The sequence below is a fragment of the Podarcis tiliguerta genome (assembly GCF_965153285.1).
Source record: "Podarcis tiliguerta genome assembly, chromosome: 6".
NCBI classification, from domain to species: Eukaryota; Metazoa; Chordata; class Lepidosauria; order Squamata; family Lacertidae; genus Podarcis; species Podarcis tiliguerta.
This window is the reverse complement of record NC_139539.1, coordinates 31264134-31384243: the sequence shown is the minus strand read 5'-3', so window position 1 is coordinate 31384243 and position 120110 is coordinate 31264134. Positions and strand designations below refer to the sequence as shown.

The following is a 120110-nucleotide window of genomic DNA, read 5'->3' as shown; positions in this document are numbered from 1 at the left end:
GATCCGTGGGGGTGACCTTGGAGCAGGCATGGGCAAACTCGGCCCTCCAGATGTTTTGAGACTACAATTCCCATCACCCCTGAGCACTGGTCCTGTTAGCTAGGGATGATGGGAGTTGTAGTCCCAAAACATCTGGAGGGCCAAGTTTGCCTATGCCTGCCTTGGAGTAACTCTGTTTAACTTTCTGTAGAGGAGAGTAATAAAAAGATGTACATTTCATTATCTTGCCTATCATGCTGCAGAACACTTTAAAAAGTCGCTACTTAGAGGAATCAACGAAGTTTGCAACATTTCTTTCATCAGTGAGTGGTATGAAGTTATTGGATGGAGAAAGCGCCCAGAAGGCAATTCACAATATATTGGCGTTTCATCCTGAAAAAGATCTCTCAACAACTTTGTTAAATGGGGTCGCCTAAGAGTGATTTAAAGCTTAAGCTGAACAGAAATCTGACCGCAGTTCTTCCCGGAAAGTACAATCTATATACGGTGCCGCCCTGTCTCTTTGAAAGGGGTGCATTTGGGACGTAGGGCCGTGGGAAAGCCTTAAAAAGAGGAAGGACCCGTGGTGTTGTTTTCAAGAAGAGATATCTCATGAAAGCGCATCGGCGGCGACGGCGCCCAACCACTTTCCCCTCGGTGAGAAACTAGGCAACCGCAGCGAGGAGAAGCGAGCCGCGACTTTCGCAGGCTGATGACGTGACGGCTCGGCGTCGCGGCCCGATTGCGTCCGTCTCGCGCGCCGGGGCGCTTCTGGATGTCGCGAGAGTTGCCGGTAACGTCGGTTTACGGGGCCGGCCGCAGCGGGGATGGCTGAGGAGCTGCCTGGAGCCGACGAGCGAGGCTCCACGGCCTGGTTTTCGCCGAGGAAATGATGCCCCGAAACCGGCCAGTAACTGCGTCCACTTTGCCATGCGTAAACGCGGGGCCCGGAAACGTCTCAAGGCTCGGGCCGGCGACGTCTGCTTGGAGCGCGGTGAGTCGCTGAGGCCCAGTGCTAGTGACCGGGGCGGGGGGGGGGTGGAGTCGGCCATTATTGTTCCGGATCCTTAAACACTCGTTTTCTGCCTATAGTGACCGTAGCCGATTATGCGAATTCGGACCCCTCCGTGGTGAAATCCGGCCGCGTGAAAAAGGCTGTGGCCAACGCGCTGCAGCAGGAAGGTGAGTTCGGGCTTGAATGGCCCACGGAGGGTTTTCCCCCCGACCTGGAGAGTCGTTACAGAGGCTACTTAGAGCATGTTGGCATTAAAAAATTAGCAATATGTATTTTAGTGTCCAACGCTTTCGGGTGCCCTCTTGCCTTCCTCCACCCCCACCCCCCAAATCTCGTAAACACTGCAGGATTTAATTAGGTCCCAAGGTATGGTCTAATCATAGCACCTGGGACCACCACATTGCCCACCAGGACAAGACCTTAAGCAACTATATTAATTGTTTTCATCACTGTAGACTTGTCAGAGTAGGAGGCTCCATGTATCCTTGATGCATGTATATGTGGGCCTTTAGAACAGAAGAGTAAGCACATCCCTGTAATCTTTTCATTCTGAAGAAATGGTACACTCGCTATCAGAAACTTAGAAAACGCTGTTATAGGCTAAAAAACTATTAGAGCCCTGTAGTCAAATAACCAGATGGTTAGTATAAATCAATAAATAAAAGTCAGCTACTTGCTTTTATCATACCTGCTTTTTGGCCCCGTTACTTCTCTAAATGCACAAACATCTGAAGATGCAAATGACAGAATTTCTATATGCAGTCTAGATTGAGTAGTCCTATCCCCTCTCATGTCCCAAGTCCACAGTCCTCCAAATCTCCCTTCCACATTTTACGATTTATCTGGAAAATGCTTTATTTGGTTGTGTACTTTCTGCTGTTCAATTATTGTTTATGACTACCTTAAATATGTTTGTAATTATGGATTTTCTTGTTGTAATCTGCCTTGAGCATGGTTTTAACTATGGGAAGGCGGAGTACAAATAAAAACATGTATGTGTGTACACAACTTCTCCTCTAGGTGTAGGACAAACATATAGCATTCTACCAGGCCCATTTTCTTTTTGGCTTTTCTTATTTCTTCCTCCCCAACTCCATTTTTCAATCATCCATTGACTCAAGTTTCCTGCTTTTCAGACCACTACTCTCTTGCTTGCTTTCTGTAACCAGAATGTGTTATGAGCTAGCCTTCCTAAAACTCCTCTGTATACTAAGCAAACTTTTCTTTGATTCTTCTTGTATCAGTTTCCCTGTCACCTCTGAACTTTTCCCAAGCCCCATTCTCTCTTACCATATGTTCAGATTTCTCTTACTTAGTCTGTTGCTTGCTGTTCACCCTTCCTTCAGACCCGCTGCCTCTGGACTCCCTGTCTTGGCTTGCCTAATTCCCATTATAGCTTCCCTGCTCTTGACCTTCTCCTGTGTAAAGTTTTAATCAGAGCCAAACCGGTAACTTCCATTCCTTAGGGAATCTGGCCCGTAAACTAACTAGTTTACTTTGAAGCTGAACATTTTGTGCTACCACACTACTTCCAGCAATTGGAAATTTCACCACCAGTGCAGATAGCAAATCATGCTTGGTAAAATAGGCTCCATGTTGTTTTTGAAACTACCCGTTGGCTATTTATTTCTCCTCTAACAGTTGGATTACTAGGATAACATTCAGCATAGGCATTTGCCAGCTCTTGTATCTTAATATGTTTTTTCTTTGTGGTTTTAGCAAAATCACTTTGTGGTTTGGAAGCCTCTTATGTGCCTACTGATGAAGTGTTATCAGTGGCAGAATCTTGTGATAGTTGTGATGAAATGGATTCTAAGGATATCACCAATGATTCAATATTGTCTGGAAAAAAGAAAAGCAAGAGACATAAAGGTAAGAGCTGAGTTGATTTAATCAGTCATTCCCATTTGTCAAATTAATTACTTTGTGTGAGAGAGAGCTATATAGTTTCTCAAGTTTCTATCCTTATTTGGCATGCAAGCTTCCTTATTACTACCTCTGTAGCTGGTAAAAACCCTAGCCAAAAGCCATTGTAGACATGCTCCAGCCATGAAGCTTACTGGTTGAACTTGAGTCAGTTAATTGGCTACCAGAAATACGATCTTACAAGATGAAGTTGTTTGAATGGGCAACTCTTTATATTGCAGCTGACTATGCTGATAACTTCCTAGCACTTGCTGGGGAGCAAAGACTAACTGCCAGGTTCTTGATTGTAACATACTTGATACTGTACATTGCCTTGAGATGTGCGTGGAAGACGATTTTAAAAATTGAGTGTTTTAAAGAAATTCCCCAAACATGTAATCAATCAATCAAAACATTTATACCCTGTCCTGGTGCAAAAGCACCACTTGGGATGGCTTACAAAGTTTAAAACATCAGTAGTATAAAAATGATATTAAACAGTCAACCAAGGAAGTTGGGTACAACAATTAAAATCAAGCATAAAAACATTTATTAACCACATATGACAAAATCCTGCCAGAATAAAGTAGGCATTAATAATCAACCAAGAAAAGGGGCAATGGAGAGGGCCAACTTTACATCATGATGCAAGGTGTTGTAAATCTCACTTTGGAGCCTAGTTCTAGCAAAGCAATGTCCATTTCTTGCTAGCCTTGAAGACTTGATAGGATGAGTGTCAGTAACGGTTTTCCCCCCCTTTCCTTCAGATGATTCTGATGAGGTGATAGGCAAAGACTATCCCATTGATATTTGGTTGGTGCTGGCTTCCTACATACGTCCAGAAGATACTGTGAATTTTTCTCTTATCTGTAGAAAAGCCTGGATTGTCACTTGTACTGCTGCCTTTTGGACCAGACTTTATAGAAGGTATGACAATTTATAACTGTTTTTTTTGTCAGTAGTAATTCATCATACAGGAAGAATGGAGAATTGAACTGTAGGCTAGTTTTGATGCAGGATGTGGTCTGCAGTCCTCCCATGTGCATAACATATAACTGGCACACTGCATGGAGGTCAAATTAATGGAATTCTTTTCTTGCGCAGCAGTAGGGAGATATTATATGGCTCACTGGATTTTGACACAAAGCTTTGCATTGGCTTTATGAACGATGGACAAGAGAGCACACCAGTGTCTGCATCACAGGAAAGAGGCATAATTGGCTATATCTCTATGTTGACCAGCTGTGTTTTGTGTAGTACTCGCTTTTTTCAGCTTCTGCTAAAGTAACTGTAACTGTAAATATACTAATTGCTGTTAATATGACTGCACTTGTATTACTGTGTGAGGGAGGATATTATAATATAGGTGAGCAACACTTAGACAGTCTTTATCTCTTCCGCTGGCTTAGCTATTGTACTGTACTTTTGCTTTTACTTCTGCCTGTTCTTCTCTCAGAGCTGGAGAGAGAGGACGCCTGAATCCCTTTGTCTGTACGTAGTGTATAAATAAATACGTAGATTAGCTCTACAGTGTCTCACGCTTATTGCTGTGTTAAGCTAGAAGATTAGTGTGCATATATCACTTGATATATGTCACTGAAGTGTACTGGAGAAGAAGAGAAATGCCTATTCCAGAGCTGCGCATACCAGAAGACGCTTGAGTTTGGGGCTGCAGGGGCACCCCCAGGCTGTTTTCCAACAATCTGGTTATCAGATGTATATGATAAGTGGATGAATGAGAATGGGAAAAGGCATAATGACCTGGTACATTCAGCTAGTATTCCTTTTCAGTTTTTTTCTACATTAATCTTACTAACAAGATTTTTCATGTAGGTATGATCAGCATTTTTAGAATGCTGAACTATCTGGTTCTCCACTGTAAACCTGGACTTTGATTATGCATAGGTTGACGAATAGTACAGGAAAAAAATCCATGGTGGCGAACATTTAAAATAAATGTGATGGGGGGTGTTATAGGGTGGTATATGACTTTCATACTTGGAGCAGACCAAATAAAATGGTGAACTTTACTAACTTTAGTCCATTGATTTCAGTTTGACTTGTCAGATACCTGCCATTTTTAGTATTTTTCTGGGTTTACCTAAAAGGGCAGGGATGCTGAGGCAGATGGAACCTCCCTTCCCTCACCAACTGAGATACATGAGTGGGCTGCATGCGCTCTTCACATTAGTTTTAGTGAGGGTCATTGCTCTTCCACTTTTTTTATTAGGAGATGTTAAGATGCCTTGTGGAGTTCTCATTCTAATTCCAGTGTTGGCTTAGTGCTCCAATCCATAGATCTCTGACACACAACCAGGCTACATGAACATAACTTCAAATGAATCTATTCTTGACATTATGTGGAACAGATAGTTGATACTGGATTTGGAGAGGGTGTGGCCAAAAACAGAATACATCTCAAAAGGGGGAGCAAACTCTGTCTGAGAAACACTGGTTTAAGTAGTCTTTGCATGAAATTTAGTACTTGTCTTACGTGAATTTTTGTTTGCATTTTAGGCACTACAACAGAAATGCATCCCTTCCGGTCCGTTTACAGCCAGAGTCAGTGGAAAAGTTGTACTGCCTTCGTGCGTGTGTAATTCGGTCTTTGTACCATATGTACAGACCTTTTGTTTCTCAGGTAGCCAGGAATCCAGCTATCCCAGAAACTACACCAAGCACTCTCAAAAATTCAAAAGTAAGTTTGAAGAAATGTGCTCTTATCCAAGTGGTGTGGTGTTGTATTTCTGTTGAAGCAATGAAATGCATGTGTTTGAGCCCACTTCTCAACTCACAGTTTTGGACAGGATTTGTTTTTGCCAGCAGCACATTTGTGCATATTTACTTACTGTTTATTAAAGCCTTGGCTCTGGATTTCTGCGGGCATCTTATTCTATGAGTGCCTGATCTTTGACCTGCCAAAGCAGAAATTAAGATGTTTACTCTAAAAATACAAGATTAACATTTTCCTTGTCCATTGGCAATGTGTATGCACAACTAATATCTGTTTCAAAGCAGCTTGTACTCCCTTGTCAAATTTTTCTTTCCTAGGAGGTTGTGAGCTAGCCAGTTCCAATCTAATGGAAAAGAAGCATTGACATATTTGATTCTTCATGTTCACATCACAACGGCTTTGGTGTCCACAGCTAATAGTGCAGTCATACTAACAATCTACATCCTGTGTATTTGTAAATTAACTTTATAAAAGGAAATTAAATGTCAAAAATCTGTGTTGCAGTAACAGTTATGGTTTTGCTTAAATTCTGCAAGCGTAGGCATTTGCCATCAATCTTACTTCATTGCACCTTTGCATTATTGAAATGCAAGTTACGCATTTGTGTATATAGCAGTGTGTTTGCGCACTGTGCAGCCACAGAGCCTCTACACTTTGATTTGGGTATTCCTCATTTAGAGTCTCCTCTCTCTTACGGGAGATGACCGCATTGAGCATGCAAGGCAGAGGAACTTGGACCCTTTGGTTACTGAATCCAGATCTTGTATTTAATTTCCCTTTCTCTTTCCCAGTGTAGCTTCTGTGGGACACTGGAGCCGTTGTGGTGTCAGCAGAAGTTTGCCCTTAAGGACATCCCCACTGTTTGGAGCAGCAGGCCACATGGTACACATCTGAAGGGTAGGGCAGCTGACATGTGGATGACGTCCTCAGCCCCTTAGGAGGTATTCATGTGTTAAACTACTTTCCTCCTTGTAACTCATACCCAAGGCTGCTCAGAGGAGTGGGATAGTTAACAGGGGAGCATGCTTCTGACAAGCTATGAAGAGAGGCAAGTTTGCATGAAAGCTCCTTGCTGCATGCTTCTGAACTTAACTAAAATTTGGCTTGTGCATGTCTCCTTTATGAAGAATGAAGGTTTGATGCTTACAATAGATAGTTACTAGTGTAGGCTCTTATCTATAAAATACCTAGGACTAAAGGGAAGAATCACCCTTGAATAGAAGAGTGTCTCCCTCTTATTGTCTGTAAGAAGAATGAATCAGCAATTGTTGCCTTTGGACTTGGGTCTTTTTCTCTCATTTTTGGAGGGGATTGTTTAGTAATAATAAAAACTCAGCAGTTTACAAAAGATAAAACAGTAAAGTCAAGAAAAATACAACTCAACTTGAAAACATACACAAGTTAAAATACATAACATATTAAAATTACCTCAACTTTCTAAGCATCTGGATAGGCTTGTACAGTGGTACCCCGGTTTTCGAGGTTCTCAGAAGCCAAACATTTCGGTTTTTGAACACCGAAAACCCGGAAGTAATTGCTTCCATTTTCAAACATGCCTCGTAAGTCGAACGGCTTCTGCTGCATTGTTTTTTTCAAATTTCCCCATTGACTTTGCAGCTGCTATTCGCGCCTTGGTTGTCAAACAGTCTTCCGGAATGGATTACTTTTGACAACCAAGGTACCATGGTATAAACAGGAATGTTTTTAGCAGGCACCAGAAGAGTACAGTGAAGGTACATGCTTGATCTCAATGGGCAGGGAATTCCAAAGTGCAGGCTCTGCCGCATTGAACAATCAAGTTCTTACAAATGCAGAACAGGTAATATGTGGCACCTGCAGAAGGGTCAATCCTGCCAATCAAAGCAGTCATGGATGCATGTAGGGTTAGGTGATCTTGTAGGTAAACTGGTCCAAAGTTGTTAAGGGCTTTATATACCAATAATAACACCTTGAACCTGGCCCGCTAGCAAATCTGCAATCTGTAGATCTCTGAGCGTTAACATGCTGACAAGTCTTTAGCCCTGTCAGCAATCATTCTGCATCAACTGCACCTTGATAACTGCAAGTGTAGGTGTAAATTGTCCCATGTGGTTATAAACTTATCTACAGAATATATGCCCCTAACCTGAATGCACAACTATGTGCCCTGAAGCTTCAACTAATAATATACCAGTAGTTCATCTTATTGTCACTTTTCTGCTCTTGGTTTCTTTATTTTCAGGTGTTTCAATGTGAGTGCTATGTGCAAATAGCTATATTGCATGACTGGTTTGTGTCATGTTTGACACAGATTTCACATGTAATGTTTGGGGCAGAAGCATGTTTTAAGCTTTTAGCAAGTGCTATGCTGCCTCATAGCACTGTAAAAAAAATAACAATTTGATTCATGGGCAATGCAAAGTGTATTAATTTGACTATGTACAAACTGCTTTAAAGCTATAGTGTTGTTGTTGTTTTAAAAAGAAACCTTTCTCTTTTCTGCATCAGTGTCTGCTTTTCTGGTCTAAAAAAGTTGGTCGACAGCCTTCACTGTGGGAATTCAGCTTCAAATTCCAAAGGCAGGTATGAAAGCTAAACACCTTAGCAATTTCATGGATGTTATTTATATACCACAATATAGTAAAATAATAAACATAATATTAAACCACAATTAAAAACAGACATAAAAAGCAGCAATCGAAAATATTTCAGGAATAGTCTGCAGTTATGAAAGTTTATAGATATGGAATCAATTTCTAGCAAACTAATGGGCATATTTCTTTCAAGAATAAGTCTTTCAAGAATAAGTGTTTGAAACATCTTCAACCACCCATCCGGTACAAAGATGTCCACATGAACCCTGACCAAGACTGCTGTCTGCTGCAGATCACTACTCTTGATTTCATATATATTCCTATAGTCATGGGCATGACAGTTACATTGGTAAGTGTTAGAACTTCTGTACTTTTCAACCATAGCTTCAAAAATATGTCCTGTGCAATCTTTCTACCAGTATTGCTAGAAAAAAAATTTATATTGTGAGGATTTCCTCAAATGATAAAGCTTATTCTTAAAATTTGCACATTCAAATTCTATAGTAAATAGCGTTCATATTTGACAGGTCCAGATCTTAATGTTTCTGATTTATCTTATTTGCAGTTCACGATAAATGTGAGCACCGACATGAGGCACCACAGAGTGAAAATGGTGTTCCACGATTCTCCAGTTTGGAGTGGCAAGAAACACAGATTTGACCATGGAGTGCAAGTTGTAATGGACCCTGTGCACAGTGTGCGCCTTTTTGATTGGTGGCACCCACAGTTCCCTTCTTCATACACCTGAAAACTCTCAAGTAGTTTGTCATATGAACTGGAAAAAAATTGAAGAATCCTGGTTATATTTGTAGACTATATACTATATACCATCTCCATAAATGACTAAACTTGATAAGTCAAGTCTCTGTATTTGGTCAGCAATGGGAGGAATATTTTATGCTAAGGTTGCATAAGCACTTATGGAAGGCATTTTATGATCGGGAGGGGGGGGGAAGCTTCAGCTAAAACTTGTCTGGTGCCAATGAAAATTATCACCACCTTTATGAGAAAAGCCTATTGTTTCTATATAGAATGACAGTTCAGGTACTAGTGGTATATCCAAGTTAAAGTGATAGTTTCTGGTGATCTCTTTACAGCATACTTGGACTGGTGTGCTCAGTAAGGAAACTACAAGGACTGCAGGGTTATATATCCTCACCAGTCTTGATTACTCCTAGCAGCACTTACTCACTCTATGCCTTGGACATAGATAGTTCACAGACTACCTTTGTAGAACAAACGTGAAGTAGACCTGAGAGCTGACTTGCTTAAATGTGTGTCTTCAGAAGATACTGGCTGTAGTAGAAAGTTCTCTTTAGCTCGGTCTGCTTGCACATGCTATATAACTACTTCCCTGTGTACTGTACTTCAGGGAACTGTATAATTATCTTAGTCTCAGTTTTGCAGTAATTGGAGGAATGCTTACTACCTTGCTAGCTTATTAGGATTTCTTGGAGTAATTGGTCTATAACAAAGTCACTTCTGACTTGGATAATATACTAGCCAAAATACTGGAAAATTCTATAAGCAACTTGCTCATAAGGCTCCATTTTTCTTAGCTATAGAAAGAAGATACAATGTCACCAAAGTGTAGTGTTAGGGTAGACAGTTGGGCAAAACAAGTTTTAACATAATGTCATTGGGTTGTATTCACAGAACATTTTCCCCTTCTCCTCCCCCCGTACACCAATTAAATATGTTCTGTGGCTTTCCCTAATACTTTGAAGTATATTTTGGTTAGGGGGAGGGAAAGTCCTGTTGCCCAGGTGGAACTTGGGCTTGCACAGTTACTTAATTTAATACCACCCATTAATTGTAGAAATTATTAAACCTCTGCAAGTCTTGCCTCTTCCTCTTGAGCTATTCAACAGCGCAGGCCGATGAAGAGCCCATTGACAAGATGTGAGGAAGTAAGATAACACAATAAATATGTAGGAAATCTGCAACCTTTCATCTGGCAAATAGTGTCTCCCCCCTGTCTATTTAGCACCTTTGCTAAATGCTACTTGAGGGAGACCCTGCCTTTTCATATTCATGGTCATTACACTACACCTGAACCTCACTTCCTACCTATTTAGGTATCAAACAGGTGATGCATAGGAAGGAAAGGGGTCTGTGACTTGCATTAACAAGCCACAAAGTTAAAGGATAAAGAATTGAAGCTGGGAATTCAAATGAGATGGCTATTGTCTGGAAGTACTATCTCAGGCTTGGACAGTGCAGTAGTTACTTTGCTAACAAATTGAAGATGGGTTCTATTTGAATAGGAAACAGCTAAGAGCAGCAGATGTATGCAAGTGAAGGAACCAATGGGAAAATCACAGGCTAAGGAAAAGAAAGTGGTGTGGGAGCTAGCTTTAAAGGGAACCTGAATTTGCACTATCCCTCCCACTCGGGTGCAGCTCTTTTCTCCTTATATACACACACACACAGAGCACACTTGGTGGGCATTTTATGTATTCATTCAAAGCATTTATAGCCCACTCTTCAGCCAGAAAAACTGCCAGAGTGGCTTACAAGTAAACAGAAATAACATCTATATATAATCCTACTTTGAATACTGTTAAAACTCTATTATTATAAAGATCAAATTCAAACTACACATAACATGGTTTGAGGTGAAACTGGTGACTGGCTCAAGAGATTCTTGCACTTGCTGCTTCTCTTCACTGTGGTTTTGACTTCTACAACTCTTGCATTTATGAGTTTTTGAGTATGAGTTTTTGCAACGGCACGGTTTCCTCACATTTCCTTTTCTTGTATTTGATACCCCTATTTCAGTTCTCCTGGGACCTTTTATCTGATTATCACCTTAATAGTGGGAGGCTTTCTGCTTGGTGCGTAGTTCTTCTATATTGCAAAGATCAGTGTGTTTGGCTTTCCAAACAGAAGAACATTTCAGGTGTTGGTGTCAAGTGGCATTTGGCATTTTCTGAGTTAAAATTTTCCTTCCTCGTGAGCCATAAAACTGAAATACAAAAAGCAAATTCTTGTCATATGAAAGGCAATCAAAGTTGCAATAGCAAGAAACATGTTAAAGAGCAAAATCAGAGACAAGTGGGACAAATTTAAAACAAAATAAGGCTAAAATTCAATCATGAACCTAGAGCAGCATCCATCCTTTTTTTTGCCTGCACTAGAGAATTTACGGATATATCCATTACCTTATTCTACCACTTTAGTTGATCATGTTTAATTTTGTGCTCATAATCTTGTCTCTGTGCATATCCTCTCCTTTCATAACTAACCTGATAATAATTAACCTGAGATTTGTAGGTGCTAAATTAAATTAAGTTACTGATTATTTAAACAGATAGCAATTAGGAAGATAAACACAGGACAGTCCTGCCATAAGGAAATGCTGGACTGTCTTTTAACACTAGCAGACAAGACATTTGCCAGAGAACTGGATTTCAGAATGCCGTCAGAACACTGGATGGTAACACTAAATAAAGTGTTCTATCCACTTCTAGCAATAATCGGGATCCCATGTAAGTATGCTGGACGTAAGCAGCAATTAGAAATGTCTTCCAAAATTGGGCTGTCTTCCTGAGCAAGGGATGCAACCACAGAAGCAACAAAGATTTAATGTCTGGTAGAGCAACAGTCAGCGATGCGGGCGGGGGGAGGGGCTTCTCACTGAAAGGGGAGAAGAAAAATACAGTTTTGAATGAGGAGAGAAAAACAGTCCTTAAAGCTGGGTCATGCTTTAGAAGCTGCTCTCCCTCTTGTGCTCTTGGGATTTCTGACAGCCTGTATAATGTCTGTAAGTGATGCTCATGCAGTTCTTCCATCTTCTGACAGCCATTAGAGATGTTTACAAATCAGTATTCCAGCTGAGCCTGCTTTAAGCTTATTTCTCGGTGATCTTCAGCTGGCATATCAATACTTGCAACTGTCTTGAAATTTACTTCAAATGTGTTTACACTGATAGCATTGGAACCATTTAAAAATAATATGAGAGAAACAGTCATAGATGTTTTAGGATGCTGAATGATAATCTAAATAACTCTTCTTCCCAATTTGCAGGGGATAGAACAGGGTAGAATTTAGCTCCTGAAGGACCACCAGCGGCCTGAGAAAATTCTGTTGACTTACTCCACAGTTCTAGTGTCAGAACATAAAAAGTGCCTTTCTGCCAATGTATTCACACAAGGTGGTTTGGTATCTTTATTTTAGATACCTTGTGTGAGTACATTGGCAGAAAGGCACTTTTATATTCTGACTCTACAACTGCAGAACTTGTTGAAAAGCTTACTCGGTTGGATGCCAAATGCTGGATACAACCCCTTAGCATAGTGCCATGAAAGAGGAAGCACTATTGGCTTTATTTTCTCTTGGAACCTGGTCCTTGGCTGCCAGCTGAGCAATAGTTTACCCAACATGTACGATGGAGTTATCTGCAGTAGTAATTGCAATGGGGAAGCCAACTGAGTGAGCTGATGGGACAGTGTTTCCAAATATTTGAATTGCTCAGGGAGAAGGAAACAGCAACAGAATGTTTGTAGCTCAACATCTATGAGAGTGGAGAATGTCGTATGTTTGGGATCCATACTTCATACAGATTTTGGGGAGGTATGTGGAGAGTAAACGGGCTGCTAAACTGAGACGAGGTCCCTCAGTTGAGGTGAAGGGTAGCTGAAGGAATAAACAGAACAAGCAGATATAAGGGTTAGCAGAGGAAACAGGTCTAGGGAGCGGCAGAGTGGAGGGGACACAAGAAGACAAAAGTGTTGTGAAAATACAGGGCCAAGGCACAAAGCGGGTGGGGTCAGGGCTACACTGACGTGTATTAGGCATACGGTTTATTGATTAGAGGCTTCCAGGTACGGAATTTGGTCCTGGTTCTTGGGTTACATGGTCTTGTTTTTCATTGCAGCAAATATTATGACATTGTTCATCTTGTGGCGAAAGAACTGTCGTATTGCCCCTTCCAGTCGGTACCACCTCATGGCCATGTCCTTCTCAGACACAGTGGTCCTTGTTCTTTTCGTCCTCCTTGAGATGGTCACAGAACATTTCAGTGAAAGACCATTCTGGTACAGTGACCCCTGGTGTACCCTGCGGGATGTTTTCTGTTATGGTGCAGTCAACACTTCTGTCTGGCTGGTGGTCTCCTTCACCATTGAGCGCTTTATCACTATCAACACCTTCAGGCTAAAGATGAGAATCTGTTCTGCCAGGAACACACTGTATGCTATTGGTGTGATCCATGTGTGCAGCTACATTGTGGCCATCCCCCATTACTGGTCAAACTATTCGGCGGTGGAGAATGCTACAGGACTTTCTATCTGCAAGTATAACCCTAAGCTCTCCAGAACATACGTTGAAGCGCTTGTGTGGTTTCAGACTTCTCTGCTCTATATTATCCCATATACCATCATCTTCACCTTGAACAGCCTCATTCTAAGACAGATAATGCGCCATAACAAGGTGCACTGTCTCTCTCGAGAGGTGCTGCATAGATCCCCACCTAAAACTCACTTAGGGAAACCAAAAAAGAAGTCCGTTATCCTCCTGGTGACAGTTTCAATGACGTTTGCCTATCTCTGTACCACAAGGTTTGTTACCCAAATCATCATCAAGACCTGCTACTATGACATAGAAAGGAAAGATTACTCCAAGACCATAAACATTGTGGCAGATATAGGGACCATGCTGGAAATGACCAACACTGCTGCCAATATGTATCTCTATGCCTGCACCCAATCTGCCTTCCGAAGGGAGCTTATCCGGTATCTGAAGATCATCGTGCATCCCTGGCAAGCAAAAAGAAAAGCCCTACCTGTTGTTTTCCAGGCATAGAACAACATACCATCCAACAGAGATGTTCGGATACATCTATTTTGCAGCTGAGTCAGGCCACCTGAGCTCTGCCTTCAGTGCTCTTGCAAGTGGGAAGATGCAACTGGTTCCATGTCCCAATGGCTCACAGCTTCAGCCTACCTCGGTGCCTGCTTTTCAGTGACAGCAGCAAAGGCACCCAAATGGATGAGTTTCTCCCATGATTTTGAAAGAATTTGCTGGGCCATTACCAATCCACTGATACATATATTTTCACACTGCCTCCCATTATTTAAACAGCCTCTGCACATACACACACAGACACCACACGTACCAGCACCGTCTGCTTCATTTGATCACCAACCTCCTGCTCTTTCAGGCAGAGAGAAGGGTCTTTATTTGTGAACCGCCCTGAGATCTTTTGATGAATGGCAGTATATACGGTAAATGGAATAAATAATAAGTGCACTTTTAACATTTGCAGGGGGCGGGGAGTGCTGGCACTGCATACCCTTGCGTACCCCCAGAAAAGAAGCACTGAATAATAATAACTATAATTGTGCATTCTGTGTAGCTGAAGCCCAGCCTAAAATAGCAACAGCCCACTGCCTGAAGTAGCAGAAGCCGATAGCGCTGACTTTGCTTCTTGTAGAGAAATCTGTTTCTTCCTCCCACACACTACTAATAACCCTTACATTTGCTCAGTAATGTGCACCTTTCTGAATATAGCAGAATTCTACTGCTTAGTTCTGCTTTGCCTTGGTGTCAAATTGTGTACGGTAAAACGCTTGTCCAATCTTGTGGTGGGTTGGACATCTGTATCATTTCAGAGCCGCAATACAGATCTAAACAGCACAGCCCAGACACTGGAAGCAGAAATCATGGATTAAATGGCCGCCTCTCTGCCCTTGTACTTGATTCCTGTGAGATTTAACACCCACATGCTTTATTAATGCTGAACAAACATACAGGGAAGCGGGGAGGGAAATATATTTGTACTATCAGTTCCCCATACATTTAATTTCCTGTAAGACTGCCGTTCTTTCCTCTGTTGCCAGGAATATGCTTGCTGGGAAACACGAAGGAAAAGATGGTTATTGGCATTGTGAAAGGAAGGAAGAAGGGGTGTTGTTAGATACTTCAAAGAACCTGGCACAATTTGTAAACAGGGATGCAAACTTAGGCTTTCAGGGAGGGCAGGGGATGACAGATGCTGGTTCTCATCCTGAACTATGGGACATGAACAGGATTTTCTGCTCCCAGTACATATGTGGATTGAGACCTCTGCAAATTAAAGCGGTGAGTGGCTCAGTTCTCACTGGCACTGAGCTTTGCAGCATGCCCAGCAGCTCTGTAAGTATTTTAAAATATCTATCAATAAACAACATGTTTTTAAAAGGCAGCAAAAGTTCTGGGGCCTGGTGCAAGAGATCTAGAGGCGGGGGTTTTTTGGCAACAACATCCCTGAAGACATGTTCATTCTATGTATATCTTATGCTTGAAACAGCTGCTTTGCTCTTGCACAAAACAGCTGTATCAAAAATACAGCAGGAGTGCGGTGAGAGGGACCACCCACTGGAACATCACCAGACACATGACAAACCATCAACCCGCCCCCAAATGTGCTAAAGGTTTCCCCACCAGCAGCTACTGCAGATGTATCACAGATTAGTTTTGCTTAACAGTTTTTCTGTAGTAAATGGAAATCTGAATTAAGAGCACTGTTGCCAGTCAGTTTAAACAACACTTACCTAGATGGACCAGTAACTAGATGGACGAGTGACTAGGCATAAAGCTTACTCTGATGGGTCATTGGTATACAAAAACCCTAAAGGTCTCTCTCTCTTCATTTGGTACAACCTAGGGTTGGCATACATCCGGAATTTCCTTGACATAGCTGGAATACTGCAGTCGGAAGCAGTGTCCAGGCAGAAATCTCAAAAAATGTCCGGGAAAATCTGGATGCATGGCAACTCACGTTGACTCAGATTTGGAAACAAGTGAGTCTCTCTCAGTAAGAAATGCTTCGATGCGTAGGCAGATCTCAGCTGCAAGATGGATTGTCTAGGGAGGAAGAGCCGCTTGGATATCAGGCTGGAATTGTAAATCAGAAAGGGCTGTTATCCTCCTGGAAGACTAATTATGAGGCAGCGGGTCTGGAAAGTAAACGAGTGGACATTTAGACTGTATTTCACCGGAATGACAGGACGGAGTGTCTGCTCGAAAACATGATGGTTGGATTTGTGGACATATGAGAGAGCATTATAAAACCCACACAGAGACAAAATAAGACTGTTCCTTTTAATCCACTTGTGGAGAAAACTCGGAGGTGACAGAAAAGGAAAATGAATAAATGACAAATATGAGAAGATGGGACTGGAAAGAACATTGCAGTAAGGAAAGCAGCACGAATTTGGATCTTTGGATTCCTGACGATCAAGGAGCATGGGTACCCCCCACAAAAAAAATTTTAATTTGGAAAACATTTGGACTTTATGATGTGTATTGATATAATTTGGACTAATTGGTATGATATGTTTAATTTGGCAAATGGAAACTTAATAAAAATTATTGGGGGGGGGGAGTAGCTCAAAAACTTCTCTCTCTTTTTTTGCAATTTTACACTTTTGTGCCCGGATTTGCACCGGATATGGCAACCCTAGCACTACCTGTTTTGTTTTGTTTTGTTTATTTCTTAAATTTATACACCACGTTTTCCTGCAAGGAGCCCAAGGTGGCGTATATGGTTCTCCCCTCCCCACAACAACCCTGTGAGGTAGGTTAGGCTGAGAGACAGTGACTGGCCCAAGGTCACCTAGGGATATAGCAATATAGTTGGGAAGGAACTTAATTTAAAAGAGAGAGAGAGTTTTTCAAAACAACCCATTGCGGGGGGTGGGGGGGGGGACAATAACCAACAACCACTTGCTTAGCTATCTAGAAAATGCACCAAATTATCTTGCATTCCCTAACATAACTTACTCCTGAAGGTCAGGCCTGTAAATGGAGGAGCCTAGAATGTGCCCCCTGATCATGACTTTCTCTGGATTAGTGGACAATGTGATGCCTAGTCTTCTTCCTCTTTACCTCGTGCTCATTCATTTTATTCTCCTGACTGCACTCCCAGACAGGCTGGGGAGCTTGAATAATGGATAGGGGTAAGGTCAGCTGTAACCTGATTCAAGGGTGCTGCATTCCTCCAGAGTCTCTTTCCAGCTTTCATCTTATCTGCTCTTATCCCTACTTTTGTGGGATCAGGTTAGTCTATTGTCTTTGTGAGTTCTAGTGAAGGAGCAGACTGAGTGCTTAGGGCTGCAACATGATGCTGCCTCTAAACCGTCACTCACTCAAACTGCTCCTGTGATGCATGCCAAAACAGCCCTGGAGGCTGGAGAATTCCTGGAGGCTGCCGAACTGCATTTCTGAACATTCCTGGCAGCAACACCCAAAGGCCCAGTGGGAAAAATTGAAGTTCAGGAGCTCATCGTGGCAGCCTTCATAGCTGCGCTTCAAAGGTAAGTCCCAAAATGCAAGCATGATCCACTCATGCATGCATGCATATAAATCACAAATAAACAATTTATTATTATTAATAATAATTTATAATTTATATCCCACCCATCTGGCTGGGTTTCCCCAGCCGCTCTAGGCGGCTCCCAACAGAATATTAAAACATGATAAAGCATCAAACATTAAAAACTTCCCTAAACAGGGCTGCCTTCAGATGCCTTCTAAAAGTCTGATACAGTAGTTTATTTCCTTGAAATCTGATGGGAGGGTGTTCCACAGGGCAGGCACCACCACCAAGAAGGCCCTCTTCCTGGTTCCCTCACAGCGAGGGAACCACCAGAAGGCCCTCAGTGCTGGACCTCAGTGTCCGCTCTGAACGATGGGGGGTGGAGACACTCCTTCAGGTATACTGGGCCGAGGCTGTGTAGGGCTTTAAAGGTCAGCACCAACACTTTGAACTGTGCTCGGAAATGTACTGGGAGCCAATGTAGGTCTTTAGAGACTTGAGACAGCCATGCTGAAATCCTTCACTCCATGGTGTTAGAATCAAGTTGGTTAGAGTGTGGTGGTAATGCCAAGGTTGCAGACTCGATCCCCATAAGGGACAGTTGTGTGGCATTGCATGGGGTTGGACGAGGGTTCCTTCCAACTCTATGATTCTAAGAAATGGGTCTGCACCTTCACCAAGGCTGAATAATTTTTTTACTAGCAGCGTCCAGCAGGGAGGGGTGCAGTGCAAGCACATGGACTAGAGCACTAAATGAGCTCCACCAGTGTATCTGGTCACCATTCCCTCCACCTTGCCCCTCCTGGTAAGCAGCAGAAACTGCTGCAGGGAGACCAGGTGCATGGCAGGGCTCCACTGGACCATGCACTGCTTGTTTCTGCAGTTTTTGATAGACCCTACATGAAGCATGGGACGCGGGTGGCGCTGTGGGTAAAAGCCTCAGCGCCTAGGGCTTGCCGATCGAAAGGTTGGCGGTTCGAATCCCCGCAGCGGGGTGCGCTCCCGCTGTTCGGTCCCAGCGCCTGCCAACCTAGCAGTTCGAAAGCACTCCCGGGTGCAAGTAGATAAATAGGGACCGCTTACTAGCGGGAAGGTAAACGGCATTTCCGTGTGCAGCTCTGGCTTGCCAGAGCAGCAATGTTACGCTGGCCACGTGACCCGGAAGTGTCTCTGGACAGCGCTGGCCCTTGGCCTCTTTGAGTGAGATGGGTGCACAACCCTAGAGTCTGTCAAGACTGGCCCGTACGGGCAGGGGTACCTTTACCTTTACATGAAGCATGCCTGCACATCCTCCGTGAGTTCAGTTCGGCAGTTTGGAGGAGAACTGGAGAATGTTATCCGTGCAAACCAGAAGATTATAATAACTGCTGCATTGCACTGGTGACGAAGCATTTGAGCAGGGCCAGCCCCGTCCATGAGGGGTGAAGCCGTTGCCTCAGGACTGCAGGCTCCAGATAACTGGGAGAGCTGACTGATCCATCTGCTGCACATGTCAGCCCCTCCTCCTCTGCACACGCACACCCACCACTGCTTCCTCCCTTGAGTATCTGTTGCAGTTGGCAGGTGGTGCACAGCAGAGGAGGAGGAGGAGGTGGCTGCTGTGAGGGGGCACATTTTCCTCCAGCAGCAACAGCTTGTCCTGTATTCCAATCTTACAGGCATCACTGGCAAAATACTGCTCCAGAAGATGGCGCCATTGCTCCTACTATGAAAAATAGAATTCGTCTCACTGAGGGAATTTCCTTCCTCATTTACAACTCTGCATGGAGACGCTCCCTCACATGGCTTTCTATGTCTTTTACTTACCGTATATTGTTGGGCAGGCATCGAGGAGGAGGAGGAGGAGGAGGAGACTGGGTCCTGTGGGACTCAAGGACCCCAAAATTGTTAGCCCGCTCCATCCCCTGTGCCAATCTAATTAAGAGCCAAAGGAAGAAGAGTCTCCAAAGGGCACTGCTGTCCCAAAACCTATTTATTTACATTTATACTTTCTCACCTTTCCTCCAAGGAGCTAATGTGGCACGCAAGGTGTTTTCCCACCCCTTTCCCCTCCCAACAACCCTGTGAGGTAGGTTAGACCGAGATACAGTGACTGTCCCAAGGTTGCCCAGTGAGCTTTATGGCTGAGTGGAGATTTGAATCTGTGTCTCCTGCACCCACAGCTCCACAAGGGACTGGGTCTTCCCTGGGATTCACCCACGGTCGTGCCAGGGTGATTTTGAGAAACAGCTGTCCCCACAAATGCAAGTTGTGGGATACTGTTGGTTACTCCTGGGATCTCTTAAAGATATGGCTCCACTTTTCAGAGAATGCAAGTAGCCATAAAGCAACGAGGTCTGTGTGGAGTTGGGTCTCTGCATTACTGCTTCTCTCCCACTCGAGTACAGTCGTTTAAAATATATTCCTTATCTGAGATGGTGCTTGCATGGAAGAATGGGGCAATAATCAATCACTTGGGATTGACTTCGTTCTCCGACTGCTTCAGCTAAGTACGTAGCAGCCACTCTGTTAGCTGTGCAATATAGAACCACAACCAATTACTCAATCTTGCTTTGTGGCTGGGGCTGGAAGGAATACTCCTAAGTATTCAGGGTCATTTGAACATCTTTTAAAAACGAGGCAGGTAATATATAGAGTGCATATGTTAAGTGACTGTGCAGCTTAAGTGACTTTTCATACATTCACCAATCTATCCATTTGTCTGTCTGGCTCCAGGCAAGTTTAGTCTATAATCTGAGGTGACATTTGCAAGCTTCTCTTTGCAACCAGCAGGAAGAAAACCCTGTTAAAAAGTCCTTTAGAGTCATACAGGCTTTCAGAAGCACTTGAGACTGGGACAGTTCAAGGCTGCCACCCTAGCCTGCTTAATTGTCTCTGAATATCTTTGGCCTTTCATTCTTGTCTGGCGATCATAGGGCGTGAGCATTGTGGTGTTTTTCCAGGAGCTAGTGCTGTAAACTGATCCTTGCAATTTGGTTCTACAGTGACTCTGTTCACATAAAAGTAAGTGCTTCCTCTCAATTGTCCAGGCAACTGGGTCATGTGAAGCAGACAAGGCAGTTTCATTAGGCAACAGCAGATGGCCAGCTGGAAATGTTTACGGGTAAGCCAGCCTCCTTGATATGTATGAATTGCCTTTCTAATAATGGCTTTGTGTGTGCGTACATTTTAATAGATTTATATTTTGGTTTTTAAAACCACACAAGTGGGGGACAGTGTCACATTTGATTTCCGAAATGTTTGTGAAGATTAAATACGCACTGTTTCAGAAATTAAAGCAAAGATCCCCCTTCTTTCTATTGTTTTGTTGAGTACAGTTAGGGAGACTGGAAATACAAACAACTGTCATCTCAGTGACATTTGACTTTAAACACCCACCTAGTTTAAGGGAAGTTTATTTCATCAAAAGCCGCATGGCCGGAAAGATCTGCGGCACTAACACACTAACACCACAGTCATTGAACAGCGCCACTTGCTCCTTTACCGTAAAAGAAAGGAAGTTCTCAGGCCTGTAATATCACAAAAGGAAGGGGCGGAGGTGAGTCTAAAATAACTCATGTCAGGAAGTTTAATACAGTACACAGCAAGAGATCAGCCCTGCAGGCATTCCAAAACAAGATGCTGACAAGCCCTTTCCAGGTAAGTTACAATTTCATTCAAGAGAAGCAACAAGGACTCATGTGGCACATTAAAAACCAACAAATCTACTATGGCATAAATTTTGTCAACTGCAGCCCAATTCCTCAGAGTCATGAAGTGTTCTGCTAGGTTCCAGGAGACTAACACAGCTTCCCCCTGGAAACGATTCGACAAAAGGGGATGCAACACAGAAATAAGACTCAACATGCAACTACATCACTTTTGGGTTTTTTTTGAAACCAGTTAAGGTATTTGCCAGGTTACAAAGCAGCACTAGCTGTCACAAGAAGTCTGATTTTTTGCAATGTAGATCAAATGCCACACACACAAAAAGAGAACAAAAAACCTTTAAACCCTGTCTCCGGATCTCTGGCTAGGAAATACATTTTTTATGTCGGTAGGGGTTTTTTTCCCTGCTAAGTGTATTCTCAGCCATTTAAACTTTTTCAAGGCATATTTCCTGTATTTTTATTGCTGCTGTGTGTGTGTGTGTATAAAATATATAATTGTGTTGTGCTTTTAAGTAGTTGTTAACTGCCTCAAGTGGTGTACGGACACCAGAAGGGTGGCACAGAGCTCTTAAACAATATAAAACAATAATTAAAAAGGTGTGGTAGGCATTGCTGGTTTGCAAAAAGCTCATTTATTCTGTGGCTCTGAATTATGAAAGATGCCTGATTCTGTCAGAAATATGATGAAGTAGATTATTTATGCATCCTGATACCTCCAAACTCCAGTGTGAAAGAGAAGAGTTTAAGCCCAACTGGGTCAATGTTGCTGGTGATGAGCACATGGGATTTAAGCAGGATTTTGCATGATGAGGTGTTGATTGGTCACTGTGCTGCACTTCCTTGATTGTCAAGCCGTTTTAAAAAAACAAGCACATTTGATATCATTTGCTCTTATGCTGTCCCTCGTTCTGACTGTTGTTCTTGCCAATCTCTACATTATGTTCATGGTTTCGTGATGAAAATCGCCTCACTTCTTACCTCCGCTGTGCTTGACTTGACAGCTGCCTCCTTTGAAACAAACTTCCCCACCCATGCTTTGTACCTAATTCAGTTTACTGAAGGTGCACTCAGTGATATAACCGATAAGAGGGTGCAAATGCATATTTGCAGAAAAGATTTTCCAGGTCTCTGACGCAAATTCACAGCAACCCGTGTGCAGTTTTTGCCATGGCTTGTCAAACAATCCTGAGCCTTCTTTCAGTTTTAACAAATGTTACATTACTCTATGCTATAGACTTGATCTGGTTGGATATATTACGCTGAATAACTGAGCACGGGACATAATAATGGCTTCTTCAACTGCATCAGATGGCTGGATGAACACAATGTGGGGGGGGGGGGGTTGCCACCCCTCTCAGCTCCCCTAGGCAGAGTTTGGTGAAGGGTTGGGGGTGGAGCTAGTGAGCAGAGTTGTTTCTGAAGGCACATAAAAAGTAAATGCAGCAGTCTTGGTCCATGTGGGGGGAGCGGAACCATGCATGTAGCCAAGGGGGGGGCAGGAGGGCAGCTGCCCCCCCCCGATCAAGTAAAACAATAGAAATATTTAAGTAACTGACCAATCACTTCAGTTCTGCCCCCCCAACAAAAGTCCTGCCCCCCAAAAAAATTTTGGCTACGCTCATGAGAGGAACCCTCCAAAACCCACAGTTGACCAGTACCTTTATTAAAACCAAGTAAACTGTCATGAAATAGTGGTATGTGGAGATGAGGACAAAGGAAAGAAGGAAGGAATGCTTTTCAAAAAAACAACAACAACCCACCTCAAATTTCCTGCTTTGTGCATGATGTTGCTTGTTCTGGAGAACTTGAAGACATGCCACCATTTGGGGCATTTTGGTTGGTCCTTATAAAGGTCCTTGCCTATTTGTAGATTTTACAGCGGGTCTGAGGGCACAGCCCAATGAGTTTTGGTGAGCCTAGGAGGAGCACCCACGTCTCCAGCATATTTGGGCAGCACTTTGAAGAATTCAGCACAAAAGGTGCATATTTACCATAAATGTACATCTGTTTTTAAACACTGCTATAAAGCGGGGTGGGAGGGGGGCAGCCTTGTCCCTTTCTTTCCTGGCAAATGGCCTCAAGCTGGTTGACAGCAGCCGGGAGGGGGGACAGAGGGGGGGGGAAGAGCACAAAATACTTACTGTGCCAGTTTTTTGTGGTTGCTTGGCAACTAATTCAGACGTTTGTTTTTCTGTTATATTGCTCACCTTTTGGATTATGTACGTAGGTAATTGGATCTCTTCACCACCACATGCTCCTCATTTATAACTTGACCTTGCTGGTTTTGCTGACATGACTCACAGGAATGTCAATTTATGAATAGGCAGTTGAGGAAGCTTTGAACTACAAGGTTACCCCGTGTAGAAACAATAGCCGCCAAGCTGGAACAGGTACCTGGGAGATTACTCAGACCTACCCTAATCCTGTAGCAATGTCAGAGAGACAGTGCCAGAAGCTCTGCAGGAAGAGAGAAATAGAATTTTTAAAACCACCTTCTTGGATTTCCTCACCACCACCTAAGCTTCATACTGTTGCATACCTCCTCCGTCTCTGAGTAGTGCAAGATTTCAGGGTTTCCAAACTCAAGGTTTGTGTTGCCCTTTGGGAGGCACAGCAGAAACTGGGGTGTCTTTATGAAATATGGTTTATTTACACATATATATAACCTGAACCTACGAAGGAGGGGTTCACAGCATCAGTAGCCCCAAAAGGTCTTGTTTCTCCCATAGCCACAGCCTTGGACTCCAGCAGAAATCAGCAGACTCCAGCAGAAATCTACTGGAAGGGCTGCCTAGTGGCTCCAATGCGAAACAAAGATAAGAGCAGGAGTCTTGAAGCTGTTCATCAATGGTTAACACCTAATGAGCAGACTGAGAAGCCATGGGCAAGTCACTTGCAAGTCACTTGCTCACAGACTTGCAAACCTGCCACTTTTCATTTGTGATATATAGTGTGCATACTCTATTCTTCTGTGGTCTTTCTAGTCTGGACTGGACCTGGTACCATCTGCAAGCCTAGCTGTGCCGTGCCACTGAGCTGCAGCCTTTCCCCAAAGCTTTGTAAAAGAAAAAAGACTAATGAGCTATAAAACTAGTCCACGAGAACGGGTTTGATCTAGAAAGCTTTGTTACCTCTGTCCCAAAACAAAACAAATTCTGGTGGAAAGTTGTGCAGCCCTTGGAATTACAAAGAATGCTTGTCAGCTGGAATAGAAATCTCAACCCAGAACAAGAATATGCTTTAGAGCAGATTCCCAGCGTAAGCAGATTGAAAGAATAAATAGAGTTTACTCATTATGCTACAGGGCCCTACTACCGCTCATGACATTTCTGATTCCCTCGCTTTCACTTATTCATCTCCAGAATGGAAGTTGTGACTCACATTCTCAACCAGCCCACATTTGCTTTCCATGCTGCCGCTTCTTCTTTCCGGTGAGATAACAAGAACTGTATTTGTTCCCAAACATTTTGTAAAGGAATCTCTGGAGGCGGGTAGGGAGGGATACTTCCCTGGAAATGCAATGAAATTGCACAGAGTATATGAGAAAAGAGCTGCCTTTGGCGCTCAGGAGAGGTGTCAGATCAGAATGCAAGAGGCAGTAGGAGTGCTATGCCTTTGTGGCAGAGGCCCAGGGGCCTCACTCTGCAGAATGAGTAGGAGGGTCCTCAAAACAAGGTACACAGCAGACTGGCTCATCACACTTTGAAGAAAGCGATATAACGCACATTACCATGGGGGGTGGGTGAAGACCATTTAAGAAAAACAAAACACATTAGCATCTAAAGAGTCTCCTCCTATTATGTCCAGAGTCTACACACACCGTTGATTTAAAGCATCCACAAAGAATCCTGGGAATTGTAGTTAAGGATGCTGGGAACTGTAGCTCTGTGAGTGGTGTACTATAGTTCCCAGGATTCTCTGGGATGGGGCTTTAAATACACATCATATATCTAAAGTTCATTTACAGCAGACTCTGTCCCTGACCCCCATTGGCCTAGCCTGAAACCCCCCCACCCCCGCTTGCGTAAATCAGAGTGGCAGCTGCCCACATGGAACAGAATTAGGCAACCCATTGAAGTAATTTAGGAGGGGATCTAGGAGTGATTTGGAGTTTTAAAATGATTTATTTGTTGCACAATGTTAGTATTTCTATGCTAAATTTCAGATACACATATATGCTGTTTTTTTAAACAATACAAGCAGTGTTAATTTTGGAAATGCAAGTGTGGGGAGAAGCACTTTCTTTTTGCTTTAGACCAGCTTATCGTTTGTCTCTCGGTGGAGGATCTCCTTCCCCATATTTTTTCTGGTCTTGAGGGCACGCCAGGAAAGTAGCAACTGCGGTCTCTTTAAATAGTTGCTTTCGGATGTGCTCCCCCACCTTTTCAACCCTGCTGTGAGCAAAAGGGCTTCCTCCCAGCACGCGCAGAGCATGGCTGCCTCCACAGAGGAGGATGGTAGCAGGAGTCCTGGGGACAGCACAGGCAGTCAGTCAGTGGGCGGCTCAGGCTGGGCTAATCGCTCAGGAAGGAGTGGAGTCCGGAGGAAGCAGAAACAGATGCTTGATTGAACAAAAAAGGCGAGGGAGGGAGATGGATAAATAAGAGAAAGTGTAAACAAGTGCTGGACAGGTGAATTGAGTCCTATTCGCCCACGCATCTGCCGCTATATAAATATTACAAAAAGTGGCCAGCTCCCTTTGTGGTGGTTCCGGTCCTGCTTAGATTGCCGTTTCCAGAGGGGGATTCTCTCCAGCCCTGTGGAGCTTTCAGTGTGGGGTTCCTCAGGGTTTGATTTTATCCCTCATGCTGTTTAACATCAATATGAAACCACAGAGTGAGCTTATCCAGAGTTTTGGAGTATCTGGTCAACAATATGCAGATGACACACAGCTCTGCTTCTCCTTTACATCTGCAAGTGTGGCTAGTGGATGTGCTGGACTGTTGTCTTACCTCAGTAATGGACTGGATGAGAGCCAACAAACTGAAGCTCAGATGGTGATGATCATGATTTATATACCGCCCTTTACCCAGAGGTCTCAGGGAGGTTCACCTAAAAGGATCACAGTACATAAAATTAAAATAAAAGCAATAACCCAATACAGTGGTACCTCAGGTTACATACGTTTCAGGTTACATACGCTTCAGGTTACAGACTCCGCTAACCCAGAAATAGTGTTTCAGGTTAAGAACTTTGCTTCAGGATGAGAACAGAACTCGTGCTCTGGCGGCGCGGCAGCAGGAGGAGGCCCCATTGGCTAAAGTGGCACTTCAGGTTAAGAACAGTTTCAGGTTAAGAACGGACCTCCGGAACGAATTAAGTACTTAACCCGAGGTACCACTGTAATACTCCCCCCCAAAAAGAGCCACATCTAAAAGGGTATGGGATGTTGATCAGGTCAACCAAAGGCCTGGTTAAAAAGGAACGTTATTGCCTGGGGCCAAAAGGTGTATAGTGAAGGCACCAGGTGAACTTCTCTGGGGAGAGCATTCCACAGACAGGGAGTCACTGCAGAGAAGGCCCGTTCTTGTGTTGCCACCTTCTGGACCTCTTGAGGAGACGGCACATGAAGGAGTGCCTCAGAAGATGATATCAGGATCCAGGTAGGTTCATATGGAAAGAGGTGGTCCTTGAGGTATTGTGGTCCTGAGCCATTTAAGGCTTTATAGGTCAAAACCAGCAATTTGAATTGGGCCTGGAAACTAAGCCAGTGCAGTTGGACCAGGATCAGTGAAATATGCTCAAACCGTCTTATTCCAGTGAGCAACTTGGCTGCTGAATTCTGCACCAGCTGAAGTTTTTGAACCATCTTTAGAGGCAGCCCTACATATAACGCATCACAGTTATCTAACTTTGAGGTTTCCAGATAAGACAGAGGCTCTGTTAGTGGGTGGTTCCCTAGACCGCATGGCTGGGAGGTTGCCTGCTCTTGATGGGGTTACACTCCCTCTGAAGGAGTAGCATGGAGGTGCCACTAGATCCATTGCTGTCACTTGAGGTTCAAGTAGCTTTGCTGGCATGGGGTGCCTTCCATCAGCTTCAGCTAGTGGTCCAGCTGTGCCCCCATCTGGACAGGGATAGCCTGTTGTCTACACTCTTGTAACCTCTGTGTTAGATTATTGCAATGTGTTTTACTTGGGGCTACCTCTGAAGTTGGTTCAGAACTGGGCGTAGCCAGGATTTATGGGGGGGGGGGAGAACCAAGCTATCTGCAACTCTATTGGTCAGTTAGTAAAGTATTTATTGATTGATTTGATTTTAGAAGGAAGCTTCCTCCTTGTTACCAGAAAAATCCGAGGGCTCCCTTGGACAAAAAGTAAAGACACCAACCAGAGTAAATTGGAGCAAATCAGCAGCCTGTAGGCTTGGCCTTTATTGTACTGTTGCAGCAGGGTGTTCCCCTCACTCGCAGGAGAGAGGAAAGACCCAGAACAATGGTGTGCAAAAAACTTTTATAAAAACTTTTGAAATTCCCCTCCTCTAGGTCAAGCCCACCCCCAGAAATATCATGCATACATTACAGAAAGGAGGGGTTGAGGGAGGAGTTGTGGTGGTAACCTGAGTGTCCTGTCACCTGGCTGGTTCCTCCTTTCTCCCCTCCCCATGAGTACTTTCCAGGTGACAAAGGGGAGATTGCAGTTTCCTGCCCCCTGAGGGGAAATCCAATCACTGTTCTTTTGTTATAGTCCGTGTTGAATCCACTCCTGTATGCAGTCTGTAGTGTAGTTGATGGCCTTCTGTCTAGGACCATCAGGGTTGGCATAGCAACTGGGCAGGGCTCCTGTGGATGTGCTGCTATGCTCAAGGGATTATGGTGGCCTGTATATCAAACCTTCCCCATTTTGTAGTCCTTCCTTCATGGAGTAAAATAAAAGTGGAACAGTGCAAATCTGATGTATGGTTGATTTTCTATGAATTTATAACAGAAGTGTAGCGTATGTAGTGTGTGAGTGTGAGTGTGTGTGAAGTCTGTACAAACTGAATGATGGGGGGGGGGCGTTCCTGCTACACTCCTCCCCCCCCCCAACTACGCCCATGGTTCAAAAACTTCACCTGGTGCAGAATTCAGTGGCCAGCTTGCTCACTAGGGCAAGACAATCCTGGTCTGACTGCACTGGCTGCTAATCAGTCTCCCAGCCCAATTCAAAGTGCTGATTTTGGCCTAGTAAAGGTAAAGGTACCCCTGACAGTTAAGTCCAGTCGCGAATGACTCTGGGGTTGCGGCACTCATCTCGCTTTACAGGCTGAGGGAGCCGGCATTTGTGGCATGTGGCCATCATGACTGACCTATGAAGCTTTAAATGGCTCAGGACTGCAATATCTCAAGGATTGCCTCTCCCCGTATGAATTTTTCTTTATCCACTTTCTTCATGTCACACATAATTTTATAATATTATATCCTGTCATCTCTTTCTCGCCCTTTATATAAAGGTCCCAAATGCTGCAACCTTTGCTCCACTTTGGGATTTTTTTTCTACTGGAAATTGGGGGCACAGGTGATCAGTGTCTTTTCATCTTTTCCCTGGAAGAATCTGTCAGTGGTTCAAAAATATGGCTTGAGAGCTATCTGTGTACATTTAAAGCACATCCTCCCTCCCTGGGAGTCCTAGGAAATGTAGCTTACCCCTCACAAAGTTACAAGTCCCAGCATCCTTAACAAGCTACATGTCCCAGAATTATTGGGTGTGTGCACACTTTAAATGTATGGTGTTTACACAGACCTAGTTTGTAACCCATGTTCCTCAATACCTGCTGAATAGGTATGGACAATGCACCTAACAAAATTCCCAGAGATCTGATCGCTCAGCTCAGATCTCACTACCTCATTGCCTTTGGAGTTTTGATAGCTCTTTAAGTGACCTGCAAGCTGCATGTTGCAGAAGGGACCATCTCTCCATTCCTGTTGCAATAACTCGCCCACAAGGCAAACCATTCCTATCCTACAGTTATGTCTTCCAAATGTCGATTTTGTCCATATTTATGGAGGATGGAATTTTATGCCCACTCACCTGGGAATAAGGACACTTTCAGACAGTTGCTATTTTCTGTTGGGATTCAACTGCAAATCCACGCTGCACAATTGATGTTGAGCCTGCTTTCCCCACCCACCCAGAATCAGACTTTTTGCAAACAGGGAAGCAATGCACAAGGAAGTGTAGGACAGCACTTGCTTGCCACAACGTGCTTGTTTAATATCCCTGCAAATGAATCAGAATGAGTGCTCAATAAACTGGATTGGCCAGAATCTCACACAATTCGGTGGGGCTTACTTCTTCTGAGTAGGTATGCGTAAGATCGTGTTCTTCTAAGTACACAAGTGCAGGCTGCAGATGTTTATCCTGCTCTGGGTTTCAGTGTCTTGAGAGTTGCTTCCTCCAATTCTTTCTCTATTTGCTTTCCTTTCTTCAAGGTACAACAAAGGCCTTACTGACTGGCTCTGCCTTGGGCCAATGGGGAAGCCACACATCTGTTCACTGATTTGTCATGGATAGTCTCTGCTGAAACTGCCGGGAAGTGGTTAAGCAATAAATGCTAAGTGGAAAGAGCATTAGCTGTGCTGACTCCGTAGTATAAATAATATATGGAGAGAGCTCTATAGGTGTATAATGTTTCTGAGACAAACATTTCCTTTCTCCGCAGGCATTTCCCCTCGTATTATCTGCCTAAGACTAGGGCAAAGAGCCACCTGATGAGGAGAAGACAGCAAATGTTGAGAGAATCTTGAAAACACCTGGGTCCTTGCCAGCTGCCAGTGGAAAGGATGGTTGTGGAAGTCTGGTTGCATCACTCGGCTCTTGGAAGACCATTCTGAATCCTGTGCTTTGCTGGAAAGCACTTGTCCCTCCCTTGGCTAGTATGATGCCTTTCTCTATGGCCAGCCTATCTGGGAGACTTTGAAGACTGGGGTCCTTCGCAAGTCATCACTTCTCAATGGAGCATGACTTTCAGGTTCCTTCTTTTCCTGCTGTCACTTCCAGGCACCTGCTCAGCCACACCCATGAAAGGAACCCACTGGATGAAGAAATAGAGAGGTGCACTCTGCCCTGCTGGGACGGGACAAAGGTCTGTGATTGGGAAAAGGTAGGCTTAGTAGTGCTTGGGTGGTGCTAGTTTGCATCTCATTTTGGTGCTAAATGGAAACACTGAAGTCTGATTGCCAAATGCACTGAGCAGGAAGTGGCTGGGTAAGAGCAGCACTGATTTTGCTTTTGGGCTGGGAGATCATATTAAAGAAAGGAGAGCTTGCCTTGTGTGGCTGTTGGCTGCACAGGGAATAGTACTGTGGGCAGATGTGCAGCCCAGTCCTGTGCTTTTTTTACTTTGAAGCAGAGTCGTTGAATTCAGTGGGACTTCCTCCCAACTTGAAAGGGGGTGTAGAGTTACAATCTTAAACCTCTCTAGCATCACTTTAAAAGGTGAGGTGCAGATATTAGGCCAATCAGAATTAACTGATATTTTTTGATGTTTTATGATGTTTTGATGTTTTATGGCTGTTTTATTAGTATTTTGTTGATATTATGCTGATATTTTGTATTCTGCCTTGTTACATATTTGTTATGTAACAAATATTTATAAATGTGCAGATTATTAATTTATAGAAAAAATAAAATAAATGAACATATTCTACCACATACTTTGTTTGTGGTCTAACCTATTTTGCTTTCATTCCCTTCTGTTTATTTTCTTTACAGGGGGTTTCCCAGTGTCAGCCACATACTAGTTCAAGGTAGATATTTATAAAGAGAGTTGGGTAAAAGAACCTTAAACTTATGTTGTTTCAGGGTTACTATATATGGCAATGTGAAATTCTGCATTTTATCTAATCCATCCACTGCAGTTATTAAGCTTGCAGATGATATCACCATAATGGGTCTAATTACAGGTAGAGATGAATCAGCGTATAGGGAAGAGGTTCAAAAAGTCTCCACATGGTGCCTAGAGAACAACTTGCACCTAAATATCAGCAAGACAAAGGAGATGGTGTTGGACTTTTGGAGGAAGAGAGAGGAACTAGCCTGTTGTATATCAGGGTTGTGTGTGTGGAGAGAGTCTCTTCCTTTAAATTCCTGGGAGTTTACCTTAGTGAAGACCTCACTTGGAAAATCAATACATCCCAGGTGGTTAGGAAGGCCCAACAGAGACTCCATTTCCTCAGGGTCTTGCAAAAGAACAATGTCAAACAAAAATTGATGATCTCCTTCTACCGGGCCACAATAGAAAGTGTCCTTTCATACTGTATAACAATGTGGTATGCTGGTTTGACAGCCACGGACAGAAAGGGTGGTGAATACAGCACATGCATCATGGGTTGTCCTCAGGGTTCACTAGATGAACTCATCGTGGGAGACCGCTGCCTCAGGAGAGCAAGGAAAATTCTTAGAGACAACTCACACCCTGCCCAGCACTTCTTAAATCTCCTACCTTTGGGCAGGAGATACAGAAGTATAGTCAGCCGCACCAACAGGTTAAAGAGCTGTTGGGCTGCTGAATGGAAATAATAATAATAATAATAATAATAATAATAATAATAATAATAAATTTTATACCCCGCCCTCCCCAGTCAAGACCGGGCTCAGGGCAGCTAACAACCAATAATAAAAACAAGTTGATTAAAATACAATTTTAAAAAGATTTTAAAAATAAATAAAATAAAATAAAAATAGTGGTGTAATTGACTTCTGACAAGCACACAGAGCGTAAACAACACTGAGTGTATTGGAGGGGGGTTGTTTAATTTCACTGCACACAGATGGTGTAGTGACAATAAAGGTTTATTATTATTATTATTATTATTATTATTATTATTATTAATTAGAATAAAATAAAAGAACACAGATCTCAGCCTTTCTACTCAGATCTTCATTACCGCCCCCCAGGTAACAGCGTGAGGACCCAGGGCCTGTGGAGTTGCCAGCCTTTGGGAAGGAGCCCTCATATCCAGGGTTCCAGTTGCCATGCGGTTCTTCTTAAGGCGTTCACTTGCAGCAGCTATTTCCCTGCTTGTGTTCCTGCTCCTCGTAAGTCTGTCTCCTTGGACCCAAGAGGATTCTGAGACGGTGAGTATAGCATAAACCACATGTTCTGGGCAGAATAAAAGGAAACTGATACCCAACAGGCCTTGCTACTCCCATCCTGTTGTTCTTCTGTTTGGCTAGAAGCCAGGGATTCTGTCGAGACATTTCTGCAAAATATTTTCAGGGAATATAGGGACCTGACTCCCCACCCCCACCCCTGTCTCTTTATGCAGGGGGGTGGGGATCCAGATTCTTACATTTAACTGGTGACACCTCCTTCATTGGGGAGAGGGGGTCAAAGGTAGCTGTGGACACAGCTACTGAGGCAGAAAAGCCAAAAGGTGCTTCATTGGGGATAAACAATTGTAATAACTGATGGGATTGAAAATGTTAAGCCTTTGTAATGGTACCCTGAAATCAGATGTAAGGTCTTCTTCCTCTTTTCCTCAGAAGCGGGTCTTGCACCCACTCTCTCTCTCGATAGCAGGAACATGGATTGAAAGTGACAGGCATCAAATCCCCATATATATCTTGGGTTCTGATTCCTCATTATAATCCTTCCAAGTGATTCCTACAAAAATACATTGTGGTGAATCCCCACCCCCTAAGAAACTCTTGTTCGGGCCTGCTTAGACTTCTTGGGACAGCGGAAGGGTTTGAAAGGTAGAAGGGACTCCTACATCCACCTGGGTTATGTAGCTCTAGAGGGCTCAGGTTGCAGCGGATGGGCAGTGGGGGAAAGGCAGGCTGCCAACCCTAAACTTCACATTGTATTGCTAAATAGCAGTGGGTGGAGTGTGACTGGCTCTAAAGACTAGGAAAGGCAAAAGGTGTCATTTCCTTCTTTTCTCCCTCCTGAAACATGCCAACATATTGCAGGGAAGGCTTGTACCCAACAACCTCTCCTCCAGCATTCTTTCTCAACTGCAAGCAGCTCGAACAAACCATTCCCTCTTGTTGGGTTGAAATAAACGACAGACGAGTGACAAGTGTCATACAGGAGGCATCTCTCGAGCATGTCTCAGAGAGTCCCTTTTATTGAATATTACAGCATTGCCACGTATGTGCTTGTTGCTGATTGGTTAACACAAAGACAAAGCAAGGGTTGCATATAGGCATTAATCATCAATAGATTAAAGGGCTGGGAAAGGAACACGGAGTTAGACAGGTATGAAAACTTCCTTATTAAACTATCACTAAATGATTGATATACTCCTTATTAAACTAAGTGATTGATATAGTAAAACTTAAAAGGCATAACCATCACATTCCTAGATGTGGCCAACCATGCATTAAGAACAGGAACAGGTCAGGATACAATGTTTCATGAACTTAATATGAACTGAACATTCCAAGGTGGGTGAGCACGGAATGCTTCAGCTCAGAACGGTTTGTCAAACTCATGTGCAGAAGCAAAACTTCCCATCACCCTCTGCTACCCATTTTCTTCCCTACTCCTCTGAAAATTAACACCCAACATTATTATGTGTGTTGACTTCCCTTGGTGATTTATGTCATTGATAGGCACACATAATCAGCTGTTCATTACAGATAATGGAGAAACCCGGGGTTTTCATGTAGCTGTGGCTAGGAAGCAAGTATGCTTACACACAACAACAACAGCAACAACAACAGGAGTTTATGCTGGCTGCATACACACCATACATTTAAGGCAGGTCCCTCTCTGCAATTCTATGATTCTGCAATCTTATCATTCTGCATTCCTTGTGAGTGCCTTGAGTATGAAGCCCATTTTCCACCTTGGACCTGGGGGCGGGCCCCATACTCACTACCACAGCTTATAAGGCTCCAAGGAGGCCTCAGGGTGGGGGGTGGGATGGATGTTTAGTCGGGTGTGGGAATTTGTTTAATTTTGGTGTGTTTGTATCTTTTACTGTTTTTGGTTTTTATTGTTTTGTTGTTGTTGTTGTTGTATAGGTTTTAATTTGATTTTAAGGGGAGGGGTCAGGGCTGCCTGGGAGTGGGTCCCAGCCAACAAAATGGCTGGGGCAGGTTCCACAGGGGGGGAAGCACTGGGACAACCGATCTCAGTGATCACGGGTAGGAGGAGGAGTTACGCTAAGACCAGACCACGTCATTACCGAGGAGGCAGGTTTAGTCGTTGTTTGAGGACTATCCCTGCCTCCAGGTCTGGTCTTGACCGGACGGTTACTGGAATCAGCAAGGGATACCCACACAACCTGAAGGTGCTGCTGTGCAATGCCAGGTCAATGATCCATAAAACCATTGTGATCCATGACTTGATCGTGGATGGAGGACTTGACCTGGCATGTGTAACAGAGACTTGGTTGGATGAAGCAGATGGGCCTGTCCTTGCCGCTGCTTGTCCACCAGGTTTCTCTTACGCACAGCAACCCAGGCCTTGTGGGCGGGGAGGGGGGGTTGCAGTGATTTTTAGGAAGTCATTAGTTTGCACCAGGTGTCCTATTGGGAAGATCCAGTTCTCTGAGTGCATGTTCTGAAGGTTGGGCAATAGGGGCAGTACAGGATTCCTTTTGGTATACCGACCTCCCTGCTGCACCAAAGATTCCCTGCCCGAGCTGCTTCAGGTTATGGCGGATGTTCTCCTGAAGATACCTAGTTTGGTTGTCCTAGGAGATTTTAACATCCATGCTGACATGACCTTACAAGAGGCTGCTAGGGACTTCGTGGAAAGCATGGCCTCCATGGGGCTGTCCTGAATAAGTCTGGCCCAACTCATAGCTGCGGACATGCCTTAGACCTGGTGTTCACCTCTATGGATGTTGGTGATCTGACATGAAGTAAAAGCGAAACTAAAGAAGTGCCATGGTTAGATCACTTCCTGGTGCAACTGAACTTCTCCACTACCCTTCCTCTCTGCAGGGAGGTGGGACCAATTCGGATGGTCCGCCCCCGCCACTTAATGGATCCAAATGGTTTCCAGAGAGTGGTAGGGGATGTTTTATCCCTTGCTGATGGCCTTGCAGCTGATTCCCTGGTGGCCCGCTGGAATGTGGAGTTAACCAGGGCTATTGACTGTTTGGCTCCGAAGCGCCCTCTCCAATTGCATGGAGCCTGGACAGCCTCATGGTTTGCCATGAATCTGAGGGCAATGAAACAATCGCTGAGACGGCTAGAGCACCAGTGGCTGATAACTCATTCTGAATCTGACCAGAAGGTCCTGTGTGAGTGTCTGGAGGTGGTTGGAGGATGGATGGCAGCTAGCAGATTGAGGTTGAATCCTGACAAGATAGAAATACTGTTTTGGGGGGACAGGAGGCAGGCAGGTGTGGAGGACTCCCTGGTCCTAAATGGGGTAACTGTGCCCCTGAAGGACCAGGTGCGCAGCCTGGGAGTCATTCTGGACTCACACCTGTCCATGGAGGCGCAGGTCAATTCTGTGTCCAGGGCAGCTGTTTACCAGCTCCATCTGGTACACAGGCTGAGACCCTATCTGCCCATGGACTGTCTCACCAGAGTGGTGCATGCTTGGACTACTGCAATGTGCTCTATGTGGGGCTACCTTTGAAGGTGACCCGGAAATTACAACTAATCCAGAATGTGACAGCTAGGCTGGTGACTGGGTGCAGCTGCTGAGACCACATAACTCCAGTCTTGAAAAACCTACATTGGCTCCCAGTACATTTCCAAGCACAAATCAAAGTGTTGGTGCTGACCTTTAAAGCCCTAAATGGCCTCAGTTCAGTATACCTGAAGGAGCGTCTCCACCCCCATCGTTCTACCTGGACACTGAGGTCCAGTGCCGAGGGCCTTCTGGCAGTTCCCTCACTGCGAGAAGCCAAGTTACAGGGAACCAGGTAGAGGGCCTTCTCGGTAGTGGCACCTGCCCTGTGAAACGCCCTCCCACCAGACGTCAAAGAGAACAACGATCAGATTTTTAGAAGACATCCGAAGGCAGCCCTGTTTAGGGAAGCTTAATATTTTGTTGGATACTGCCCAGAGTGGCTGGAGAAGCCCAGCCAGAAGGGCAGGGTATAAATAAATTATTATTATTATTATTATTATTATTATTATTATTATTAGCCATCCCCTTTCTGCTTCCAAACTGATAGGCACTCAGCTACCCCCTATTTTGAGCAGTGATGGCGGTAACGTTGGGAGTTGCCAAGAACCTACTTTGCTTGTTGTCCCCATATCTAGAGATGCAGAGCCCATTGTGTTGGCCCACAGATGTGCTCTGGAACATATACTTTCTTCTAAGTGTTGTTGTCCTGTTTTTCCACAGAGGGAAGTACGACAGTGGGCCCAGGATGTGGGGCTACAGCAATTGGACACTGACTGGAACCAACGTAGCCTCCAAAAGCTAGGGAATGCCACCAACTTCCCAAACATCTCTTATCGCTATCTTGCTGGCATCCCCCCACCCCAGAAAAGTGAGTACGGCACACCTCCCAAAAGGCAGATCAAAATTAGAAGGTGCACAGGAGGCAATGGGTCCATTTTAGAAGTCCATGTTTGCATAGAAGAAATTTGCATTTCAGGCTGTCGCAAGAGAATGTGGACTGTGCACGTACAGATCTGTCACATCAGCACCATGCATTTTATGTATTCTTGTACCACTTTGACAGTCATGGCTCTCACCCAAAGAATCCTGGGAATTGCAGGCCTTTGTGGTCAGTGCCCTTAACAGACTACAGCTCCCAGGAGTCTTTGGAGGAAGTCATGACAACTAAAATGCTATAAGAGTGCTTTAAATTTATGGTGCGGGTGTGATCAGAGAGAACTGGGAATGTGAGATGCCTTTGTGGGCTTACTACTAGGATCTCATCTTTTGCTAAGCGCAGACTTCTGCAGTAGAACCATGTTTCTGCCTTTAATTCTAGGGCAAGGGTCAGCAAACTTTTTCAGCAGGGGGCTGGCCCACTGTCCCTCAGACCTTGTGGGGGGCCAGACTATATTTTGGAAAAAAAATATGAACGAATTCCTATGCCCAACAAATAACCCAGAGATGCATTTTAAATAAAAGTACACATTCTACTCACGTAAAAACACACTGATTCCCGGACAGTCTGCAGGTCGGATTTAGAAGGTGATTAGGCCTTAGTTTGCCTTTGTTGCTGTTTAGTCGTTTAGTCGTGTCCGACTCTTCGTGACCCCATGGACCAGAGCACGCCAGGCACTCCTGTCTTCCACTGCCTCCTGCAGTTTGGTCAGACTCATGTTCTTAGCTTCGATAACACTGTCCAACCATCTCGTCCTCTGCCGCCCCCTTCTCCTTGTGCCCTCCATCTTTCCCAACATCAGGGTCTTTTCCAGGGAGTCTTCTCTTCTCATGAGGTGGCCAAAGTATTGGAGCCTCAGCTTCAGGATCTGTCCTTCCAGTGAGCACTCAGGGCTGATCTCCTTCAGAATGGATAGGTTTGATCTTCTTGCAGTCCATGGGATTCTCTAGAGTCTCCTCCAGCACCATAATTCAAAAGCATCAATTCTCCGGCGATCAGCCTTCTTTATGGTCCAGCTCTCACTTCCATACATCACTACTGGGAAAACCATAGCTTTAACTATACGGACCTTTGTCAGCAAGGTGATGTCTCTGCTTTTTAAGATGCTGTCCAGGTTTGTCATTGCTTTTCTCTCAAGAAGCAGGTGTCTTTTAATTTCGTGACTGCTGTCACCATCTGCAGTGATCATGGAACCCAAGAAAGTAAAATCTCTCACTGCCTCCATTTCTTCTCCTTCTATTTGCCAGGAGGTGATGGGAACAGTAGCCATGCTCTTCGTTTTTTTGATGTTGAGCTTCAGACCATATTTTGCACTCTCCTCTTTCACCCTCATTAAAAGGTTCTTTAATTCCTCCTCACTTTCTGCCATCAAGGCTGTAAATCTGAGACAGAAGAGAGCCCCTTGTGGCTGCTTCCTTCTTTACCTGGACGGGTAAAAGTTGGGTTTTCTGTCCATTTCTGGCCTTACACTGCCACCCAGTGGGGAAATAGAGCTGGAGGCTTACAGTGTACAGGAACGCATAGCTTTCCTCCACTATTGTGCTTGCTATCAGGGAAAGAAGGAAAGGGGCAACTGCCCCTTCTGTCCATTTGCTCATTATCTGTACCTCCAAGGCAACAGGTGAGGATGTGGTTGATGCATCTCATAAGAACAGAAGGCAAGCCTGCTGGATCAGGCCTGTTCCCATCTAGAACATCATCCTGTTCTCACAGTGGCTGACCTGTGGGAAACCTGTAAATTGAACATGGGTGTATCAGCACTCTGCCCACCTGCAATTCACAGCAACTGGTATTCAGAGGCATAGTGGCTCAGACAATGGAAAATCTTCCTTTCCATCCCAAAAACATGTTTTGCTCACTTGCCTTCCTTGTCCACTGTACCCAGGAGGCCACTGGGTTCCTATAGTACCACAGATGTGGGGAAAGAAATGGAGGGAGAGGCAGTGGAAAGGGGTATGAGGCACTGCAGCTATATCCTCTCCCACTGCCTCGGTGTGGGAGGATCTCGGACTTGCAATGCACCAAAAGTAGTCAGGTGTGCATGGGCACAAAAAACACCACCTTCATGTCCGCTTTGTGTGCACACACATTCAAGGCAACCTATGCTCTGCATAGATGCAGATGGTCCCTCACCTACCTTCTCAGAAAATGGAAATGATAGCAGAACAAGCCTAGGCTATCCTCTCAGCCTTATGCTCACCTGCGCTTTGCTGTCATTTGGGGGTGATTTTTCCTATGTTTTCTGATTTGATGCTGAAACAGGTACAGAAACATTCATGCTGCTGTACCACAGGTAAAATTCACAGGGTTGTTTTTTTTAAGAGAGCGAAGGAGCATATATATCACATTCTTTTCACTTTTGCTCAGATTGCCCAGATCTTCCAGGCAACCTGGTTTCAAAACTTGTAATTGTCATGTTTCCTAAAACATTCTGATTTTTAAAATCCCATTGGCACTCAACAATGTCGTTGTGAACCCAAGCCACAGACCCCGAGCTAGAGGAAAGCCTATTGGGGTTTGTGAGAAGCAGGAGTTCCAAGAAGAGTCTTAACCACCAGACTGCAGAGTTCTGACACTTTATTGAAGATAAGTATAGGCTTACAGCAAAGCAGCCTGCTGGTTCCCCTTGCCCTGGCTCAAAGCCTTCTGTGGGATGGACTCTACAGCAAGGAGAAAGCTTGTCCGCACCCAAGCAAAGCTATATACAGTATTTATACAGCAGGGCAGTCTGTGTCAGCCACCTGACCAAGTTGCAGAAAGCCAATACTCAAAACATGATAGGTAGTTCTTCTTCTGGGCTCTGTGCCCAACATCCCAGTTCCCACTGATAAGGGTACCATCAAAGCAAATCAATTAGGATATCAAAGCAAGCATGTGTAAACATATATGAGCTCATAGCCATAGCAACTACCAATTAATTGTAGGCCTATCTTGAGTGCCAAGATGATGCAAGCACAGCTTCCAAAGCAGTTCACCTTTATTACAACACAACCATTTTATGGGTCAAAAGTGCACACTATCACTTTATTGCTGCTAGTGAATAGGACTTGTGCAACAAACTTGTCTATGTTAGCCAGGTCCTATCTAAATTTGAAATTCTGAAATTAACAGAGGAATCTATCTCCAGGTGAGTTACATAAAAGCCAGTTGAAGATGTAGAGCACAAAGGTTTTGAACTGGGCTGATCCTTTCATACACAAAGATGGTCATTTGTTGGCCTAACCCAGGCGCATGTTGAGTGGGCAGAGTTTGAAATCCAAACTCATAAAGCTAACAGGATGGGGAAAATTATCCCCACAGACATGCAACCCTTTAATGGTCGAGTTTATTTTTAATATACTAAGCTGACATTGAATTCTTCATATATTCCAAGTCCGTTTTGTCAACTTCAGCAAAAAATTATGGTCAGAAATGTCCTGAGATGACATTTTAGCAGAAATTGAATAACTCTGCGTCAAACAGTAACAACACTGTGCTTAGCCTTTTCTATTCTGCAACTCTAAACAGTTTTGCTAAATGTTGCTCTGACATTAGCTAGAGATTTTCCAGAATAAAATCCTGGATTCACAAATGCATGCTTTGAAAGAAGCCTACTTCAGTGAAAAAGCACTTTCATTTGTCTGTCTTGAATTTACTGCCAGCCACTTTGATTTAGCGATGTTCTTGCGGATTTGTGTAGATGCAAGGAACTGTATGCCTGTTCTAATCTGCTGCCAGCCTGTCTTGCATTCATGAGGTGTCTCCCCTTTGGCTCCTGATTTCAGAGTTTCTGACTGTGGGGCTGTGTTCTGTCAAGCGGAAGCGAGATAACTACCTTCTGGAAACCCTGCAGTCTATCTTTCAACAATCAACGCATGAAGAGCTGAGAGAGATGGTGGTGGTGGTCCACTTAGCTGATTCAGACCAGGAGTGGAATTCTCAAGCACTGGAGAAAATTGCCAAGAGGTTTGCTCCGCAAGTCTTGCTGGGCCGCCTGCTGGTCATCCATGCTCCTTCTGAATACTACCCTCCCTTGGAAGGCCTGAAACGGAATTTCAATGATGCCGAAGACCGTGTGCGATTCAGATCGAAGCAGAATGTGGATTACGCCTACCTCATGAACTTTGCAGCCAACCTCTCCACCTACTTTCTCATGATTGAGGATGACGTCCGTTGTTCCAAGTCCTTCTCCACGGCCATCAGGAAGTCTGTGGCATCTCGGGAAGGCTCCCCCTGGGTCACCCTGGAGTTCTCCAAGCTTGGCTACATTGGCAAGCTTTACCACTCCAGCGACCTGCCGCGTCTTGCTCAGTTCCTCCTGCTCTTTTACCAAGAGATGCCCTGTGACTGGCTTTTTGTGCATTTCCGCCTCCTTCTTACCCAGAAGGACGCGATCCGTTTCAAGCCATCCCTATTCCAGCACATTGGCCACTACTCTTCCTTCCAGGGCACAGTAAACAAGCTGAAGGATGAAGACTTTGAAGAGGACCTCTCCACACACCCTGACAACCCCCCTGCAGATATGATTACAGATATTAAGACATTTGAGAATTACCTTCCCAGTAAGGCTTACAGCAACATGGAAGACTACTTCTGGGGCAAGGACCCCTCTGCTGGGAATTCATTCACAATTGTTTTTAAGAAAGCTACCCAAATCTTCCGCATCCAGATCCTCACAGGCTCCAAACAGCGCCCAGGAGACTATCTCCGGGCGGGGATTGTGGAGTTGGGCACCCAGAAGGGCCGGGGTGGCTTGCGCTGTACTAGCTACACCCCAATTGGACACTTTGAGCATGGAAGCTTTGACAAGCAAGGCCTGGAGGGCAGGACTGCCTCTGCCCCCGAGTGTGTGCGCATAACAGTGACCACGACTCAGAGTGAATGGCTGATCATAAGCAGCATAAGCATCTGGACGAAGGCTGGTCCCTGAACTGGAGGACAATGTTAGTTCAAGCGCTCTCATGACAATCTTGTGATACTAAGGGTGGTAGACTGGTGGGGTTTTAATTTAGGCGAAGCCAGTAATTAAACATCCTACACCAAATCTGTAATTCAACAGAGGGAAGGTTAGCCTCCAAGCACAAAGAAGCACTTGGAACACAGGATGGAACAGAGATTTTTTTGCCTTATGAACTTAGATGTTCAGGTGGCTATCAACATGATGGACAGTACTAGAGCTAGAGAACTGGTGGACGGTGTCCTTCCTCCACTCTTTTGCCTCCCTAATGCATAGATGTGATTGCAAAATCACAGCTCACTTCCTTCCCAGGGAGAGTAGCTATGGGTGGCAGTAAGCCAAGGAAAGTCCTGTGAAGTGGTTTCTCTATTTCATCCTCCAGTTATGTTAACATTTCTATGTGCGGCTACACACTTTTTAAAAAATGGAATGTCAATGGGATCATGAATATGAAGATGGACACAAGCTAGGCCAATCTGGTGACACAGAGAACTTAAGGAGAGAATAGCACTCTTTGGGTGCAGTTGAAAATGCTGCATTATTGGTGAATGCAAAGATTTGTAACTACCATAGCAGCTTATTATGACCAAGAATGCAAACTCTGATGATGATGATGAGAATAATCATCATCATCATCATCATCATCATAATTTATTACTTATACCCAACCCATCTGACTGGGTTGCTGCAGCCATGCTGGGTGGCTTCCTATAGAATATAAAAAACATAATGAAACATCAAGCATCAAAAACTTCCTGAAACAGATGTTACCTTCAGATGTCTTCTGAAAGTCATGTAGTTGTTTATCTCTTTGACATCTGATGGGAGGGCGCTCCGCAGGGTGGATGTCACTACCGAGAAAGCCCTCTGCCTGGTTCCCTGTAACCTCACTTCTCTCAGTGAGTGGGAAAACGCTTATGGAGATGGCAGTATTGAGTCAGTAGCTCATGTGCTTCTAGCTTGCACTCTTCATGAAGATTTTAGGAGTGAGGTTCCTACTATCCATACCAGGTCACTCAACCATTGCTATTGTGTCCGTCCTTCTAGCAGATCAAGACAATCAGGTGACAGCAAAAACTGCCAGGTTTTTACCTGGGGCAATCAGAATAAGATCTATTATTTGGTTATTAACATAAACTTCCAGAACGTATTTTGTATAGTTAAGTTTTTACCTCTATCTTCAGGACATTGCCTTTTACTTTATTTCTACGGCTACTGGCTGATGCAAATAAAGATTATTCTGATTCTGATTCTGGCATCTGATACAATGTACTAGGGTAAAAAATGTAGCACAGCGACCCCATAAATGACAGTGCAACAAGACAGTAGCAGTGAGTGGTATCGTACTTCTCATCAAAATGACTTGAAGCACATTTTTGCAAAAATTCTGTCTCTAAAGATGTTTCCCCTAAACAGCCATGTTTGTTCACCTGTGTTATCCTTGCTGCATTTGAGATTTCCCATTATTTAGCCAGATAGGCTCTATTGTTCAGTGGGGTAACTAGATTTAACTTTTTTACTTTTATCATATTGTCTGCCTTTTAATTCATCTGCTCAACTAGTGCTCAAAATGCAGTCCTGAACTAAGCCACTACCAGTTTTGATCAACATGGAATAGTATGCCAATGTACCTTAAATCTATGTCATTGTACTGTAAATCTGAGAAACCCCTTCCCACAAAGGACATATGGCACTTCAGTCTCGTATATCTAAAAAAACTCTTGGTGACCAGGAGACTTTCCTTTGGAAGAACATATGTTAATGGCACAGAAAGACTGCTAGATTTTTAGAATGCATGGGACGTGAAACAAAATGGAGTGTTCCTGCTCAATGCCAACCAGCCAATCCTGCCCTATTCTAGGGCGCTCCATTCCATCCCCCCTTCCAGATTTCCATTCCCATTCCCCTCAAACATCACTCAGCATTGTGTGGCCTTTGGGCACCATTTTGGAACTCCCTGTACACAAAGTTGTACTTCTGCACACCCAAAACCTCCTGCTACCTCTCTTGGGCACGAATGGAACCACACCCAGTGATCTTTGCTATTTGTATCTATGATGGTTGAGCAGAGATCAACTCTGGAATGCAAAAGCCCATCCCTGGGCTAATGGAAGGTCTTTCTGTGTGAAGTAACAACTCAAACAGTTTCACAGAATCATAAAATTGTAGAGTTGGAAGGGACCAGGAGGGTCATGTGATTCAACCCCTGCAATGCAGGAATCTTTTGCCCAATGTGGGGCATGAACCCACAACTCTGACCTTAAGAGAATCATGCTCAACCAACTGAGCAAAACAAGGAGGCAGAGAATTCGCAAAGAACCTAAGAGTATTTTGGGGTGCAGTGTGCCTCTCTCTGAGGATCCGATGTGGGACAGTGGACTATGAATGCAGTGGTGCTTGTATCCATCTATGTTCTACCACGTCTATGTTTTTGTGAATAAACCAAATATTCAAAAATGCTGTAAGTATCCAGTGTTCCTTCAGGAGCTTACTCTCACTTAGGGAAGTTGTAATTGGGAGGTATAGTCCAATAATGTATTGAGGACATCATGTTGGCCATTAGTGCTCTAGGCCAAACTCGTGCTACCTGCTTCCATATCAGCCATCTTCTGTGGATTAGCCACGCTTTGTTCACTCACTTCTATGAGGCATTAGCATGACATTGTGCTCAAAAACATCCCTCTCCCTTGTTTTCCCTGTTCAGTTTTCTCCAGAGCTCATAAAAGCCAACATTTTCAACACTACGGAACAACTGCACGATTTTCTCAGGTGCAGGCAATCCATTGCGTAGCTATACTGTAGGTTTGGGGCTAGTTATGGGCCTATATGGATTGCTCTTGCCTGATCTGTGTCATCTCTCTAAAAATCCGCTCTTATCATTTTTACCATTCCCTTTCCAAAGACTAGTTTATCTGAAAGGCATGTAGACTTATCTGGGACTAGAGTATGACAATATTGCTTTGCCCCTCTTGCCATGCCAAAGGGCAGGCTGGTGAGTGAGATCCACACAAGGTTTCCTCCCAATGCTGGAGCCACAAAGTGTGTGTGTGGGGGGGGTGATGCCAATTCCCTCCCCAGCCCCCAAATTTGTATCTCTGCACTTGCTGAGAGCCAAAACAAACCTCTAATTGACTTGGCTTCTGAAGCCTTTCACCTTGTACGTTCAAGTTCTTCATTCACATAATTAGGTCAAAGACAAATGACATTTATAAATAACCACATTTAATGGAAAAGCACGGTCAGTAACAAGGAACACTGAACAATGCTGAATGTCTGGAATAGCAGGAGTATTTCAGCTTGTTCAATTTTCCACATTTATAGACACCTGCAAAAGTAATCATCATTGATCCAGTTAAGAAGACTGTGGATGTAATATATTATCAATTCATATCTGGATGTGGAAAGTCCATTTAAAGTGTTAAAGAGATATTCAGGCTGTGCAAGTGTTGAATACGTTTTGGGGGTAATAGATTTACTCTGAATACTTCTCTTGTTTGAGAAGTAGACCCTACAACGTGCAAATTACACCATAAAATGATCAACATTCCACTCTTACATTAATATGTGAATTACATACAAGATCTAATTGTAAAGGATGCAAAATGGCCATTCAAACTTGAGTGTCCTATAGCCGAGGACAACTCTGGAGAAAGCAAACTGAAGTCCTTAGGTACTCTGCAAAGAAATGGTAGAGTTTTTATGAACTATCTTCAGTAGTTCTGCTATGAATATATCCCTTTGAGTGCTTATGTTGGACCACTGTATTAAGAAAAATAATTACCACCTCTCACACCTGTCTGTGCATTAAAGATAGTAAGGAGGAGGAAGAAAATAAATACTCCCTATTCACTTCTGTCCCCAATTCCAATTGTATAGTATAAAATTGAAAGCAGACAGCCTCATTTGCCCTGATACTAGTCCACTCTTGTGGAAGACATCAGATCTTGGGCTAGGCAGCTCTGTTGCATTATGACTGTTCTTTTCCTTAAAATTGGCACCAGTGTGATAAATGCTACACTGTAAAGGCCACAGATTCCTTTCTTTCTATAATACATTGCTTGATCCTCTTACCACAAGGCTTAATTAGAGAGTTTTTCAAGCACCTCATAATCCACTTTGCAATAATAGAATCCTACTATTCATAATTATCTTTTAAATATTGTGAAAAGTACAGAAAACCAAGGTGCACACATCCAACGAAAAGTCTTCAAATAACGTTGCAATTTGCTCATTCATAAAGGATGACAATTTGTTGAACCGCACAAAACAGGAGGATACACAAAATCATTGATACTGCCTATAGTCCCCGAATGGAGAGGGCTGCAACTGAGATGGGTCTTCTGTAAACTGAGGGCCTGCATTTGAAACACAAAACAAACATTAAGTATTCAATGCTCTGCAGCATGTTAACAGTGGGTCTGTCTTCAGATCAAGCATTGATAATTCACTCTACAATTGTTTTAAGTACCTACTAGTAGACCAAACATAAACTGCAAACACAGACTGAGATTAATCTGTTTCATACCCAGTGCTGTGCAATAGGAGATTTTGAGTATGAAAAGGGGCATGGATTAGCTCCTCAGCACTGTAAAGTAACACTGGAGCTGATGGAAAGGAAGCCAGGCCATAGAGCCCACAAGGTATCTAGAGGATCTACGGCACAGGCTCTATGGCTGGAAACAGGAAGAAGGAAGATCAGACAGGGGCAGCAGGATCAAATATGAGTTTAGTGCAGCAATGAAGCAGAGGAAAACGACCCCTAAAACTTCTGAGTGGGAGGGTAAGCAAGCAGAAGATATTTTATGTTGAGCTTGGCTGCTGCACCAGCAGCAGCACGTATGGCAGTAATGGTAGCAATGGGGAACTGGCAGGCCACACAGCAGGAGGGGTACATACAACTTACTGGTTGCTCACATATGCCCTATCAGCTAATAGTAAGGATCCTGAAGGTGGGAATTACGGTCAGGAGGATATAGTGCAGGAGGTTAGTGGAGAAATAGTGCACTTTCAGCTACAAGCTGTATATTTCAGTGGGAAGTTAAATGCACATGGACATTTGCAAGTTGCCAAGGAAACATTCACAGTCCTGATTGTAGGAGTGCAAATATCCAGAGTGTGGGGTCAGGTGGGATTACTATGAGGAATTATAAAACATGCATCAAGCCATTGTGTCCACGATGAATGCGTTGTGTTGACTGGGTTTAATTCATTGACAAGAATTTCTGATCAAATCCCACAACCCTCTGCATCTCTGGCCATTTCCTCTACTGCCCATTTCTCTTTCTTGACAAGTCACGTACACAGCATACACAGCCCAGTTGCTTTGGCAGGCATGCATCCTGGGCTGTGAAAGATAGTGGGCAGCTTCTTTTGATGTAGCTTTTCTGATATGTTAATCTTATGATGTTAATCTTAGGGCCAGGAAACAGATCTCACCTGAAGGTGATAATGATCGCTGTCTTCCTGGCCATCCTTCTTATCATGTGTATTGCTTGTTTCTGACCTCAGGGGTTGCCAGATGGCACTCCTTTGTAGTTCTGTTCTTTATTTACCCCAGAAGTGCATGCTTAATTAGTGTTTGTAGTTTAACTTTGTCCCCACGTGGGATTTGTTGAAATGCTCAGAGGAAATCTGACTGGTTCTTACGAACACTCTGTAAAAAGCTCTTTTGTGAATAAAATGACCTGGGCCGGAGATTATTATACACACCCTTCCCAGAGTCTTGCTGGTTCAAGCCTCTCTATGTATTCTTATTAATCAGAGTTCAATCCTTCCTTTACTTTGAGAACGCCTCACTGATGAAGCAGGTAAGACTCAATGAAATCAACTGGACTACTCCTGGGTAAATCTGCATACTTGGACAATTTAGGCTATTCATACATATCTTTCCAAAGCATCTTTGCTGCTTTGGCTAAACAGATCCCATTACTGATTTTCATAGGCACTACACATGGCATTGTGGGCATCTTCCCATCAACTGTAAGCACAACCACTTATCCCACTGTATCCTCATGAAAGCCTAGGATAAAACCTGAAAAATTTTTCTTTCTGACCATTTCTGTTGATAACCCAAGCTTTAGTGTAAATCATTAAAAGTTTAACGGTGTGCATAAAGGCAACCACCTCACTGAGAATTAATCCATATATGGTTCAAGAACCATGGTTCTTAATAGTTGGTTTATATCAGTTTGCATTTCCCAATTCTGTGAAGATCTCAAGATATTAATCTTATGGATTAATCCGTAATTCATAAGAAAGCTCATCTTGTCACACTCCTGGTCTCCCAGATTCCTCAATATTATACCATCTTAATATCCATAACAAACCATTTGGTTTAAATTCAAGTGGCTAAACAGCGGAAAGTCTCAAGGAATCATGACTAACATCTTGTGTTGCATCCCAAGCTGTGGTAGGCATCTTACCATTTGGAAACTGCGTAGACGCAAACCTCGTTAATAGAATACCAGCTCCTTCAATTAAAGCCAGAAGAATTCCTCCCATAGCTGCAGACCCAACCATGGCAACTGGCCCATCTGAAAAGAGGTAGAATATGAAAAAGGTTGCTTTTAAAAATATTTTATAATGGTACAGCAGATTATTTCACAAAGACTATTGGAAATGTCAGCTATGTGTTATGTGCGCATCTTTGCTAGGAGAATAATTGAGCTAATACAGGAAAGAAATAGCAGTACGGATTGTTTACCAAATAAAAGGCATTCAATGATTCTATTCTTGAGTGAATTTACAACTCAATTTTTTCCCCTCTCAATGCTAAAATTGTCGAAGTTCCTATCTTAGCAATATTGATGCAATCATGTGTTCATTATAAATTCTTACTTTTATAAACAATACAACCCTTACCGCGGAAAGAATGGTCAAGCGCATATGTGCACATAAGACTGTCTAACATTTTTTTAAAGTGACATTAAAATATTTTCGATGAAATATTTCCAATAAACATTCACTCCAAACTGGTGTTCTTACTTCTTGCAGCTAATATAGCTCCGGTTAAGGCACCACTAGTGATGGAATTCCAAGGATCTTCTTTTCCTCTTGCTTTCACCATACTGCAGTCAATCATGGAGAAGAGACCACCCCACACAGCAAAGCTACCTATTTGAAGGGGAAAGATACCTGGGTTCAGAACTGGCGAAAACAGTACTTAACAGCAGTTTCCTTATTTGGGTTTCTGGATATTAGTTTCATGTTCCCAGCAAAGGAAATGGTTACTGTAGATATTCCACTTCAAGCCCACAACAGAAGCAAAGGCAAATTCATGACAAAATCTGCCAATAATTATTCAGGAAGCTGACAATACACAAATGTCTTCATAAGTATAATTCCTAAAAAGGTAAAGGACCCCTGACTGGGGTTGCGGCGCTCATCTCGCTTTACTGGCCGAGGGAGCCAACATTTGTCCATAGACATATAGCCAGCATGACTAAGCTGCTTCTGGCGAAACCAGAACAGAATACAGAAACACCGTTTACCTTCCCGTTGGAGTGGTAGCTATTTATCTACTTGCACTTTGATGTGCTTTCGAACTGCTAGGTTGGCAGGAGCAGGGACCGAACAACAGGAGCTCACCCCGTCGCGGGGATTCGAACTGCCAACCTTCTGACCGGCAAGCCCAAGGCTCAGTGGTTTACACCACAGCGCCTCCCGCGTCCCATAATTCCTATCACGTTAACTAAAACTCCCGAAATAACAATAAAGTCTCTCACTATCCAGATTCTCCTTTCCTAACAGACTCTATTCACTGCACTCTACAACTGAATCTACTGGCCGCCACCAGTCGTTTCTCATCAACAATTCAAAGCTCTGGAGCACTATATTCTGTGCAAGTCCTCAATCCACTCAGCAATATTAATAAAACACAATTAGTATGTTAAAAACCAGGCACTTCAAAACAAAATCAGTTGAAATAAGACAATTGTTTTATTTGGCTGCCTGCCCAGTGGCAGGAGAACAGGAGCAAATGCCTGATGTTGCCTGTGCTTGCACATTGCACTAAACCACAGTTTAGCATGACATGCATAAGTTACACTGAGAAGTTGATTTTTTAAAACAAACATGAGAAAAGGCACCCTGCTCACTTTCAGAAAAGCACCAAGTAGATATTTTGGTCAGGGCCACAATCCCGCACACATCCCTAAAATGTGTGCAGGTGCCACTGATTTCCATAGATTCTACGTACACTTACCTGTGCACATTAGATTCTTTCATTTTAAAATATGGAAGCATAACCCTGAATAAGTCTCATCTGCACTTTTCCAGACCGTGCAACAGTACATATTACTCAGTACCTCATAAAGTTGGAGAGAAAGCTATGTAAAGCCCAAGATAGGCTTACAGACCTAAAACTGGTATTGGATATGGGTTGTGTTAAAAAAAGGGGGGGGGAATGTTAAGAGGTAGCAGTGAGGGGAAACATAGAAAGCAGAAAACAACATTGTCCATAAGAAACCAGTTGTATAATTCAACACACGTGTTCTTGGAATAGAAATGTTTCATCATCCCATTCATTTAAGAACAATTATGTACTGAAGGGAAGGGAAGTGAGAACTGTTACCAATATCCCTTTAAAAACAGAACAGAAAAAGAGATTGTGTAAATAGTGCAATTACCTCCCAACTGTGGTGCTCTGGTTTTAATAGCTGTCAAACTACCCCGCAACCGATAATTTACACCCTGAAACAGATAAAAGAAAGAAATTGGAACAATTTCAATAGTTGAAGCTCTTCACATACTGAATTTAGGATGCATTTAGCCTGAAAACAACACACTTCATATTTTGTTTGCTGCAAGTTGCATGTTTTGTCAGTTATCTTGTTTCTGTATAGCACCTCACAGAAAAAAGGGATTTAAAAAAAACAAAAAAAGAACTGTTTTTATTTGCACATTGGTTTCATCTTCTGAGCTAAGCTCAAGAGGTTCTAAGCATCTAATTTTGTCTCTCATTGAAGGCCCTTCTATCCCTGATTCTGCCACGTCCTGAAATAGACCTTGATAGAGTTGTCTCCATTTTAAAAAAAATATGTGCATTAATTTTCACTGTCACTAAAAAAAATATCATCATAAACCTTACCCACAAGAAATCATTTCAACTCACCACTGGGGAATTTCTGAATCCTTTGACAGCTTGAAAGATGCCACCGCCGATGGCTCCCATTGTGAAAGCGCCACCGCAGTCGTCCACTATTCTCCAAGGGCTAAATGAAAGAACACATACATTAATGTGCTCAGTCTCGCAAACATCACATCATAGTAAAACAAACAAATGGATCACTTTATTATTTTATAACCTTATTCACTAAACCTAAAAAGATTATCTACCTAAAAGATTGTCTCACCTCTTACATATTCAAGAGATCACTGCACTCTGCAGGAGAGGCCCTACTGCAGATTACATCTCATCAAGGCATCTGTTCTGTATAATGTCATAATTGGCCATTTCGTGTGGCAGCACCCACCATTTACAATACTTTCCCATTACATATCAGGCAGGCGCTGTCTCTATTGTCTTTTTGGCACCTACTAAAGACTCTTCTTTTTCCACAATGCTTTTAAGTGGAGATCTCCGCCCCCCCCCCCGGGGGGTCTGGTATCTGTTTTAAACGTTGATGTTATTATTGCTAATTGCTTTGTTATGTTTCATAGGAAGTTATTCATAAATGGAAATAAATGAAGGACATATGGCATTGTAAAAGTATAACAACCATTTCCCATTAAGTATATACTCAAAATCTCTCCTCCGTTTTTTGCCATTGCAGAAAATTATTGGGTCTGGAACACTTAAGCTTTAAACTATACTTCAGAGGTCAACAACCAGTTTGGACTCATCTGTAAACTAGAGAAGCTGCTGTGAGCACCACACACAACGAAGCAGACACATGTATTATATTGGCTACAATTTCAGGACTATTTTTTTCCGAGAGGGGGAAACCTGTGGGTGCCAGGGAAGGTCTTTGAAGGTGATGTCTGTCTGCGCACCCTGTGTCTCTCCAATTCTCCATCCACTATGGTCCCCCCCCCCCCCATTCATTAACACAGGTCAGAACTGATGACTTGCAGAGGTTTCCCTTCTTACATTGCTCCAAGCACTTCAATTGTCCCCCTTCCACTCTCCCCTCCAATACTAGGCCAAAGGCTGCATGCTCCTCTTGAATGATTTACAAATGCAAGCCATCTCCCCACCCCAACCCATGTACAGTGGATCCAGCAACCTCATCCATAAAGTGCTGGCAAGGTGTGCACTGATCCCACTGTTCTGCAGCATTATATTTTTTGTTTGCATAGTCCTAAAGGTAAAGGTAAAGGTACCCCTGCCCATACGGGCCAGTCTTGACAGACTCTAGGGTTGTGCACTCATCTCACTCTATAGGCCGGGAGCCAGCGCTGTCCGCAGACACTTCCAGGTCACGTGGCCAGCGTGACAAGCTGCATCTGGCGAGCCAGCGCAGCACACGGAACACCGTTTACCTTCCCGCTGGTAAGCGGTCCCTATTTATCTACTTGCACCTGGGGGTGCTTTCGAACTGCTAGGTTGGCAGGCGCTGGGACCGAGCAATGGGAGCGCACCCCGCCGCGGGGATTCGAACCGCCGACCATGCGATCGACAAGTCGCTGAGGTTTAACCCACAGCGCCACCCGCGTCCCTTTGCATAGTCCTACAATGCTTTTAATCTTAGAAAGCAAAAGTATACACTCAGCATCTCTTAAACCAACCCGCTTTTAAGTGTAACCTGAGCCTGTGCCATGTTGCTGAAGAATACACATCATGCACTGGTGGTATCAGTCCAGCAATTTCCTACAAAGCCTCAGCAAATTGGAAGCAATATGGGTGAAGGACGCACGAGAAACTGGCCAGTATTGTCCCCATGGAGCTGCAAAGCACCTTCTCTTATAGCCAGTTATAGCCATGTAAATCCAAGTTGCCACATGGGAGATTAAAAGGGCACTCCGAGGAGCTTCCAGTTTAGCAAAAAGACGCCCTCCTTTCTGCAATTGCGTTCCGCCAAAGGACAAAATGGACCTGCCCATTTTGCCTGGGCACAGGGAGCTTCAGCCCATCCCGCGTCTCTGGGATCCTTTGGGATCGGGTACTTCATCCACCCGCAAAGGAGCTGGCCAACGCAGAAGCAAGGCGCTCCCCGCCGCCCCGGCCAAGAGAGGCTTCCCCAGCCCCTGCAACCGGTCAGGCGGCGGCGGCTGACCCACTCGCGGCTCCCCAAGGTCACTTGCCCGCCGCCGGTCCCGAAGAAAAGGAGGCTAAGCGGGTCTGCCAGTCCTGCCTGCTAAGGACCAACCCCGCCGCCCCTCCGTCCCGCTCTTCATCTCTCCCGGGAGAAGCGGGAGGCGGAAATGCGGCTCCTCACCAAGGCTCGCGCGCGTACTCCTCCATCTTGGCTCCCGGCTTCCGTACCTATCGTGCTCGCTCAGCCGGCTGCCGGCATGCGAGTCACGTGGGGGCCCGCGCCTCCGCTTCCCCGCGAGACTCCTCTGAGCACGACCATTGGTCGTCTGGCTTCCAGGAGCTGCGCCAATAGGAATGAGGAGAAGGGGGGAAAGAGAGCGACACACTGTAGAATGATACGTACTGTTAACATCTGGTGAAGGACGCGGGCGGGGGACGGGGACGGTCATGATTCTGTGGTGTCGTTCACGTTTGTGGTACACCCAGAGAGGAACTTTCTGTACTTTGCAAAGTGGGACACTAGTTCCATTTGAGAGCAAGAGTGCCATTTATGTCTGCGAAAGAGCGTGACTCTACATTTATATCTCTATGTTTACAAACGAGGAGCGCCTCCTGAAGAGACGGCAAAGTGGGGGCGACAGGCTAACACGGAGGCTATTTTGAAATTTCGCCATAGAACTAGAAATATGATAGATGTGTTCTTCCTTGGTTTCCAACTCGCTTTTCCAAAGCAAAAGACAGACGGTAGAGATGCTGCGGCGGAACAACTCTGAGTCAATGTTGGCAGTTTTTTATGGGGAGTTAAAGGAAATCAGCCCTGAGTGCTCACTGGAAGGACGGATCCTGAAGCTGAGGCTCCAATACTTCGGCCACCTCATGAGAAGAGAAGACTCACTGGAAAAGACCCTGATGTTGGGAAAGATGGAGGGCACAAGGAGAAGGGGACGACAGAGGACGAGATGGTTGGACAGTGTTATCGAAGCTGTTATGTACTGAGTTGAATAGGATCGAAACTGCAGCAGTCTGATTGGTCCTAGAACAATAGGATTCAGAATGCATCAGTCTGATTGGTCCTAGAACAATGCAGCAGTCTGATTGGTTGGCAGGAACCACCCAATCATGCTCCAGATATAAGTGAATCCACAACCTGATTGGCTTACAGTAGAATTCCAGAATTAGCCAATCAGGTGCAGCCCATTGTGTAAATAATGTATATAAGCAGATACTTTGAGGGGACTTTCATTCATTCCTCCTCACCACTATGAGCTGAATAAAGAGCATGAAATCACTTTGCGACTCTGAGTATATTTCACTGGCGACGAGGATGGGATCCCGCTGAGCTGACTGCCACACACCGCACCGCAGCACCGCCACCTGCCGCACCGCTGCCTCGCACCGTGTATCTAGGCTTCAGCTCCGGGACACAAGGAACTCAGAATGGCAACCAACAGCAGCTTCTCGCCGTTCAACCCAGCATCTGGAGACTGGGAAGCGTACGCCTCTCGTTTCACCTTCCTCCTAGAAGCGAAAGGGGTCACCGATGAAGAAGACGCCAAGAAGAGGGCAATATTCTTCAGCGTCTGCGGAGAGGAGACGTTTGAAATCGCCCGGGCTCTCCTTGCGCCTGAAGACGTCGCTACAGTTCCATACAAAACAATAATGGAACAGCTGAAGGGGCACTTTTCGCCACAGCCCTCAGTGGTGGCTCGTCGAAATGCCTTCTACGCAAAGCGGCAAGCCCCTGGGGAAACCATAACTGGGTTTGTGACCTCTCTCCGCCAAGCCGCCCGGTTCTGCAACTTCTCAGAGCTGGAGAACATGCTTCGTGACCGCCTCGTCGGTGGCCTGAGGGATGAGAAGCTGCAACGACGCCTCTACGCTAAGAAGAACCTAACGTTCCAGGTCGCTCTGGAGGAGGCCCTGGCAACGGAAGCTGCTGAGAAGTCGACGCAAGAGGCACGGCCGAGCCAGCCGTCCCAACCGAGGGTCCACCACAAAGACCTCACCGACGACTCAGGATCCAACAGGGAGGAGGTGCACCGAGTACAGCAGCGCACTCAAGCAGCCCACATACCACAGCTGCCTCGACGAGAAGGAGGGAACTGCGCAAGCTGTGGAGAAAGTCACGAGAGGAGGACCTGCCGTTTCCGCAACGCAGAGTGCAGGCAGTGCAGAAAATCGGGACACATCGCCCGGGTGTGTCGGGCTCGGCTCACCCGACGCCAGGCATCAGATGACCAATCCCAGAGCCCCAGGTCCCGGGGCCCAACGCACCAAGGCAACTCAACGGAGCTCACGGACTTCCAGGTATACCAGTTGCCCCACCCCAACGTAGAGAAAATTTATGTAGAGGTACAGATAGAGGGGGCCCCATGCCGCATGGAGCTTGACACGGGTTCAAATCTATCCATAATCTCGGCAAGGACCTTAAGGAAACTGTGTCCTACTGGGGGTCCCAAACTCAGGCCGGCCCCATTCACCCTCCGGGACTTCCAGAAACGTAAGGTCCCCACAATGGGGGTGGGGACCTTCAGGGTGCAATACCGAGGGCGGACGCGGCAACTGGACTTGCTTGTGGTCAAGGGCCCCTACATTAGCTTACTGGGATTGGCATGGTTTGGACCACTGGGGCTAGCCGTCACCGGGGTGAACAACACGAGCTTACAAGTGGACGTGGACACCATATGCAAGGAATTTCCGGGGCTTTTTGATGGGAAATTGGGACAGTATACGGGCCCCCCCATTGCTCTACAGCTTGACCCCGCAGTACGACCAGTCAGGCTCAAGGCCCGCCGGGTCCCGTTCGCCCTGAAACCCCGTATAGACGAGGAATTGGACCGGCTCGTGGAGCAAGGAGTGCTGGAGCCGGTGCCTAATGCCCCCTGGGAAACCCCAATCGTCACACCCGTCAAGCCTAATGGTTCGGTCCGCATCTGCGCAGACTACAAATGTACCATAAACAAGGCCCTCACGGCCCATGCATACCCAGTGCCAGTGGTCAGCCATGTCCTTGCCACCCTGGCTGGGTCGAAAATTTTTGGCAAGCTGGACTTGGCCCAAGCATATCAACAGCTGCCAGTAGATGAGGCCACAGCAGAGGCACAGACGATTGTGACGCACAGAGGAGCATTCAGGGTAAAGCGGCTGCAATTCGGTGTCAGTGTGGCACCAGGCATATTCCAGAACCTAATGGACTCTCTCCTTAAAGGAATTCCTGGCGTCACCCCCTTCTTCGATGATGTGTTGATTGCCGGGCCCACACCAGAGGAGTTTGAGGACCGCCTCCGCACCGTTCTGCACCGTTTCCAGACGGCGGGTCTCAAGGTGAAGCGGGAAAAATGTCTACTAGGAGTGCCTCAGGTGGACTTTCTGGGATTTATGGTGGACGCAGAAGGGGTCCACCCGACTGGGGACAAGGTACGGGCCATTTGTGATGCCCCAGCGCCCAAGAACAAGACTGAACTTCAGGCCTTCTTGGGACTATTGAACTTTTACCATTCCTTCCTTCCCCACAAAGCGGCGGTAGCAGAGCCCCTACACAGACTTCTGGACAAGCGGGCCCCTTGGGTGTGGGGCCAGCGCCAGGAGGCTGCATTCCAGGCAGTCAAGGACTTGCTTGTCTCAAACTCGGTCTTGGCACACTTCGACGAGAGGCTGCCGATGGTGCTAGCATGCGACGCCTCACCCTATGGCATTGGCGCTGTCCTGGGACACCAACTCCCGGATGGAAGAGAGGTACCAGTAGCATACTTTTCCCAGACACTCAGCGCAACCGAACGGAACTACTCACAAATAGACAAGGAGGGGCTGGCAATTGTGAAGGGAGTAAAAAAATTCCATGATTTCTTGTACGGGCGGCCCTTCACCGTGGTGACTGACCACAAGCCGTTGCTTGGCTTGTTTGCCCCCGAAAAGCAGACCCCCCAAGTGCTGTCTCCTCGCGTCCTCAGGTGGTCAATTTTCCTTGCCAGCTACCAGTATGCACTGATTCACCGACCTGGGAAGGCGATGGGCCATGCGGACGCCCTCAGCAGGCTACCACTACCGGAAACAGGCCCCGACCCAGCACCTGCACAAGAGGTTATGAGCCTGGAGCTGCTTCCCGACCGCCCCATTCAGGCACAAGAAGTTGCACACCATTCCAAGAAAGACAGGGTCATCTCCCGGGTCCTGGACTGGGTGTGGAGGGGATGGCCCAGCAACAGCCCTGGGCCAGAATTCGCTGGCTACACAACCCGCAAACATGAACTGTCGGCCCACAAGGGGTGCCTGTTATGGGGAAGCAGGGTCGTTGTACCCCAGCCCCTCCGCAAAAGGGTCCTCACAGCCCTACACGAGACACACCCAGGGATAGTAAGAATGAAGGCCCTGGCCAGGAGTTATGTGTGGTGGCCGGGGATCGACAGAGAGATAGAGGCCTGGGTCAAACACTGCCAGGCCTGCCAAGAATCCCGCCCAGATCCCCCAAGGGCCCCAGTCCAGTCCTGGGAGTCCGCCCGAGCACCATGGTCACGCCTGCATGTGGACTTCGCTGGCCCCTTTCAGGGGAAAACATTCTTCATAGTGGTGGACTCCTACACCAAATGGCTGGAAGTCGCACTGGTACCGTCCGCTTCTACATCCGCAGCCATCCGGATACTACGCAGGCTGTTTGCAACCCACGGGCTCCCTGACACTCTCGTCTCAGACAACGGGACTGCATTCACGTTCGGCGCCATTCCACCCTGCCACCAATGGCCAAGCAGAACGCATGGTGCGGACCACCAAGGACACCCTTCGCCGCATGACGCAAGGGGATTGGGAGTACCGCCTTGCCACATTCCTCCTAGCACAGCACAGCACCCCCAGCTCAACGACTGGCCGGAGCCCCGCTGAACTACTAATGGGTCGGCGCCTTGCAATCAGATTGGACCGCCTTCACCCCGATAGAGCTCAGGATGAGGTAGTGGTGGGGGAAGGCAGGAACCCCCGGACCTTCGAGGCCCAGGACCCAGTGTACGCAAAGAATTTTGGGGCAGGCCCAGCATGGGTACCCGCCACAGTCACCAGGGTCACTGGCCCCGTGTCATACGAGGTGCTAACAGATGGGGGGCAATGCTGGCGCCGCCACTGCGACCAGATACGGCGACGATTCCCAGGAGAAAACCAGGAGGAGGAAAGGTCAGAGGAGTCCCAAGGGAACAGAGCGGCAGTGAGGCCCATAGAGCAGGAGGGGCCAGCAGGAGAGGCAGAATCAGTAAATACAGAGAGGACCCGCGAGGCCGAAAGGACACCGGAACCAGAACCACGACTGAGCGAGCCGGTTGCGCCAGACCAAACAGGCCCATCACAGCCAGCATCCTTGGAACACGAGCCAGAACCTGAACCCCGGACCAGGGAACACCACAGGCCGCAACGCACACGTAGGCCGCCGGCGTACCTCGAGGACTATGAATGTGACCTCCCGGGCAGGACTGGAACTTAGAGGGGAGGGGTGTTATGTACTGAGTTGAATAGGATCGAAACTGCAGCAGTCTGATTGGTCCTAGAACAATAGGATTCAGAATGCATCAGTCTGATTGGTCCTAGAACAATGCAGCAGTCTGATTGGTTGGCAGGAACCACCCAATCATGCTCCAGATATAAGTGAATCCACAACCTGATTGGCTTACAGTAGAATTCCAGAATTAGCCAATCATGTGCAGCCCATTGTGTAAATAATGTATATAAGCAGATACTTTGAGGGGACTTTCATTCATTCCTCCTCACCACTATGAGCTGAATAAAGAGCATGAAATCACTTTGCGACTCTGAGTATATTTCAGAAGCTAAGAACATGAGTCTGACCAAACTGCGGGAGGCAGTGGAAGACAGGAGTGCCTGGCGTGCTCTGGTCCATGGGGTCACGAAGAGTCGGACACGACTGAACGACTAAACAACAACAATTTCGTTCGCCGCTTTAAATATTCAAAAAGCAACAAATGATGTTTTGGCACCGGAAAGACTAACGCATTTATTATGGCATAAACCTTCCTGGATTACAGCCTATTTCATCAGATGAAAGAAGAGTTATCCTGAGTATCTGGCGTCCCAATAAATGGGGGCGGGATAGTGTAGAAAGTGAGGTGGCGCGGGAGGAGGGAGGGAAGGAAGAAAAGCACAAACAGGAGTAATTACGTTGCAATTCACGAAACAGTTGAGTGAAAAAGCAATGTTAAAACAAAGCAAAACAAAAACAAAAATACTTTTAGATCCAAACCAGGTATCCTCAAATGATCATAAAAAGCTGTGGATGGGGTCCAGTGGGTTTCTGTTTTTCAGAAGAAGAAATAAAATAACAAGAATAAAAACAAAAATAACAAAAGCCGCCAGCAGATGGGGCACATAGTTTGTAATGCTTCTAGGCTTGTCCACACTGGCATTTAATGAGTGTTTGCAGCTGTTTGCTTTTCCTTTTAATTTGTGTAGCCTACATGACATTACCTCAAGCAACACCAGTGTTGACGCTTTGCTCCTAAAAATTCAGGATTACTCAAAACAGGGATAATCTGATAAGGAGGGGGAAATCAGGCTCTAAACTGTTCTACTATGGATTGCAGGCTATTTGTTTTGGTGCTTTGAGTTGGTGGTTTATGCTACTCCCCTTTCTGTACCCACTCAATGCTTTCATTTCTTTTCCGGCTTTGCTCATAACTGTCTCCAGTATGCTCCTGATTGGAGGATTTTTATTTTTTATTCCTCCGATTTGCACAAAACCAGAAAACTGCACAAGCAAACCACAAAGTTCTGCACCAAAAATATTGAGCAGCAATCTGAAAGTGAGTGCTGAGAATTTACAGTTAATTTCTTTTTCACTGGTCAGGAGCTGAGCCTTTTGATGCCTTAAGATTTGCAGAAAACTGGAAAACTGCAAAAGCAAATTCACCAGAAGGGAGAAGTAAGCAGAACTCCATGAGCACTGGATGGGAGAGGCTGAACCAAGAGGCCAGGAACCATAGCTGGCTGCTGCTTTGGACCCAAGGTTGCTGAAACTATGAGAGGAGCAAGGAGAGACACTTGTGGTGTAATTTTGTGTGCCTGCTCCATTGAAGGCTTCAAGTGTAAATTTGAGTAAAATAACCATATTTCTTAAAAACACTAGTCTTGGTGCCTCATTCCAAATGAACACAAACCCTGGTTAAGTGCCAAGACCCCTGGAATTTTGCACCTCTTGGCAGAGATTGAGATGGACTGTAACAATATTTTCCCATTCCTGAAAGGGGACTTTTCCCTTCACTAGAGGTTTTTAAACAGGGGACCTTTACCTGTGATTCTTGCACTGCAGGGCCTTGAGCTAGATGACCCCTGGGGTCTCTTCCCGCTCTACAGTTCTATGATTTTATAATTCCTTTGTAAATCTAAATAACAAATGTAATGAGCCATATTCAACTACCAGGTCCCAAGAGGCTCAGAATGCAGAAACAGATTGGATGGATGATCTGCAGTTGTGATTGGTGTGGGAGGACAGTGGCATTAACCTAACCTCCCATCTCCTGCATCACTGCTTACTGGTAGCGAAAGGAGCCAAGCAGTGCAAGGTCAGTACAATGGAAACACACCAGTGGTTCCAGACTGATTCTACTGGTGTGTCAGCACCACACCAGTCTTGCCACTGTCTTGCCCCTCTTCCTACTGGTATCCTGCACTGATGCCTGCCACAGGAGGTCAGGTAAGTGCCACTGCCCCACTCCCTTGACCGCTACTGCAGATCATCCAAACCATTTCTGTGTTCTGAGGCAGTAGGAGAAGATGCAGCTGTCACACCTTCTTCATTGTACACCCTCTCCTCTTGCTTGCTGTAGTAGCAAAGTAGGACTCCAGTTTTGTCCCACAGCTGCAGGCAAAACAGGAAGACAGGCAAAGGAAACTGGAGAAATGGGAGAGGAAGGGGACCTTTTGCTCTCTAAGAGCTTTTAAATGGGGTATGAGGAACCTGTGGCCATCCAGATGTTGTTGGACTCCAAATTCCATCAACCCCACCCAGCATGGCCACAGGTCAGAGATGATGGGACCTGCAGTCTTAACAAGATCAGGAGGATCACAAGTTCCCTATCCCTGATTTAAAGGCATAGGCACCTTAGGTTAGCTTAAGACCCGGCAACCTGCAGGGTAGAAGAGATGCACCATTTAATTTGCTCGTCTTCTCACCAGATCAGAAAACCATATCAAAATATGTTTGACAATGTAAATTAAACCATGTTCAAAGGAAGACTGTATTTTCACATGCACATAGTGACAATGAGCTAGAAATATGTACCGGTAATCTAATATTACAGCCCTAATCTGTGTGCTTGGGTGGAGTATGTGTGTGCTTTGCAGTGCTTTGAAAGTGTGCCATACCATACATAGCACAGAAATGGCTGTCAATTTCTACAGAGGAAACTGCCTTATACTGAATCCATCAGTCCTCTTAGCTTAGCATCCATGGAGAGGCAGCAGCTCTCCAGGATTTTAGACCTACCGGTGGGTCCCACCCAGCCCTACCTAGAGATGCCAGATTGAAGGAGGAAATGCTTGCATGCAAAGCAGAGGCTCTTTTACTGAACTATAGCCCTCCCCCAATTGTTTGTTTCGTTCATAGAAGCACATTGTGTTGCATAACATTCCAAAGAAAGACCCAGATGCTCATATACTATAAAGAGCAGAGCATGTGTTATTCTTTTTAAAATGGAAACATTTAGTGAAAATGAAAGCCACAAGCATGTCCTGGATCTCCTACATTCTCTTGCAAATTGACTGTTAATTAAAAGGATGCTAAGTGCCAACAATGCTTTGCGAATAAATGTGATGTTGAAGTAGAGGATGTCCTGCAAACAGTTCTGATACTTTTCATGCAGCGTTTGTTTAATCTCTTGTTTGGGGGTGGGGTTTTTCTTCTTCTTCTTTTTCTTTTTTACATGTTTTCTTTCCCATTTAAAAAGCTAAATGTGCAGGACTAAATTTGGTCATGCAGCACTTGAAGATTCCCTGGAATGTCCTCAGGTTTCAAACTCCTCTGATAGACACCAGCCCCGCCTCCTGCCGTGTCTGATTGGCCTATCTGAACCAGGCTGCACCGCTTTGATTCTTATTGGCCAACTGTTCTTCAACTGCATATCCATTATACTCAAGGCTGTGGGGAAGTCACAGCTGCTTTCATGTAACATCTCAACACCTCCAAAGTAAGAGAAAGAAGAACCTGGTTTCACTGGACTGTTTCCCCTGAAAGCCTATTAATTTGGCACTTTTCCTTTTCAATATATAGACATACTGTGCTTCATCTGCAAGCTACCAAAATGTCTAGGGTAGCAAGATTCCGAAGTCAAGTCAGTGAGGATCCAGATATTGACAACTTATTGTCTACGCTCTCTGCTGAGGAGATGGAAGAGCTAGAAAAAGAGCTGGATGCCTCTGATACAGATGCAAACATTCCTGTGGGGTTGCGGCAGAGAGACCAAACTGACAAGCAACCAAGTGGCAAATACAACCGAGAGGCAATGCTCAATTATTGTGAGAAGGAGAGCAAGAAAATTCTTCAGAGGGAACAATCAATGGATGTAAGTTGTTGCTCTTACTGAGTGTTGGGAAAGGGAGGATTTGTGCAATTGGGGGGGGGAGGCAGGAACAGGACTTATGTGTTATGAAAACCACTAGCAAATCAATGAGTCAATAGCTGAGGACTGTCCCTCCTAGAGAATAGTAATGAGCATGGTAAGATGCAGCAGAATTAATACAACCGTCTTTTAAGTGTTAGCTCTTCCAAAAGGGAATAATCAAGAAACCCAGCAGGGAACATCAAGGTGTCAGTGTTTTACTGCTAACTGCTACCTCTATTATTAATATTATTTCATTGTATTAGTTTGTGCTTCACACATAAAGAGTCTCCAAGTGGCTTCAGAATTTTTAAAGCATAACATAAACTCAGCGAGGAAAGAACAATGCATCACAATAAAAGGCATACAATAAGCTATAAAACAAATCCAATAGAACAGCAGCAAAACATTCAGCAACATACACATGCTGTCAATAGATAGCAATAATCCATCAAATACCTGGGAGAAGGGGTGAGTTTTAACTTGGTGCCAAAAGGATGCTTATGATTGTGTCAGGGGAATCTTGTTGCCTTCCACTCTCACAAATATGTCCCCAAGAGTTATGAAATATAAGTCACTGTCACAATACAGTATCTTTGTTTCTGCCATTTGGACTCTGCTGCTCTGTGTCCTCCAGCCCAGCAGGGGCAGGAACATATAAGGGTCAGGAGGCCATTCTGTCTCAGTCCTGACTGGGGTTCCAGGTCTGTTTGCTTCCTGCCACCTTCCTTACTAAAGGCTGTGATACTGACCTTGGGAATCTAGCCTCAATGGTTGTACCAGCTGTGCCTGAGAGCAGAAACTGAGGCAATGGCACACGGGTACTTTCTGGTACTGTGATGGGGTGGAGCATGTTGTGGTGAGGATGACACAAGCACCAAGTTGGCGGGGGTGGGGGTGGCAGGTTCTCATGCATCTGTGCCCACCACTGCCAGCCTGATACCCCTCCGTCCCTACCACTGCTGTGCCTCATCCTGGCCCTGGCAAATGACAGCATCAACACAGCTGGGTGGGGGCAGTGCAGTTGCAGCGACACTCAATTTCATACACACTAAAATGGTAAATAAATGGGATAAAACAGCAAAATGAGAAGGGAAAGCAAGGCCATGGAGATTGACAGCAAGAGGAAGAAATCTGAGAACAGACAGGAAGCCAGGGCAGGAATAAAAACTGGAGTAAAATTAATGATCTACCTTCATTCTTGTTGATGTATTTTATAAAATTAGATAATATTGAGTGCATAGCAGTAGCCTTTGCAAGCTGCCCAATTCTATATTCTGATAGGATGCCTCCTGCTGCTGCTGCTTTGATGCTGGAATTTGACTTGGGGCAGCATAGGCCACTGAGCAAGAAAAGCTGGAGAAAGGAGATGTGTTTATTATCAGTGGTGATTTGCTTCACAAAATCAGTCATAGTAATGTTGACCACACAACTGAAAAGTTGCAATATTTTGTCTTGGAGGGGTTGCTACCAGGGGTTGTCCGTGTTTTTTTAAAAATAATTGCAAAGCAGGCAGAAATGCAACAGGTTAAGTAATTCCCATAATTGAACCTCCATGCTTAGAGAAGCGGGACCTGTTTCTGTCTGCCATGGAGCTGGAAAAAGGTGGCTTGCCCACTTCACACACACTGATCACTTTTGCAGAACTAAGTGTTCACTACACAAGCGTGTGGTTGTGGGGACTCAAAAGAATTCAGTTACTTGCTAGGGAAGGGGGTGGGAATTGTAAGACCTTTCAGGGGCATAGGCTTATCTTTAACATTAACATCAGCAGTCCTGCGAAATTCTGTTTGTAATTTGGGACACAATACCGCATTGAAACATGCTTTTTCTGTTTAAAAGCAACAACAGAAAAACTTATGAAATGTAACAGACAGCTTAGAGGGGTTTAATAAAAAAACCATTTTCAGTCACTTGGTCTCTGTTGAATTTGTTTTAAGACAACAGGGAGCAATCCTCCCCGCAGATCTTCAGTGCCCATGATGGATAGGTATTATAGCTTGAAATAATCAACACTGACTGGCAGTGACTGTACAGGCAGGAGTCTTTCCTAGCCGTACCTGGAGAACCCAGGCATTGGTTGCCATCTATCTGTCTCGGGAGACAATAGAGGTGTGTGCCTTTGGAGGTGAAGTCAAACTGTTTGAAGGTTGCAGCGCCTGCTGTGGCTGTAGAGACTGACGGGGGAAAGACATGCTTTGTTGCAGCTGAGGCAGAGGAAGGCATTCTGTTGTGCTGCTGCAGATGCACCATGGCGTTTCTTCTCTCTGCGCTCCATCCAGCAGTCATTCCTCCTAGGCTGGGCTTTTGCATGCAAAGAATGGATGTCCTCTTCCACTGAACTTGGACCCTGTGATCGTGCATACGAATAAAGTTGGGAATAGTTAATTGATTTTGAGTGTTGAAATATATAAAATGTGTTTTTCTTTGCATTGGCTGTTCTGTTTGGAAACTAAAACATGTGATGTGTATGAAACTAGCACCAAGAAAAATGTGGCTTTTAAAGTGCAGGTTCTGTATTTGTTTGCATTTAGACTGCTAGGCTATTTGGTCCAGCCTAGGGGCTTGGAGCATGTAACTGGGAATGCATGCCTGTTTTTCTGCTCCAGGATGAGCTGAACGAAGGCCAGAACAACAACAACAACACAAGTGTGGTATTTCAATGAACAGTCATTCCTGACAGTTCATTTTTCAGTCTCGCCCTAGATCAACAGGAAGTATTCTGAACTGCAAAGCTGATGAAAACCAATGAGACAAACGGAAAACATAGCAGCTTGTGGATGGGGCCTTGCATGGCTTGTGACCCACCAGACTCAATCTAGCCCACCAGCCATCCTTGTCAGCCAGGTGCTTGATAAAACCCCTGTGTGTTTTCAGTCCCAGGGAGCAGCAACAAGTTCATTGAGCCCCTAGGACTGTGGGCTGATTGGCTGTCTTTTGGTGAGTCACAGGCTCTTTCATGAATGTATAGTTCATGTCTCCTTTGTAGCTCTAGTCCTGCAAATAATTATGCAGTGTTTCTCTTTATTTCTTTGGTTTCCCACTAGATAAAGTTTAGCACACTGTGTATGCAGCACAATTCTTTGTAAGCATCCAGTTTAAGGGAATCTGCATAAACAATGAGTTTAACTAGAGCATGCAGGATGATTAAAAAAACCCCCTCCATAATAGGAAGTAGACAGTTGAAGACACTGTTAACCCTTATTATTATTATTTATGGCTCAGGGTTGACTTCTTGTAAAGAAGCTGGTAAAATGCGGCCTTGACTATGCTACCACTCAGTGGATTTGTAACTGGCTGACTGACCGAACCCAAAGGGTGCTCATTAATGGTTCCTCTTCATCCTGGAGAAGAGTGGTTAGTGGGGTGCCACAGGGTTCTGTCTTGGGCCCGGTCTTATTCAACATCTTTATCAACGACTTGGATGATGGACTCAAGGGCATCCTGATCAAATTTGCAGATGACACCAAACTGGGAGGGGTGGCTAACACCCCAGAGGACAGGATCACACTTCAAAACGACCTTGACAGATTAGAGAACTGGGCCAAAACAAACAAGATGAATTTTAACAGGGAGAAATGTAAAGTATTGCACTTGGGCAAAAAAAAATGAGAGGCACAAATACAAGATGGGTGACACCTGGCTTGAGAGCAGTACATGTGAAAAGGATCTAGGAGTCTTGGTTGACCACAAACTTGACATGAGCCAACAGTGTGACGCGGCAGCTAAAAAAGCCAATGCAATTCTGGGCTGCATCAATAGGAGTATAGCATCTAGATCAAGGGAAGTAATAGTGCCACTGTATTCTGCTCTGGTCAGACCTCACCTGGAGTACTGTGTCCAGTTCTGGGCACCACAGTTCAAGAAGGACACTGACAAACTGGAACGTGTCCAGAGGAGGGCAACCAAAATGGTCAAAGGCCTGGAAACGATGCCTTATGAGGAACAGCTAAGGGAGCTGGGCATGTTTAGCCTGGAGAAGAGGAGGTTAAGGGGTGATATGATAGCCATGTTCAAATATATAAAAGGATGTCACATAGAGGAGGGAGAGAGGTTGTTTTCTGCTGCTCCAGAGAAGCGGACACGGAGCAATGGATCCAAACTACAAGAAAGAAGATTCCACATAACATTAGGAAGAACTTCCTGACAGTAAGAGCTGTTCGACAGTGGAATTTGCTGCCAAGGAGTGTGGTGGAGTCTCCTTCTTTGGAGGTCTTTAAGCAGAGGCTTGACAACCATATGTCAGGAGTGCTCTGATGGTGTTTCCTGCTTGGCAGGGGGTTGGACTCGATGGCTCTTGTGGTCTCTTCCAACTCTATGATTCTATGATTCTATGACTTGAATGCTATGGAGAAAATACATCTCTCCTAGAGAGTGTTTCTTTAGCAGAGGAGCTTCATGAACACTGTACTGCCAAGTTGTGTGCTGCGAAGAGTGCACAAGCAGTTCAATCCTATTTAAAGCTTCCATCATTGTAGCCAAACATTTCCTTCCACCCAGTTGCTAAAGCAGCTGTGCCATCCTTTGCCAGGCAAACAGGGCAGGTGGACAGCTCTGTCCCATTTGCCTCTCCTTAAAACTACGCATGACATTAGGAGATCTGTGATGGTAAGAAACTAAGAGGAGCCTGTTGGAGGAGGCAAATAACCCGTTTAGTCCAGCATCACGATTCCCACAGTGGCCACCCAGACACCTGTGGGAAACCCATGAGCAGAACCATGCACAAGAGGAGTCTCCCCCACTCCTCCATGGGTTCCAGTATCTGGTATTCAGAAGCATTACTGCCTCTGACCATGAAGGCAGAGCACAGTAATCATTGATAGCCTTAACCTCCACAACTTGTCCAATCTACTTTTAAAGTCATCCAAGTTGGTCGCCATCAGTGCCTCCTGTGGGGGGGGGGGGGTTCCACAGTTTATGCACTGAGTAATGAAGTACTTTCTTTTATCTGCCCTGAATTCTCCAGCGTTCAGCTCCATGGAATGATCAATCTCATGTTTCTTTGTTTGTAGTGAAATTCATCATTCAGATTGGGGGTGTGTGTGTGGAAATTTGATCACAGCCACAGCACTCATGATGTCCTGAAAGAACTGTGGAAGGGACTCCCTCGGAAGGTGGTGGACCTTGGAGGATTCTTAAGCAGAGATCGGATAGCCATGCATCATGGATGATTTAGTTGAGATCCCTGCGTTGCAGCGGATTGGAGTAGAAGATCCTCAGGGTCCTTTCCAACTCTACAACTCTATAATTTTCCTACAGGCCATTTGTGTGATCACAATCACACACATACACCCAGCTGCTTTCCCATTCGTCAGTGTCTGTGTGTGCACGCATGTGCGTGTGCGTGTACACGCACACACACACACTTGTGTGCAGGGAACTTCCTTACTTGTTGTTGTTTAGTCGTTCAGTCGTGTCCGACTCTTCGTGACCCCATGGACCAGAGCACGCCAGGCACTTCTGTCTTCCACTGCCTCCCGCAGTTTGGTCAGACTCATGTTTGTAGCTTCAAGAACACTGTCTAACCATCTCGTCCTCTGTCGTCCTCTTCTCCTTGTGCCCTCCATCTTTCCCAGCATCAGGGTCTTTTCCAGGGAGTCTTTTCTTCTCATGAGGTGGCCAAAGTATTGGAGCCTCAGCTTCAGGATCTGTCCTTCCAGTGAGCACTCAGGGCTGATTTCCTTAAGAATGGATGCGTTTGATCTTCTTGCAGTCCATGGGACTCTCTAGAGTCTCCTCCAGCACCATAATTCAAAAGCATCAATTCTTCGGCGATCAGCCTTCTTTATGGTCCAGCTCTCACTTCCATACATCACTACTGGGAAAACCATGGCTTTAACTATACGGACCTTTGTTGGCAAGGTGATGTCTCTACTTTTTTTTTTAGAGACTTCCTTACTAACATCAACTTATGTTGGTGCCAAGATTGTGAGGCTGCTATCAGCCCTCATGATTGGGTTCAAAATGTTTCTTATTCTACCTGCCCACGACCTGGTCAAAAATCAAACACACATAGGACAGAAGAAGAGCCTTTTTAGATCAGATCAAATGTCCATCTGATCCAACATCCTGTTTCTCACAGTGTCTAGTCCAGGGATGCAGAACCTGTGGCCCTCCAGATGTTGCTGAACTAACTTCCATCATCCCTGACCATTGGCCATGCTGACTGAGCCTGATGGAAGTTCAACAACATCTGGAGGGCCACAGGTTTTCCATACTTGGTCAGGTGAGATGCTTCTAGGAACATAAATGCAATAGCCTTCCCCTCGTGTTTTCCTATCTGAATACTGAGGTTCCATTTAACTATTGTTGCTAATAGCTATTGACAAGACTACCATGAATTTGCCTCCATGCCTTTTTAAAGCTCCTGAACCACAGAGACGTCTCCCTAGGATCAATGCTGTAGTGTCAATGATTGGTGCTACCCCAGTGTTGCTTTTGCACATGTGCACCATGATGCCATCATGGGAAGTCATAAGCTTTGATTGTCTGTTGCTTTGAAGCAAGAACATAGGATTGGCTTCAACATTGTTCTGGACTTAAGAGCCAGCTATAGAGAATCAGTTAATGTAAAGCAAGCAGAGTCCAAGGAATAAATACTTACAATATAGTGAAAGTAACAAGGGAGTTAGAAGAGCCAGTGGAAAGGCATTAAAAAAGTGCCAATTGTAGCTACTCTTTGTTTAGTGAATTTTTGTTACCGTACTTCAGCTGATCAACCACCCTGCCTGTTTATTGCTCCATGGTTTGTCTTTGATGAAGTCAGTCTCATGTGTAGTCCTACAAAAAGTACTTATTATTTCATTGAGGTTTTGTTCATAGTAATTATACTGATTAAAATAAGCTGCTCAAGGGGTTAGCTAATGCAGTATAAGAAGGGCTCCTTTCAAAACTTCAACTGTTCAGCAAGTTATTTAAGGTATGACAGCTAAATTTTGCTGAAGCTGAGCCAGATAAATGGAAAATGGAAAGCAATGGCTTTTGAAGTAAGAGAGAAAGCTGGGGTTGCATCCAGTGTCAATCCTACTCAAAGCAGACCCATTACACAACTAACTTTGTTCCATTAAATTCACTGGATCTACTCTGAGTAGGACAATCTGTACACATTTTTTTAAACAAATATGGCTCAAGGGCGCACCCACCTCTGGTGTTTGGAGTCATCAGGTGCATACAGTGTAAGCTGTCATCCATATGTATCCTGTAGCTTCTTGAGAAATACTGCTGGTTGGTGCCCTTTCTCTCAAACTTCCATCCAATTTGAAAATGTAAGCCACATTCACTTCTCAGTTCAGCTGAGCTGTGCACATTTGAGGTAGCCATTGTGTATGCACAGATGACAGCTCTCGTGCAGATGACAGCTTTGTGAATAGGAGTTCAGGGTTTTGCGTGCAGGGAAACCAAATGGATAATGTGCATTGGGTGAAAGTGTCCTAACCCCCTCTCCAGTGTGTACAGCAATGGGCAAATGCAACTAGAAACACAATGAAAGGAAACAATCTCATTGCATTTTAGGCCACTAATGTATACATAGCCTTAGTTGGATTACAGCCCCTACTAAGGTCCCCATGTGGACAGCACATATGTGCCTTCATGGTACCTTCAATAATATAACCCTATCTACACAATAAATGTGTACTGAATCATCACATGGAGGATGGGGACAGGATCACACCTGATGCCTCCCACCCCAATATCCTCATATAGATTATCAATGCTAGAGGTCAGTGAAGCATTATTTGTTATTTTTAAAAATGTTCCCTCCTTCCCCAAAAAAAGGTTTGTTCCTAAGAAATGATATGGTGTGCCTTTGGATCATATGGTTTTGTTCCTTTTTTCTTTGGAGTCCAAGGGTAAGGTTAAGGTAAAGGTAAAGGTACCCCTGCCCGTAGGGGCCAGTCTTGACAGACTCTAGGGTTGTGCGCCCATCTCACTCAAGAGGCCGGGGGCCAGCGCTGTCCGAAGACACTTCCGGGTCACGTGGCCAGCGTGACATCGCTGCTCTGGCGAGCCAGAACTGCACACGGAAACGCCATTTACCTTCCCGCTAGTAAGCGGTCCCTATTTATCTACTTGCACCCGGGGGTGCTTTCGAACTGCTAGGTTGGCAGGCGCTGGGACCGAACAGCGGGAGCGCACCCCGCCGCGGGGATTCGAACCACCGACCTTTCGATCGGCAAGCCCTAGGCACTGAGGCTTTAACCCACAGCGCCACCCGCGTCCCTGTAAGGGTAAGGTTAAATGCCACCAAATAAACTGGTCATTTGGATTTGTGTTATTGCTCTTAAAAGCCTGGGAACCTCACCTTAAGGTATCCTTTGCCAGAGGACATCTGCAGCCTAGTAAGAAATGAATGCATGTTATGTTTAAAAAACAACAACAAAAACCCTAACCTTACAATATGGCACAATCGGATTTCCAAGTTTTTGCTTTCTAAAATCCATTTAATAACAGTATCTGAAAGAAAACACATTTCCAAATAGCATACCCAGTTTCACTGGATTTACTTCCATTGTAGTGCAAAGTTCTGCAAAGAGTAGATTTCATGGAATAGTTATTTCATGGACAAAGGCCCCAGATACACATTTTTAAAATATTGAACTGCATCTTCAAAGAGTTACCAACTTGCTTAATTTGATGTATGTACTACAGAGCTAAACAGTAGAAGACAAAGAACTTATGCTGGTGGTCAAGCTGCCTGGTAAATCTGCCCCTTTAGATCATGTTGCAGTAATAAGATCTTGCCTAGCTGACTCTCTTCTCTTTCCATCCCCGGGGAGAAAGAAAAAATACCCTGTCCAATCCCTTCCTCCTCCTTGGGCTTGTTAGTAATAGGGGGATTAACACTCCTGAAACCCCAGATCCCAGCAGCAGCGGGGCTGAAACCGGGGCCAAATTTCTTATGACATGAAGATCTCTCGCAGGCTGAGAAGATCATCATCTGAATGCAGTCTTCCTTGTGCTCCTCTGGTTCTTCCATAAGTAGAGGAGTGACTTTAGCATTCTCTTGTTTCAACTGAAACCTTTTGAATGGTTGGAACTTTTAAAGTTCTGTTAGTTTGGAATTTTCTCAAAGCTGAAACTAATTCTGGGTCACTTCAATCTAGTCACAGCTGAGATTCTAGTGTCACTATTTGGCATGTTGCTATCGTCTCCCCCCACCCTTCGCTCCACCCCAGGTATGCAGAACCTCCCATCTCCCCTGGGTTATACAAGAATAACATGTGAATCAGCCTTTGTTAATGCTGTGACTTCTGTCATGATCATCTGAGACACTGGACTGTATTTTGGGCAGGGATGGGCAACCTGTGGCCCTCCAGCTGTTTGTTTCTTTGCTTGTTTATATATTTATTGTATTCATATCTTGCCTTTCTCCCAAATTGGAGTTCAAGGTGACTCACAGCATTTTAAAAGACCATTATAAAATACATAGTACTATAGTATAAACAAACTAGTTAAAAACAATACAGTGGTACCTTGGTTCTCAAACTTAATCCATTCCGGGAGTCCGTTCGACTCCTGAAACCGTTTGAAAACCAAGGCACAGCTTCCGATTGGCTCCAGGAGCTTCCTGCACTCAATTGGAAGCCATGTCGGACAGTCGGCTTCTGAAAAACATTCACAAACCAGAACACTTACTTCCGGGTTTGCGGTGTTGGGGAGCTGATTTGTTCAGGAACTAAGCCATTCGAGTGCCAAGATACCACTGTAGTTGAAATATATTGAAACACATGTAACATTATAGTTGTTCTATAGTTTGTAATAACATGAAGATCTCTCACACATTGAGATCATCATCCCATTTCTCTTGACTGGAGACCCACAGATTCCCCATCAGTTTTTCTTACCTCATGGAAATGCAATATGTCAAACCATAGAGCTTTTAGTCCTGTGTCAGTGGTTTGCTCTCCACGGCTGATTAAGTGAATTAATGCAATAATGAAACAGATGTAGAAGACCAGAGTGAAGGCTTGGTTGAAGGCCTGCTTAGCAGGTGACAGTGCTCAGGCTGAGACTCAAAGCATCCTTAGAGCTGAGGGATGGTCCATAGAGCTGCCCAGTTCACGGCTACTTCCTTTTCTCTTAGCCCATGCAAATCACCGCCTGCGGCAATGCATTTGCCTGAAGCAAATATTTCCTCATTGATTTGCCAGGAGCGACCCTCCAGTTATGCTGCAATAATCTCTGTCTAAATGCTCTGCTTATAAGTTCCCCAAAGGCATCTTACTAGTGCTGTTGGTGACAGAGTGTGAGATTAAGTGGAGGTTTGATCTGATCCTTCAAGGCAGTTCTTTCATATTCAGTTTTGCATGCCAACAATTGACAGGCCTTTGGGTGATATTTATAATGTGCTTATTACATTTTTATCACACCCTGCAAGGCAGTGCACCTACAAGGAGCCCAGGGCAGCATATACTGTTCCTTCTTGTCCCTGCTTGTATGCTCACAACAAATCTGGAAGGTAGGTTAAGCCGAGATATAATGATGAACCAACAGCAAGTTTCGTGGCTGGAAAGGGATTTGAGCTGACAGCTCCCCCAACCTAGTCCAACATGCTAAGCACCATACCACACGGCAGAGGCAGCACCTTCTGCTTGTGGCAGATGAGTTCCTTGCAAGCAGAGATGCCCTAGGTGGAGAATAAAGCCACTGCTGCAACTCAGGATAGCCACATGCTTTGGCTCTACCTTCAAGTCACCGAAGTCTGTGTGATAAATGCACACAGGAGCTTCTTAAAGTCCTTAGTTGGCAAATCAAAATCAAACCAGGCATGCCAGAAGCAATACCTCACAAAAAGGTACCATGTTGAGTGGTGCTTTATACACACTATTCTTCTGGGTGGACCATGCAACTTGCATGTACTCCACAATCCCATCATTTGCTTGAACTGCCCCATCACAGCATCTTTGCTCCCTTTCCCAACTCTGTGCACGCATGCACAAGGGCCATAGTTTAGTGGTGGAACAACTGCTTTCCATACAGAAGATCCCAGGTCCCATCGCTGGCATCTCCATGTACTGCTGAGAGACACTCCTTGTCTGAAACCTGAAGAGACACTGCCAGTCGGTGTTGACAGTCCAGAGCTGATGGACCAATGATCTAACATAGTAGAAACCAGCTTCCTGTGTTCCTCTGTTTGCCTCATGTTTCCACCTCCACGCTGGATGTCAGTCTGCAGCCTTTTCTTCTTGAAGGGACCCCATATATTATTGTGATGTTTTCAGATGGTGTTTGGTTAACAAGGCAAAATATTGAAGGGCTGAGAGATACTTCACAGTAAGCTGACTAATCTGGAGTTTACGACTTTGCTGCTATCTAAAATATGCACCTTTGATCAGACCAGACACCCACAAACCTGCCAGCTGTGCTGGAGATTGCTAACCCAATGTCCATTCCTCCCAAACAGCTTTACCTACTATGCTCCTTTGAGCTGGTGGAGGAACGGGGGTGGTCTTGCATCTGCTTAACCTTGTATGGGAAATACCAATCATTTTCCTGGAATGAGAGAAAAAGACAGAAGCCAGGTCCATGAGGTTCATCAGGGATGGGAAAGTAGCAGGCATTTATGATCTTGGTTCTCTACTGAATCTCAGAAGAGCAAGTTATATTTGGAACTACTTTGACTACATAATAACAGGTCTTCTTTTTCTCTGATGGTTAGGACAACCATAGGTAACCAAGAAGCTGTTTATAAACAACCTAAAATAGAAATGAGCATCTCTATGACTTCTTCATACTCAAAGAGCCAAATGCACACAGCTCAGGAGGCGTCAATTAACCTTATTGGTAGTGAAAGGATTGCTATTATAATTGTGTTTATTCATCACTAACTACATAAAATGTTTCAAAGCCTTTCCGCTGTGGACAAACACCGGCTCCCTCTGCCTGAAGCGAGATGAGCACCGCACTCCACAGTTGACTATGACTGGACTTAATCGTCCAGGGGTCATTTACCTTTACCTTTACCTTTTACCTTACCTAGTTATCAATGAAGTTTAACTCAGAACAGACCCATTAAAATTAAAGCACATTAGATCTGTTACTTCTAGTGGGTCTACTACTTCATTTCATAACATCTGCAGAATACAAAACTTAAAACATCAAAAAGATAAAACTCACCCAGCAACGTTATAAAAAGACAAATCTACCCCAACCCACTAAAGGAGGAACATGATAAGATTATTTAGTAAAAGAGCTTATCCTGCAATAAAGGGTGAATTGTGCCATACCCTATTAAAAGACTGGTCTAGACTAGAGTAACATACCATATGATCCCGGTTAAGAACTGAATGCTACAGTAAACAAGAATGTATTTGCCTGGTGTCTAAAAGCTGATGATGATGGTGCTAGGGACATCTCTCTAGAGATGACCCTCTCACTCCCCAATTTTAGCAAAGCGTCTCTCTAGGAAAGGACCATAACAGCTCTCAGATCTGCAAAGAAAATCAGGCCCAAGGGAAACCTAAGAGGTGAACAGGTTGTGTAGCATCTACACCAGAGCTTTCCAAACTGTGTGTCCCGACATGTTAGTGTGTTGGCTGCAGTGTTTAGGTGTGTCGCACAAACGCTCCCCGTGCTCCTCCCAGGGCTGGAAAGGGATTAGTTTAATCTCCGGTTTGCTAGTAAGACTGAATTACTGTGTCGCAAAATTATGCATGTGCATCACTGACATGAAAAGTTCGGAAAGCACTGTTCTAATTATTTCCTCTAATAGCAAACTCAGGCAGTGAGTTCCTATTCAGGCATATAGCCCAAACTGGAGAAACAAAAGGAAGATATTTGATTAGAAGCAGGACCTAAACAGCCTTTCTCTGTGGAACCAGTGAACATAAGAATTTACGAAAGTACTTAAGTAATTCTCTAATACTTGTTACAATCCAGGAAAAGAAGCCAAGAGAGGTACCCGAAAGCATATTCTGTTGTGTGTGACCAGGGTCAGAATGAGGAACAGAGTTAACCTCTGTGACATCTCCGGCTGATGCTGGTGTGGCAGCCAATGTCAATTCACCATTCCCAGAATCACACTATGTCCAGCCAGAAAGTCCAAAAACATGAGTCAGCTGGAGCCTGTGAATTGCTTTGTTGGGGGAGGGGGGGATAGAAGGACCATAAAAGGAAACTTCTCAACGAAAAAGGACAATTGAGGTTAGTGGTAGCGTATAAGAATCTGGAAGGGGTTTATCAGTTACTTGTCCAATAGGTTGTTGCTTATAGAGCCTACAAACGTGGTCATGCAGAAGGAGAAGAAAGTGTAAGTAATGCTTGCCGAGGCCAAAAATCTTGATTTCTCATATATACTCATGGTGGTGACTGACTGGGAATGAGACCTAGGGGTCATAGTGGCCACCCCAATAAAGATGCCAACCTGGTAAGGCTTCAGAAGTCATGCTTCTGAATCAATGGCTACCAGCCGCAGTGGCATTGTTCTGCCTTCACTGCTGGAGGCCGTATGCTTGGAGGATATCAGTTGGTGGAAACCTTAAGAGGAGAAATTGTCTCTGTGCTTGGCTCCTGCCTGAGGGTTTCCCTATGAGAGCAGGATGCTGGACTGGAGGGGCCATTGGCCTGGCCCAGCAGGGTCTTCTTATGTTCCTAGTGACAGGTGTCTGCCCCAGGTTTAGTTGCTCTGTTAGCTCTTTCACAATATCCATTGTCTGCAAAGTCATTCAGGCAGAGAATGAGCAAGTTACAGTATTTGAATAGGGGTAAACAGCTGGATTCAGAGAGAGCACAAAAACCAGCAAGCGAATTTTGCACCTGACAAAATGATGAAGACATCAAGTTGATCATCCTCAAGTTTGTTTTGGGGCAACAATGTTATTTAGCCATCTTCTTTTTTTCACACCGTCTGAACAGTTCACATTGAAAGGTAATTGAATATCAGTTGGCATTTGAGGAACTGTTGACACCTTCAAGTTGAGAGATGCAGTTGGCACTGCATAAGCTGTTGCTAACTGCATAATCTTTCTGCAGCTTGGCACCACCAACTCATCTATGATGGGAGTGCATTGATCTGAATGTGGTAGTTTAGCTGGATGCTGCACAATTGAAATGTTTCTTCATGGAAATAGGCTTTTGGATGTTACGGAGCTAGTTCTGTGGCCAACATTATCCGCAGTCATGTTTCTGAATGCATCTCATCTCAGACAAGAAGAATAAGCTGCACTTTCTTGTTAGCAATGTTCATAAATAGCATTAGAGAGATCCGTTGTGATTGTGAGTAGTCATATAAAATACAGTGGTACCTCAGGTTACATACGCTTCAGGTTACATACGCTTCAGATTACGGATTCCGCTAACCCAGAAATAGTGCTTCAGGTAAAGAACTTTGCTTCAGGATGAGAACAGAAATCGTGCTCCGGTGGTGTGGCGGCAGCAGGAGGCCCCATTAGCTAAAGTGGTGCTTCAGGTTAAGAACAGTTTCAGGTTAAGTACAGACCTCCGGAACGAATTAAGTACTTAACCTGAGGTATCACTGTACATAGACCAAGATGAGTTATGGAATTAGTTTTCATGACTTAGATACACTTTGCCTCCTTTGAGTCCTCCTGTAATGAACATCCTCAGATACTGTGTATCATGCCCCTTTTCTCAATATGAAGTGGTGTTTCATTTTCTGCTGTGCCATGTGGTGTGTGACTGGCTTACTTCCTTGGATTATTTAGATGGTTTTACTGAACTATTCCTCACAAATCCTTTTCTTTAGAAAAAAAATATCCTGCAGCCAATGAAGTTTTCCATCTCTATGCTGAGAAAATGCCTGTTGAGTTTTTGTCTTACATCTGTTAAAAGCAAATCTTTTCCTTTGTAAAAGACTTATTCTTATTTGCTCGCCCTTTTGGGGGGGGCGAACCTCACATTTTTAATAGCAACTGGAGACTACCACAAAATATTTAACAAAGGAAATAGAATAGAATCTCAAACTGGGAGCAGTCCTAAGCATAGTGCATTAGTGTCAGATTTATTCTGGACTGTCCACACATCATTCTGCTTTATTAGTTGTTCTGTGATGCTTTGCCAATGTCACCATATTGTTGCAGTTGAGAGGGACACTCTTGCACCATAATGCAACAAAGAAGGACAATGAACTCACTCTGGAACATTTGTGGTATGAAAAGTTTCAGGGATTCAGCAAGAAGCTATGGTACACATGCACTGACTGGAAACGAAGTACAGTGGTGCCTCGCAAGACGAAATTAATTCGTTCTGCGAGTTTTTTCGTCTTGTGAATTTTTCGTCTTGCGAAGCACGGTTTCCCATAGGAAATGCATTGACGGTTTTAAGAAAAAGGCGCAAGACGTTTTCGTCTTGCGAAGCAAGCCCATAGGGAAATTCGTCTTGCAAAGCAACTCAAAAAACAAAAAACTTTCGTCTTGCGAGTTTTTCGTCTTGTGAGGCATTCGTCTTGCGAGGTACCACTGTAGTATGTCTGCCCCAAAACTTGCAGATGCAAACAGTATTGAAATCAGGATCCCGTATAACCACCTCCATACCATCATGAGCACAAATCCTTGTAAGTAAAAAGATGTCCAGAGGGAACAATGAGGAGAGGCAGGGCTGAGATTTGGAAATATGCTTCAGAGGTCCAGACTATGGGGAGCCCCCAAAAAATCAACAATTATAATGTGGATTATAATTTGATCTTTTTATTTTAATTGGATTATGATTGGATATGTTAATTGGATTTTTTATTGGAAAATTAATAAAAAAGATTTTTTTAAAAAAAGATGTCCAGAGGGGCCTTTCTTCTTTGTTTAGAATTGGTGCCTGCCTTGCGTCTGGGTGGGATAGATATTATTATTATTAAATGCATAATTAGAGGGTTAATGTGGAATACAGAGATGCTTGTTGGGTGTGTTTATATGTGACAGCATACATTTTTTCCTTGGGTGCTCTTATAAACCCTCTGATTATAGTCCTCTGATAAATGACTAGGTTGGATCAGGTCAATCAAGGTATGTTCCCATTACCATTTACTCCACATCAGCGCATTCCCGCTGCTAGTTTTTGCAGCAACTTTCACATGACGATCGATATCGATCCCGTAGTTCCCTCTGCAAAGCTGTTTTGGCTTGGAGAAGTGGAAGAATCATAGAGGTGGAAGTGACCGTGAGGGCCATTTAGTCCAACCCCCTGCGATGCAGGAATCCCGCCCACAGCCATCCCTGGGTGGACTCGAACCACCAGCATTCTGCTTAATAGCCAGATGCACTGACCTATGGTGGCACTGGGTAGTAAGTAGCAGGTGATGTGGTAGAGGGTGCATGCCTCTTGCTCAAAGCGTTCCACGCAACCCAACACAAATGTGGCCTGTATCTGAGGAAACCATTTTGAGCTCCTCAGTTTCAAATGTTTGCCCTGTGCCTACTTCAGATCCCAGTTGTAAGCCAAGCAACAATGTGGAAAGCCCAATTTAAGACAGGAATGAAGACCAGGAAGGAGATCAGATTCATGCTTTCCAGACATATGCTTAATGTGCACACGCCCATTCCAGAAATAGTAATGCTTTGGGGGGGGGGGGGGAGGAAATCCCTGCCCAACCATCCCTGCGCAGGCACTATTTAGAGTAAAGGAATCATTGGCAAGATTTGATGCCTGCCATAGTTACCCCTAGGAGTTGTTTCCTGTCCCATGTGGGCCGAGCCGGTGGCTCCTGGGATTCTGGGTTCCCTGACCTTCAGAATTTTGCCAAGGTCATGTCTTTTCAGGCTACAGCTTAGGCTGTGTACACATTACCATTTACTCTGGCTCTCGCATGCTCCCACCACTGGTGTTTAAAGTCGAGTACCCATAACCTTGGCCACAATCCATATAGTTGTAGTTTCTCGAGGAATACTCCTAATGGATTGCAGCTTCAATCTGATTTGAAAATGCAAGAAAGGCTTAAGCTGTGTTCAGACACTTGTGCGGACGATGACTTCTTTGAATAGGAGTGTAGAGGGTGTTTGGGCACATGGAAACAAATAGGGTAATGTACATCAAGTGAAGACCCTCCCTCTCTGATGTGTACAGCAAGTGCAATTGCAACTTGAAAGATATACACCCTTTCTTGCACTGTGTACACACACACCTTTTTTTTTTTTTCACTCTGCATCCATTATGCTCCAGCTGCTAGTTTGGGAAGCAATGTACACACGGTGTTAGCCACAATCCTGAATCTATACTATCCTGCATCTATCCTGTCACTCCTTACAAAATACTGCATTTTTATATGTTCTTCCTCAAACCAGCATCAATCCGAATTGAGAGAAAGAACTACCTAGCTGTGTTTTAAGCCGGCCCTGTGTCCACAGCCTTGATTTAAGGATAATTGCTTGAGGGGTATTGAGGACTGTTTTAGCGTAGTACTGTCTTCCACTGGATGTTTAATGCAAATAATCTTTTCTTCTCTGTGACCAATCTAGATTTGCTGCTAGGGGTTGCATTCATACTTACATAGTCGTTGTTAATGACTCTCTGCAAGGCTGAAGAGCAGAGATGTCGCTTAGTAAGTATTGGCTGTTAACAACCCTCGAACCCAAGTGTGCCTTTCACATCCCTTGCCAAACACTTGCCAAGCTCTGCAGCTCAGTTCAGTCACTCTGTTGGTACCTGCTGAATAATACCACTTGCACACAGCCACCCCTGGGCACCAGTCCAGCAGGCTAGCTGCACCAGGGAGAGGACCAATGAGGGGATCATTAGTGCTTCAATGCCCAGATTCCAAACAAGAAGTTCCCAAGTCTCCTTTTCCTTTTAAGGAAACATCTGAGTGGGGCTGCGGAACAGTAATTGCCAGCAAGCAGCAGCAATGCTCATTTTAGTATGTTTAGGAGGAACTTGAAGCGCTTTAGTTTGTCAAAACATTTGTGATTAATCGGCGCAAGCAACAGGCTGGTTCTTTTTAAAGAAAGGCCAGGGTCAGAGCATAATAAGTTTGTGCCAATTGCTGCAAGGCATGGTGACTAGGGAGACATTTTGTCCACTCATGGGATGGTACAAGAGGGTAGGTCAGAGGTAGGGCTGCAAGTGAATTGCATAGCCTCCAGCATTTCTCCGATGAAAATAGGGGCGTCCTTTTCAGCGGCGACGACAACAATTGTATTAATTTATACCCCACCCATCTGACTGGGTTGCCCCAGCCACTCTGGGTGGCTTCCAACTTATATAAGAACACAATAAATTACTGTTTAATCTACTGTCAAAGCTACCAATATAGGTTCTTGCCTCTTGTCCCTCTCTGCTTTTTCACTTTGGCGTTTTTTTAAAAAAAGGAATTATCCTCTTTCCTTTCTTGTTTTTAAATTTAAAAATAATTGTAAAGGCTAGCAAGAGAAAGGGCTGTTGTTGCATTTATAGGTGGCATGGGGCTATAGGTTGCCTTTCTGACCCAGCAGCAAACCATGTCTGAGGGTTTGGTCCACTTGTTTGCATTCTAGTCCTGGAAGGGCAGCTCTACATACTGGACTCAAATGAGTCTCGTAATCTCTTAACTAAATACAGGAATCCTTGCTTTTTCAAAAGGGAGTCTGTTTATGGCCCTAATGTAAATAATGTCTTAAGGCAAATTTGTTTTAACTATGTGCTGGGTTGTTGTTTTTCCAGATTTCTTAGACCAAAGTCATATAAAAGATTGCCTTTTCTATGGGTGTCCTTTAGCTAGAGGGCATGTTGAAGCGGGATATGCAGATTCTAGAAAGTTTGGGTCCTGGCCATGCCAGAAATGAAATCCGTGTAAGCCAAAGAGATTCAGATGTAGGATTTTGGCTCATAAGGGACAGCAAGACCTGATGTTTATAGAAATGCTCATTGAGATCCAAAGGGCAAGTTCATTATGTGGAGGGTTTGGCATGAGCTGATCATGGATCCACGTCAGAGTCAAATGACTGTTAATAAGATCTCTCTCTAGTTTTCATTGTACACATTCCTATCTTAAAATGCATCTAGGCTATTCTTCTTCTCAATTCTAATTAAAGCTGATTTGGGGAGGAAATGGATAGGCTCTCCTTAACCACTGTCATTTTCTCCTATTAAATATGACAAACATAGCCTCCAGGAGCAAACTGCATTTTTGCTGCTTCGTCAGCATGCTATTGTCTCAACAAACATTTCTTTCTGCATTTCTCCCCCTGATCTAGGAAGAGAAAGCAGCAGAGAGGAAGAAAGATGTGAAGATTGTTGAAGAAAAACGAAAGGAAACCCATGGTAGAGATCTGAAAAGAAGCAAATCTTCTGATCTCGGAAAAGAAGGGAAAAAAGAAGAAAACGTCCAGAAAGCTAATCAGAAAGGGAAGGATGAACTGGACGCTACTAAGAACACTGGGCCAGTCAATGAAGAGAAGAAGGAGGCAAAGAAGTTACCCAAAGACAAATACAAAGCCATCTCAGTGGACAACAATGAAATTAAAGGAAGATGGGAAGAAAAGGGCCTGGCAGCCAAGATCAAAGCAGTTGAGGAAAAAAGGAAAGAAGAAAAGGCTACAGAGCTGAAGAGGGGGACTGAAAAGGACAAAAAGACGGGGGATAAAAAAGAACCCGAAAAAACAGGAGCAAAGGGCTCAGCTTTAAAGGCAGGCTTAGACAGAAAGGCAGAAGACAAAAAGGAACCTGAAAAAAATGGAGAAAAAGGTTCTGCTTTAAAGTCAGGCTTAGACAGAAAGGGAGACGATAAAAAGGAATCTGAAAAAACAGGAGAAAAAGGTTCTGCTTTAAAGTCAGGCTTAGACAGAAAGGGAGACGATAAAAAGGAATCTGAAAAAACAGGAGAAAAAGGTTCCACTTTAAAGTCAGGCTTAGACAGACGGAGAGAAGACAAAAAGGAATCAGAGAGAAATGGAGAGAAAAGTCCAGCTTTAAAGCAAGGATCAAAGGTTGGCAGTGAGGCAAAATCCCCAACAGAAAGCAAAGGAACCTCTGAGGGGAAAACCTCAGTGTCAGGGCAAGAGAAAGGGACAACAGAGGCTCCTGAGAGCAGCCCCTCTAAACTGGCAGACGGCTCTTCCAGCCAGGGCACAGAAGAGGAAGCCACCAGCATCTTTGATGAGCCCTTGGAGAAAGTGAAGAATAACGACCCAGAGATGATAGAGATCAATGTCAATAACTCCGACTGCATCAACAACGAGATCCTGGTACGTTTTGCCGAGGCCTTGGAATTCAACACCGTCGCCAAGGTCTTTGCCCTAGCCAACACACGCGCGGATGACCATGTTGCTTTTGCCATTGCCATCATGCTGAAGGCCAACAAGACGCTGACCAGCATCAACCTGGATTCCAATCACATCACGGGCAAAGGGATCCTGGCCATCTTCCGTGCTCTGCTGCAGAACAACACTCTGACCGAGCTCCGCTTCCACAACCAGAGGCATATCTGCGGAGGGAAGACGGAGATGGAGATAGCCACTCTGCTGAAGGAAAACACCACCCTCCTGAAGCTGGGCTACCACTTTGAGCTGGCAGGGCCCCGGATGACCGTGACCAACCTGCTGAGCCGCAACATGGACAAGCAGCGGCAGAAGCGCCTGCAGGAGCAGAAGCAGGCTCAGGGAAAAGGGGAGAAGAAGGACTTGTTGGAGGTGCCAAAGGCAGGAGGCCTGCCAGCTGCTTCTTCACCTAAGGCCTCACCAAAGCCATCCCCCAAAACGTCCCCTAAAGTTTCCCCTAAGAAAGCTGGAGCCCCAGAAGTACCACCTCCACCTCCTCTGGCTCCTCCTCTGGCTCCTCTCCTGGCTCCTCCCCTGATCAATGAAAACTTACGGTTGTCGCTCTCTCCGGCATCTCAGAGGAAGATGGTAGAGAAAGCTCTTCCTCCACAAGAGAAGAACTCCAGAGACCAGCTTCTGGCAGCCATTCGCTCCACCAATGTCAAACAGCTGAAGAAGGCAAGTGAAGGGCAAATGTGGGAAGCATCCTGGGGTGAAGTCCTTGCTGGGTTCATTGAAGCTACACTCTTAATAATGCCAGCTATCTAGGATTAGTGCTACATACACACACTCCCCCTAGCCCATCCCAATCTCCTGTGTCTGATAAAAGGCATATTTTCCATCACTTGTGTTCTAAAGAAGTATGGAGTGTTGTTGAGAACTGCCCAATGAGTACCAAGCCCAGAATGGCTCATTACTGTTAAATAACATGTGCATTTATTTATTAATAGTATTTGTAGGCCACCTTGCTCTAAAAGCAGCTCACAACTTATGATATTCTTCTGGAAGCTGCCCAGAGTAGCTGGCAAAACCTAGCCAGGTGGGCAGGGTATAAACAATAATAATTATTATTAAAGATAAAGCCACTGAAAACTCAATAACAATTGAACAAGTACAAGTGTTGTGCTATGTAAAAATGCTTCTAACAGAGACGAAAAAACACCTTAAAGCTGAGACAGCTTAAAAGGCCTGGGAAAATTAAAAGGTACCAAAATGGCAACAAAATACAGTAAAAGGAAATGAGCCTCTCTGGGGTCCTTGCAAGGATGATAGCTGGATTATCAGGTTCACACTGGGAGCTGATTTCATAGAATACCGGTAATTTAAAGGAAGGAAGAGGGGAAGAGGTGAGAACTGGAAACAAACATGATCCCTTTTTGATACATGAAACGTTTCTTGCATTGATGTAAAATCCACAAAATATGTACACACATATGACAGTTTTGTGACATCTATGCATCTGCTCAGCTTTCCAGTATGTGAACTCAGGGCTAAATAGATACTTTCATACTTCACCATTGATGCACTACACACTTCATACATTGCTTCCTAGTTCAGACAACATGCCAAACCATGGTAAAGGAAGCTTTGCCATGTTTGAACACCATTGTTTGCAATTGACAAAAGAAACAGAATCATAAATTACTGAATTGACAAACTAGACTTTGTGCAAACAAGGTTCAATTGATAAGCTACAGTTACCGTGGTAGTTCTGTCTTCAGAGACTGCTGTGCAGTTGAGATAAGAGTGTCATTGTGGATCTTAGGTGCTTAAAGAATGGAAAATGAAAGCAGACAAATACTTCTTAACCATGGTTTGCTGTACATTTGGAAGCTCAGACCATGGTTTGGGATGTTCAAATCAAATCTGGTATGATGCCTGAACTGAGTCATTGTACAAAATATGTAAACTAAAATATGAGGAACCACATGTATCTACTTTGCCAGTATTATGCATGTTGTGATGCTCATGCACCAATAGGCTTCTTAAAACATTTCCAGGACATATTTAATCTTTAAAACCCTAACTGATCATGAACCTGGGTTCCTAAATGACCACCTGCACTCACATGGACTTCCTGGTTATTAAGATAATCCCCGAAAATAAGAGGTCCCCCCCACAGTGCCCCACCAAACAGGGATATGAACTATCAGGTGGTGGCTCCCTTTGTTTTGAATGCTTTCCTGGTGAATATTACCTTGAACCAAGTTTCATGTTCTTTGTATGGGTAAATCATTTATTTACCTAGGCCTTGTGGAGGTTTTATTATATCATGCCCTGTTAACACTATTTTTTTCTGCTTTGGTGTTATACTGTATATACTTTCAAAAAATACTGCATTGGTTTAGTTATGCCCTGGGAGTTTTAACTGAAGAGCAGCTTATAATATCTCTGATCACTAACCAACCAAATCCATAATGATCATAACAACAACAACAACAACAACAACAACAACAACAACAACAACAACAACAAGAAATTTATTATTTCTACCCTGCCCATCTGACACTCTGGGCGGCTTCCAACAGAAGGTTTAAAATACATTAAAACATTAGTCATTAAAAACTTTCCTAAACAGGGCTGCCTTCAGATGTCTTCTAAATGTCATATAGTTGTTTATTTCTTTGACATCAGATGGGAGGGCGTTCCACAGGGCGGGCACCACTACTGAGAAGGCCCTCTGCCTGGTTCCCCGTAACCTGGCTTCTCACAGAAAGGGAACCACCAGAAGGCCATTGGAGCTGGGCCTCAGTGTCCAGGCTGAATGATGGGGGTGGAGACTCTCCTTCAGGTATACTGGACCGAGGCTGTTTAGGGCGTTAAAGGTCAGCACCAACACTTTCAGTTGTGCTCGGAAACATACTGGGAGCATATCCATGGCATATACCTCAGAGACTGTGTTCTTAAATATATGTTGTAGATGCTTGTAGATCCATGCAGGAAAAAACACATACAGAAAAATAAAATGAACGGCCCTTCATATGTAAAGCAAGGTTCACATAGATGCAATTAACAGGCACATTTTTATAATGTACCATATTTTTTGCTCTATAAGACTCACCTTTTCCCTCCTAAAAAGTAAGGAGAAATGTGTGTGCGTCTTATGGAGTGAATGCAGGCTGTGCAGCTATCCCAGAAGCCAGAACAGCAAGAGGGATCGCTGCTTTCACTGTGCAGTGATCCCTCTTGTTGTTCTGGCTTCTGAGATTCAGAATATATTTTTTCTTGTTTTCCTCCTCCAAAAACTAGGTGCGTCTTATGGTCTGGTGCGTCTTATAGAGCGAAAAATACGGTAAATAGCAGATGTGGTGCACATGGGGAGCACTACTAGGATTGCAGGTCTGGATGAAAATTGCTCCCCCTTCCTGCAAGCTGCTATTTGCATCACCAATAGCTTTCTTTGGTCTTAGATCTTGCATTAACAAGCACACCTTTTATCTTGGCAGGTGGAGGTTCCCAAGATACTGCAATAGGGAGCGGAATCCAGATTTCCCTGGAAGGATGAGATTGCCAAGGCTGAATCACTATGTTTGTCTCTCAGGTGACTGTTTACACGAGAAGGACTCAGCAGGAGCAGGAAGCTGCCTTGCTCCGGTCCCAAATGAGCAGTGTTCTCTACGGGGTTGAACTGAATTGGATGGAAGGACTGAATGAGCTGCCAAGGCGGCGTTGTGTCAGGAAGAAGCAATATTTATTTTTAGAGCTTTTCAACCACGAAACTTTTTTTCCCCGTGAGAGGAGAGGTCTGCAGATGCTCAGAGTGTTATGTAGCTGGGTTAATTGTCCAATTCCCTCGCCCCTTTTCCGAGTTTTGAAAGAAAAGTGGGAAGTACTGTATTGAAGAAGCCTATATCTGCAGCATCCCTGCTTATCTTAAGACAGCACTTGCCACTAGAAATATATACAAGAGTAAAGCCACACTGGGGTAGCAGCACAGAAGAAGAAAACTGCCAGGCTCATCTTCAGCACAAAATGACTCCAAAATTGTGTGTGTTTGCACACACACACACAAAGCAGCAGCATGTTCTTGCCATTTGCTGCTAAATCTAACTGGTAGCACCAATGTTACTCTACCTGGAATATTATGAAGCAGAAGGTTGGAGGAGAAATCACTGGGCCAAATCTAATTTCCTAATGTCTCTGTGATCTCAAGGATTCCATTTCTCTGATAGATGATCGTGCAAAGGCTGGCTTTGTTCCCTGAAGAAGCATGAAAAGCATTGCATGTTTCTGTGTTTTGAAGGTGTGTGTATGTAAATGGCTTCTCACCCTACTGCAATCAAACCTTTAAGCACACGCGTGGGCAATGGCTCTGAAAGGATTACGGATTGTGCTGTCGTGATGGGGGGAGGGGGGAGCTACATGGTGCTTGAACCTCTGACATAAGCAGCATCTTCCAAACTACTATTGTGATGCCTAATCTTAAGAGGCCTGATGGGAGGGAAGGTGCACATTATGGTTGGCCATGTAATGGAGGTGATGGCAGACGCAAGCAGTGGCTGTTATGTGTACAACAGAATGGGGCGGGGGGAGCTTGAAAGCTTGCATTGGGAAACCTTCATTCAGAATCTCCAGTGCTCAGGGCACACAAGTTCTCATTCATATGTTTCTGGCATTTAGGACTTGATAGTCAAGATCAGGCTTCCTCAATCTCGGCCCTCCATATGTTTTTGGCCTACAACTCCCATTATCCCTATCTAGCAGGACCAGTGGTCAGGGATGATGGGAATTGTAGTCTCAAAACATCTGGAGGGCCGAGGTTGAGGAAGCCTGGTCAAGATGACAGTAACCTAGCAGAGAGTACAGAACTCCTGCTTCACTCGTTTGCTACAGAAACAGCATAAGGCTTGTTTTTGGGACCAGAAGGTTTCTGTGCCAATTCAGAACTTTTCAAAATAGTTCAACATCTGCTCATTTGAAGTGAAAGAGGCACTCCCAAGGGAGTAGCATTTGTGGCCTGTTGACCAGTGTCTCCTGAACTATGGTCAACAAGCCATGGCATGTGGGCTGTGAAGATACTATGTCTTCCAACCAACCTATGTGTCAGATTCAGCTTCCGTGTCTCTTCTCTTTGCAGGCAAGCGGAGCCCAGTTCATACATTACCTTTGCAGCATGGTGGCTGCCCAATGCTCTCCTGAGGTTGCTTCCCATTATGCACTGGTAACATGTTGGTGTTCTGCATCTCCACAGATAGCCTGGATTGCAGGAGTATTTCCCATGCCAGCAACAGCAGTTCCAGTGGAGGGGCACTGCCAAGGGAGGTGCCCATGTACATAATTCAGACTCCCTGTGTAGTGTGCAGGAACATCCATATGCTGCTGATAGGCATTTGGGTCAACCACATGGAAGCACTTTTGAAGTAGCAAATGTGCCACAAAGAGAATGTGTGGAGGGGGCCTGCAAGAAGAAGAGTAACCAATGCCATCATCTTTCTTCCTTACTCCTGCATGGAGTGAGTGATGGATAATAGAGCAGCTGTAGCTGTATACCAGTTCAGCTACAAGGATGTTGCCCAGTTCAGTTCCCTGCAGCTTAACTAGTTTGTGGCTCAGCCTGTACATAAAGAAAGATTATCTATGCATTTGTGTGGCTGTAAGAGTTTAATATATAGACAGATGGATATATATCTTAATAGATGTACTCTCTAAGGAGCAGAGTTTTATTTCTCACACAAACTGCCAAAGCTTGTCCACACTGAGATGGTGCCAAGTGATGCAGGAGCAAGTGACTGGGAAGTGATTCGCTTACCGGTCTGTTTAAATCAGTTTCCAGATCAGGAAACTCATTCATGGTTCCTCTGCGGTAGGAAAGAAACCAGCAAGATTTCTCACCCAGGAACAGGTAGTATAGAACACTCTCTCCCCCAAGCTGCACATGTGTTCATCCTTCCATGAAGGACAAGTGGAACTCCTGTTAATGTGTCTATGGAGATCCTCGCAACTCAAAAAGGCTTTCCCTGCCTCTTCTCTTATCCAGCTGAGCATGCAAACTCTGCAGTTAGAGGGGTCCTAATAAGTGAGGGTAAAATACAGGAGGGGGTTTATGTAGCACTTGAAACAGAACTGTTCTTTGTGGGTTTTAGTTTTTTAAAATCAGTCTTTGGAGAGGGAATCTGTGCTTGCTTACTGAAAAAGAAAGTAGTATTGGATTTAGATCTGTAGCACATTTTGGACAAACGTTGGAGAAGGAGAGAGAAATAACAAGAGACAAATCGCTTGAGCAGGTGATCTCGGGTGCAGAAGCTGCTGCAGTTTTCAGTTCCAACTCATGAATGTAAATCTTATTTGAAATATGTACAAAATCACCCACACTTTCATTAATAAAGCTCACAAAATGCTGCTGATGGCGAGTAGTGGAAAATTCTGAGGCTGTGGGCAGTGAATACCTTTAGACTTATGCAAGTCCATGCAGATTTGGACAGCCTTGTAGGTGTGTCAACTGGCATCTGGCATCAGAATCATGTTTCAAATACCCCATGAACTCATTTGTTACTGATACCCACTTGACACGTGGGCAACTGAGGTTAAGAAGCAATGGTTTTCTTGCCGTTGTAGTTGGTCTTATCACAGAGTCCAGAATTTTCATTTCGGGTCAGGCTCAAAATAGCTGATAAAATAAGTGGAGAATTGGTTCCTTTTCTCTGTTCTTTTTAAAAACTAACCAGAGCATGTCAGGAACTTGCAGAAATCCACAGCTGGGATGGGACGTTTCTCTTTGTGTACAAACACAAGAAGCCCACCCTGCAGCCTGAGTGTGTTGGGCACTGGGCCATAGAGGAGCTTCTCCCTCCTGTTGCTGCCAATTCAGAGGGTTGCCTGCCAGCTCTGTGCAGAAGTCAATCACTGCTGACGAGGGTCTGGCTGACTCCAAAGGCAGCTGAACTGCTCCTCAAGAGTCCAGAGAAATGTCTATATTTGGGCATTTTGCATAGACTAGCCCAAGCAAAACTTCATTCCTTTGCTCTTCCTAATAGTGGGAAGCCTTCCAACTGCCCAGAGTGGCCAAGAAGAGGAGAGAAAACAAGGCTTAGTTCACAAGGACCTCTTCCTTGGTTACCAAGCTACACTCACAGCAGCACTGCGGTCCTCCCTCATCTGGTGCTTCTTCCACCTGTGGTTCTCCTGTCATTGCCACCAGGTTCTTTGCCATCAGCACACAGCTGTCCTCAGTCATAAGAGCACCCGGCAGGCTCTGCTATCCTATCACAGATGCCCCTTGACTTCTGTAAGTCAGTGCCACATTGCAAACAGTCCCACAGGTGGCAGATGAAAATAGAAAAGAAGGGCAAGTGATGTGAAAGCAAAGGAGGAGATTTACTTTCATGCTATTGGGTTGCATGACCTGCCTAAAACGACCGGCTGATGAAGTCACAAAGACTTTATTTCCCACCCACCTAGAAAGCAATTCCCCCCCTCCCTCTGCAAATCCTCAGTGTGGGTCTGAATTTCATTGTGTCACACAAATTCTCCCCTGTTTCTCCCACACTGCTACAGTGATTGATATCCAAGACCAAAATGTTGTCTGGTATTGTCCCAGCCAATGAGGTGAAGTTGGAGAAAATGCCACAATATTAGAAACAGATTCAGTGCACACCACCAGCCATATTCTGAGGTATTTCAATAAACATAAAATTGGAAGACTGAGCACTCGGTGACATGAGGAATTTGCAAGTAAGCCAGGCTTAAACACTCATATGGGGTGTTCCTGTTTGCAGACCCAGACTTCATTTTTTCATAGTTTCGTAAATGAAATCACTTATATTTCTATGATATCAGTGAGTTTACACTGTTTTGCACACAAAACAACCATGAAAAATTGTGGCCAATGTTGAGAAAGGTAGAGGAGGAAAAGAGGGCTGCCTAATTGATTATTTGTGGGGCGGACTTTTCGGTCTGTGCAAGCCAAATAGCTTGTGCCACAGTATTTGTGTCTGCAATCTGCACAGAACTTGGGAACTTAATAAATGAAGATGTTTACACTTAAAACAGTTTTACATGAGCATCTATGAGGGAGCCATTCCAGCAGTGACTCAGAGCCAGATAACAATGTCTCGGGCTTACAGGAAACCATAAATGCGAATTGCTTGAGTGGCGCGGTCCCTGAATGGAGCAACTGTAGTCACTTAAAAGAGGGATTTCTGTGTTCTTCCCTTTCCTCTAATATTAAAAATGGCATCAACATCATCGTCATCATAATACTTTAAGATACCTTGAGATGAGGACAATTCTCTACCCTTGGTAGTCTCTCACTGTAATGCATAAAATGAGGCCGTTTGGGGTCATAGCACCATCACTTCCCCTTGGCCACTCAGAGCTGTGGAACTTCTGCTTTCCACTGAAAATAATGAAAAATGGATGGCCTGTAAACACTATGGATTTCTCCATCTAATGCTGGAAAGTATACAAGGGAACTTTAGCACCCCTTGTTATTTATGGCACTGTATTATGCTGTCCCAGGACTACTAGAGGGATTTCCAAAGGATTCGCCATGTTGGTTTGTTGCAGAAGAAACAACAAAGGTACCTTAAAGACCAAAAAATGTTATTACGGTATAAGCTTTCATGAACCGCAGCCCACATCATCAGATGCCAGGCAAGTGGTCCTCAGTTGTCGGGTATATATACACATGGACAAGGGTTAGGTAGGCGTTAAATAGCACGTGAATTTTAAAAGTACAGCCTGTGACAATTCAGTTAGATCACAAATGTATGCAAAATGACCCTTCCCAGCAGAAATGACTGGAGATGAACTATCATCTTAGCATTGCTGGGTAATTTAATACTTTAAGTGAGGCAGAAAACCACGATCTCTATTCAGACCGAGAACAGAATTGAATGTTTTGATGATTTAATTTGGAAAAGAGATCCTGTTCTTTGGTTTGATCAGTGACAATCTCTTCTGCCCCTTTTGTGGGTGGATATCTGCAAGTTCCCTGGGATGCAAAATATAGCTTGGAAGTGGGAAGATGGATAAAAAAAAACAGTAGGAGAAAAGGAGTTATCATTTCCAACACCACTGTCCCAGTCCACACACATGCACAATTTTAAATTTTAAAAAGAATGAGGATTATTGGATCATGGATCTCCCAGTGTCTCAGGAGCTCAACATGACATAACCATGGTCTTCTCATCTCTGATGCCCAATCACTGATTCAAAAAAAATATTGGGCAGAAACCTGCACTCCAGGAAGCTTTCTGTCCTCCCAAGTGCAGCCCCCCCCCCCCCGCATGTGCATCCAAAATCTGTTTCATAGAATCATAGAGTTGAAAGGGACCACAAGGGTCATCTAGTCCAACCCCCTGAAATGCAGAATATTTTGCCCAACATGGTACTTGAACCCGTGACCCTGAGATTAAGAGCCTCATGTTCTACTGACTGAGCTATCCCAATCCTCCAGACCAAATTTTGAGGGCACACCAAGGGCTGCAAGGAGAGGAAAGGAACATGGGTGTAGCCAGGATTTTTGTTAGGGGGGGAAACCTCAGATTCGTATTGATTTTTATCAATACAACCCCCTTGACTATGCCCATGGAGAGGAAGGTGAAGTTCAATGGGGCTAGCACACTGTTTAATCAGTTATCACTTCTTTTCTTTTTTTCAGAATTGATTAAAGTGTGCAGGGTTACCAGCTCTTTCTGAGTGAATATTGTCTGCCAAATTCCAGACAAATAGGTGCATTTGTTTTTCTGCTGGGCACCTTTTAAGTAGGGGGGGGGTGTTTGTTTTTTGCAGGGGGCAGTAAAAATGGAATCATCTGTAAAGGGGCCTGCTTTTTATTGGGAAGAGGGCAGAAATAAAAGAAATTCTTGTTCAGCTTCATTTCCACATTCCCCTCCTGGTGAAACGATCAGTAGAAAGATCAGGGCCCTTAGATCCCACTTTCATTGGAGCACCAGTAGTAGTAACCATTATCACAAGTTGTGGAACACAACACTTAGGGGAAAAACAGAAGTGGCAGGGGCAGAGCAATGGATTTTAATCATGGCAGGACACTGTCTTACTCCAGTGTTAGTTAATCTTGAATAACTATCATCAACCCCGACACTTTGATTTCACCAATCAGCATGCACTGAAAGGATGGAGAAATAGTCTGGGACTTTACTTTCCGCTTGGGTGATGCAGCCCTGCCATCAAGTGGTGGGATTCTTGCCTCACATGCTCAAGGGAAAGCACATTGCTATTGGTTGAAGGGCTGTGGTTTTGTTTTTTTAAAAAAAAAATTGGTTTGCAGAGGTATTTTGTTTTTAATATTTTGGGATTCAATTAAGGCACAATCCAGGCACAATTAAGGATTTTTAAGTCCTATTAAGCACATGTTTAATTGTGCAAATGATGGGAACTTATTGAACCAAGTGATAGCCCTAATGCACGTAATGTACGACGAAGGAAATCCTTAATCAACCTGCTCCTGGCTAGAGCTGATGGGAATTGAAGTCCAAAACAGTGGCGGCTGCAGGACACCAGGTAAGCTAAAGCGGAAGCAAGTTCATCTCCACGCACCAGACAAGCGGGGTTCCCTGGTCAACAAAAGTTTATGTCACAATATATTGAGTAGTCTTTAAGATGGGATTCTGGGCCTTTTGCTACACGTGTGACGTGCATGAGGAATTACAGCAGGTAGCACCTTTCACATCACTGCCTCTCCGTGAAAAGCATCACCTGTTGAACTTCTGCCCGCCATGCGGGAGAACTTCTGCCGGGTGGGAGAGCGGGGATTCCACATGGATCAGATTTAGCCGTGCAGGGGGACAGGGCCGGGGTCCAGCTCCTTTAAAGGCACACATGCGCACAAACACGCGCACACCGATTCCCACGCCGCCCATCTCCTTTCTCTGCGCCAAGTGCCTCCGCCAGGGGGCGAGAGACGGGCTGGCCCGGCGCAGCCAGCAGCGGACAAAAGGCCCTTGCGCTCTCGCTCTCTCTCCGCGCCGCCCGCCGGCGGCGGAGAGCGATGTGTCTGGGGCGTGCGCGCCGCCGGGCGGAGGCCGCGCGATGGCCGGGCGCCGCGGGCTGCTGAAGCGCAAGCCCAACTTCACGCTGCAGGAGATCGACGTGCTGATGAGCGAGGTGCTCCGCTACGAGCAGCTGCTCTTCGGCGCCGCCACCGTCAACGCCTACGAGAAGCAGAAGATCTGGTGGCGCATCACCCACAAGATCAACGCGGCCGGGCGCAACCAGCGCGACATCGGCGAGGTCAAGAACCGCTGGCGGGGACTGCGGCGCCGCGCCAACGACAAGATCGCCCGGCACCGCCTCCTGCAGCGCCAGGCGCAGGCCGGGGGGCGACCCCGCCTCGCCCACCTCCCCGGCAGGGGCGGCGGCGGCAGCAGCAGCAGCGAGCCCCATAGCTCACCGGAGCTCGGCCCCGAGTGGGCCTCGCCCGGCGTGCGCCCCTCGGATGCGCCGCCGTCGCCTGCCGCTATGGAGGTTGTGGCTCTTCAGGGTGAGTGTTCACCGCCCACAGCCAAAGGTGGGGGAACCCTCAGGCGCAGGGACCCAATGCGGCCTCTCCATTTGGCCCGCGGGATGCCATTCGGCCCTCGGGATGCTCTGGTTTAGCACCGCCCCCTCCGTAGGCCACGCCCCTCGCGACGCTGTCACACGCTTTCTGGAATTTGTGTCCTTTGAATGGGTGACGAATACCTTTTGCTTGCCTGAGTGTGTGATCCGCCCTGTGCACTTAAAAGTGCATGCGGTGCGCTTTTAAAGCACATGGCTTCCCCCCAAAAGAATCCTGGGAGCCATAGTTTCCCACCCACAAACCTCACATTCCCAGTACCCTCAACAGACTAGAGGATTCTTTGGGGACTTGTGTGTGTGTGTGTGTAGAGAAACCTCTGGATTTCATCTCTAGAATGTAGCTTTCCACTCAAACTAGAAATCCCAGCCATTGGCCCACCCACCACTGACATGCGGCTCCTAGAAGCTTCCCCACCTCTGAACTAACCAGTGACCCTTTTCATCCACCCAGCAGTGGCACCAGAAAAAACGTTTCTGGGTAGGAGGCACAGAAGGGGCAAAGTATATTTCTAGGTGGGCAAGTTGTAACCCACAGGTTAAGATCACTGAAAGAAAATTAACAGCATATATTGATTGCAGGAGTCCAGCAATGGGAGCAGGGCTTGTTTGGAGGGTGATTGCCCTGCCCCCTTGCCCCTCTCTGGCGCCACCCATGCAGCAGCCTCATGGAAGCTGAGGCATCGCTCTAGCAGCACTTAGCTCCGTTTGGACTAGCATACTCACAGCATGCCAGTAAGGTGCATGTATCCAATGCACATTTAAAGCACGTGACTTCCCTCAAAGAATGCTAGGAGCTGTAGTTTAAGGGCACTGTGAATTTTAGTTCTGGGAGAGGGAAACTACAATTCCCAGGAGTCTTGGGGGGCAGGAGCCATGTGCTTTAAATGTACAGTGGTACCTCGGGTTAAGTACTTAATTCGTTCTGGAGGTCCGTTCTTAACCTGAAACTGTTCTTAACCTGAAGCACCACTTTAGCTAATGGGGCCTCCTGCTGCCGCCACGCCGCCGGAGCACGTTTTCTGTTCTCATCCTGAAGCAAAGTTCTTAACCCGAGGTACTATTTCTGGGTTAGCGGAGTCTGTAACCTGAAGCGTCTGTAACCCGAGGTACCACTGTATGGTGTGGAATTGCCCCTGGACAGGTTTAAAACAGGGATGGGTAGCTTGCAGGCCTCCACACATTGAATTACAGTTCCCATCATCCCTCACCAATGACATTGCTGGCTGAGGCTGGTAGGAATTGGACATACAGGCACCTGACCACTGATGTAAAAAGTCAGTTGGGGTGTATTTGTTGGACCAGCAAAACAAGATTTTGGTATAGCTAAGAAACACGAGCATCCACTTAGCGGTGAGAAGTATTTTGATAATAGGTTTACAGTTGCTGAAATTAGAGAAGCAAATATATTTTCCCATGTATCCATTTGTCCAATAAAAATCAATCCAAAATCTCTTTAGTAGTTCCATTATTGCACACCCAACATAAATTTGTTATTGCTGCTTGCAGACACTGTGGGGAGGCGTGTGAAATCGAAGCCCTATCAAGGGGCTAAGCTGCACTGGGAATAACACATTTAAATACCTCTGCTTACACAAAGCCTACCAAACTGGAGGCATGTGGGGAAACAGAACCGTAATTAACAAGCAAGTTGTTATCACATTTGCCACTAGTTTAGATATATTTTAAAAGTTCTCTTACTGCTGGAGTGTGAACTCTGGAAGCCTCATTGCACTTTATATTAATGTGATGTTGGGCGAAGGCAATTATTTTCCAAACAGGCCACATCCACACCCTGATTTAAAGCGGTATCATGCCACTATAAGCAGTCAGGGCTTCCCCCAGAGAATCCTGGGAAATGTCATTTGTTAAGGGATGTTGAGATTTGTTAAGAGATGCCTATTCCCCTCACAAAATTATAATTCCAATACTACCCTGGGAAGAGGACTTGATTGTTTAGCCACCCTGCCAATTGCAGCACCCTTAACAAACTACACTTCTCAGAATTCTTTGGTGCGTCTAAAGTGGCACCGTAGCATTTTAAATGTATGGTGCGAATATGGCCAGCATTTGCTTTCATAGCCTGCTCTCTCAGCTTTCTGCTCATTTGCACCGCCACTGCCTTGATGTATTTCCTGTTCTTTTGCCCTCTTGGCCTTCAGGCTAGGTTCATTTTTATCAAAATCACTATTTTTAACAGCATGGATTGGTCTTTGAAGTGCTGGCATTGCCATGCAAATCACATGACAAGATAGGAAGAAGTTGCATTGATGATACAATGTAGTGGAGAGTGGCATCCTGATAATGCGGAGAGGTATTTCTTCACAGCAACAAAGGATGAGGGAAGTTAGATACAGCAAGACAAGAGCCTTTTAGACGGAGGGGGAATGCATTTCTTCCTATGGCTATGTACACATATTTTTGTCAAACTGTTTTTACAGGTTGTTGACATAGTGGAAAGCTCATGGTTTTTTTCCAGAGGTAAAAATGGCCCAAGGGCACACATACAATTTGAAATCCTGCTTTCAAGTTGCCTTTGACTGCCTGAAAAAAAAACCTATTACATGTACCAATGGTCTAACATGGTATAAGGCAGCTTCTTATACTCCATCTTGCAGTGCATATTTTTCTTTTCCACTTTCTTGTCTCCCTGTACCAAAGCATTTCTGTATGATGATAGATCCTTTGATATAGGCTCTTGGGACAACTTGAAGTTGGCTTTCTCTTTCTCTCTCTCTCTCTCTCTCTCTCTCTCTCTCTCTCTCTCTCTTTTTAACTGCATGTTTGGATGTTAGGAAGGGCCTGAAAGGGCTCGTGGTTCTAGCTGGCTGCTACTTTGAGTTAACCTGATCTGTCCTCTCTGCTCTGGGCAGGTGTGAAGGAGGAGCCAGTGAAGGAAGAACCAGTAGATGTGAAGTCAGAGCCATCCCACTCCCTTCCCACTAAGGCCATCCACCAGCGTGGGAGCCAGGGGACTGAGACACAGCTACTCAGGAGCTCTGCCCATGCCCCCAATGATCCTTGTGAGGGCTGGAGGAGAAGCCCCTCAAATTCCTCACAGACTGAGCTCTCAGAGGCCCTGGGTTCGGATTATGCAAGCATCACATTTGACCATGAGTCACCACCACCTGGGCACCTAAACGACTGCAACATAGGAGATATGGTTGCTCCTGAGACTGTGCAGATTCAGGAAGGGCTGTCAGAAAGCAGCCGCCTGAGCCTAGCAGAGAGGTGGATTGTTCAGTCAAATGGACAGCTGGCACAGGAGGTGCGTGCCTTCCGACAGGAATATGCTGAAAGCCGCAGGGAGACTGCCTCCATCTTGCACAGCATTGCTGAAGCCCTGAGTGGCGTCTGCAGCAGCCTGTCCGAGATCCGGGACCTCTACCTCCGCCAGCAGGTGGTACCCAAGCAATGAGGGATCCACCGGCAGAAGATCCCGGGCACCTCTGGGTGCAAATGCCCTTTCGTGGAAAGGTGCCAGCTACTCCAGAAGTGACCAATATGGGGAAGAATTTATTCAGCTATTGTGGAGTTACAGGTTTGTTTGTTTTCAGGAGAGATTTCCCTTTGGATTCTCCTTCCATTCCCAGCTCAATAAAACTGTGAAATTGATATCTCTGCTTAAGAATCAGTTACAAGCAGGGCATGTCTGTGGTATTGATGGACCATCTAGCTAAACAGTAGTTTGTGCACTGCGTCACCCTGCTTCTGTCTCCACTGAAAACCCAGAGTCCTTTTTTCTAAGGGGGAAACAACCCTGATTTTTCTACCTCCATTTTACTTACTTGGTCTTATTGCTCCAACTGCCCTTCCACACTGCTCTTTCCCCCCCTCTGCCTATCACAGTTATCAGCAAAGGGGCTTACTTTGCCCTGCTGAAAATCATCAAGACCTAAAACTTGTTGTGGAGTCCACTTGTGGTTGCCCTGGGGGCAAGAACAGTGGCCACTCCCAACAGAATTATTGATTGTTGATCTAGATGGCAATGCTCTAGCATACATACAGTACTTTTAAGCTTATAGCCTCAGGCTGAAGTGGCAGTGGCAGGAATACAGAGATCCAGTTAGATTCCTATGGCTGGGTAGGAAGCCATTCAGAGGCAGAAGAAAGATTTCTCATGACAAAATTAGGTCCAAAATTAAAACGTCTGTTAAGTGGTTGCATTTGCAAATGAAGTCAGTTACATGGGGAAAATGTGTGCCCATTAGGGAAGGAATGCTTCAGGGAGGGAGAGAGGGAGAGAGGGAGAGAGAGAGAGAGAGAGAGAGCTCTGAGGGTCAAGGAGGAGAGGAAACCTGTACAGTGGTACCTCGAGTTAAGAACTTAATTCGTTCTGGAGGTCTGTTCTTAACCTGAAACTGTTCTTAACCTGAGGTACCACTTTAGCTAATGGGGCCTCCTGCTACCGCTGCTGCCGCGCGATTTCTGATCTCATCCTGAAGCAAAGTTCTTAACCTGAGGTACTATTTCTGGGTATTATTTCTGTAACCTGAAGTGTCTGTAACCTGAAGCATCTGTAACCCAAGGTACCACTGTACCTCCGTGATGGGGAACATGAGTGCCTTCACCTATTGCTGGACTGTCAACGCCCATCAGCCCAACTGGGGGGACGGATGAGTTGCAGTCCAGTAACATCCGAAGGTCTACAGGTTTCTCAAACTGTGCTGTATTTAAAACATGGGGCTGCAGTTCAGGGAAACACTGTAGGGATATTTTTGTACACCAAGAGCACTGTTCCAAATTCAAGCCTGTGTTACCATGGCAACCAGGCTTTAGTTAGCTATTTTATACCGGCTGGGCTACTTTGGCCTATATCCCCCCCCCCCCCCAGCTTGCTTGAGAATTTACACTTTAGAAGTGGGAGAAGCTTACCTTTGCAGCTGTTTGTAAACATTATTACTCTGATTGTCAGAGTGGCCTGTGAGTGCACACCTCAGTGCAGAATCACACTGACTCACTTTCCTTCCTTTCTCCAACATATTCGTATTTTCCCCATATCAAGCTCTTAATCCTTCCAAAAGTGAGGAAAGCGCTCTTAAGTGTTGTTGTTCTCCCAGAACCAGCTTCAGGTTTATGTACCATCCTGTATGCCTCACAGAGAGGAAGAACACACACGTAAAACAGTTGCTTTATCGGTATTTACAAGTTTAATCCACATTTTAGCCAACATTTTGTGATGCCAACACGTCATTCTGACTATAACGTGAGCTCCCGGAAAATAGCAGGGCCATACCCCCCACACGGTGGGAACAAGGCTTGACCTAGGGTAGGGGTGGGGAACCTGGGGTCCTCCAGATCATCCTTTCCCAACTTTGGATTCCCAGCTGGTTGGACTACAATTCCCATCATCCCTGACCATTGGCTTGGGCTGATGGGAGTTGTAGTCCAGCAACATTTGGGGACCCAAGGTGGGGGCAAGCTGTTCTAGATGTTGCTAGGCTACTGCTTCCATCATCCCTGCCTATTAGCCATGTTAGCTGGTGTTGATGGGAGTCCAGCAGTGCGGGGGGGGGGGCAGGTTATTTATTTAAGCTATTTCTATACTGTCCCATACTTCAGATAAATATTTGCGAGGTTCTCCACCCTAGAGACAGAGGTCTGAGCTCTCTCCTGAGATGTACTCCCAGACAACGTTTTTGGTAGCCCAGCTCCATAAGGCAGCAACACACCATGCAAAGTTGTGCTGTGGTCTTGCAGTAAAGGTCGCATGCATGGTGCATTTTCCCTCTTGACAATGGGCCCATTGGCCTCATCCGTCCCTAAGAGCCATGAGCTCAAGGGGAACTGCTTCACTGCTGTGACATCAACATTTTCCTTTTTGCACACAATGGCCGCTTTTGTACCCTGACTGGTATATTGTGCCTTTGTTCCACACTCTTGCCTTGCTCCCTGTGCCATGATTCTACTCCAGAGAATTAAAATTTAAGAGTCAGCTTCCAACACTCTCCACTCCAAAAGTTGGCATCAATGCATCCGGAGAGGGACATCACCCTGGACCTTGCATCCTCATCTCCACAGACCGAAGGTTGCTCTCGTTTGAGAGGAAGGGCTGGTTTAAGCCTGCAGGAGCAGATTGGTGAGCTGCTCAGCCAAGACAAAGAGCCATGCAGCCAGAATACGGGCAAAGCTGCAGGGAGCACCAATAACTTCCTGGGGGAAATGTAAAATAATGGCTATGCTGCAAAGAACCTCATTTAAAGTAGATGCTCTAACCTCCACCCACCCCTCAAAGGCCACAGACAAAGCTGAAGTGGAAAGGGTTTGGGTAAGGGATGCTGGACAAGTACCCAGCTTAGCTGTTTGTAAAAAAGGAGGGACACTGGGTGAGTAAGTTTAATGGTGTATAACAGCCACATATGATAGCAGACTCCTGGGGTATTTGGGTATCCTCCCACCCCCCTTTCCAAAGTTTCAGAACTTCCTTAAGAGACAAAACTTCAACCTGGGGCCATGAACAGCAGGCTTAACCCTTGTGCTTTGTCAGGGAACAGGGTGGACCGAAGTCCTTCTGTGAGATACAGACCATTGCACTTTGCTCTTCGTTGCCGCCTTGAGACACCTCTTCCTTTCCCATCGAAGAGGCTCAGCTGCACAGTCGATGGAACAGTCAAGTGACACATGTGGCATTTGTGGCGGTCTTAACACATGCTCTTTCCTGAGCCCAGGTGGAAAGCAAGGAGGACTATCGGCTTCCCCACAGTGACACAGGCAGGAATTGCAAGAATTGGGGGTGGCGGGTGCGCAGGCAAAGACGTAGAGAGTCATGATGCCTCCTACCATGCAGAGCAAAAGGTAACTAGTAGGGACATTGGCAACTGCTGAAGCTTGGGCTGGAGTTTCAGTGCAGCGGGAAACCCAATATAGGTTCTGTGGAAACGGCAGACCCAGAGAGAATGGGCTCCTTTGGATAGTCTCTGCAAGGTCCTCCTCAGGTGCTGGGCTGTGACGGCTGTGGTGGGATGTAGGGTGGGGGAGCTGCAGCAGAAAGAGAGGGGCAATCAGGATGTGGCCAGAGGCACTGAAGGTTAAAGTGAGACTAGCCTCAGAGGGAGGGGTGGATGTGAAAGTCATCATTCAGCAGATGCATATTGCACAGTGCACAAGGATAAGGGAGGTGTTATCCCCCCCACACATGTCAGGAACAACCAGAAGAAGCTCTCGGGCCACATTCACACCACAGATTTAAAGCACTATGATACCATTTTAAAGAGGCATGGCTTCCCCTAAAGAATACTGGGAGCTGAAGTGTGCTGAGAGTTATGAGAAGACCCAGATTCTGCCTCCAGAGCTACAATTCCCAGAGCTCTCTGTGAAGAGGAATTTATCGTTAAACCACCCAGGTAGCAGTGATGGCTAGTGCGCCCATTGGGACTGGTAAGACAGAAGGCAGAGAGGCCAACAACACATGGAGCCAGAGCCAAGTACAGTCGTACCTTGGAAGTTGAATGGAATCCGTTTCAGAAGTCCGTTTGACTTCCAAAATGTTCGGAAACCAAAGAGTGGCCTCTGATTGGCTGCAGAAAGCTCCTGAAGCCAATCAGAAGCTGCGGAAGCCCCATCGGACATTCAGATTCTTTTGCGGCGTTTGGGAGCCAAAACATTCGAGAACTAAGCTGTTCAAAAACCAAGGTACTACTGTAGAGCCAACTAATTTGAGTTTCCCACCTCCCCATCCTCCTCCCTGCTGAGTTGGCAATGGCTGAAAAGCAGCCTACTCTACAGATGTAAGAGTCAATAGCAACCCTGATACTTGGGAGGAGACAGTGCCACCCCCGAATGAATGTAAGTTAAGAAGGCAGGCAGAGGCTGGCCAATGTTGGTAGAAGAGTTCACCATTCGCCCTGTTGAACCATCTTCCACTTCCCGGTAGTAACCTCTGTTCTGGAGATGTTGGTCTAGAACAGGGTGGCTAATCTCAGAAACCTGCAGAAGTTTCTGGACCACAATTCCCGTGATCCCTAAGTATTGTCCATGGTAGCTGGGGGAGATGGGAGTTTATGTCTAAGAAAACCTGAAGGTTCCCAACACCAGCCCCCTTCTTTCCCCATTTGGTGGCTGAATGAAATATAACACTTCAATTCCTAAGGCAGGTTCTCTATACAGAAGGAGAGGATAAGACAAAGCTTTAACTAAGGCCCACTTGTCTTCAAGTCTAATTCCCCCCTCCTTTCTTACCTGCAGGGTTGTAGTATGGTGGCCCAGGTGGATATAGAGGATACTGTGCAGCTGGTGCTGAGGGAGGATAGGAAACAACTGGTGTATAGCCAGGATGATATGGTGCTGGCCCAGCTTTGGGATCCATAGGGTAAGGCCCTGGAGGCTGGGCAGGGTAGCCAGAAAGTGGAATCTCTTGACCTGGGACAAAGGAAACAGACTGTGAGCATATGATGGGCTGATGAGTCTACAAGTCAGGCAAGGAAAACCTGCAGTGCTCTAGATGTGGCTGGACTGCAGCTCCCTTCAACCCTTCACATTTGGCTTGCTGGTTAGTGTCGATAGGATTCCAACATGTGAAGAGCCACAGATTCACCTCCATGCCTCCCCTAACTTGCTTTCCCCCCGCCCCCTAAACTAAACAGCCCCAGAAATTGTAACTTTTCCTCTGAGGGGAGGTGTTCTAGCCTCTGGTCTTTTGGGAGTCTGGTCCTGCAACTTTTTGAGATGTCCTGTATTGTTACTTAAGTGCACAGATCAGAACTGTGCACAGTATTCTTAGTGTGGTCTCACCATGGAGTTGTATTAAAGCATTACGATATCAGCAGACTTGTTTTCAAACCCTTTCCTAAGCTTTCCTAACATTAAATTTATTATTATTATTATTATTATTATTATTATTATTATTATTATTAAAGTGGCATACTGAGCCAATGTTTTCATTGAGCTTTCCTGGTCAGTCACTTGCCGGCTCAGGCCATATCGGTGTAAACATGAATGTAGGATGTTCATCATTTTACACACATTTTGGAGTTATTTGTTTTGGGGGACAAAAGCTGTCCCATTTAATCCCCATAGCTTCATTTGCTGTTGTTTATGCTTTCACATAAGCTTTTCAGGAAAAGACCCTGGTGTTCAGAAAGATTGAGGGCACAAGGAGAAGGGGACGACAGAGGACGAGATGGTTGGACAGTGTTCTCGAAGCTACCAACATGAGTCTGACCAAACTGCAGGAGGCAGTGGAAGACAGGAGTGCCTGGCATGCTCTGGTCCATGGGGTCATGAAGGGTCGGACACGACTAAATGACTAAACAACAAGCATGCTTTAACAGTCCACACATGCAAAGAAAAGCACAGCTAAGTGCCCCAGTCTACGAATGTGTAGGTCTACTCTTGCAGGTCAGTTGTCTTGATAAATATCCTTGCAGAAGAGGCAACATAGCATATTTAACTGGGCAACAAATACAGTATGCTATAGATAGATTAACATCTCCAAGACAGAGAACATCAAGGCCTAAGCCAAATGTTCTGTAAGGTCTGCCTTGATGGATCTGACCAAAGTTCCATTTACTCTAACACTCTCTGTCTTCCACAGTAGCTAGGCAAATGCCACAGGAAAGATTCCCCATTGGAAAGCACATCTGAACTGCAGAAGTCCCACTGCAAATATGAATGCATTTTATGGGCTGATCCCCAGCTGAAGCCCTCTCTTCGTGTTATATGCTGCATTATGAGACATGAATATATCTTGTTATCCAGAACAGGTTTAAAACCAAAGAAAATTTGATTTGTTTTTGTTTTGCATGACCTTGCAAATCCAATTGCTGCCTTAAGAAAAATAAAAATTCTAAAACATTGATATTCTCAGACCTGCAGCTTACGAGAACACTTCCACAAAAGCATATAAACAGTATCTGCACAAGAATTTGCAGATCATGGAGATTCATATCATCTCTAATCCCACATCACCAGGACTTCTCCTACCTTGATAGGGTGTCTGAAGGTGATGCCGTCGCTGGTACAAGTAGCAGCAGGAGCACAGGAAGCAGCAGACAATTGTGGCAACAATAGCCACAAAGAGAATCACAGCTGAAGCGATGCCAGCAATGGTTTTGGGGCTATAAGATACAGACAGAGGTGATAAATGAGCTGTGCATACAATAGCATCTGATACCAAACCAGACACCGGAGATTCCAGAAGTAGACTTGATTGAGGTAGAAACAAATGGGTTTTTCTTAATAATAACAGGAGGAAATTGTGTTGTCAATATAGATGAGCTAGGTGACAGATTACTTTTAGCTGTACGTAAAAAAAAAGCCCTCCCTCTACCCCATACCTATAATTACATGATTAAGAATAACAGTTTCATGAATTAGCCCGCATTGAATGTGTGGCCAAATGCTTCCACTTCTAGTTTTTAGCTACCCTGATTGTGGGTTAAATGGAATAAATAGTTAACTCACCAGGGCATCAACAGGAAACCTTGATAAGCTAACTGGAAACTGATGAGGGCAGAATGGAAACCTACTGGATCCAACAACCTTTGAGGCAGACAATTTTAATATACCGTATGTGTGTAGAGAGACTATAGAAACTATGGCAGGAGTGGAGAACATTTTAGAGTCAAAAGGATGTGGTCCTTCCTGGGCACCCTTTGGAGGGAGCAGGGCACATGCCATTGATGGACAGAGGCAGAGACAAAAGTGGGTGGGGCCAGAGGCTAAAAATGGGTGGAGCAACCTTTGTATAGTAGGCTGCACTCCAGCCGCACAAATGTCAGAAGTTGCTCACACAGCTCTCCATCTTCTAGCCAGGCAATCCAGAGGTAATATCAGAATTCAAGGATATGTTCCAGCTAGGCAGAAGTACTTAAGGAGGACATGGAGCAGACCTGAGGGCCAGACAAAGAGGCCTGGAGGGCCACATTCAGCCCTTGGGCTTGAGGTTTTCCAACCCTGGAGTAGGAGATCCCATGAGGTTCACCTTCACTAGGGATTGATCTTACCTATAATATCCATGATTTCTAACTGAGGTATGAGCTCTGTACTTTATGCTCAAATCAGTGAGGTGTGTGGATCACAGTGTGTGTATACATACACATGTCTGCAGTAGGGATTTGAAAAGGAAGTGTTTTTCGTTCTGCCCTGTATTCCCAGCATGCAGAACTGTTTCCATTCTGCTGCAGCTCACCTTCTGCCAAAAACAATGTTATTCATCTCGCTGTCCATTGTAGCGAATTTATGTAACTTACATCATTTATGTAATTAATTAAGTAAATTATGCCATTACCTTGTCAATGCATTACTCCACCCCGATCATTTCAATGCAAAGAGATGCAATGCAAATAGGGGGAGGAATGTAATTAACTGTGTATCGTTTGAGGATGGAAAGCAGCAGCAGCAGTAAATAAGAATCATGTTCACTGGATGGATGTCTATTTTGGACATGGGGCAAATAAATGAACATTGGCAAATCCCACTCCCGTTTCTGTTTTGTCAAAATTTTCCAACATCCCTTAGGGTCCATCTCCATGGTGAAAGCCATTCCCAGCTGCACAGCAGGAATTTTGAGTATAAAAACCACTCAGAGGAAATTATCCCACTGCCCCCACACAGCCACTATTATGATCTGATCAAATTTGCAACCCCTCCATGGCTGCATATCAGGAACAAAAAGGAGTGAGGGATAATAAGAAGTCTGCTCACTTCTTTCCTCCTCAGCTCCATCTGGTCTAGCCTTTTCAAGTATTGAAGCACAACCTTGACCCTTTCTTCCTCTCTCTCTCTTTCTCCCAGCCCCTCCCTTTCTTGGCACACATCTTGCCTGTTCTTACCCAAATGCTATGCAGTGCTTTTGTTGCCGTTCAGTGAGGAGTTTCCTGAGGTCAATGCAGCAGTAACGCTGATAGCAGTCACCGCAGCAGAAGGAGGGAAAGTGGCAGTCGAAGCCGGGATGCCATGAGCCATTTCGGTCCATGTACCACTTGCAGTCCTCATCGGCTGAGACTGTGGGGAGATTGAATAAGTCATTCGTTAGTCTTTACCTGCCTCTGAGCATGTGCAGAGTACATTTCCCTCACCACTTGTCAACTGCAGCCTGTCTGCTTCCCTACCCACATGCTTAAAATAAATGGCTGTGATGCCATATAACAGCACAACTTTATCACTGCTAGAATTGGTACCACAAAAAAAAATCTTTTTTTTTTTCACCACTGGAATACAGCCTAAGGAGTGCGCTAAAATGTAATCCAAAAATACAAGATGCAGTCTTTGTAATCTAGATTCCCTGCTCAAGATCCACTTTTACAAGGACCAGGATATCAGGATATACTGCAGTTCTTCCTCTAAATGCAGTATAAATTTCCTGCATGAATGCATACAAATGGAAAAGTTGTATCACAATTCCATATCACAATTCTCTGTTCTTTCTCTGCTATTGCTTCCAGTGGTGGACAATTTAGCAGCAACCAAAATGCTGATGCACGAAGCAGAACAGCAAATCTGTTTCCGAACTTCTAACACTCTTCAGCCAAGGGGACACTCCGCTTTTCCAGAGTCCAAATGTTGGAGTGGGGCCATTTTCGTTGGGGCCACTATGTGTGAGGGAAGGGTTAAATACTCCCCATTCACTGCACTGCTAATCATGATTGCCTCTCCAGCATAGAAATTGAGGGGTTAATGTGATAGTGTTTATTCCTAGAGAGGTGGAACAGCTGACAGAGAAGAAAATGACTAGGGCAATCTATGCAGACCATAATTGGCCAAAATAGCCACCCAGCAGGACATCTACACGTGGGGAAATTATGCAACTATTCTATAGAGCTTTTAAAAGTTGGATTTTAGGACTGCTGGGAGGGAAACAAACCAGAAGCTGAACAGACAGAACATGTAAAGGTAAAGGGACCCCTGACCATTAGGTCCAGTTGTGGCCGACTCTGGGGTTGTGGCGCTCATCTTGCTTTATTGGCCAAGGGAGCCGGCGTTTGCCCACAGACAGCTTCCGGGTCATGTGGCCAGCATGACTAAGCCGCTTCTGGCGAACCAGAGCAGCGCACAGAAACGCCATTTACCTTCCTGCCGGAGTGGTACCTATTTATCTACTTGCACTTTGACGTGCTTTCGAACTGCTAGGTTGGCAAGAGCAGGGACCAAGCAACGGGAGCTCACCCCGTCGCAGGGATTCGAACTGCCAACCTTCTGATCGGCAAGTCCTAGGCTCTGTGGTTTAACGCACAGCGCCACCTGCGCCCCTGACAGAACATGAGAGGGATGTTTTTTTCACTGTGCAGATGCCTTCATAAAAAAAAAGTGACTAAAGCAGGCTATTTCACAGTAAATTCCCTATCAAAGTAAGAACAGTTGGGTCACACTAAGTGAGACAGCAACACTTTCGAATTCTCTGTGGCTAAAGAATTCCCATAAATAGAAGTGGTGTGCAACGTAATAGCTACTATCAAGGGGACTTTAACCAAAAACTTCCATTTCATCTGAAGGGAGCTAGTAAAGATATAGCAGGCCAAGATAAAATGCACTTGAAAGTTTCCGCTGAAGCCCTCTATTTAAATGGACAAGGGAGTATTGACCCCCTCTATAAATCGGCTGGGACTCCTAAAATAGCTAATGCTTAATCTTCATCCAGTTTCTAATCCAATCAAAGCAACACTGTATCACCTATCAAGTGATCAAGAGTCCTAATGCCAGTAGTGTCCTTTGCAATAAATGTGCTAAACCTCACATGAACTCCTCTCCTTTGTAAACCAGGTAAAGGTAATAGTCTTTATTTCACACTGGAGGGGAGCCCCATCTGATGAAGGATCTTGGGCCCAGTGGTAAAACTTTAAAGTGACAAGTGATGTAGGAAGGTGTGCAAGGAGACCAGGGCAGGCTATTCTCTCCAGCCTGCTATTCTCTCTGTAACAAATCCCAAGCTCCAAAACAAATGAGCATAACAAACCATAATATCAGAGATGAAGCAAGGATGCCAGGCCTACTCAGTGTATTGTACAGAATGTCAGAAGTATGACCGTCTGCCTGCTGGACAGACATTGTGGGTGCTCAGTGCAATGAGCTCCTGGCCTCCAGGTAACACGTTTGTTGTTCTAGAGCAGGGATGTCCAACCTGTAGATTGTGATCTACCGGTAGATCACCAGGGTGCTCCAGGTAGATTGCGGGACGATAGGAAGTGATCACTGAGAAACACCTTTGGCCTCTCCACCCCCCCCCAAAAAAAGGTGAACAACCCTTGGCAAATCTCCCCCCATTTAGTTGCCACCTTTAGTAGATCACTGCCAGTTTTTTTATACTGGGAGTAGGATCACAGTCTCTTGGGAGTTGGACATGCCTGTTCTAGAGTAAACATCTCCCAATGGGGATATGCAAGAAGCTTTTGGCACACGTTCGCCCTCTTCACTTTTTCAAATCCTACTTCAATTCCCTTCTCCTTTTCCCTCGGAAGCAGAAACAATTAACCAGGCAGCCTCCTATCTCCCTATGTAGATACATGTCCTGAGCAAGAGGAGTAACAGATCACTGGGACCATCCAATAAAGCCCAATGTTGGAAGGACAGACACAGCACATAGTTAAAGGGCACACTGTTGAAAGGTGTTGTGATGGCCACCAGTTTGGATGGTTTTAAAAGGAGATAAGGCAAATTCATGCAGGCAAGCCTATGGCAATGCTCGCTAGCCATTATGGATATCAGAAGGAGTGTGCTTTGGCATACCAGTTGCTGAGCATTGCAAGTGAGGGAGAAGAGTACTGTAGACTAGATGGAGCTTTGGCCTGATCCAGCAGGCTCTTCTTTTATTCTTTTCATGGGCTGTATTAACTCATTGTCACTCCTTATCTGCAGTTGAACAAAATGTAGGACGAAACAACTTTTCCTGTTGTCCAGACAACATGGTGCACATGTAGCCATTCTGCTTTTAAAATAAATAGACGAGGGGGCAGGTGCTGAAGTCACATGCATGTCCTTCCTTCTTGGAAATGTAGATGAGCATGCATATATAAAGCCTGTCGCAGGCGAGAAAAATCAGGCTCACATAGATCATATTACATCAGACCTGGCCGTGAGTCAGGGCAGCAGGGGAACAGGAAACTGAAACTCCTCCGCTCTTTGAGACATGTAGACTGGGCAGCTGCCGTGGTTTTATATTGCCACCTAGGGTATCATGTTTTGGGAATTCATACTCACGCTCCAAGTCCCCTTCTCTTCCAAATGTAATCTCCACATATGGAACATGATCAGCCGCCTTGGAATGGATGGAAATGGTGCATGCCCTGCTCTATACACACAGCGCAGCTTTGATTCATGAAACCCGCCTTATCCAGCCAAGTCCAGCTCCTTACTCAGGAATCCCACCCTCCTGTCATTCTGCCTGTGACCTTTGGCCATAGCAACTGCCATAAGCTCTCAAATCTTTTAGGAAGCTGTATCGATGCACTAGGTGCATAGAGCACGCAGGGTCTGCTTGTATTTTAGCAGTGAGGAAACTATCTAGTACTTTGGGGCAATGATGGAGCAAATTGGCAAATCCATCCAATTCAAGCTTATTTCAATGCCATCATAATGACCTGCTCTTAAACCATAAGTTATTTTAATACATTTTGTTTTCAAACTATGCTGAACTTCTGAAGAAACTGTCATAACCATCTGTCGTACACAAGCTATTTTATTTACTTATAATATTTTGTCCTTTCGCCAAGTAGCTCTAAATGATGTGCATGATTCTTACCACCGCCACTATATTCTCACAACAATCCTGTGAGACAGGTTAAGATACAACATCACACATTGAGATTCATGCCCAAGTGGAGCTCTGAACCAGCCCTTGTCCAAAACACCAGCATTATATTTTTTGACAAATGTTAGTCCATTCAATATCTGCACTTCTAAAAGCAGCCCCTCCCCACCATGCAAGCAATTCCCTTACAGAGAAGGTGTATTCTCACCATGCCACAGAATCTAGAAATGTGTTTGTAATCTCTGGCAGTAAATACAAGATTAAGGCAAATCTCAAAAGTAATGATCTGATGATTACTCAATAAATACAATTCCCATACAGTGACTTCTGTCTTTGTACTTCTGTCTTGCCAGGCTGTGATGCTTTATGGTTTGCATTTTTTATTCTTTGTTTTCTTCCTTTTTGTTATGTTTGCATTTTTCTCTTTGTAATGAATCAATAAAATATGTATACATTTTAATAAATACAGTGACTTCCCTTTATCTTGAGTGTGCTCAGTGTCCCCCAGTCCATGGAAACTGAGTTTATTATTTACAAACATATTTTGCATTTCTATTACTACTGTTGTTGTTGTTGTCATTGTTGTTATTTTATTACCTGCCCTTCACCCTAAGGCACCCAATTAGCACTACCTTCTCGGTCAACAATGTTAAAATCATTTAAAAAAACCAGAACCCTAAATATTAAACAGAAATAAACCTGCACTACAAAATTAAACAATTACATAAAACCAGGTGCAGCAAAACACATATGAAAACTACAGAATTAAAAATACAAAAAATCTTTAAATAATCTCAAAATGTCTGGGGGGAAATAAAACAAAATGGACAATCATGACCTAGATGCCACGCGAGATTCGAAGGTGTTTCACAATTGGGATGCCATTGCTGAAAAGGCCCTTTCTCTGACAGTCCCCACTGTCCCACCCACAATACAGACTGACTGAGAAACATTAGCTAGAAGTTGCATGGCTTTGTGGGTTAAGAAAGTTGAAAAACAGCCATGAGACCACAGAACTACAGGGCTGACAGACACCTAAAGGTCATAGCCACCTGGTCCCCCCAAAAAAGAAATGGAAATATACTGGGTCTCAGGGAAAACAATCTCATTAAGGGCCCATATTTGCTGTGCTCACTCATTGAGCCAAGACTAGCAGCCAGGATAGGCAATATATAAGTTTTGTGGGGTTTTTGTAGGAGGAACAGCTGCACCTCCCTTTCTTTCTCTCTCTGCAGACCACAGCATCACTCTTTCCCCTGGCACTGGAAGCCCAGAAAAGAGGTGTGCATAGCCACCATTAACACTCTCCTATTACTTCTTCTATAGGGTTTGAGGCATGCAGTAGGAATAGTTCTGCGGTGACAGGATGGAGAGGTAGAAGAGCAAGCTAATACAAGCGTAGCCTTCTAACATGTAAGCTATCCATCTGTAGGAAGATTTGGACATCGGAAAGGAATTTCTTCAGTGTCTTCCAACCAGAAATCTGAATCATATACCTCCCTGTCTATTTCAATATGATCTTAGAGACGCTTTTACAACAGACTTGTTTTTGGCTAGATAGTCGATTTACTGAGTTTAATCACTCTTTAGTATTTTGTGCAGAGATATTGCCAAGCATGGAAAAAGCACTCTTGCAACAGAGCTTGAATAATTAACGTTTCTGGCATCAACTCCTTTAGTGCAGTAAAAACATCTCTTCCTTATACAAAACTGGAAAAAAGGAAAAACCACCCTCCTAGTATTATCGGGGTCATAAGCAACACAGATCCAAGACAGAAACAAATGTCTATAGAAAGATAAGTGTAGGTATGGACATTTTTAACAGAAGCACCTAGCCAGATCCACTCAGAAGTTTTTCAGATTAAAAAGGTCTTCACCAACCACCCAAAGACTAAGACAAATCCAATCAACTTGATAAAAAAAATCTGCTTCTACAGCTTGCAGATCACAAGTGCACAGAATGTGGGGGCGGGAGTAGGAATCTCAATATGGAAGTTGCCCCATGTTGGCTCTGAAGCAATACTTCACAGTACTGTACCTGGTCATTAAAATGGTACCACAGGTGGTACCATGGACAGCACCACCAAGATGCACAATTGCATGCAAGAAATTCACATTAAACCTAATGCAGTGGTACCTTGAGTTACGAACTTAATTCATTCCAGAGGTCTGTTCTTAACCTGAAACCGTTCTTAACCTGAGGTGCGCTTTTGCTAATGGGGCTTCCCGTTGCCGCTGCACCACGATTTCCGTTCTCATCCTGGGGCAAAGTTCGCAACCCAAGGTACTACATCCGGGTTAGTGGAGTTTGTAACCCCAAGTGTTTGTAACCCGAGGTACCACTGTACTGAGGTAATGAGCAAGGGACGCTGGCAATCATTATATGATTGGCCGATGGATGGATAGATAAATTCAACCTTGTAACATGCAGAAAATAACATATGTTGATAAACCAGAGAGGGGAGCTGAAGGAAGTCTGGAGGGGGGAGGGGAAGGGGTTATGTTTCGGGGAGGTGGAGGGAAAAATAGGGGGGATTTAAGGATGATATGTTTTTTGTTATGTTGAAATTACTAATAAAAAATATTAAAAGAAAAAAAGAAGATAAATTCAACCAAACTCATGACAGTGGCAACCTTCTTAAGGCAATTCAGCACTTGACCTCTTACAAGGCTCTGCCATGAGCCATGATCTCAAATGTCATATTTCTGCTCAGTCTCCCCCTTAGAAGCATAGACTGGTAGAGTGGGGAGGAATCACAAGGGTCATCTAGTCCAACTCCCAGCAATGCAGGGATCTCTTGCCCGATGTGGGACTTGAACCACAACACAGATGAAAAGTTTTGTGCTCTGCCAACAGATATCTGCCTTCTTCCATGCCTCCCCCCATGCTTTATTTTTCCTCCCTTGCTGTCAGGATTTCCCTCCCTTTAAGGGTTCCCAGACTTCATTCTCCCAGCTCCCCCCCCCCCCCGGCAATTTTTCATTCAGCCTTTCACATTTAGCTAGCCACAAAAGAATCCACTCTTGTTACCGTAAGTAGATTCATTTCCCCTACTGTCTCCGCCATGGGATTATCTTGTCTTCCTTTGATTAATATTTGTCTGATATACATCTTCATCTGATTATCCTCAATTAAAGCATTTAGCTCTGAAGCCACCAACTCCCTCTCTCCTCCCCCCGCCCACGCCAACAGCAAGTGAGTACATCCTTGATCCTCTAAGAAGGTGACAAGGAGCAGCTCAGCTGCAAGAACATGGGCATCATTTAATGACTAGAAGTCTCTTATCTTCCAGATAGTTTTGGACAACACAAAGCATCTGTTTCTCAAGAATTCCAAGTTTTCGTTCTGATTCTTCCTTCTCTTTCAATTCTATTATTTTTTGGGTGTTACTACAGATAATGAGGGGGGAAATAAACGGTTATGAAAACAAAAAGAAACAGAAAAGCCAGACAACCAATCTGTAGAAAGGACTCTATGAATTGCAAACAGATATGCTGTACATTGTGTACTTTTGTTATCCAAGAAAATATTTTAATAAAAGTAATTTTTGTTATTAAACAGGAAGCCCACACAAGTGGCACTGCACTGTACATATAATTCCAGAGGCTGAGTTCTTTAACCAGCTTTTAAATGTATCTGACAGGGCGGGATCTCAAATCTATAACTTATATGCAGTATTCTCAAATAGTTATTTAGCAAGGAAAAGATGGAACAGCTACTTTTGAAATCTGTGGGATAGTGAATAGAAGAAGAATGTTTGCTTTAGAAAAAATACAGTTCTAATGAAAGATTACACTGAGCCCACTTAAGGCTCCTGCTTTTGTGTGCTGGTGATAGGGGTGATGTGTTTCTCCTCTAGGGGGGGCTGCTTCCTCCTCTGGCCTTTTTATCAGTAAGTAAGCCCCTGTAAGGGACGCAGGTGGCGCTGTGGGTTAAACCGCAGAGCCTAGGACTTGCCGATCAGAAGGTTGGCGGTTCGAATCCCCACGACGGGATGAGCTCCCGTTTCTCGGTCCCAGCTCCTGCCAACCTAGCAGTTTGAAAGCACGTCAAAGTAGATAAATAGGTACCACTCCGGCAGGAAATTAAATGGCGTTTCTGTGGTTCGCCAGAAGCGGCTTAGTCATGCTGGCCACATGACCTGGAAGCTGTACGCCGGCTCCCTTGGCCAATAAAGCGAAATGAGCTCCGCAACCCCAGAGTCGGCCACGACTGGACCTAATGGTCAGGGATACCTTTACCTTTAAGCCCCTGCTGTCCAAGCTGCTTTTCTACCCAAGAAAGGAAAGAAATATAGGTATCACAGATGAAAAAGGAGTCAAGATAGTAATTTTGAACAGTAAAATGGCCATGGTTAAAGAGACTCTTCTACTCTTGATCACAGCTTTCCATGGTTGATTTGATTTTTAAAGGAAGAGGCTATCACTGATCCAGAGATCAACCCTCCAGATGTTGCTGGACTACAATTCCCATCATTCCTGACAGCCAACTATGGTTGGAGTTGATGGGAGTTGGAGTCCAACAACAACTGGAGGATCATAGGCTCTCCTTCCTGTCTGGCCTACACCCCCACCTGAACACTCTTTTTGCTCTATAAATTAGGTTTTCACCCCCCCCCCTTTTTGTGCAATGAGGAGAGCCCCTGGTTTTAAACTGATTGGTCTGCCAGCATTATGCGTAGTTTGAGCCTCAGTTACTTAGATTTGTGGCTCACAATTTCTCCTACCACACTGACTTGCTCTTGCCAGAACCTTTCCTTGATTTTTTTTTTAATTAAAAACCCCACCTCTTTGCAGCTGTATTTTGTGTTGGGAATAGCAGCATAACTTCTGTATGTGTTTTTAATTGTCGCAAATTGAAAACTGCTTTGAAAACTTTTTTTAATCTCAAGTGTGGGGCAGAGACTGTGGGTGGAACTCAATTCAGTGTAGCACTAATAAAGGAAACAAGGTTTACTTACACAGTGGGACATTTCCCCCTGCACCCCCCCCCCTAAATCTGTTCTGGGATTCCCCCCCCCCCCAACCCTCCAGAGAAGATATATGGGGCAGAGGGGATAGGAAAGGAGGGAAATCCCACTGCATGAGCAGTGCTCATTCCATGCATGCAATACCTCCATTGAATTCCACCCTATATCTAGATCTAAGGCAGAGTCATATGACATGCGAAAGATCTTAGATTACTCCTCTACTGAACAAAACTACTGCCACAGACCAAACATAACAGACTGTTACATAGAGAGCCCCTAACACTCCATCTGCCAAAGCACTGGAGAGGTTTTTCTGCCCAATAAGCACTGTAGCTTCAAGAATAAAGGGTTTTTCTGCTCCTCAGTAGGAAAACAGGACTAATAAACATTGGGGTGCAAGAAAAATAAGTTTTCTTCTGTCTCTAGGAACTGTTATGGCAGTAAATAAAGAAGCTGGGTAGAAGTCAGTGTCTGAAATCAGCAGTAAAATTGTGACTTACTAGTAAGTCAGTTTGGTGGTTGGACAGTAAAAAAAAAAAAGGTAAAGGACCCCTGGATGGTTAAGTCCAGTCAAAGGCAACTGTGGGGTGCAGTGCTCATCTCGCTTCAGGCCAAGGGAGCCAGCGTTTGTCCACAGACAGCTTTCCAGGTCATGTGGCTAGTGTGACTAAACCGCTACTGGCGCAAAGGAACACAGTGACGGAAACCAGAGCGCACGGAAAAGTCGTTTACCTTTCTGCCACAGAGGTACCTATTTATCTACTTGCACTAGTGTGCCTTCCAACTGCTAGGTTGGTCGAAGCTGGGACAGAGCAACAGGAGCTCACCCCGTCGCACGGATTCAAACCGCTGATCTTCCGATTGGCAAGCCCAAGAGACTCAGTGGTTTAGACCACTGAGTCCAGTGGTTTGGACTAGGACCCAGGAGATCAGGGTTCAAATCTCCATTTATGAGGCTCACTGGGGGGCCCTGGGCCAGAGTTGTTGTGAGGTCGAAATGGGGTGGGGGAGAACCATGTATGGCACTCTTAATTCCCTGGAGGAGAGTTGGGATATACCGTAAATGTAATAAACAAGTAATAACTCTAATGGGCATGTTAAGGGATAAGTAATCTATATTAAATTAATCTGAGACAGCAGTCTGGGACAACACTGTGAGGAGAGACTATTTTTCAGGATTGAGGAATCAATTCTGTATCTCTCTCTTGTAAATATCATTGCTGGCATTTACTTCGTTAATCACAGGCCCATCGTAGTTATCAGCACTATTTTGGAAATGGCACCCCACAAGAGAGACAGAGTTTATAGATTCCATACAGATACTGTTTTCATAAAACATGCAGAAATATATTTGAGGCTCTCTAGTACTTCTTGTTCCATATAGCAATAGTTGTTACCATAGGATAAAATGTGTAAAAGAAACAACAAGTGCATTCCTGCCAATACAGGCTTCCCATTTGCTTTAGATTTAAGGAAAAGCAACTACAAGCAAATTATTGGAGGGGCCTTAGTTCAGTGACAGAGCACACAACTGGTACATAGAAAGCCTCATCAGCCCCTGGCACCTCCAGTTAAGGAGAAATACTTCTGCCTTAATACAGCGGAGAGCTGCAGCCAGTCAGAATAGACAGTATTGGGGTCATAGGAGCCAATTCCTAGGGGTCATGGGGGCTTCGGCCCCCACAATAAAATATTTTAGGGGGCCAAGTCCCTGCAAAGTTGATGGGCATTCCCATTCAAATAGTGTGTCTGCATGGCATCATGTGATCAAAAGCCTAGGACTTGCCGATCAGAAGGTCGGCGGTTCGAATCCCCGCGACGGGGTGAGCTCCCGTTGCTCAGTCCCTGCTCCTGCCAACCTAGCAGTTCGAAAGCACGTCAAAGTGCAAGTAGATAAATAGGTACCGCTCCAGCAGGAAGGTAAACGGCATTTCCGTGCGCTGCTCTGGTTCGCCAGAAGCGGCTTAGTCATGCTGGCCACATGACCCGGAAGCTGTACGCCGGCTCCCTTGGCCAATAAAGTGAGATGAGCACCACAACCCCAGAGTCATCCGGTCAGGGGTCCCTTAACCTTTACCTTACCTGGGCCCCCACAATATTTTATTCAAGTTGGCACCCCTGGTTGGGGTTGATGGCCCAATGCTCTGAATAAGGCAGCTTCATATGGTCACAGAGATGCCTAATGTGAAAATGCTCAGCGTTTCAAGCGTACAAAAGTACGCTTAGTATGTTTCACTCCCAGTTCTTCCAAACATCTAACATGTTAGCTTTTCATAAGCTTTCAGGGTGGGAGTGTATTAAAATATGTGGTCCTCCACTTCTACATTCTGAAGTGGTATATTCTTATGTGGTAAGTAGCACTGGGAAGGGCCACAGCTCAGCAGTTCAGAGTCTGATTTGCAAGCAGAAGGCTCCAGGTTCAATCTCTAGCATCTCCAAGTAGGGCTGAGAGCCCCCCCCCCCCAAGTCTGAAACTAGGAGAGTTGCTGCCAGTCAGTGTAGACAACACTGAGCCAGATGAACCAGTGGTCTGACTCAGTATATGGCTGTTTCCTGTGTCATAATTTTTTTCCTGAGTATTTGAATCAGCTCTGCAAACCTCAAACTGCAAAGCAACAATCTGAATAGTCAATTAAAAGAGCTTTAGCAATTACACTCTGGCTCTTTCTGTAGTATAGTCAGATAACCCCGCTTTTTGGGGAAATAAAAAGGAATTACTGAGAGAATCAGACAGCAGCATGTTCAGTTGCCAGGGATAAGTTACTGCATGCACTCAAGTCAATGCACAAATCCACATTTCTATTAAAAAAAAGGCATAGCTATTTTTGAAACTCACACTGAATAAGACATTTAATTCTCTTGGTCCCCTCTAATTACAGGTTCAACATCCTTCCTTAGCCACAGACAAAAATTACCCACAAAGAACTCTATGGGGACGTGGCAGGAAATGGAAAAAGGGTTCAGCAGGTAGGCGTTGGTGTGTGCCTTTTCAGTGGCTTCCAAGAGGTGCCCAAGATGCAGCAACAGAATGCATGGATTGGTGGCAGTGATCACAATACCTACAAAGTGCAAATACCATTGAAAGTTTTTCCCTGCACAAACGCCACTGAGATAAATACTCATATTCTTGCACAGCTCCCATTCACTTCAATGGAGCACACTCAGAAATTTTCAGTGTTTAGTACGGCAAGTTTCTTATATTTGACTCTTTTCTGGCTCCTAAAACCAATCCATGAATTCTACTTGTTTACTTGGGAAGATTATATACCACTTAATAATAAAAAAAAGGGTTGTAATTCAGTGGTAGAGCATTTGCTGCCTGGTTCAATCCCAGACATCTCCAGGTAGGCCTGGGAATATTTGAAGTCCTGGAGATCCACAGTGTGGATGATACTGGGCAAGATGGACCAATGTTCTGGCTTGGTATAATGTAGCTTCTTAATATATCTAAAAGTGGTTTAAGATCCTCATTTTTAAAAAATAATAATAATAATGAAAATTACTAATTGAGGGAATACATAGTTTTAAGCCAAAACTCTAAGAAGACTTAGTAGATTCCCGTTGGGTTTGTTTCTAGGCAATCCATATGGAGCGTATCACCAGTTTGGGCGTGATACTCTCCATAGGGTGTCTGCCTCCATAGGAACAAATCTGGCCTTGCTAGCTAGGGGTGATGGGACTTGTAGTTCAACAGCATCTGGGGACCCACAGGTTGAGAAATGTTGTGTGTAACCAATTCCAGTTTTAACTACCTGCACTTTCAAAAAGCGCTTCCTCTCTGTCCTGAATCTCCCACCACCCAGCTTCCTATACTCAGAGAGGGGTTAGGAAACTTCTCTCGATCCACTTTCTCGCCACACCATGAATAATCCATACACACCTCTGGTTAGCTTCAATATAAGACGTAACTCCCAAGGCAGAAAACCTTGAGAAATATATGGGGTGGGGGCAGCCCTCAATTCACAAGCAAGCAGCAGCAAAGGGCCCACAGGCAGAGCCACCACGCGAGGATCCGCTTCTTCCCAACTAATGGGAGCTGTGTGAGGGGCCCCGGGGCATTTTGCACATGCTCAGAGGCGTGGCTTCTCAAGTTGAAAAAAACAATCTGGGGAACAACTTACCCCGGGTTCGAATTCCGGGGAAGAAACAGATCTCCCCCCCCCCCCAGCCTTTCCTCCTCCCAGCAGAGGCGCGCCTAGACCCGTGACCCATATTTCCAAGGGGCGCCAGGACAAGGCTGGGCTGTTGGCTCCACAGGTCGGGCCCGAAGCAGGCGCGCCCCCCAGCGCCCCTGTTGTTCTCCTGGGGCGGGAGGAGGAGAAAGGCACCTCGGGCGGGGCAGCGTGTAGCCTTGGGGCGGCCCACCCTCCTGCCCCCCTCCCCACCTCGCCCAGGCCCCCCTTGCCTTCCCTTCCCCTCGCTTCTCTCGCCTCCACCGCCTCACCGGAGGTTGCAGCAGCCAGACTGCAGAGCACCATCGCCGCCAGGCCCCAGGCTCCCATCGCGGCAGCTCCCGACGGCTCAGACCAGCTCGGCGCGCCCCAGGGCGACGCTGCGGGAGAGGGCGGGAGCCGAGAAACCGGATCCGGGGGGGGGGCGGTGGGCGACGCCTCCTCCTCCTCCTCTTCACCCGGGAAGGGCGGAGATCCTCACCCCACCCCAGTCCACTAGCGAGCACGACGACCGGCCTCGGGGAGCCAGACGCGGAGGCTGCTCCGCGGTGCTTCCCCTCGGTGCGTCTCCTTGGCGCCGCTGGTGGCGGGGGGCGAGATCGGAGAGGGAAAGGAGCGAAAGGCTGGAAATCGATGGCGAGAGGTTGGAAACCGGAGGGCTTTTCGAGCCCCACGTTTTGCTAGGGATGCGAGAGAAGAGAGCCGCGGAGGGCGGGAGAATGATGCCCCCCCCCCCCCAGTGCAGAATTTAGACCTACTGCGATCTACGCATCATTTTCTAAGTGCTTGCAGACTGTTTAATTCTCTGTTCTAGGACCTTTCCTGGTATCAACGTCAAGATAACCAGTTGGTAGTTGCTTGGTCGTCGTCGTCCCCTTCTTTTTCTTTTCTTTTCTTTTTTTTCTTTTTGGAAGATGGGGACATTTGCCTGCCTTCAGCACACAGGAACCCCAAAGAATTCTCAAAGAATATAGACGGAGCCTCTAAAATTGCATCTGCAAGTTCCTTTAGTATCCCTGGGAGCAGTTCATCAGGCCCTGGAGATATGAATTCATTTACAGTAGCTAGGTCTTCTCTTATCGCCTCTTGGGCTGCAGCTCCCTATATGAATAATTTATTCTATCATCACCAGGTTGTTGGGCACTGTTTTCTTTTTGGGCAAAGCAAAAGCAGAGGCAAAGTAGGTTTTGAGCAGCTCCACTTTCTCCTCTGCCACTCAATAGCATCTCTCCATGCTTAAGAGTCACCTGTG

General features: G+C 45.1%; 7 protein-coding genes across 9 annotated transcripts; 5 read left to right on the top strand and 2 right to left on the bottom strand.

Annotated features, from left to right (window-relative positions):
- Positions 1 to 691: 691 nt before the first annotated feature.
- Positions 692 to 9062, top strand: TMEM183A (transmembrane protein 183A). The gene is made up of 8 exons (XM_083444546.1): positions 692 to 973; positions 1072 to 1161; positions 2714 to 2866; positions 3667 to 3826; positions 5417 to 5597; positions 8121 to 8195; positions 8400 to 8555; positions 8772 to 9062. Exons 1-8 carry the CDS (start codon positions 910 to 912, stop codon positions 8952 to 8954), a joined length of 1062 nt encoding a protein of 353 aa, XP_083300672.1. The 5' UTR covers positions 692 to 909; the 3' UTR covers positions 8955 to 9062.
- Positions 9063 to 11528: 2466 nt separating this feature from the next.
- Positions 11529 to 14381, top strand: LOC310679352 (putative G-protein coupled receptor 139). Its single transcript, XM_083444547.1, has 2 exons — positions 11529 to 11697; positions 13086 to 14381. Exons 1-2 carry the CDS (start codon positions 11565 to 11567, stop codon positions 14009 to 14011), a joined length of 1059 nt encoding a protein of 352 aa, XP_083300673.1. The 5' UTR covers positions 11529 to 11564; the 3' UTR covers positions 14012 to 14381.
- Positions 14382 to 32079: 17698 nt separating this feature from the next.
- LOC310679336 (alpha-1,6-mannosyl-glycoprotein 4-beta-N-acetylglucosaminyltransferase-like) lies at positions 32080 to 44012 on the top strand. Its single transcript, XM_083444510.1, has 3 exons — positions 32080 to 32214; positions 36401 to 36548; positions 40382 to 44012. Exons 1-3 carry the CDS (start codon positions 32113 to 32115, stop codon positions 41524 to 41526), a joined length of 1395 nt encoding a protein of 464 aa, XP_083300636.1. The 5' UTR covers positions 32080 to 32112; the 3' UTR covers positions 41527 to 44012.
- A 741-nt stretch (positions 44013 to 44753) lies between these two features.
- Positions 44754 to 53079, bottom strand: TIMM17A (translocase of inner mitochondrial membrane 17A). 2 transcript variants are annotated; one of them, XM_083444632.1, is made up of 6 exons: positions 52932 to 53079; positions 50666 to 50765; positions 50181 to 50244; positions 48538 to 48666; positions 47976 to 48086; positions 44754 to 45908 (listed from the first exon to the last, which is right to left on the bottom strand). In XM_083444632.1, exons 1-6 carry the CDS (start codon positions 52955 to 52957, stop codon positions 45838 to 45840), a joined length of 501 nt encoding a protein of 166 aa, XP_083300758.1. In that variant the 5' UTR covers positions 52958 to 53079; the 3' UTR covers positions 44754 to 45837. The 2 variants fall into 2 exon arrangements, with proteins under 2 accessions (XP_083300758.1, XP_083300759.1); XM_083444633.1 differs by having other exon boundaries at positions 50666 to 51854; positions 52228 to 52955.
- An 8763-nt stretch (positions 53080 to 61842) lies between these two features.
- On the top strand, positions 61843 to 88861 carry LMOD1 (leiomodin 1). 2 transcript variants are annotated; one of them, XM_083444130.1, is made up of 4 exons: positions 61843 to 62304; positions 81456 to 82035; positions 82108 to 83195; positions 85964 to 88861. In XM_083444130.1, the coding sequence occupies exons 1-4, from the start codon at positions 62044 to 62046 to the stop codon at positions 85988 to 85990; spliced, it is 1956 nt and encodes a 651-aa protein (XP_083300256.1). In that variant the 5' UTR covers positions 61843 to 62043; the 3' UTR covers positions 85991 to 88861. The 2 variants fall into 2 exon arrangements, with proteins under 2 accessions (XP_083300256.1, XP_083300255.1); XM_083444129.1 differs by having other exon boundaries at positions 61860 to 62304; positions 81456 to 83195.
- A 4592-nt stretch (positions 88862 to 93453) lies between these two features.
- Positions 93454 to 97649, top strand: LOC310679255 (uncharacterized protein). Its single transcript, XM_083444134.1, has 2 exons — positions 93454 to 93960; positions 96908 to 97649. The coding sequence occupies exons 1-2, from the start codon at positions 93510 to 93512 to the stop codon at positions 97450 to 97452; spliced, it is 996 nt and encodes a 331-aa protein (XP_083300260.1). The 5' UTR covers positions 93454 to 93509; the 3' UTR covers positions 97453 to 97649.
- A 1516-nt stretch (positions 97650 to 99165) lies between these two features.
- Positions 99166 to 119438, bottom strand: SHISA4 (shisa family member 4). Its single transcript, XM_083444141.1, has 5 exons — positions 119131 to 119438; positions 105806 to 105977; positions 103956 to 104089; positions 102213 to 102392; positions 99166 to 101012 (listed from the first exon to the last, which is right to left on the bottom strand). The coding sequence occupies exons 1-5, from the start codon at positions 119186 to 119188 to the stop codon at positions 100966 to 100968; spliced, it is 591 nt and encodes a 196-aa protein (XP_083300267.1). The 5' UTR covers positions 119189 to 119438; the 3' UTR covers positions 99166 to 100965.
- Positions 119439 to 120110: the final 672 nt, after the last annotated feature.

Excerpts from the sequence above, each read along its gene's own strand:
- LOC310679255 (XM_083444134.1), top strand. The coding sequence starts at position 93,510 with ATGGCCGGGCGCCGCGGGCTGCTGAAGCGCAAGCCCAACTTCACGCTG. Across the intron at positions 93,961-96,907 it reads GGAGGTTGTGGCTCTTCAGG|GTGTGAAGGAGGAGCCAGTG; the intron begins GTGAGTGTTCAC and ends TGCTCTGGGCAG.
- LOC310679336 (XM_083444510.1), top strand. The coding sequence starts at position 32,113 with ATGCGGTTCTTCTTAAGGCGTTCACTTGCAGCAGCTATTTCCCTGCTT. Across the intron at positions 32,215-36,400 it reads CCCAAGAGGATTCTGAGACG|AGGGAAGTACGACAGTGGGC; the intron begins GTGAGTATAGCA and ends GTTTTTCCACAG. Across the intron at positions 36,549-40,381 it reads CATCCCCCCACCCCAGAAAA|AGTTTCTGACTGTGGGGCTG; the intron begins GTGAGTACGGCA and ends TCCTGATTTCAG.
- LOC310679352 (XM_083444547.1), top strand. The coding sequence starts at position 11,565 with ATGCTGGACTGTCTTTTAACACTAGCAGACAAGACATTTGCCAGAGAA. Across the intron at positions 11,698-13,085 it reads AGCAATAATCGGGATCCCAT|CAAATATTATGACATTGTTC; the intron begins GTAAGTATGCTG and ends TTTTCATTGCAG.
- LMOD1 (XM_083444129.1), top strand. The coding sequence starts at position 62,044 with ATGTCTAGGGTAGCAAGATTCCGAAGTCAAGTCAGTGAGGATCCAGAT. Across the intron at positions 62,305-81,455 it reads AGAGGGAACAATCAATGGAT|GAAGAGAAAGCAGCAGAGAG; the intron begins GTAAGTTGTTGC and ends CCCCTGATCTAG. Across the intron at positions 83,196-85,963 it reads ATGTCAAACAGCTGAAGAAG|GTGGAGGTTCCCAAGATACT; the intron begins GCAAGTGAAGGG and ends TTATCTTGGCAG.
- SHISA4 (XM_083444141.1), bottom strand. The coding sequence starts at position 119,188 with ATGGGAGCCTGGGGCCTGGCGGCGATGGTGCTCTGCAGTCTGGCTGCT. Across the intron at positions 104,090-105,805 it reads AAGCACTGCATAGCATTTGG|CCCCAAAACCATTGCTGGCA; the intron begins GTAAGAACAGGC and ends TGTATCTTATAG. Across the intron at positions 102,393-103,955 it reads CCTTCAGACACCCTATCAAG|GTCAAGAGATTCCACTTTCT; the intron begins GTAGGAGAAGTC and ends CCTTTGTCCCAG.
- TIMM17A (XM_083444632.1), bottom strand. The coding sequence starts at position 52,957 with ATGGAGGAGTACGCGCGCGAGCCTTG. Across the intron at positions 48,667-50,180 it reads CAGAGCACCACAGTTGGGAG|GTAGCTTTGCTGTGTGGGGT; the intron begins GTAATTGCACTA and ends CCCTTCAAATAG. Across the intron at positions 48,087-48,537 it reads AGCTATATTAGCTGCAAGAA|ATGGGCCAGTTGCCATGGTT; the intron begins GTAAGAACACCA and ends ACCTCTTTTCAG.
- TMEM183A (XM_083444546.1), top strand. The coding sequence starts at position 910 with ATGCGTAAACGCGGGGCCCGGAAACGTCTCAAGGCTCGGGCCGGCGAC. Across the intron at positions 974-1,071 it reads CGACGTCTGCTTGGAGCGCG|TGACCGTAGCCGATTATGCG; the intron begins GTGAGTCGCTGA and ends TTCTGCCTATAG. Across the intron at positions 8,196-8,399 it reads GCTTCAAATTCCAAAGGCAG|AATAAGTCTTTCAAGAATAA; the intron begins GTATGAAAGCTA and ends ATTTCTTTCAAG.